General features: G+C 38.6%; 1 protein-coding gene across 1 annotated transcript; it reads right to left on the minus strand.

Moving 5' to 3' along the window:
• Window positions 1-2688: 2688 nt before the first annotated feature.
• Window positions 2689-74478, minus strand: CLVS2 (clavesin 2). Its single transcript, XM_061131942.1, has 5 exons — window positions 73935-74478; window positions 61482-61656; window positions 17379-17489; window positions 9956-10176; window positions 2689-2790 (listed from the first exon to the last, which is right to left on the minus strand). Exons 1-5 carry the CDS (start codon window positions 74321-74323, stop codon window positions 2703-2705), a joined length of 984 nt encoding a protein of 327 aa, XP_060987925.1. The 5' UTR covers window positions 74324-74478; the 3' UTR covers window positions 2689-2702.
• Window positions 74479-144179: the final 69701 nt, after the last annotated feature.

Genomic DNA, 144179 nt, shown 5'->3' on the forward strand with positions numbered 1-144179 from the left:
AGCACAGTTGTCATAATAGAGAGGCAAATCATTAGGGTAAACAGTGTAGTGTTTGTGTCTATATATGAGTGGGGTTGTACTATCACAAGTAAATTGAAAGAATATAAGGGTGCTTATTTATTAAGTTATGTAACAGTAGAAATAGCCACATAACACAAAAAAATCATATGAGGAAAAAGAAAACTCCTAAATGGTGTCAGTTAGCTGGTGCTGAGGGGAAAATTCATAAAGTTGATCAAATGTCCTATAAGCAGCTTTAAAAGATTACTGAAAGGTTTTTTCAGGCTGAAGATATCATAGGCAGCCTGCACTAGATACAGCAATTGCAAACACAACATTGTTGTCATTTGTTCAGGCATTTAAAAATATTTCACACAACCCAGACAACTCTCAATTGTTCATTTTAAGGAGAGCAGTCGAGCAGCAATGCCAATGCAGGTTCCAAATGTTGGGGAGTGAGAGAGTGTACTTATAAGTGGGTAGGTATACATATAAAATCTGCCTTCCAAGTTATTTTTACATTTGACACTAGCATATGACAGGGGAAAAAAGCCGGCTATGCTGGTAGACATCTGAAGCTGGCAGAAGTCTGAATTTGGCAATAAATGGTGCATATCAAAGAAACTCATGAAAATGAAAAGTTGACTGGCCTTCTGAACTTAGTTTGTTTCTATTTTATTCCAATGCATCATACTGTCTAACACTTGCTTGAACAGTATATAGAGCCCAAGGCTAAAAAATGTATGATGTCAAGTAGGAAAAAAACATAAGACCTTTGGTCAGGGTTCTTAGAAAGATTAGAGTTACTGTGGCTTTTTCTTCCAGTGCATTCTGATCTCTATACCTTTTACGGGTAGAGCAGAGTGCCTGACCATCATTATTCTTCTGCACTTGATTGGAGGTTGGCATTTTAAAGGTATCTTTCATTCATAGTATCTATGTGTATTTATGTATTTTTACAAATACTAGACAGTTCATTTGTGACACGGCAGAATAATGTACTGATATTAATTTTAAGATTCTGGGTTGCAGAATTATAACTGGACTTTTTAAAGCTTTTGGCTAAAAGGTATATAGAGGCTGCTACATGCCTTTATTTCTGTTGGTTTTCCATAAGTTCCTTGAGATATTTTTCTTTCAAGACAATATTTTAATGGTAAAGTCTCAGTCTCAAAAACTACCACTCTGAAAAGGTGGTAAGAATCTTGCTTTTTCACACTAGAATTTGAAATTTAAAGTTAAATTTTTAAAATGTGCTATCCTTGCAAAATTTTTGTGAAAAGAAAACTTTAACATAAGGATTCCAAATCTAGATTTAAACTGTAACATAGACTCTCAGATGCCCTCAGAAGCTTTCATTATGTCTCCTAGATGCAATATGTTCTTAAAATCTTTTCTGAGAAGAAAATGTGTACTTCCAGGATCATTAGGATAATTAATCTGAATTTGAGAAACACAGTATTATTCTCTGTCACCTGATACTGCCTATGCTATGTTGAGACTTGTTGTTTTATTTGAAGAAAAAATATATTTCACTGAAATGGCACAGATACAAGATTGCATTACAAATTAAATTGAATTCCCTTAAATAAATTCACAGAAAGTCTGTTTCACAATACCTCATTTTCATTAACTTTAGTGGAAGTGGTTTTCCAGAGTTAACATCTCAGACAATAATCTATAACATTTCTAAGATCATTGAGTATGCATGATCTATTTTATAAGCCTGTCACATCACAGATTTACCAAAGCTCAGTAAAAATATATATGTGTGTGTGTGAATATATATATTTTTTCAACCAGTCACAAGAATTAGAAATTAGCCCCTTATCAGTACTTGGCAACATTTATGTTCAAAATTAGCTGTCAAACACTACTCATGTATCGGTTCTCTTCCTCTTGGTCAAAGAGTTTTTCGGGATAAAGTTCTTAAAGTACATCAGACAGGCATATAATGGGATCTTAAGTAAAGGACACATTGTGAAGACAGCAGTTTACAAAGAATCCACTCTCTTTCAGAATTCCACATCTTATTAGAGGAACATATTTTTTCACAAGACTTCAGGAACTAAACAACATAGAAGAGTTCAAGTGTTGAGTTTACCAGGTTATTTGCCATTTCTTGCCTCCCAAATTCAAGGCCAGTGATAGTCACTAGGGTACATTTTCTGTGAATTGAAAATCACTAGACAGGAAATACATTTATCATAATAATTTCCTAGAATCACTTAGCTCCCTGTGCCCATTAAACATACATTTGAGTATGACAGAGTTTCAGAGGAAAACAATGAAACAATCACTATGATAGCTGAAATATGGCTTCATAGGAAACAGGGCTACATATGATTAGCTTTGATTGTTTATGTGTCTTTTCTGTTCTTGTTATAGTTCATATCACTGGCATGGACTCAAAAGTCAATCTTCCAATTTAAGTTACTACTAAAATTTACAAACTTGACGTGAAGATTACATTGTATTTACAAAGAACTTGGCACTTACAGAATAAATTATTGACTTTTCTTTAAATCCAGACCAGGGCACCCATGGTTCAGGCAAATGGGAAAGCCTGATGCCTTATTATATATTATGCTACATTAACATGAATAAATAAGTTTCCAGCTGGTAATTCATCCACAGCGCTGGCCCTGGTGCTGAAAACATGTACCTTCCGTTTCTAATCCATGGAGAGGGTAGAGAAGCTATCAGTCCAGAGACAGCAAAGGTTGCATGTTTTCTTCTTCATTTTTATCCATGCGTTTTAGCACTGTAGGATCCACGACTGATTGGGATCTGGAAATGAGAAAGCCAATGTCAGCGCGTTACTGCCAAACAATCACACTCTCTTCTCTGTCTTTTCTCCTTTATTTCTTCTCTCTTGGATGTGGATTAAGTTCTAAAACAAGGGATTTATGAACTGAGAATGTGCACATTGACAAAGACACACTCACGGTGATTGTTTCAGAGGAAACAACACCCTCTGGCCCCTGAATACAACAGTGCCCAGCGGAGGACTCTAAATACACAACAGGCTTAAGCTCTTATCTTTATAATCAAGAAGAGCCTTTTCTTTGAGACTGAGAACTTCTAGTACAGGACTGATGTATTCCAAGAGAACATCACCGAAAGGGGAAATTATTATGGTGAATTTACCATTATAAGAAATGAAGTAGAAATAATAGGAGCCTTGAATTCTGGCTTCAAGGGTTCTATGCAACAACTTCAACAGGAATGTGCATTTTTAACCATCTTTTTTAAAATACATAAGGAGCACAATAGGACAAAGTCAATATTTCATATGAGTTTTGTTAAATTTTCCACTAGAACATCTGAATAAAATCAATCTTATTCTTGAAAATCTATGATATGGTTTAAAACTTTAACATCCTCTCTTGTTTAGGCAGCAGTACTTTACTATTAGAGAAACAAATCATGTGAAAACCCTTACATATGCTTTTGATAGCAGGTGGGAATTACATCTCAATTCATCACCAGGAAACAACACGAAATTGAGAAGGAGGAAAGTCAATGAAACGTGCTACTGTGGTGGCAGGAAGCTGCCATCTTAATGGCTATGGCATTAAAGAAGCAGCCGTCCTTTTAAATTTCTCCTCTGTAATGAATTTTTCCCCTGCTGCTGCATTCCAGCCATTTGGCTATTGCTGGGACGATTTGCATCTTAGTAGACCTCATTAACTTTCAAAAAGAAAGACTGGAAGTGAAAATACAACCACACATGCTAATGAAAAAGAACAGCAATGGAAGGAATTACCAAAGCAAAAATAATTATAAGATTAACTGATAAATCGACTCTTTCATTTAAATAAACTTTTCATTTCTAAAAAGAGAATGAAGAGGAAGGTGAGAACAGTTATATCAGGAGGTTTATTTTCTAAGTCGTTTTCACTGTTTTATCTCAATAATAGGTATTAGACGCATAAATCAGAATGGAGCCTAGCCACAGTTGAATATGGTGTGTGTGTGTCTGTGTGTCTGTGTGTCTGTGCAGGAGAGAGAGAGAGAAAGAGGGAAAGAGCAATGATAATTTATCTTAGAAAACAGTACATGAACAAAATACACTTTAGCACATTGACAACTGCACAAAACACTTAATAATTAGACCTGTAACATTATTTTTCTTAGACTCAACTGAAATAATTGTTTCCCCAAAGTGAATCCATGCTAAAATATGCAGAGGTTCATTTAATGTCCTGCACTAGAGTGTTAACCAGACAACTAGTGTCCACTGGACTATAAGTTCCATAAGCAGGGACTTTATCCGTGTCTCTCCTTGCTACAGACACAATATGTGTCACAGAGCCTGTGACATAGGAGGATTTCAATGTCTTAATTCTTATCCAATAAATACTTTCCAAACTGAAAGAAGCTGGATGTCAGCATTCAAACTGGAGGGTGATGAAGATAAAGCAATTTATCCTGTGAAGAAAAAAATTCTTTACAGAAAAGTTATTGTAAAATCTCACAAAGTATACAAATGTTGAGGTACATCCTAATAATATTAAGTACACACCAAAGCTCTCCAGACAGCATACAGTCTACACATTTAGCATTTGCTAAATATGTTCTATTAAAACACACATTGTACACACACACATACACACATATTATATATTGTTACTTTCCTTAACTATTTTGGAGGCTCAGACGGTAAAGGGTCTGCTTGCAATGCAGGAGATCTGGGTTCAAACCCTGGGTCTGGAGGATCCCCTGGAGAAGGAAACGGCAACCCACTCCAGTACTCTTGCCTGGAAAATCCCATGGACGGAGGAGCCTGATAGGCTACAGTCCATGAGGTCGCAAAGAGTCAGACACGACTGAGCGACTTCACTTTCTTTCTTTCTTTCATGGCAATTTTAATAAAATATTTTAAATTGCAGTGCACTATTCAACCTGGGATTAAGTTTCTAGTTTGTTTTTATCATGTACTACAGATGTTAGACTTGTCCGATTATGAATGCTGCTGGCTCCATATGCAGAGAAATTCCTCAATAAAATAAGACAGAAAGAAACAATTTCTGATTAAGATTTTTTTGGTATTTAATTGTCCCAAGTATACTGTTGTTTTAGTCTAGACTTTCTTTTTGCCCTCTTGTACAAAACAACAGGGTTATTTGAGCGTGATTGGTTATTGAATTGGTCTTTTTCAACTACAATAGAGGAAGCTATCTGTCATTAACTAATAGTACATCTTAGTCTCCAGGCTCTGCTGTCTTTCAATGAATAACTTTTTCTCATGAAAACCTGTAGTTTAACTTTAATTATCCAGGTATCATTTATTCATTTATTATGCATTTACAATATTGTGCTATACCTTAGTGTTTGAAAGACTAGATTTTTGGACAGCAATGGATTCCAATTGCACTTCCTGTGATTTACTAGTTCTGTGACCAACTGGAGGCTATTTAAATGTCCTAAGATTTTGTTCCCTTACTTGTGAAATGGGGACAATACCATCTACATCATACAGATGTACTAAGGATCAAGTGCAATAATGCATAATCCCCAGCATTAATCCTGGCAAATAGTATATGGTAGCAGTTAAAGAAATGACTTATAGACTACTACTGCCTGTGTTCCAATATTAGCATTGTGGTTTTGTAGCTATGGAACATGTAGAAGTTACTTACCTTCTCTGTATCCGGGTTTCCTCATCAACAAGATGGATACAGTATCACCTTATTAGTTGTTTAGAAAAGTAAAGGAGTTGATATATACAAAACATTAGATAGGGTTTGACAGGTAGTAACAATAGATGTTGAATATTATTTAATCAAGTGGAAGCACTTATTACCCATAATCTAATGTGCTTTGTATTCTTTCACTTGATTATGCTATCTCTCCTCAAATTTACACAGAACATAATCTTCTTCCTATCATGCTCAGTTGCACAGTCATGTCCAACTCTTTGAGACCCCATGGACTGCAGTCCGCCAGGCTCCTCTGTCCATGGGATTTTACAGGTGAGAATACTGAAGTGGGTTGCCATTTCTTCTTCCTATACAAGAAGCTGAATTCACCCAAAGGAATAGCTATCTATAACCCATTTGTGAAGGAATGATTTTTCCCCCTCTCAATCTAAAAATGATATAAAACTAGAAAAGAAAATGAAGGAAAGGTGAAATCTAGAAACAGTTTTCTCTGATCCTTGATGGGGAACTGCTATTCCCTTCCAGAAAGAAGATAAAAATCATGTGAAACAACTCTCTTGATCTCATTCTTCAGGAGTTTTCAAATAGAACCATATAAGCTTCACAGGATGTAAAACCTATACCAAACAAAGGGTGTCTGAAATTCCAAACTGCCCATGTCTGAAAATCCAATCAGCAAGAAACTCAGGGTTGGGGAAGTCATCATGCTATGAGCCAAGTCTGCAGGGGACAAAATGGCCTAATTAAGTGGAAAAGAGAAGCAGGATCCAAAAAGACTTCAAAAGGTGGATCGCCCGAACCAAATCTAACAAGATGATGTCAATCAATTAAAATACTGTGCTTAGAAGAAAGAGCTAAGTATAGAAATAGAGAATTATGAGGATAAAGGTCTAGAAGTAAGGAGACTAGTTTTAAGGAGCTCAATATGAGTCAGCAATGCACCCTGGCTGCCTGAACGACCACGAGAGTGAGAACAATAAACAAAGGAAGCCAATGAGGTCTATGCTGCAACGCCAGGGCTTCTGGAATCTCAACGGAAGCAGTGATAGCATCAGATGTCACCTCTGCCTTTCCAAACACTGCACTTAAAAGGGGCCACTGACAGACAGCAGAGAACTCCATTCCTCTGACTGGTACTTTGTGAGCATCCTTTGTGCAGCACACTCGACTCCAGGCACTGAAGATTCAGGAAAGAACAGGACAGACAAAGCCACTGAAGTCTCCCTGAAGCTTACACGGCAGGATGAAAGCAATAAATAATTAAGGCAAATCAATTATTTCACAGGCTAATAATGAGCTATAAAGAAAATAAAGGAGATGATTGATTGGAAGTGGCTAGAATGCAGAGTAGAGCTTATTAAGACCTGGTGACTAACCAAAAGACCTTCTGGAGGAGGTGATCTTTGATTGGGGCCAGCCATTGGAAGATAGAGGAAAAGGGCATTCCAAGCAGAGGCTGAAGAAGAATAAAGAAAAATGCTGTGTCTGAAAGGTGGAGAGAAAAGGGAGATAAACTTGGAGGAAAGAGGTAGGCAGAGGCAGATTATGCAGCATATTGTAAATCACAATATGAAATTGATTGCATGCATTGTATAATTAATAGTCACTTAAAAATTCAAAGCAGAGAAGTGAAATGATCCAATTTACATTTTAAAAATACTATTTTGATTGCCACATGGATAATAAATGGAGAAGGATGAGGGTAGAGGCAAAGACAGCAGGCAAGAGATTTTGGAGGAAATGCAGGTGATGAGGATACAGCTAAGGCTGCAGAGGGTATGGAGAGAAGTGTGCTCAGAGTAAGGGACTGCACTAGTTAACAAGTCACAGAAGGAGGGGCTGAAGGAAATAAGTATCGCTAGCTGGCAAGGGGAAAAACCTGAGGCCACCTATGAGAGCTGTCTCTGAATCCTCCGAGAGCTCAGTTCTGGAGTGAGGGCACCCTGTGTCATGCTGTTACAGAAGAGCAGAAAAGAGTTATATTCACAACGTGCAAGACTCTGTACTTCATAGACTGGAATCCTGTTCCATTACATATAGACTATGCGACTTGGGGGATACAAATATCTGTTTAATAGGGTTGCTATGAAACCTAAACGAATTTTACCCAAAAAAAAGTACCTCATAAGGGCTTAACTCAGGGATTCCCTGGTAGCTCAGCTGGTAAAGAATCTGCCTGCAATGCAGGAGACCCTGGTTCAGTTTCTGCTTTGGGAAGTTCCCCTGGAGAAGGGAAAGGCTACCCACTCCAGTATTCTTGGGCTTCCTTTTGGCTCAGATGGTAAAGAATTCACCTGCGATGCAGGAGACCTGGGCTCGATCCCGGGATTGGGAAGATTCCCCTGGAGGAGGGCATGACAACCTACTCCCGTATTCTTGCCTGGAGAATTCCCGTGAACAGAGGAGCCTGGAGGGCTACAGTCCACAGGGTCGCAAAGAGTCGGACATGACTGAGCAGCTAAGCACAGTACACAAGCGCCTAACTCATGAGAAGTTGGTAATAAATGATAGATTGTAATAATTATCATTATTAGGACTTTTATTTTTATCAGAAGGAACCTATTCTTAGGCAATGGCTTTTAACCACTTTTTTTCTTAGAAAACTTTGAGAATGTGATGAAATATGCCTTCTCTCCAGAAAAAAATGCACTACATACACAAACACACACATATATGTGTTTGTATATGCTAGCCACTCAGTAGTGTCTGACTCTTTGTGACCCCATGGACTGTAGCCCACCAGGCTCCTCCATCCATGGAATTCTCCAGGCAAGAATACTGGAGTGGGTTGCCATGCCCTTCTCCAGGTGTCCTGCACTGTAGACAGAATCTCTACCCTCCTAGCCACTGGGGAAATATATACACACACACACACACACACACACACATATATATATGTATACATACATATATACACACACAGTTTTTAATACAACTTTTAGCACTTAACAGACTCCTTTGAGAGCCCATTAATGAACCCTTTTAGCAGAGCATAAAACTCAAATTAGGAAGAACTGTTTTAAAGGGAAATGAGTTGAGAAGCCCGAACTTCATTTAAACCTAATCTTGTCAATTAATGGAGAAATTAAAGCTGGAGATGTCACTGACCTTCCCATTTTGTCCAAGTTGTTGTGGAGCAATCTGGGAGAGAAAGGCATCACAGACACACACACACACACACACACACACACACACACACACACACACCAGCAACAGCAACAAATAAAAGAGGTCAGTCTAAAACAACAGGGTTGTCCCTGCATGAGTCGGTGGTAACTGAAAGACCACAAGATTGTCATCAGAGAAGGATGTAAGACAATGTTGGGGATGACATGTAAGATGCTCTTGGGTCCTCCCTGAACTAGGTAGAAAGAAAAATTGTAGGAACTGTGGTTCCTGTATTTCCAGGATGGGAAATCAACCAAGAAATAATACTTGTTGCCATTATCCAAAGGAAGCCTGGGCTGGTACAGCCTGGGGTAGCATGAGAATTAGAAGTCTTCTGGTTTGCTACAGAATGCAAACACAGAGTCAGTTCTGCATTTGCATCTGTCTAGCAACCCCCCTGCCCTCAATCACCAGTAGACTATGGCAGGACATATGTTTTATACATACTGAATCCAAAACATTTAGGAAAGCTTCTATTACAGAGCATGTGTTGAATAAATACACATTGATTGAGAGAAAACAGGCCTAATAACACCATAAGAGTCAAAGCAGAAAATTAGATATTCTCAACATTGAATTCTGTAAAGATTAAAGCCGTAGGGAAACAGAAGGTTTTGCCCCAGGAATGGCTAGATAGAAATGTTTAAACAGAAACCTGGCACAGATACTGAAAAAGGAACAGAAGCTTTGAATGATAATGTTTGAAGTGTGTGTGTATGTGTGTGCTTGCTATGGATCCCTTTCTTCAAATGAAATCTTACACAGAAGTCCAAAAAAATTGTTTAGACAGTCTCACCACAGTGGAGAGGGGCACTGTCCCCACCCCACCCCACTTGCCCTGAGAGACTCAACCAGAACCTTAAAGTACAGCTTGAAAAGCCACTGGATTGGGTGACTTCTAAGGGGCCAGCTAGACTCTCTGTGAATCTGGAGCAGAACTCTGAGTTGAGGTTACCTCGAATGACTTTATCGTTGACTCAAAACTCCTAGACATCCAAACACAGGAGCATGAAAGGCTTTAAAATCCCACCAAGTATCTACTTTAGAAAAATATAAAATCTGGAGTTGTATCAGGCGTCCCCACCCTGGCGCAGCCCACTTCCCAGGTACCCCCGGCTCACCTCTTCATGGACTTGGGGGAGAGTTCCTTCTCTACCTCCTTGACAGGCATGCTATAGGAGTCCACATTGTATTCACTGTCATCATCATACTCGTGGTCCAGCAGTGTTCTTGCCCAGGTTCCCATGTCATAAGGGGGAAGCATTCCTCCAAACTCAGAGGGCAGAATCTCAGGATGAATTAGTTGGTGTAGACTGTTCAGGTTGTTACCATGCAAAAATATCTACAAACACAAGAAGAAGGTGGGGAAAACACACAGAGGAGAATAAATATCATGTAGACGCCAGGGAGTGGGGTAGGGTAGGAGGAGGGATTGAGGATAGAAGGACCCAAAACAAGAGTTTTCCATGTCTGTTAACATATTTAAGCCTCTCTTCTACTCTGTGAAACAGGCAGGCTGGTAACATAATCTTAATATTTCATATAAAAATCCTGAGGTTCAGGGACGGTAAGTAGCTTCTAGAAGGTCAGATCATTTTTAAAGAACTGGAACTGGAAATTTCGCTTCCTGCTTCATAGCCGAGAACATGAGCAGAATCTAATGTGCCTACTTCGATCTGTACATCATCCTGGTGTTAGTTGTGCAAAGCTGATGATGAGCATAATGAACGCTATTAAAACAGACTTTTCTCATGAGGAACTCATCAACTGCTGAGCCCATTCAAGTTACTGAAACCCAAAGCTGTCACCAGTATGGCTTTGTCGTTATGATCAATAAAAATAAGAATACTGTAACCACTAAATCACTGCTTTATAATGCAAAGTATGTGATGTAAATAATAGCAGATTAGCATCATCACAATGAAAGGTTGACTGAAGAGTCACCTCCCAAAGGAGTTATGTCCTATAATGTTGCCAGCATCTTCTCTGCTACAGATTTCCATGCTTCTCATTCAAATTGTAAATGGGATGAGTTGAAACTGTAAAGCTGTGTGTATATGTTAATCATTGTTATTACTGGCTACACAGAGCTTTTAGTTAAATTGGAGGATCACTTAAGCTACATAGTCAAGATGTGTTTCTCCCTAAATAGCTACCCCTTTTCTCTTCTTTTATATCAATCTCAAAACTGCAGATCAGCCTTCTCTAATAAAGTACTACTGTCATCTTATATAGATTTATATATTTATTTAAAGATTATAGCTTATAAGTGGCTTAGAAATAATCTCATATTTCAGGTTCACGATGAATGAGCTAAGACATTCATCTTGATTTCCATACTTTTAGAATCCACTTAAGTAAATATTTTGGAAAACAAAGACTATGTGTGCATGTTCTTAGTCAGTCAGTCATGTCCAACTCTGTAGCCCACCAGGCTCCTCTGTCCATGGGGATTCTCCAGGCAAGAATACTGGAGTGGGTTGCCATGTCCTCCTCCAGGGGATCTTCCCAACCCAGGGATTGAACTCAGGTCTCCCACACTGCAGGCAGATTCTTTATCATCTGAGCCACCAGGGAAGCCCAAAGAAAGCCAAAGAAAGACTGAAGTGAAGTGAAGTCGCTCAGTCATGTCCGACTCTTTGCAACCCCATGGACTGTAGCCCACCAGGCTCCTCAGTCCATGGGATTTTCCAGGCAAGAGTACTGGAGTGGGTTGCCGTTTCCTTCTCCAGGGGATCTTCCCGACCCAGGGATTGAACCTGGGTCTCCCGCATTGCAGGCAGAAGCTTTACTGTCTGACCTACCAGGGAAGCCTTAGTCTATATCAAATAAAATGAGAAGAATGGGAGTCACCAATCAACAAGTAATACTAATAAATTATGGAAGAGTATAAAAGCACGTGAGAGCAGGTACTGGCCAAAACAATCACAGCAAGTGGCTGGTGGAATACATAATATTACAGAGGTGGAAGATACTTTCTGACCCAAGTTAAATCAGGTTATTTGCAAATTTTCCACCTTCCTGCTCCTATTTACAGAGCACAACAGCCTAGGAAAACACACACACCCCTATAATTTTCCTGGGAAGATGAAATTCTAGTGCCTGAAATCCCCACTTTATTAGGTATACAACCTTTCTTTCATCAGACGTGTTGCTTCACATCAGAAACTTTCTCTTTCAAGTCATGCAAGAGTTATGGTGATAAATCCATAGAAAAGTAAATGTAATTCACACTACTTCTCTTTTTGCCAACACTCTGCTACCTCCTCCCTCAACATCGCTCTCAGCTTTGGCCTTGTTTCCTCTTTCCCAGAAAAAAAACAGGGCAACCAGATGAGATCCACCCACTAGCATCTGTGTCCATATGCTTTGCCTTTGCTCCCAGCACAATGGAAGAATCCACTCTACAAAGGCCAACCCCTCCACCTGTGCACTAGAATTCATCCTCTCTTCCACTCAGTTATATTTCCCAAGCAATTATCTCTTGTCTCTCTCACATTATCAGATTTCTTCTTTGTTATGCATGTTTTCCATCAAAGAACAAACATAGCAACTCTACTCTTGCCTCCCCCTCCCCATACAGATACATTAAACCTATCTTGACCCTACTTCTATTTCCAGTTATTATCCTATTTTCTCCTTCCTCTTACTGCAAAACTCAGCAAAGGAATTATCTATATTCATTGCCCAAGTACATTTGTCCCATTTTTCCTGAATCCAATCCAAATAGGTTTGCCTCCCACCACTACAACGGAAATAGCTCTTGCCAAGATCCTTCTCACTGCTAAATTCAGTGTCGAATAATTCTCTATCCTTATTTTTCTTAAACTCTCAGTAGCACTGGGTAGAGTAGATGATTCTCCTCAATGAAAATTTTCTCCCAGAATCTCTTGGTTTCCTATTATCTGATAGATGCCTTCTGTAGTCCCTTTTGCTGGTTGTTCCACTTCTGCAATATCTTAACATCAGAGAGCTTCAGGCTTCAGTTCTTGGATTTATTATCTTCCCTAAATGCACTCAGGTAATTTGGAAATCAACCCCGAATATTCATTGGAAGGACTGATGCTGAAGCTGAAACTCCAATCCTTTGGCCACCTGATTCGAAGAGCCCACTCATTGGAAAAGACCCTGATACTGGGAAAGACTGAGGGCAGGAGGAGAAGAGGGTAACAGAGGATGAGATGGTCGGATGGCATCACCAACTCAATGGACATCAATTTGAGCAAACTCTGGGAAACTGAAGGACAGGGAAGGCTCAAGTGCTGCTGTTCATGGGGTCACAAAGAATCAGACATGACTTAGTGACTGAACAAATACAAGGTTTAAATATCGTCCATACACTGAAAATGTGTATCCTGAATCCAAACCTCTCTTTTGAACTTCATATTACTACTTTTACTCTCTGTGTCACACCTCCACTTAAATGATCAATGGGCACCTCAAACATGTCGTGTCCAAAACGGAACTTATAACTTTCTCCCCTAAATCTGATTCTCCCTATTTTCAAGGTCAGCTAACGGTACAAATATGCTTCTAGTTACTCAGGCCAAAACCTCTGACTCATCTTTTACTTCTCTCATTGAGTTGTCAGTAAATTCTTCTGGTACTACCTCCAAAATCTATCCTGAACTCAAACATCTGAACAACCCCACTGCTACAACCCTAACTCAATTCCTATCATCCTTTCCACTGTATTACTGCACCAGCCTCCTAGCTGCTCTCCCTACTTCCACTCGCCACCAGGACTCTACTCTCAACACAGAAGCCAGAAGGACTGTGTCAAAACATCAGTCAGATCATATTAGTCTGTTCACAATCCCCCATCAGCTTCTCCTTTCTCTTAGAGTAAATCCTTTCAAATCCTCTCTGAACACTTTCAGTGAACACATCTCCTGCGACTCATCTGCTGGAGCATCCACGCACACATTTGTCTCATCTTATTGAAGTTTTACTACATTCTCCCCCTTATATATTTTTCTTCCTCCATTTCACTCAAGAAGTCTGGTCCTTAGGGGCTCTTTTGCCTCAGATTACCTTACAATGATACTTAGGCTGAATTTTTTAATTAAAAATTTTTAAAGCTTAAGATTTTATTTTCCTAAGCTGTGCCATTAAAGAGATTATGGTAGGAGACCATAATTATAGGAAGAGGAGGGTAAAATATTTTTAAGAATTAGCAAGGAGTAGAAGAGAAAGTCCATGATACTGAGGAAGAAGTAGAAGCTGTGACAACTAGTAGGAAAATCAGTTTCCTGTCAGCTCTTGGGGTCTGGCAGGACCACGTCCATGGACCAGCTAAAAAGTTCACTGGGATAGTGGATTGAAACCTAGTCATTGGATTCTAACATCAATAAAGATGCTTGGGTCCAAAAAGAGACCTTAATTCAAGGAACTAATATTAATTTGAACAGTGAACACGTCAAAAGTGGCCATGATGGATTGTAAGTTTGGCTATACATGAAATGTTCCAGACATTGGTGAAATTTTGAGAAGGGATCTCTGTAACACTTAAGGTTGACATTCCCATCAGCCCAGCATGTTGGAAACTCAAGGTCTGCTTTAATTTAAGAAACTGAAGAACTAAATGTCCATTTGTAAAAGATGATTCACAACTTTTCTTTAGGTTTTCTTTTACCAGCTTTTCAAAACATAGCATCTGCATTATAAGGTGCTTGAGTAATACTGTAAGGCTGAATCACTTGGGATTCCAGGAAGGAAATATAACAACAGCATTGTATTTTGCATTGATTATATAAGCAGAAATTAAGGGTGTTTTAATTTATAATTATTTTCTCATACAAAAATTCCCAAATCATGTAGTTTTAATTAAAATGGTAAAATTCAAATACCTCACTTCCATCTAGAATAGTGCCAGCAATGTCTTCTTCTAGGCATTGTCAAAATCATCAAATTCCAGCAAATAATTCCCAAACCTAGAGCTTTCCTCGTTTTATAGATTTGACACTCTCCAGTCTTTTCAACAGAGCAGAATCATGTCAAAATAATGTCACAACAAGTCAACCCTGAACTCAGTCTTTTAAATGCTACTCATTTCACTCTGACTGAAAGCCCAGATCTGACGGCAGTGTGCAAGGCCCTCCAAGAGCTGGCACACCATGTTCCCACCCATCCAACGCCCTACTATCCTCTCTAATAGCTCATTTGGCTCCAACTTTTCTGGCCTCCTTGCATGTGTGCTAACTCACTTCAGTTGTGTCCAACTCTTTGGACCCTATGGGCTGTAGCCCACCAGGCTCCTCTGTCCATGGGATTCTCCTGGCAAGAATACTGGAGTGGGTTGCCATGCCCTCTTCCAGGGGATCTTCCTGACCCAGGGATTGAACTCATGTCTCTTATGTCTCCTACATCGGTAGGCAGGTTCTTCACCACTAGTGCCCTCTGGGAAGGCCTCCTTGCTATTTGTCAAATATTCCAGGCTTGTTTCTACCCAAGAACCACTGCCTCTGCTATTCCTGAACCTGGAACAGTCTTCCCAGTAAATCTGTATTTTCAGTTCTACTATCTCCTAGCTGAGATTTAGAGCAAATGGTTTCACTTTCCATGCCTCATTTTCCCATCTATAAAAGGAGAAAAATAATAATGCTTACCCTAAAGCCTTGTTGGAAGGACTAAATGAGTTAACATATTGAAAACACTTAGAACAGCATGTGGTGTAGAGTGATTGCTACATTAACGTTCACTGGTCTAATTTGTAAATCTCAGCAGGTACTTTGAATCACCTGATCATCCCTTCACAAAAGATTGCTTGAAAGTGTTATTTCTGAGGCATGTAAATCCATTGTTTTGAACTATAAATTGTAAATCAACTTGATTTACAAATATTCATTGGAAGGACTGATGCTGAAGCTGAAACTCCAATATTCTGGCTACCTGATACGAAGACCTGATTCATTGGAAAAGACTCTGATGCTGGGGAAGATTGAGAGCAGGAGGAGAAGGGGGCAATAGAAGATGAGATGGTTGGATGGCATCATTGACTCAATGGACAGGAGTTTGAGCAAACTCAGGGAGATACTGAAGGACAGGGAAGCCTGGCATGCTGTAGTCCATGGGGTCACAAAGAGTCAGATATGACTTATCGACTGAACAACAACAAATTAACTTGAATCTTGATGACTGATCAATCTTGATTGATAGAAATAATTCCTGATATAAATTATTATTGTCTACAGAATTCTTCCTCCTAAATTACTAAAACATATTCAACAAATTCATAAGCAGAATACTCTCTGTTCACAAATGTTTGAAACCAACACACACCTAACAATGACTTCACTTTCACACTTACAGTAAGGCTTTATGGCACTAAACTACCCGAAGTGCCTTCTCATTCACTGAGAAACATGGGAAATTATCTTCTGCATGGATTTAGAAGTAACTATATTTTACTGTGGAACTAATCATTTGAAAATTGGTCACAGCACAGTGGTAAAAATATCTCTAAATGCGAAGCTATTTGGATTCAAATGTTAACTCTACAACTTTACAGCTGTGTAAATGAGTAAGCAAGTTATTTATCCATCCTAAAACTTACTTTCTTCAGCTTTGAAATAGAAAATGATGCTACTAATCATACTTTTCAGAGATGTTTGCAGGATAAGATGAAATAACGTATATTAAATGCACTTTAAAATCATCATAATGATTAATGTGTTTGGTATTGTAGTTTGGGGGCTTCCCAGGTGGCATACTGGTAAACAGCCCCCCTGCCAAGGCAGGAGACACAAGAGATGCAGGTTCCATCCCTGGGTCAGGAAGATCCCCTGGAGGAAGTAATGGAAACCTGCTTCGTACTCTTGTCCAAAAAAAGTTCCATGGACAGAGGAGCCTACCGTGGACTACAGTCCATGGAGTCATAGTCGGACACAGCTGAGTGATTGAGCACATGTACTGTGTTAAATGAGTTACATAAATTTTTATATTCTCAGGAAAATGATTATTTTGGAACATCCTTTGAATATCCTAGTTGTTCGATAAAACTAAATCTTGGAATTCAAGTAATCTGTAATTTAAAGAAATATTAAAATTTCTACACATGAACATTCTGTCTATAATGTATGATTGCTCATGACAATCACTACAAAATTATATTAAATATCACAAAATTCACCATATATAATGCAATACATATTGTGAAATAACTAACACCCATTTATCAACATATTAAAAACTTCTGTCTAAATGTTGCTTGAAACTAAGTGTACCAATAGCAATATAGTAACATGGCATAATTTTTTTTTTTACTTTTAAAGTGAGGCTTTAATATATGATGAATGTGCTAAAATGTTCTCCCCATTTGTGGAAAAGCAAGAGAGTTAGTTTTTAAATATTTCTTTCACAGATACACTGTTCAGAATTAATCACAAGGTTTTAAATTTTGTAAAATATCTTTTATGTTAAATATATATTCAGTATAGAATTACACTTTTGCTGTAGCAAACATTATACACACAGTATGCATGAGAATTTATTGAACGGGGAGCAGAAAGGAAACAAACAAAAAACAAAGAAGCAAACAAATACCCTTTTCCGAGTCTTCTCCTTCAGGAAAGGCCGGATCACGGTGTACAGGGCATGGATGTACCATGGTTGGTTAACGAAATGAATTCCTCCAAATCGTGCTGGGAAACTATCCTAGAGTAACACAGAGGGGGGAAAAAATCAAAACACACTTTAAAACATTGAGAAGGTGAAGGGAAGGTTAAGGGAACAAATTTGTTATTTCACACACTTAAATGAGATTATCTGTATAGCAAAGGAGAAAAAGAAAAAAGAACCTTACTGCAATTAACACTGTAAATTTCATATGGAAACTGAAGGAATATGTAACAAAACATATCTTTCTTAAGAACTGGTTGTTGATAGGAATTTCAGTGTTTCTAAGAGTGCCACATTTCAAGCTTGCAAATTCCTGACAGCCATTATAAACCAAGAAATATAAATAAAAGACCTGAGAAATTTGTTGCACAATGAATCTATGTTAGATATGTGTGTATTGAATTATATTTAAATTAAAATGTTTCATTAATTTTCAATGTAGACATCTATAATGTAAGGACTGTCACATATCAAACTCATTTTATTCTCTTTATTATCAGCTTTACTCTGAACACTCTCCTTATTCCAGCTACCAAAAAAAGGAAATGTGCTTAAGCAAAATAAAAACCTGGAAGTGTAATGTAAGAAAATTTGCACACGCATTTTGTCAGGTTAAATGGAACTCGCATAATCCGTTCTCATCTCACAGGAGGAAAACAGGGCTATCACAAAGCCATCTTCTCTTTCAGTAAGAACTCTCCCGTGCAAGATTTGCATCTGAAGTGATGCAGAGGTGTTTTCTTCCTACCTGTGACTACATAAGTGCATCTCAAGTCCACCCCCAAATCTGAATAGAATCCTTAAATCAAACAGATTACGACATTTGACAGTCCTAAGATTCTGCATAAATGCACCTGATGGTTCAAAATTCCATGCTGAGCTGACTACAAAAGTCTCCTTTTAAAAATCCATCCACTAGAAGTCTCTCTTGAGTGGCATCATAATAATTAACATATTTCTGGATACTACATAGAGCATAAATAGGAACAAAAGAAAAGAAACTGAAATAATTATAAATCTATTTTCTTAATTTAAATTTTCTCTTGAATAAGATTCAAAAGATTTGAAAAGACTATTTTGTTTTTAGGGAACACATGAGCATTAAGGGCTTGGTTGGCTCAGACAGTAATCAGCCTGCAACGCAGGAGACTTGGGTTCAGTCCCCAGGTAGGAAAGATCCCCTGGAGAAGGGAATGGCTGGTGACTCCAGTATTCTTGCCTGGAGAATTCCAAGGACAGAAGTGCCTAGCAGGCTACAGTCCATGGGGTTGCAAAGAGTCAGAAATGACTGAACAACTAACGCTTTCACTTTATGAGCATAAGAAATTAATTAGTGATTTTGTACATTGGCTTTTGAGTCAACAACCATTTTTTTGGCAAAGAAATTTCTATCTCTGAGAATAATACACTATGAAAACACCACGGTATTTCTAACAATAAATTGGTAAAATGTGTCTTAGTCTATGTCAGTGTCTCACTTCTTTTATAAATTTGTTGTTTTCATTCATCAAAAGATTATTACAAAACAGAAACAAATCAAGTAGAAAAGAAGACATAGTTGCTTTTAAATCATGACATTTTTAAACATAAAAAGAAGATAAATAATGTATATACAGTAAAAAGAATACTAAAACGTGCCCTCCATTCAGCTTAAGAAATAGAATGTGCGGGTAACCTTGAAGTTTACTGTATTTTCATATTCTTTCACTTACCCACATTTTTAAATTTCATATTTTATTTCAAATATAAGCATTTCTTTTGCTTACATTTTATATTATAAATATTATGAATATAAAATATCATATTTATTATTTTATATTTTGCATATTTTATTTATTTTTATATTTTATTATTTTGCTATGTGTGTTAGTTGCTCAGTCATGTCCGAATCTATGAGAGATCATGAATGGTAGCTCACCAAGCTCCTGTCTCAAGCAAGAATACTACATATACAAATATACCTGGCTTTCCCCGGTGGCTCAGCAGTAAAAACCTGCCTGCAATGCAGGAGCCGCAGGAGATGTGAGTTAGATCCTTGGGTTGGGAAGATTCCCTGGAAGAGGGCATGGTACCCCACTCTAGTATTCTTACCTAGAGAATCCCATGGACAGAGGAGCCCGGTGGGCTACTGTCCATAGGGTCACAAAGAGTCGGACTCAACTGAAGTGACTTAGCAGGCGCCATGTAAACTTTATACAAATGTCACAGTGAATGTCATCACATAATGGTGTTATTGAGGTTTGTGGGATTTGAAATATAAACATTTTGTGCATAGCTACAGTTCACCGTCACTATCGTATAGCACACCATTGCATAGTTGCTCTTCAGTCGCTTAGTCGTGTCCAACTCTTTGTGACCCCATGGACTGCAGCATGCCAGGCTTTCCTGGCCTTCTCTATCTGCCAGAATTTGATCAAATTCATGTCCATCAAGTTAGTGACACTATATAACCATCTCATCCTCTGCAGCCTCCTTCTCGTCTTGACCTCAGTCTTTCTGAGCATCAAGGTCTTTTCCAATGAGTTGGCTCTTCGCATCAGGTGGCCAAAGTATTGGAGCTTCAGCTTCAGCATTAGTCTTTCCAGTGAGTATTCAAGGTTGATTTCTTTTAAGATTGACTGGTTTGATCTCCTTGCTGTCTAAGTGACTCTCAGGAGTCTTCTCCAGCACCAGATTTTGAAAGCATCAATTCCTCGGCACTCAGCCTTCTTTATGGTCCAACTCTCACATCCATACATAAATACTGGAAAAACCATACCTTTGACTTGATGGGCCTTTGCTGGCAAAGTGATGTCTCTGCTTTTTATTATGCTGTCTAGGTTGGTCATAGCTTTTCTTCCAAGGAGCAAGTGTCTTTTAATTTTGTGGCTACGGTCACCATCTGCAGTAATTTTGGAGCCCAAGAATATAAAATCAAACACTGTTTCCACTTTTTCCCTATCTATTTGCCAGGAAGTGATAGGACTGGATGCCATGATCTTAGTTTTTTGAATGTTGAGTTTTAAGCCAGGTTTTTCACTCTCCCCTTTCACCTTCATCAAGAAGCTCTTTAGTTCCTCTTCTGTTAGAAGAGGTGAGATTAAATTGTACCAATTTATACTCTTCCTTCCACCAGTAATGCAGGAAAGTTCTGGCTATTCCTCATACACTTGGTATTGTCAATTTTCCTAATGCCAATCTAATGAGTATAAAATAGGTTCTCTTGACACTTTAATTTGCTAGTTGCTTGGCCTTTGCTCATTGTAATTCCATCATTAATAACATTGTTTGATAGCATAACCATTTTACTCAGAGGTATTCTGCTTCTGAGTCCTTGAGGGCCTGTCTCTGCTGACCTTGTTCATGATATCTTGTTTACAGTGAGTTTATATTTGGCTACTATTAATCACTGGGAATCCTGAAGGAGCTATCTTGAGGATGCTTCTCGCCAGGCAAGATCTATATTAGCTCCTACCAGGTTCCATCAACCTAGTTTGGCTTTAATTTAATTTCTCATCTCATGGTTTCTCGGCCTGTAGAAGGTATGTATATGCAAATGTCAGACACATGAGACAATTATTACTTCAGAGTATCAGGGAAGACTATTATCATCATCATTATCAATATTGATATTATTATTACTACTATTATTTTCATACCTGAATATGGAAGAGGCAGACTTCCCTGGTGGTTCAGCAGTGAGGAATCTGTCTGCAATGCAGGAGAAGCAGGAGATGGGGGTTTGATCCCTGGGTTGGGAAGATCCCCTGGAGAAGAACACGGCAACCCACTCCAGTATTCTTGCTAGAAAAATCCCATGGACCGAGGAGCTTGGCAAGCTATTGTCCATGGGGTCGCAAAGAGTCAGACCCAACTGAAGCAACTGAGCAAGCACGCATGGGAGGGGCAGACAGGTTTCCTTGAAGGTTTACTGACCAGCTGGGATTTTCCCAGCACAACCTTCCCCTAAGGATGCAGCACTTGGAGGAATGCAGGTTCTCATCAGTCACCAACTTGCCCTCAGTGTGTGCAACCCTTATGCCTGTTCCTGCCAACCCCACAGCCCCAGCAACCATTACTCTCCATAATTCTAGGTTCTTGTGTGTGTGTGTGTGTGTGTGCTCAGCTGCATCCAACTCTTTGCAGCCTCATGGACTGCAGCCCACCAGGTTCCTCTGCCCATGGAATTTTCTAGGCAAGAATACTGGAGTGGGTTGCCATGCCCTCTTCCAGGAGATCTTTCCAACCCAGGGACTGAACCCTCATCTCTTGTCTCCTGTATTGGCAGGTGGATTCTTTACCACTAGCGCCACCTAGGTTCTTACAGTCAACATTTAACCTGCAGAACCATTCAAACTTCACTTAAATTCTTTTTTCTTTCAAGTAGACTCTGTGTGCTAGTCTCTGCTGGGACTTGTCTTATGTTCACTAGAGTTCAGCAGATCATCTAGACATATTTTCACTGTGATTTATTCAAGACTTTGGTGTTTCATGGCAGGGCGTTCTTGAAGAATTTTTAACCTACAGCACTACCTAAAGCAGAACTACTTGGTATGCTTTTAAAATATACTCCTGAGTGAGCATTTTAATCTCTAGAACAAAACTGAATGAGCAACAGTTATTGATTTATTTAACCAAAAGTCTTAGCTCAGAGATTTTTCAACTTTGAGAATCATTTGAAGGTCATGCTTCTTTTGTTGTGAAAAAGGAATATGCACACATAAGCACATAACTTACAAATGATGCCATTAGACACATCTTTAAACACAGAATAACTTGGTCACAGTTAAGATGGTGTAAAAGAGAAAGAAAAGCACTGCCTTTGAAATCAAGTAGACTTGGGTTAAAATTCTAACTTAACACCGCCTGTGTCCTCTCAGGTATCCAAGTCCACAACCAGGACATAATACTTGATTCCTTCCTTTCCTCACTGTGACACCACTCATTTCCTCTCTCCATCTCTCCTGCTTGTGGCGTTACCATTATACGTATGATACACCTTTTGTAGTTGCCCTGCAGTCCTTGGAAATTCTGTTCTGCTTTTTTTCCTTTGTTCTCTTTGCATTTCGGGTTTTGAGGTTTCCATTGATATATCCTCAAGCTCAGAGATTCTTCCTTAGCTGTGTCCAGTCTACTAAAAAGTCTGTCAAAGGCATTCCTCATTTTTGTCACCGTGTTTTTGATCTCTAGCATTTCTTTCTTGGTTCTTTTTTAGAATTTCCACCTCTCAACTTACACTGCCCACCTGTTTTAACCTGCTTTCCAGTTTATCTATTAAAGCCCTTAGCATATTCCTCATAGTTGTTTAAATCCCCAGTCTAATAATTCCAGCATCCCTGTCATGTATCATTCTGATGATTATTCTGTCTCTTCAAATTGTGTTTTCTACCTTTTTTTAGCTATGCATTGTAATTTTTTCATAATAGCCAGGGATGACCTACCAGGTAAAAGGAACTATTGTAAAAAGCCTTCAGTAACATAATGGTAAGATGTGGGGCAGGGTAAAGCGTTCTGTAGTCCAGTGGACTAGCTCTCGTGCTTTTAATGATCCTGCTTCTTGACTGTGCACTCACAAGTGTTTGATTTTTGCTTTTTAATTTTTTTCTCCCCACTTAGGTAGAACAACATGGCTAAAGTGCCCAGAGTTGGATATTTCTCTTCTCCCATGTGGAAGACTAAAATTGGGAATTTTCTTTCCTTAGGTCAGTTGTGGTAGTTTAGTTGCGAAGTCGTGTCTGACTCTCGTGACCCCATGGACAGAGGAGCCTGGCAGGCTCTGTCCATGGGATTCTCCAGGCAAGATTACTGGAGTGAGTTGTCCTTTCCTTCTCCACATAGGTCAGTTAGATTCTAATAATACCCAGCCGGTTGGGCTCTGGTTACCTGCACCTACCAGGAGATATTAAAATTGTCTCTTAATTTACAAACTGTGAGCTCTTTAAGTGTAGAGGTCGTGGGTTCTCCTGACAGCAAGCCTTGATGACCAGAGCACAGTGCTCTGGCATAATTAAAAATGGTTCCTTTCCCCCACCCCTGAAGCAAACACAAGGGGATTTTTCTCAAATACTCACTGGGAGAACTTGGGCCAAGATTCTGGAGGTAAATCTCACCGAAGTGTGGATGGCCCCCTATACCTGCACCCTCACTGGAGTTTTTCACTCTCAGAATTTTGTACAGTGAGCCTCCAGCAATTTGTCAATTATAATTCAGGCTGTCCATCTCCAGCATTGGTTCCCACGTTGGTTTCTGATCGAGAGTTTCTGCCCCACTAAGTCAAGGCTGCCTGTATTCACCTGTTTCTCCAGTCTTGGAGGTAGGGGATTGCCCTGTATCCTGGTATCATCTTTAAAAATCTAAGAATAGTCATTGACTTTTCAATCTGTTCCATTTTTTCCTTGTTAGGACAGAGTAGCAACTTCCAAGTTTTTTATATGTGAAACTGAGAACCAGAAGTCTGATTCCTTCACTTCTTACCACACCCCAAGTCCTGCAATATTTATACCCAATGCTGTGCAGCTTCATATTTTCAAATTCACCTTCCAGATGATGCTAATGTGATCCCAGGAAAATCTGAAACCACTGTCCCCATTTCTCTGCTTAGTACCATGTCACTTCCCTCCATCCCCTTCATGTCTATTCATATTCATGTGCTGTTTTATTATTTGTTGATTCTATTCCTTTTTTCCCGCTTTTAAAAATAATCTGCTCATACTGAACCCTTAAGAATCAGCTCAGGCAACACCTTCTCCAGGAAGCTCTTTTGATCCTTTTCCTCACTTCTCATCCCACTGAAAGAAAGGAAAATGAAAGTGAAGTCGCTCAGGCATGTCGACTCTTTGTTCAGCCGTGTTGACTCTTTGCAATCCCGTGGACTGTAGCCTGCCAGGCTCCTCCATCCATGGGATTCTCTAGACAAGAATACTGGAGTGGGTTGCCATTTCCTTCTCCAGGGAATCTTCCTGACCCAGGGATCAAACCCAGGTCTCCTGCTTTACGGAAAGACTCTTTACCATCGAAGCCACTGGGGAATCCCCACTGGTAGCGTCATCCCACTATTCTCCCATAAAAGCTTGCCTCTACCATCACAGTGCTAGAGTCCATCACTGCACCTACCATGAGATACTAACACTGCCTCTTAATTCATCTGCTTTCACTACTAAACTGTGAGCTCTTTGAGTGCAGAGGTTTCTGCACTCAAAGTATTCCATACGATCTGTTGGTGCTGGGCCTGGCATCCATTTCCACCCACTTCATGCCCAACTAAGAGAGCAGGGCATGGAAGGCTAAACCACAGGAAACTTACCACTAGGGTTCTTAATAGGAGAGATCTATGTAAGATCCACTTGAGTAAGATTTAAAGGACTAAAAGGAGGCGGCAGTCACCTTCTGCGCAACGACAGCTGCTAAACAAGCACTGGGCTTCCCTGAGGGCTCAGGGGTAAAGAATCTGTCTGTCAGTGCAGGAGATGCAGGTTTGATCCCTGGGACGGGAAGATCCCCTGGAGAAGGAAATGGCAACCTATTTCAGTATTCTTGCCTGGGAAATTCAGTGGACGGAGGAGCCTAAAGTACATGGAGCCACAAAAGAGTTGGACACAACATAGCGACTAAATAACAACAAAAGCAAGCTCTAGAGGAGCAATTGTTTCCAGCAGTATCCGGACGTGATCTTCCACTTTCTAGTTGTCACTTTGGCAGGTAAAAATCTGCTGGGACATCAGTCAGTAAGAAGGTAAAGACATTTGTTTATTGACCTCTGAATCACATCTGCAGGGTTGTGACCTCAAAACAAGAGAGCAGTCACAGTCCTCCCTAATTCTCATTCCTCCTGCTCTTCACTCTCTGCATTTAAATCCACTTTCCCTTGAACTATCCAGAGGTTTCTGTTTTGCGCATTGAATGCTGATCCAGACTGTGCTTGATTCACCTTTATCCTACTAGTGTTTTGAAAATGTGTGTATATATGTGTGCGTCCCAGAGCAAAGCTAGATGAATATTTATTAAAGGAAATGGATCTTGATATTTATTATTTAATTAAGCCATATTCTCTGAGCTACAATTCCTTTATCTGCAAAATGGGAACAACATTTAATAGAATTGCTACGGCTAACCACTGGTGTTACACATTCAACACACCTCCTCGGTACTAAGCTACCAAGTTAACAATCAACTCTCCCTTTATACAAGTGGAAGTGACCGTGGAGGAAATTTTATAATGTGGTTTACTGGGCAGCTGTTTGGCCTGAAATAACACTACAGAGTGCATGCACGTGTGCTAAGTTTTTCAGTTGTGTCCTACTCCTTGCGACCCTACGGAGTATAGCACACCAGGCTCCTCTGTCCATGGGGTTCTCCAGACAAGAATACTGGAGTGGGTTGCCATGCCCTTCTCCAACACTACAGAGTACAAAACAATAATAAAAATATCAAGAAAATACAATATGCTAATCATTGGCTCTGCTGGACACATTGCTGTTCGCTGGAGACAATGAAATAGGAAATGCTTTGCAATTAATGAGAGTAGGGCCAAAAAGGGCTGAAGAAAGTTAATAGAATTTCTATCCTCCAAGAGCTTTCGCCAATTCACCTGCTTCCATTCATTTTCCCTTGAGCAGAACACTTGGGCTTAATGCACAAACTATCTTGAATAAATTCTTCAGTTAGTGCAAATGTGACCCACTAAAGCTCTAGTGGAATTCAGCATCTCTGCAAGCCTCTGTAGACCTTTCAGTTCAGTTCAGTCACTCAGTCATGTCCAACTCTTTGTGACCCCATGGACTGCAGCACACTGGGCTTCCCTGTCCATCACCAACTCCTGGAGCTTGCTCAAACTCATGTCCATTGAGTCAGTGATGCCATCCAACCATCTCATCCTTTGTCGACTATAAACTTAAATAGATATCATTCTTTGGGAGAAGATGGATTTGGAAGCACTTCTATCCTGCAGTATGTGAGTTTCTTTAAGAGGTGACTGCCTTGACAAACAATTGCAAAACAAGCTCAGTTAAAGCAAAGCCTTGACCATCTCCTCACTGGCACAGCAAAAACTGTAGACACTGTAGACTTTGGCATCATTGGCACTGTACGGAGGAGTAGACATATTTATGGGGCCACCCAGGTGGCTTAGTGGTAAAGAATTTGCCTGCCAAGCAGGAGACACAGGTTTGATCCCTAGGAGGGAAGATCCCCTGGAGAAGGAAATGGCAACCCACTTCAGTATTCTCGCCTGGAGAATCTCATGGACAGAGGAGCCTGGCAGGCTATAGTCCATGTGGTTGCAAAAGAGTCAGACATGACTTAATGACTAAACAACAACACAATGACAAACATATTTGTATGCATCAAATATACATAACTGATTATTCACATATTTCTAGCAAAAAAATATGTTTGCTCCAAATATCTAGCCATTCAAGAAAAAGCTGGACAATCTATTAGCATATTACTTGAATTTTTAAATTGATCTTGATGAAATATAAAAATTGTGTAATAAGATTAGTACTACTATGAATAAGCTGTCAGATTTAAGAGCATAATCAATATAATTTCTGGTATAAAGTCTGATGTCATAAATGTGAGGAAAATGAACTTTCTATTATTAAATCCAAAACTTTGGTCTTGTTTCACAAGTAAGACTAGTTAGAATTCCTAAACCACACTGTCCAGGATTCCTAAACTTTTCAACTGTGTTAAGAATTGTCCTCCATGTGAATATAGGCAAAAATTCAACTTGTAGTTCACCCCTTCAGAATTAAATCTATTCAGCTTTTTAAAATGATTTTCTTTTCGTCTTTTCTTGCACTTTTCTATAGCACTTAGTTTCAACTACTATATGTACTATGGCAAAATGCCTTTAGTGATAATGCACCAGCACCTAGAAATTAGATCTTTAATTCCATAACACTATCCCTAAAGTTACATCAGAATAAAAAATAATACACTATTCTTTTATGATGTTTTTAGTATAAATATAAAACATGCTTGTTGCAGAAATTTTTAACACAAAATAAGTATAATTTTAAAAAGTCACTCATAATTTTACCAACCAGAGACAAAAGCAATACTCTAGGCATCTTGGGATATGCTTCCATTTTTTTATTCAGTTAAATTTTATATAGATGACATGAAATTCTATTTAATAGTCAGGAATTATGACAATAGTTTTTTTTTAATAATGGCATGTATGTATTCAACATATGTAACATCACTCTTTCTAAAAGTATGAGCAGATATAGAAAGTAGAAGGCGATTATTATAGCAACTGATATTACTGGTTCCTTAGGTGGGCTTCCCAGGTGGCTCAGTGGTAAAGAATCTGTCTGCCAATGCAGGAGACATAAGAGACACAAGTTCGATTCCTGGGTCGGAAAGATCCTGAGAAGGAAATGGCAACCCACTCCAGTACTCTTGCCTGGAAAATCCCATGGACAGAGGAGCTCGGTGGGCTTCAGTCCATGGGATTGCAGAGTCGGACACGACTGTGGACCAAGAATACATGCACATTCGTCAGGCAGGATCATGTGAAATGAAAATATTTCCTGCCATATCAATAAACAAGAAATGTCACAGCCATCAGCAATTTCTGGCCTCCAAATGTGAATGAGGACTCCCAAAACTGTGATCCAACAGATGCTGTCACCCCCCCATAGTAACTGCTGAGGAGCTGGGGAATGCAAGAGGCAAGGTGAACAAGGAAAGAGGATTGGCCCCAGATAGCTGAGGTTCATGTGAAAGGACGGAATTCAGTGAGCGCAGAGGCTTGCATCTTCCCAAACATAGAATGTTAAATTCCTTAACTTGACACCTGATCTTTGATGTTCAGATTGCCTGCTCCCTTTGTTGCAAACTTGTATGTAGCCTGACTTCCCTTCCTTCCTTCTTAGAGCAGTTTTCTCAGAGCTACTGAGATGCTGTCTCTCAGACTCATAGTCCTAAACATTTCCACAAAAAAAAATAAAATAATAACTCTTTCAGGTTGTGACTATATTTTTTAGTCGGCGGTCAACATTAATTTCCTTCAGATACGTTCAAACTTGTGAAGATTTCTTTGCCATGCTAACCACACCATGTCTTCCTAAGTATGTATACAGAGGATATCCTTTCTAGATGGTAAAATAGTGTCTTACTACCTCATATCCATCTTTTAGAATGTTCTATTAGCTATCTGACTACATGTCATAACCATCTTCAAGAAGGTTAAATTCCAGAATGAAATGTTTGTTCTAGCTCCAAAGCCTTGCTCCCATTCCCTAACACTGGCACCCTGAGCAGTGTCTGGGACCGAAAATTAGTTGTGATCCTGTATGTTTAGTGTCATCAGCAGTGGACAGACAGATCCAGGCAAGTCATTCAATTGCTTTCACAAGGGAAACAAGAATTTTTACCAAAACATTCCAACTAGTGCCTTCTGCCAAATTGTGAGAAGACACACAGGAAAGTATTTAATTATCAGCTAAATGGGATGTCTTTTTCTGTGCCTGTCTCATAACTGGTAATAAGCCATATGTAAATAAATGCAAATAACAAATTGAAAATGAAGGACTTTGACCCTGGTACAGAGATAAGAGTTTACATTGAAACTGCACACAGGCAGGAGGCTGCTTCATCTCCATCCTCTTAACTTCTAACTGTCCATTAAAACCTCAAGCTACCTAGGTAGGCAGACAATAGAAGAATTTGGTTGGAGGCAAAGAATTGTTTAGAAACAAAATTTCACCCCCAAAAAAGCAATTGCTCTGATATGTAGGTAAACAATAATGATTAACATTTTCTAGAATCAGTTTATATAACATTTAGAGTTTGTAATCAGAGAAAAAAGGGGGGAAAAAAGTGAATGGTTGAAAAAATTAATAAATTCCCGTTACAGGAAACAAGTCAGCCTTCAAAAATAGATCACACTGCATTTCGAAATAAGCACTTAGTAAAGCTTTTATTTGATGAGCAATCTCTGAAACAAAATGCATGTAAATTACAGATTTAAATTTTTATGATTCCTCAGAAAACAGTGTCTTAATTTTAATAAGTATTTTAAGAAACATGGATTAACCATGATGGATCATTTAAAAGAGTGATGAATAGGGTACATTAATTTCCCATTAATATGTGGCATTCTTTTAGAGTTAAAAATTTTTGAGATATGAAAATAATTTGAAATGACTTTGCCCTTCTAAAGGTTAAACTCTTAAATCCAAATATGTGTCAAAATATAACTTTCTATATTTTAAAAATATAAAATTAAATTTTATATAAGTACAATGTCAAATTTTAAATTTGTAAATTGATGCTCTTAGATTTGCATTTGCATACTTTATAGCATCTGTTTTAAGACCTCTGGCAAAGGTCAGCTATTGTTTAAAGTGTCTATCATGAAAAAAATTTAAAAAATTAAAAAAAAATAAAGTGTCTATCATGAAAACAAGTGTGTCAACATGTATTTCTCTTAAGGGTGATCAATAGAATGTGCTGTACCCAAAGGCAAATGCATATCATTTCTGACATTTCTGTTTAAAAAAATTCCACTTTCCTTCATCGTATATGCATCAATATTTGGCTAAAGAAGACATTATGACACTATGACTCCTAATAAATCTATCTTTTGCCTTGTCACTCTGCTTTTAGAAAATTCAGTTCCCATTATAGAGATGTGCTAGCTTTGTTCTTTTTCAGTTTTGTCTGAGGGTGTTTTCTTTTTTTAAGTTAATTAGAAATGATATCCAAGTGCAAGGATGTTGCCTGATATTCTCCTTTCTGGCAAACATAAAAGAAAGCTTAGTGGGATCACTGGAGGGCTGTATCTTCTCAATGCAAATAACTGGGAAAATGGCCACAGAATTCTTAGGGATTAAATTATCGTGTCCTTTAAACTATGAGTGGACATGTGCTATAGGAAGAGCAGGTCTCACACCAACATTTTGAAGGCAGAGGTATCTGACTGCATTACTCTGGTGGTTGTTTGCACTGAGACAATCTTCCAATTTCTACTCCAAAGGACTAGAAGGAACATCTCTGGGTCACCCTGAAGTCAGTGGTGGCCACGGGCTGCTCCAGCTCACAAAGCTTCAGACCTAGAGAAAGGGAAGGAGTAATCCTTTCCTCACCCAAGATGGTACATGATTATCACCTGCTCACATGAAAATGAGAATTTTCTGATGTTCTTATCATTGTTGTAATCTTAATATAGATCACTACTTCCCAATTTTTAATTTTGTTTTAAGAATCTTAAATATACTATAGTTGGCTTTCTTAAATCTATGAAGAATAACCATATCTCTTCTCTCACCAGTAAATCATTGTTTGTAAATCATGGTTATACACTAATTCCACAGGAAAAAACACAAGTGTTATTCCATTTTTTTCCTATCCTTGTTATGCTTCAAGCACATGTATTAAAGTAATCCATAATACTCTTGGCTTCCAGGTTCCAGGGATAAATCCACTTACCTATTAGGTAAATGTGTCTCCATCAGCAAAAGTCTCCTTGTCCCTTCCTCCCCAGCCACACGACTAGAATTATTAATATTAAAAAGACCAGAGGGATTATTATGGAGAGAACACCCATGAGAGTATCTTATAACTTTGTGAACAGGGTCTCTGAAATTTGTGGGCGAAAACTAATTTTTCTCAAAACCTCAGGTATATTCTAATTCCAGGCGAATCATTCTTTTATTATTGTTTTCTTGTGCCTGCAGTTGATCATTTGATGCTACTGCACTCTGTGATGACTTGGAGGGGTGGGGTGGGAGGGGGGAGGGAGTCTCAAGAGAGAGGCGATGTATAATTATGAGTGATTCTCATTGTTGTACTGCAGAAACCAACACAACATTGTAAAGCAATTACCTTCCAGTACAAAAGATAATAAATACAAAAGAAGGAAAAAAAATGACAAAAAATAAAAATAAAACTTTGCTTCAAATACATCCCTTCCCAACCTGTGAAGAACTCTGGGACACAATGTTGGTCTATTAGTGTGGCTAAATCACTACCCCTAGATAAAACTCTTAAATTACACTGGTGACATAGTAACATCAACTTTGTATATGGAAGGGAATGTCTGAGTCTTGAGTACAATAAAATACAGGCAACATAAAGTGAGATATTACATAAAATATTCCTCCTCGAAAGAGCTCTACCTAGCTAAAAATATTTCTTAAAGTAAAACCAACACTGAAAATGAATTTGTAACATGTTTAGTCATCACATAACTGAATGAGCAAGAAGATCTCTTTCTCGTGAGCAGTTGGTATTCTCCCCAGCCACTTTTGCTGTCAGAGAAGGTCTGTGAAACAAATCACAGTCACAGAGCCTTCACACGAAGACACACAGCGTATGTGAGTTAGTCGCTCTACTGGTTGTATGCCTGGTACATGTGGGGGGAGGCAGGGCGAGACAGCCTGGGATGGGACAAAAAGCCATTCTCAGACCTCTTCACAATCCATCAAGTACCAATTTAAATCAGATGTAACAGCAGGAGGGAGCCCAAGGTAAAAACTACCGCCACATAAAATGCTAGGTTCATCTATTAACTCAAAGCAAAGGTAAGAAACAATCCTGCCATTTCTAACTAAAAGAGAATATATGGTCATTTTCTGTGACCTGTGTCATGAGTCTTGTGACTTCAACCTATACGCTAGCTGTAGCAAGACAGCCTTACTTTTACCCCTAGCCATGAGACCAATAACGAATCAGGTCTCCCACCTGACTTTTAAACTACTTTAGTAACACACATGCAGAAGTGCTGACGTTCTCATCTTCAAAATTGCCAAAGGGGAATGAAGCAGCAGAACTTCAGCCAGAGGAACTGAGAGGAGCAAATTATAAAAAGAATTAGGCAGAAGTCCTTAAGTGAATATTTTAGGTCACTCCTGCCGATTCCGGCAGGTGAAACTGGCCAAGATTGTTTAATGGTGAAATTCAATGCTGTAAAGCTTTGGCAAGACAGGACCTCTCATATTCTGCCAAGGAAATACACACTGGTGCAACATTCTCCCCCAGTATCTCAAAGCATGGAATTTATTAATCCTAATACCACTTCTGGAAATAAATTACAAGAAATTTTTATCATTAATTGGAGCAAAATTTTTTGTACAAGAATGTTTTGTACGTATTTTGTAATGAGGAAAACACTGGAATCAATTTAAATTTATTTAACAAAAGGGTGAATAAATGAATGATGTATTTGTAATATATAATACTAAAAGAGTCATTGAAATGGCATTTTCAAAGAATTCTTAATGACAGAAAATAATCAAAATATAGTATGAGGTAATAAATCAGAAAAAATTTTAACAAATAATATAAAAGACTTGGAAATATATATATCAAATATTGGCCTCGTTAACCCTGTGTGATAGATGGCTTTTATTTTATTCTTTGTATATTTTGTATCTTTCAAATATTCTGAAATGACCATATACCACACACACACACACACACACACACACACACACACACACACACACACTCTTAGAGAAATATTATTAAAAAATCAACACAAAGACAATATAGAACTAAGCATTGATTAATTCTAACAAATATTTACTGAAAAGTGCCCAAGCCTAGGAAACATCAGGGGAATATGAATGAAGCAGACTCCTTACTTTGAAGGGATATATATTCTGGTAAAGGGAACAAGTAATGTAAAATAAGGAAAGATAATGTCCACAAGATGTTATAAGGTTTAAAGGAGAGAAAGAATGATGGATTGAACAGAAATTGGAATGATGAGGAAAGAACTTCCCAAAGAGGTAGCATTTGCAGAAAATCTTAGAATGTCCATGAGAATCCGGTCGCTGTGAACAAGGCAACCGAGCCAGGGGAAGAAGCATCTCTGAGAGGAGCGGTGGGACTAGAGACGGGAGGTGGGATCCCTTCAGGATACAGACGCCAGGACTGTTTGTCTGCAGTTGAAGCGAAGTGTGAAGAAGGATTGGCAGCACAAGTGAGAAGCTGGTTTTGAAGTCCGCCCGAACTGTCCAAGCTGTCTCACAGAAGCGTGTGTGTGTATCTCGCATTGGGCCTTCAGAGAAGAGAGGCAGGTTTCAGCCATGCTGTGGGAACACTTATCTAGCAGGGCTGTGTAGTTTGTTATGGAAATTTGACGTTTTAATATTTATGCTTTAGCGCAACCACTTTGATGTAGAGACATTCTGTCTCAGGTTAAAAATAGAAAACAAGTGTCAGTTTTGTTTTGTTTTTTAATGACCAAGTGATGTGTGACACAGACATCCATCCATCACCGGGCAGAGTTCAAGACAGTGAGGGTTAGGGATGGGATGGGGCCAAAGGAAGACTTGGAAACTAATGGAGATAAGGGTGGAAGGAGAGTCCTGGGTGTCTCTGGTGCACATTTCTTAGAATATAAAATGGTGATTCTATGGTTTGACCTGCCCAGTTCATTTAATGAAGAGCTGCAAAACGTCCCACTTTACTTGACATCAAGTAGGGAGAAAGGGAGGAAGGACACATGAGGTCAAGGCTGTTAGGACTATGCCAGTAAAAAAGCCAAATTCGAGTCACATGAAGGTGCTACCGATAAAAGGAAAACAAGGTATGCTCGCAGAAATACAGGAAGACAGACATTATATAACTGAAATGACTGATGCAGAGGTAGCATACAAGAGAAGGGCTGAAAGCAGGCTGGTACATTTTAATCTTGCTTAGCTGAGAGACCACTACTTGTACTAGAAACTGAAAGAGGGAAAGGATTATATTTGAAGGGAAGTGTGATATGTCGAATTTCAACTGGCAGGAGGCCATGTGGAGCTATCCTCAAGTTTGGATAGCTCAGACTGGAGTAGAGACACAGAAAAGCAGAAAGGGAGCAAAAACTGGAGACTCGTGAGTACACTGAAAAACATTTTAAAAGGCTCCAGGCACTCGTATATCTTTAATGATAATAATTCCCATTTGTCTCCCTAATTGAAGTTCTTGACCAATGTCACGTTGCCGGCTTGAGTAAGGAGCTGGAGAGAAGAGGTCACTGAAGCCAGAGTGATGCTTTCCAATCATTCGCCAGAACATTTTTAGCTCTACCGACTCCTTCCAAGACCGTGTGGGGTCCATATGGATAGTGAAGCAGTGGATTATAAAGATAGCTTGAGAGGGTCTAAAGATGTTCAGGCACGTGTCCTTCATAGAACCACACATGAAAGAGAGCACGGCCGAGGCTGACGGTGGAGGGAGCCCATTCGCCCAACACTGCTAATGAAGAGCTCCTATTTGGTCTCTGAGTATCTCCTGCAAGGCCAAGGGTAAGGAGGATGATGCTTCAGTTTAGCTAATCTGGGACTATCTACTTTTTCTTACCTGGTAGTTTTACAACAGGAAGGAAGCAAGGGTATGGCTTGGGTTGATCACTCCCTCTCCAAAATCTGAAAACACGTTAATGAATGTACCTCTAAAAAAAAAAAAAGGAAATTCTAACTTCATTTCACAGAGATTTTACCATGCTTTCCTAGTGTTTATTACAAAAATCAAAGGTACTTGTTGATTTGGTTAATTTGAGAAGATGCTAATTAAATCACCAGGAAATTCACATGGCCTGTGTAGGATTACCCTTCCTTTGCTTTCCCCCCTGTGATTTTATTGGCAGTAATAATCATCCAAAGCTATTCCCTGGAAGTTTGCCTTCACACTGCTGCAAAGTCCTCTTAAAAATAAATCTCTTTGGGAAGTCATATTCAACAAGTTCCTGTACCATGGCACACTTCTCTGGAGAGATGTCACTCATTGGACCTTACTGTCCCCTCATAGTATTCCTACACACAAGGGCTCCTTTCATGGTTGAATATTACAATGGTACTGGAGAGTTCATATTAGTTTTTGACCTGCCAATGTGCGTGAAAAAGATATGCAAACATCTCTATTTGTCCAAGCATTCATATTCAGGCAACCACACATCCTCTTCCCATAATTTCAATCATGGCATATACAGAAAAAGTAAAATAAAATTCCAGCCCAGCCACATAAAGTTGCATAAAACCCTCAAAAAAGCACAGATTTCCTGAATAAAGAAATGTTACTTCCAATGATTGCTGAATGCATGGATGTATGTGTTTAAAAAAGCTCCCAACCTTCACCTGTTTCTTGCAATTCATGAGCAGAATTACATCCCTTGCCCTTCACCTGACCTTGAAATCTAAGTGAACACAACACTTGTGAACTAGTCACAAAGCTGGTAGATATCCATTTTATATGAGGTGTAAATCTGACTGGGGCAATGCATGTCATTTTAAAAATTGAAGTATGTGACAGTTTAGGCTGATATTTTGATTTGTGTAATTTTTAAAAACTCACACTCTAATCTTTTGCTTTCCTGATGGTTCAGATGGTAAAGAATCTCCCTGCAATATAGGGGACCTGAGTTCAGTCCCTAGGTTGGAAAGACCCCCTGGAGAAGGGAATGGCTACCCACTCCAGTATTCTTGTCTGGAGAATTCCATGGACAGAGGAGCCTAGCAGGCTGCAGTCCATGGGGTCACAAAGAGTGGGACACAATTGAGCAACTAACACTTTCTAACCTTTATAATAGTCCATGGCTCAACTGTAACTTACAATTTAAGTAAATTCAACAGATTTTGGAGACAAAACACCAAGAGTTACACCTTTTCTCTAATATCAATACTCTCTCCACTGCATTCATATAGTTTGTCATTGGATCAGGTCTTGATCGTGTTCCTTTTTTTCCCTGCCATCCACTTACCATCCCTTCAACATGGGTCTTATCTGTGTTCATGTATGTATATATGGAAAGTTCCATCAAATTTATTTATTTGACTCTAAAAAAAATAATCCCCAACTTCAGGAAAAGGCATCAAAAATTCCTTTACAAGTAAATATTATCACTAGGGTAGATTTTACATTGAAGTGTATTGCTTTTATTTCTCTAACAGTCTCTGTCATATAGATCTGATCAAAAACAAAACACAAAAAATATTCTACTCCTTTTAATGATGCAAAATAAAAAGGTTTTCTGAATGTTATTCTATGATGTTGTTCAAAAGAGATAATAAAGGTATTTATTTCTCTTTTACCAAGTATTTAAGTATACCATAATGCTGATGGTGAGATCCAGGCTATAACATTTTCACTATTTTCACCATGTAGAAGGTACTTGTATCTATCTAGTCACTCATTGATTTTTAAAGTTTTAATTACAGACTCACAGGAAGTCGAAAAACTGAAAGGAAGACCCTCTGCACCATTCCTGCACCATAGTATCCAGTGGGATACTATTTTACTAGAATAAACCATCAAAATCAAGAAACTGATATTGGCACAATCCACAGAGAATGAGATGGTTGGATGGCATCACTGACTCAAAGGACATGAGTTTGAGCAAACTCTGGGAGACAGTGAAGGACAAGGAAGCCTGGCGTGCTGCAGTCCTTGGGGTCGCCAAGAGTCAGACATGACTTAGCAACTGAACAACAACAACCCACAGAGCCTATTCAGATGATATCAGCTTTACAAGCACTCATTGGTGAGTGTGTACGTGTGTAACTCGTATGTGATTTGGATCATCTGTGTACCTCAGCACATTCAAGATCCAGAAATCAGCTGTCACCACAGGGCTCCCACCCGCTACCTCTCCAAAGTCACATCCAACCTATCCGACGCCAATCCCACTGATCTGTACTCCATCACTATAATTTGTTATTTTGAGAATTTTATACATAAGTAGAAACGAACAGAATAAAACCTTTTGAAACTGGCTTTTCTGATTTACATAATGTCTTTGATATACTTGAAAACAGTGTGCATCAATAGCTGCTTTTTCCCCATTTTATTACTAAGTAGTGGCTTCCCTGGTAGCTTGGGTGGTAAAGAATCTGCCTGCAATGCAGGAGATCCGGGTTTGATCCCTGGGTCAGGAAGATCCCCTGGAGAAGGAAATGGCAACCCACTCCAGGACTCTTGGCTGGAAAACCCCATGGACAGAGGAGTCTGGCAAGCTACAGTCCGTGGGGTTACAAAGAGTCAGACACGACAGTGACTAATACACACACATGCCATCATAGGGATATACCGACTTTCACTCATTTAAGGACACTGGGTTGTTTCCAGCTTGGGGCTATTATGTCAAGAACATCTGTGTGTAGGATTTTGTGTGAACCTGTTTTCATTTATCTGCTATAAACGCTCCAGGGTGAAACTGCTGGGTCATATGGTTGCATGTTTAGTTTTATAGGAAACTGTGAACTGTTTTTCAGAATTACCACAAGGAAGGTATGAGAGATCCAGTTTCTCTGGATCTTTACCATCATTTAGTATTTTCACTATTTAGCAATTCTGATAGGTATATAGTGATATCTCATTGTGGTATCTCATTGTGGGTTTGTTTTTTTTTTTCAATTTTATTAATTGTCTGTGCTGGATCTTCATGGCTGTAAGCAGGCTTTTCTCTAGTTGTAGTGAGTGGATGCTTCTTCTCATTGTGGTGGCTTCTCTTCTGCTGAGCATGGGCTCTAAGAGGTGTGGGCTTCAGTCACTGCAGAACGTGGGCCCAGTAACTGGCGCGAGGGGTTGAGCCCATGTCCCCTGCAAAGGCAGGCAGATTCTTTACCAGGGGGCCACCAGGGAAGTCCTCTGTAGTTTTAATTGCCTTTTCCTAAAGGTGTAAAATGCCAAATATTGACCATCTTTTCTCATCCTTATTTGTCATCTGTATATCCTTCTCAGTGAAAAATCTGCTCATTTATTTTGCTCACTTTATTATTGGAGCTTTTTTTTTGAAAATGTTAACTTCTTAAGAGTTGTTTCCTGGACAAAAGTTCCTTTTTTCAATATGTGGTTTGCAAATATTTTCTCTCAGTTTGTGGCTTGTCTTTTCACCCTTTAAACAGTGTTTCACAAAGTAAACATTAATTTTGATGACGCTCAATTTATTTTTTCTTTTACAGATTGTGTTTTCAATATCAAGTCTAAAAAAGCTTTACCTATTCTTAGATCCTAAAGATTTTCTTCAGTTTTTTAGAAGTTATAGTTTTGTCATTTACATTTAATTCCATAATCCATTTTAAGCTAATTTTTCCATATAAAGTTTGAAGCTTAAATTGGGATTCATTTTTTGCCTATGGATGTCCAGTTACTTCCTGCATCATCTGTTGAAAAAGCTATACTTTCTCCACTGAATAGCTTTTATATTTCTGCAAAAGATCCAAGCATAATTTTGTAAGTCTATTTCTAGGTTCTCTGCTCTATTTTGCTATGTGTTTCCCCTCTACCAGTTCAACATTCTAATATTTACATATAATATTACTGTGGCTGTTTAAATTTGACACACACAAAAAAACAAAATCTACCTCTTCTAAAGATGTAAGTTAAAATTATTTTGCAAATATAACTCTATACAGTTCTCTGAAAGTTAGATAAAAATTGATTTTTGAGGAAACAATTCCATCCCTAGAAACAGCTGAAAATTAACTTGCCATTTTATGCCTTTCAATTTCATGGGCCAAATAGTGTTAGTTTGAAATGTTTCTGTTAAAGCAAAAAAAAAAAGATTAATATGCCAGTATGAAAAACAGAAACCCCAAAATCTCAAATCTGAATAAAAAAATACATATCTAAAGAGTGAAAAAAATTACTAGGAAAAAATACACAACTAAGAAATAATTAATTTTTTTAAAAAATCTCTGACATAGACAAAGAAACAACAGACAACAAATAAACTTTTGGTAATTATGATATACAGAACACCCATAGCCTCTTGGATACATCTGCTATTACACGATATGAATTTTATAACTGAAAAAACTGAGGCACAGAAAGTTCAAAGATTTTAAAGGACTAAATTTCTAATCAAGCTGTAGTTAAGGTAAGCATGGACTCTACCATAGTTTCAAGTCTACTTTTTAGTCCACTCTTAAAATTTTTTGTCTATTAGTTAGTGAGAAAGAGACAAAAATTTGAATATTAGAGTTAAGTATCATACTAAGAAAATACTGCACATACTCCTATAATGGTGACATTGCTTCAGTCAGACTACAGTCAACACCCACCTTCATAATTTTGTCAGTTTAGGTGAAAAAGAACTTCACATTTTATTGATGACATACATATTCTTTCAAGGAACCTGTGTTAAGCCTCATTTTTTTTTTTTTTTTGTCATTCGCTTAGTGATGGTAAGAGACCATCCCTGCCACTCATGGATTTTGCCATTTAGTTGAAATAAAATTTTATACTCTATGCTTTATCAGAGAGCATTTTGGCAGCTTATAGCAATACATAAAATTATATGAAAGTAGATGAGTATTTTCTGATTTAAAATGACAGACAGAGCATGTGTATTTGTTTCCCTTACTCCTGAGACTTCATTAAAATGAGAAGGAAATTTTTTTTGAGGAAATGAAACCATCAACAGTGAGAGGAGTGGAGAAAAAAAAAGATGATCACATAAACTATTTCAAAGCATTTTTAGAATAGGAGAAGGATATGAAAGTCTAATGAATTAAGCAGAGGCAATACAGGCATGAAAACATGCAGGAAATAGATATTTTAATAAAAAACAATAGATTTAAACCATCAATTCAGTGAAGAACAATCCAACATGATAGTCATGAATCAAAACTAGAAAGCTAATAGAAAAATTAGAAGAGAGAGGGACTGGGCTAAAAGAAAAATGCTTTTTAAAAGAATAAAAAGAATTTCATAAGTAAGTATGAAAAGGTGACTAAAAGATAGTGGCAATAAACAGCAGGAAAAGGTCTTTTAATTATAAGCTCTTATATTTTTTATGAAGAAGTAGATATCTTGATATAATATTTTGGGGGCTTCTAAGTGGCTCTGGCAGTAAGGAGTCTGCCTGCCAACGCAGGAGACATAAGAGATGCAGATTTGATCCCTGGTTCAGGAAGATCTCCTGGAAAAGGAAATGACAATCCACTCCAACATTCTTGGCTGAAGAATCCCATGGACAGAGGAGCCTGGTGGGCTACATGCAGTCCATGGGGTGGCAAAACGTGCTAGACACAGCTTAGCAACTAAACAGTAAAAAATATTTTTAAATAAAATTAAATATTAAAAGAAGAAAAATAAGACCAAGATTCACAATAATGATAATGCATTGAGATATATGTAAGTACTAGTGGACTACAGATATATCCCTGGGTGTTTTAGCAGCAGAATTTGGGGATGTAATTCCTGACAATCTTCAGGAAATGGTCATTTAAAAGTTTATCAGATGGGTGAACAGATATGTGAGCTGGAATTAGGACTAACATTTGCTTATGTCAAAACAAGCAGCGTTTACAGGTGGCCTAAAAGAGACCCCTAGCACAACAGAAGTTCACCCTTCCTCTACTCTGTGATGAACTGAATGTAACCTTGGTTTTTCCAGTAGTCATGTATGGACGTGAGAGTTGGACGGTGAAGAAAGCTGAGTGCCAAAGAATTGATGCTTTTGAACTGTGGTGTTGGAGAAGACTCTTGAGAGTCCCTTGGATTGCAAGGAGATCCAACCAGTCCATCCTAAAGGAGATCAGCCCTGGGTGTTCATTGGAAGGACTGAAAGCTGAAACTCCAGTACTTTGGCCACCTGATGCAAAGAACTGACTCATTTGAAAAGACCCTGATGCTGAGAGGGATTGGGGGCAGGAGGAGAAGGGGACGACAGAGGATGAGATGGCTGGATGGCATGAGTTTGAGTAAACTCCGGGAGTTGGTGATGGACAGGGAGGCCTGGCGTGCTGTGATTCATGGGGTCACAAAGAGTCGGACACGACTGAGCAACTGAACTGAACTTTCAGGCAGGATTAAGATTCTCCTTACAAAAGTATTTCAAATCTGTCCTAATGCATAGAAACAAATTAGAAGTTAAAGCCCTAAGATTTACTCCACGTAGTTTGGCAGAGCAAGTTTTAGTGTGAAAAAGAAAGTACATGCTCTCACTGGGATCTGCACACCTTGACTCCACCCCAACATTACCTGGACAGCAAAGTCCAGTTTGGAGATATTAGAAAAAAACAAAGGGAAGCAGATTTAAAGAAAATGTTACTGAAGATAGGGCTGACCTTTATGCTTAGCCAGCAGACAGTGAGCCATTCTCCAAGCAGTCATATATAAGTCTGAACAAAATACAGTTTTAAGTGGCATAAAGCTTGACTTCAATATGACTCATTCCTGCTTCTCACTCCTGTAGCCCTGAGAACATTTAAACAGAACATGAGATAAGGATTTTGGATACCTGGGACTCCACTGCAGATTAAACATGACACCAAGATTTCAAGAATCCAGTCTCTTATCTGTCTCTTATAATAGCCCCACAAGACAAGCAATGACATCAAAGATCAAGCACAGATAGAACTGAACAAGAAAAGACCTAAATTTACACACTTTTATTAACACCCTATTTCAAAGAAGTAAGAAAAAAATGACATAAAAGGAGATGTTAGGATAGCAAAAGGCAACAGTGTAATGGTGATAAACTCTTAACTTCCTGTCTTTTTTCCAGTCGGCACTGCAGAGCTGGCACAGGGCTTTGACTTGGCTCTCTGCATGGCTCGCTAAAGGTCCCGCGTGCAGAGGTTATGAGCATTTCACTAAGGAGGGTGATGCATCTTCAGGCCCAACAGCATTCTCCATGTCAGATGATGCATGAGAACTATTCTCATGGCGCTTTTAGCAAAAACTGCCTCATCAATCTGTGTTTTCAGATACAAGTTCCTTGCTACTTTTGAATTCCATCATCAGGCAGTGTTTACTACAAGCAGGGTTGGTGATCTGCTTAAGTTAACCAACAGCATGTTGCAAATATTACAATGTTTGCCTTTGTTTAATCCATCCTTTATGACAAGCCCACTAGATTTTTCTATTAAGATCCATTTTTTCCTGTCAATTCAAACACTTGACTGAACACCCACAGGAAAAAACATTCAAACTCTAGTGCAGAATTTATGACTTTTTACTATTAGGTATCAATTAACTTTTGCAAACTTATTTCCTACTTTACTTTTTCATGAATGGTAACATACAACTAAATTAATCTACTTTCTAATACCCATTATGTACATTTTCATCTCTATTTCTCCCCCAACTGCTCCTCAGTCTATAATGCTTTTAATGATGCATTTCCCTTCTCTCAAAATCCTTGCAGGGCCTTTTAAGAATATCTTTTTTCTTTTATCTTTCCTTAAGTAAAATGTAACTGCCCTTTCCACTATCCTCTCTGGTATGTTATTTGCACTTTTACAGAGTATTTACAATTTTAAGTTAACATCACATTTGGTTATTTAATAATATCTTTTACTCATCATGGGCAATATTTGCACACTGATCTAAACATATGTGGAGTAATTTTTTTTTTATTTGGATATACAGTGAAAAAAAATGTTTTGAATTTAGAAGAAGGCAACTAGAAGGATACACTATTTAGAAACTCTGTCATGAGAGAAAAGGATGGAGGAACAGGCCACAGGTGTTTGGAGAAGAAAACCATAAAATAGAAAATACCAGAGAGCTTCAAATGCCCCAAGGAACAGACACGCTATGCTTCTGAAATGTTGTTATGTAAAGGGCCACCCTACTAGGTGTAGTAGCATTGATACTATTTTCATGAGTTGGTATAAGGACCTATGGGTGCAAGACCCAGAAGCAGATTTTAGCTGAAGAAAGGGCTTTGTTGCCACTCTTAAAGATGAAAAGTATTCCCTTTTGAGGTGCTGTGTTAGCAGGCTCAGAATGTGTATAAAGAGAAGCTGTAGAATCATCTCTTAATATTATCACGGAAGTAATTATTACACATGATCATCCGTGTAATGTCTATGCTTCCTTCAAATGCTAAGATTCTAGCCACATCTATGCTGAGCTTTTCATTGTAGCATTCAACATAGAATGTGCTCCTCTGTCATGGACCACCTGAAACTAATTTAGATCTACATAAAATGGTCAAGAGCCCAGTACAGACTCATATAAAATACCAAGAAATAGCATAGCTACTAGACAAGAAAGATCACACTAGGATGCTCTCTGATATTTTAATATTTGGTTTTCCATTCATGTGTACTCAGTTACTAGTCCAGAAAGTCTACAGGGAAAAGAAGAATCCAGACATGAATCTGTAAATGTTAAACACTTAACATATGTTTATAATTTACCAACATTTGATCAGATTTTAGGAGAAGATCAATCCATTAAAAAGTCTTATAAAACAGAGTGCATTTCCTTATAAATGTGAGGTACTTCAATATTACAAATATAATTTATCATCATATCTTGAGCAAATGAAAGTATAAACCTTCTCAAGAAAAACTTTTCCACATAAGGCTTTACCACGACTAACAACTAATTTAATATTTTAAGAGTATCTTTAAGTGGTATTCTAATTTAAGTCCCAAACTCTTGCCTTGCCAAAACCTCTGATTTGTTTCATTTAAGGTAAGCCTGACAAGCTCTGCGTCCAAGGAGCATGCCAGAACCCTTAGTTCCTGTCTGTGCAAAAAGACCAATGTGAGCAAAGACATGAGGTGGGGCAGAGGGTCTGGTGACCAGATCATATTTTAGAAACACAACTGTGGTTTCCACATCCATGATGAGGAGGAACTGGATAGGGTACACTTGGAGGCAAGGCCCCTGTTTTATCTTCAGAGAAAACAAAGGTGAGAGGAGGTAACAAAGATTTAAAGGAGGATAGGAAAAAAAAATGTGAATGGGAAAGAAAACAGACAAAAAGTACCCTCTCCTTCTTCTTCATATCAGTTGGCCAGCACAAATGCAGGTTTTCAGCATCTCTGGGCTGGGTTGCTATAAAAGTCTCCTAAATTCCCACTTTTCCAAGTTCTTTCTTTAAAATTAGTCCCACTCAATAGATACTTGTGGGTTGAAATCATGAACAAAAGAATTATGTCACACTAAGTTTTCCATTGGCCATCTTCCAAGATTTATTCTCTGACTTAAAATATTCACTGATTCTCCAGTGATCATAAAATACAGTTTAAATTTAAAACGTATCCCATTTTGACCTTACCCTATCAGATTTCTTCAGCATATCTTTCTTGCCTACCTTACAACAATTCATCACATCAGACTGCCTAGACTTATTACACATCCCAAATGCAATGTATGAATTTTCACCTCTATACTTAGCTGTGCTGTTTCCCTCCCTCTGTCTATATACCAACTCTTGTCGTCTTTGAAGATATGTTCAATCTTCAGCTCTTCCATAAAACATTTCTAGCATTTCAGTCCACACACATCAACTCTCTCTTCTGATCAATTAAACAACTTCTGTCTGCAAATTTTATTTTGCCACTAATAGAATTAACTTTAATAATATAAGGATATGACTGACAGGCAGAAATAAGATGTACTATTTAAAAGCATGATTGTCTTTATTTTTTAAGCCCTTGTTGAATTTGTTGCAACACTGCTTCTGTTTCATGTTTGGAATTTTGGCTGAGAGGCATGTGGAATCCTAGCTCCCTGACCACCAGGGACCAAACCTGCACCCCACCCCTTGCACTGGAAGGTGGTCTTTATCACTGGACCACCAGGGAAGTCCCATGATTGTCTTTATAAGGTGTAATTTATGTCCTCTTTTTGTCTTTTACTTAACTCATCCATAGTTATCGTATTCAGATTCGCTTAAAATGCTTTTAAATAGGGCTTATTAATGGCTATTTAACAATCCCACTTCCTTTTCTCCTACCAAAAACTGGTTAGTACATACAGATATATTAGCATAATATTTGGGGTTAAATATAAGTCTGGTAGCTTCATAAAACATGCTTTTTTAAGCATTCCTGATCTTTAACTCCAAAGCATATTTACATTTTCACTGGCTGCTTTCCTAGGTCTTGTTGTAAATTTCCTTTGTGCTCCCCAAATGTGACCCATCACAGTTATATGTGTTAGCACTGCATAATTTTCTTAAGATGAGCAGCTGCAGCTGCCTGATTCTACTAATTTTCTCATCAGACTATATCAATATCACTTTAAAATAGAAGCTAATCTTTTAAACATAGCACATTGTATACGTATTTGTTAATTTCCTTTATTTTTTTTTACTGTATATCATGACTGCTTGAAATAAAATGTTTTATGATAAAAATGCAATGTTCCTAATGATAAAATGTGTAAAATGTAGAAAGTAGGAAAAAGAAAATTTCACCACAGTCTTAATACTCCCATACAATCATTGCTTAGATTCCAAAGCATTTTCTTCTTCTCTTTAACATATTATTAATGTAAATGTGATCCCATTTTGCGTTTGTTTCTATACGCACACCTAAGATTATTAATAATCCCATCGCCCACATTACCGCAAATTCTTTGCAACCATTACTCCTCATTGTTGAAAGATCATCCATCATAGAAACAACTTAGGGTTGCAGAGTTCTTCTTCATGAGGATCTATACTCTCTCTTTGCGCATGGATTCTGAGTTTGAAAACTGTCTCAGGTCAGGAAACTAGGCATATTATTCTAACTTTATATTCAGATAGCTGCCTTCATTCCTTTTCTCTCTCTCTCTCTATTCTTTGGTTGAATATTTTAAGCAAAACTTATTGTCTTCACATCTTTCTTTCCTATAGGAACACCATGTTTAATAACCATATCCATAGCTCCCTATGGTTGGATGAGATGGTTGGATGGCATCACCAATTCACTGGACATGAGTCTGAGCAAGCTCTGGGAGCTGGTGATGGACAGAGAAGCCTGGTGTGCTGCAGTCCATGGGGTCATAAAGAGTCGGACATGACTGAGCAACTGAACTGAACTGAACTGATAGCTCCCTAAGGGCCAGGCCCTTAGGATTGTCATTCCAACCTTGCGCCCCATTATAACAATTGCACCCAACGTACTTCTGGTGTGTAAATGTCATCAACTGCCCAGTAGTATTTCTGAATCCAGTCATCCCCACTGCTCAGAGAACCCTGTCACTGACTTTCTCTAATGTACCAGCTTGCTTTACCACAGTCCTTTTGATTAGTAATTCCTCTGAAGTTCTCAAATGTCTTAGCTATTGAACTCTCCAGTGTATGCACTTCCAAGAGTATCCCATCCTATTTCACCAAAGGGGAAAAGTTTTAAGGATTGCAGGTCTTTAACACACTTTTAGTCCACCCAGAACCAGAGACATAATCCTCCTTACCGGTGAATTACTTAGCTGGACTAAATGTTGTTCTTTTTATTGAGGAACTCCTCATCTAGTTGAGTGAGGAGAGATATGTATAATAATCATGTAAATATAAATCTCTTAATTATTTCAACAGAAAATATTTGTGATATTTCCAAGAGTGGAAAATCCTCAGTCTTACATCCTAAGAACAAACCAATGAGCTCCACATGTTATAAAACACAATACTTATTTCACTTATTATAATCACATTTATCCATTATCTGGGCATCCCAGGTGGCACTAGTGGTAAAGAACCTACCTGCCAATGCAGGTAGATATTAAGAGGCACAGGTTCAATCCCTGGGTCAGGAAGATCCCCTGGAGGAGCTCATGGCAATGTACTCCAGTATTCTTGCCTGGAGAATCCCATGAATAGAAGGAGCCTGGCAGGCTGGGGATTAATTATCCACTTAATTTCTTAAAAGGTGGATCATTTGCTGAATATCTAGGTGGGGGAAGACTTTCTTCCCACTTAACTTTAGTTGGCAAGTTTTGTTATGATCTACCAAATTAGGCTAATGATATTACAGAACAACCATATTTTGTTCTAAAGACGTAATCATCTAATTTCATAGTTTACTTAAACTATCTTCTCCAGCACAGTGCAGGTGGAAAGCGATGGGCAGGACTGACTCTAACCAAGTGACTTCTCTAACTAGATATCATGCCAATCTCTTTCATATATATTATCTTATTTAATTCTCATAATAACACCAGGTGTAAAGTATTAATCCCATTTTTATATGTGATAACAAAGCCTAGGATCAGTTAAGCAGTCTATCTAAAATTGAAATCTGGATGTGACAAAGACAAGATTTAAGCCCAGGAATACTTGATTCTAAAATCTGACCTATTCTAGCACTTGTCAGGAAGAGAGACAATTTTATTTTCAACTATATCCTATATAATTTTTGTCCAAATGACTCTTTATGAAGAAAGCATATAATCAATCCACCACTTTCCTAGCAATTTTCTTGGATGAAAGAAGACAATCTCATTCTTCCTTGCATGGCCTTATGATGAAACACAAATCACTGTGTCATTTCTCTTGTCCTATATCCAACTTTGGAAAATCTTTTGTGCTTTTAAAATTAGAATATAAGTAACTATGGGAAGATTTCAAAAATAAAGCTAAGAGAGGAGATAGTTCTAATTCCAATGCCAATATGTAAGTTTCCAGTAAACAATCCCAAAAAGATAGGAGCTAAATAATAAAGGAAAAGAAGACTTAAAACCTTGGGCCACATGAAAAATGTAGCTGTGATTCAAACAGTGAATCATTGAAACTATGAGACTAAGGAATAATGAAGGAAATCTCTATTTCTGTGAGGACTGTGACCTATTCTAAGAGGTACAAGGCTTACTTTAGAGGCTGTGTGTGTGTGTGTGTGTGTGTGTGTGTGTGTGTGTGTGTGTGTGTGTGAGATAGTCATTCAGTCATGTCCAATTTTTTGCAACCCCATGGATTGTAGCCTGCCAGGTACCCTTGTCCATGGAATTCTCCAGGCAAGAATACTGGAGTGGGTTGCCATTTCCTTCTCCAGAGAATATTTCTGACCCAGGGATCAAACCCAGGTCTCCTGTATTGGCAGGAAGATTCTTTACCATCTGAGCCACCAGGGAAGCCCTTTAGAGGCAGTGATGGCCAGAGAAAAACAGAACTGCAAAGTGGAAAAGATAAACCACAGCAATGGAATTCAAGGAGCTCTCCGTGGTGCTGATCAATTCAGCCTAAGCCTCCTTTGATGGTTTCTACGGGCTTTCCTGGAGGCTCAGATGGTCAAGAATCTGCCTGCAATGCAGGAATAAAAGCCCAGGGTTTGATTCCTGGGTCAGGAAGATCCCCTGGAGAAAGAATTGGCAACCCACTCCAGTATTCTTGCCTGGAGAATTCCATGGACAGAGGACCCTGGTGGGCTACAGTCCATGGGATCGTTGAGAGTCAGACACAACTGAGCAACTAACACTATGCAACCCTGAAGTCACATTAGTTCTTCTTTGAGTTAATGCATGTTCCAGATCCAAATACTTAGGAAGCTAGAAAACAGCCTGTTTTGATTTCCAGCAGAGTGCTTTTACTCTCCTTTCACTGAGTAAATTACATCTCTAAGTTCAGCATATAGTAGTAACCCACTCTGATGCTGATTATCTACTTCCTATTGAGACAGCAAGCCTCAAATATCAGTAAGTGTAGCTTGCTTACCAGTTCTTTAGCAATCCGGCACTGTCCTATGTGGGGTAGAATGCTCTTTTCTTAGCCAGAAAAGATAGGAGAGATAGGAGAGATAATGGGTTGACTGGTAGCATTTCTTTGAGGCCTTCTTTTAAAGCCAAGTGATAAAACTGCCCATCAGCCTGAATTGCTTCTTTGTTGTGTTGGTTAGTCGCTCACTCATGTCCAACTCTTTGTGACTCCATGGATGGTAGCCTATCAGGTTACTCTGTCCATGGGATTCTCCAGGCAAGAATACTGTAGTGGGTTGCCAATTCTTTCTCCAGGGGATCTTCCTGACCCAGGTCTCCTGCATTGCAGGCAGATTCTTGACCATCTGAGCTACAAGGAAGCTCCAAATTACTTCTTACTTGCAAATAAGCCTGGTTTTCTAAGTTTTAGAGTCTTAGTTGCAAATAAACCTGGCTTTCTCAGCTTTAGAGTCTGAGTTCTATAATGACTGGCAAAGAATTGTGGGTATATCTCTTGGAATTTTGAGGGGAGGGGAAAAAAACTTACTCCATATTTCATTTCAGAAATTTAAAGAACATAATAATAATACAAGCTATAACTACATAGAATAATAATAATTTATCCCTTAGATCCTTGTCTGTAGAGAAAAATGATGGCTCATGACCTTCATTTCTATTGTATTATGATCATAAACTATAAAATGGTTGGTTTTAAGGAGTTAAGGAGCTTCCAAGTCAATAAGGCACACTCAATAAGCACAATTTCCTCACCTCCCCCCACAAACTAAATGACAGTAAATATTACAAACTATAATAAATTTATAACACCATCAAAACTAAATGAGGCAAAGTAACTTTATTAAATCAGATATTGGATTAAATTTTGAAAGGTGAAAAATACATATGGTTATAGCTTCCACTTCAAGAAAGGTGGAGGAATTATACTTTTCCCTATTCTTCTCATTGAGTATAACTAAAAAGCCTGATAAGACAAGCATAGTTCAGTCACTCAGTCATGTCTGACTCTTTGCAACCCAATGGACTGCAGCACGCCAGGCTTCCCTGTCCATCACCAAGTCCTGGAATTCACTCAAACTCATATCCATTGAGTTGGTGATGCCATCCAACCATCTCATCCTCTGTCATTCCCTTCTCCTGCCACCTTCAATCTTTCCCAGCATCAGGGTCTTTTCAAATGAGTCACTTCTTCCATCAGGTGGCCAAGGTATTGGAGTTTCTGCTTCAGCATTAGTCCTTCCAATGAATATTCAGGACTGATTTCCTTTAGGATGGACTGGTTGGATCTCCTTGCTATCCAAACAAATATAAGAAGACTATAAATGGTGTAGAAAAGGAGGCAGACCAGCTGGAGACTTTGGGATCCAAAGAAGGAAATGCTAGCAAATTCCCTGGTTTGATTTTGCTTCAAGTAGTAAGAGTGGTGTTAGTCCTTCAGTTGTGTCCAAGTCTTTGTGACCCTGTGGGCTGTAGCCCACCCTCCAGCATCCTCAGTGCATAGGATTTTCCAATTTTCCATTCCAATACTGGGGTGGGTTTTATCCCAGATTTATAGTTCAGGAAATTGGCCACTGGAAACTACGATGGGCACAGACCGAAAAAAAAAAGGCCCTAACTAAAGTTTCCTGTCACTGGACAGAGGACCAGGAAAGTTGCCTAGTAGCAATGCATAAAAGTTTTAAGTGATAACTGGTCTACTCCACCCAAACACTAGAGGAGATAAAAAAAAAATTGTGACCTCACTCCCACCCACACAAGCAAAGGATGAGAGCACTCTCACCAAGCTGTGATGAAGCATCCCAGCCCCCATCAGTATCATATAAGAGACAGACTGGGAAGCCTAGACTGTCACATATAATGTCCTATTATATGGACATTAATATCCTGGTTGTGAGATTACACAAAATTTTTTCAAGATGTTACCACTGAGGAAAACATATATGAGACTTCTCTGTACTGTTTCTTATAACTGCATGTGAATTTAAATTAATTTCAAAATAAAAATGGGATAGTTTAATTTAAAAACATGTGATCCAGAAACATTATGGTACACAGAGGATTAAGTTCACAGATACAATGTCCGTACAATAGGAATACCAGAAAGGGATCAGAGAAAAATTGAAAGGAAAGAATCACAAAAATGTTTCTTTTTTTAAGTGAAGGATTCATTAAGTCCTGGTAGACACATAAAAGATTTGCTCCCAGACACATTCTTGTAAATGCCAAAGATGAAAAAAAGATCCTGAAATCTTTACAGACAAAATACTGGGAGCTACAAAGTAAAAAAAAAAAAAAAAAAAAGTCTGAATCCAGGCTTCTTGTCAGAAATAATGGATGCCTAACAACAATAAAATAATGATTTCAAAGTACTGAGGGAAATTATTTTGAGTCTATACTTCTATGTCTAGACAGAACTATCAACCAATGTGAAAATAAAAACACTTTAGAGAACGCATGTGTTCCGCAACTTTACCTCCCATGTACTCTTAGAGGAGGAAAAAAAAAAGGGGGGGAGAACTAAGAATTAAAGGACTTGAGGAAAAGGAAATCTAAAAAACAGTGAATATAACACAAGTGAAATTCTCAAATTTTCTAGAATGACAGCTTAATATAGATTTAATAAACAAGAGGGGGAAAAACATAACAGGAAATAAAGAGCTACTAGAATACATTCAAGAGGAAAGTGGATTCCTTACATTAATAGTATACAATACGATTGATAAATTAAGTACTGATAATATAATTTTACTTTGTTAATTTATGTGCTAAAATTATGTTGATGTTTTTGCATGTCTTGACTAGATGACTCAACAGTAAGTAAAACTTCAACTGGTATTTTTAAAGCATTTGATAGACATTGACAAAATGGTAAAAGTTGGTGGACTCCACATCTTACAGTCTGACACTGATTTTATAGTCTTTAAGTCTACATAATAAGACTTTATAGTGAAATTCTCTCTGTTTCAACAGCTAACAGTCTTTTCAGGGAGTTTCTCAAAGTAGGTAATCTCAAGTTATTTAAAAAATCATATTCTCACTTTATGAAAATTAAATCTCCAATTCAGAGGTTTTCTAACTTCCAAGGTAAAACAACAAAAGTATCACTATAGTCGTCTTACATGCAGTCTTGAGACCCTAGGGGAATGATTTGCCTTTTTCTCCTTTCAAAATCAGGATCTTAGGAGTTTGGCTTTTCTTCTCCTTTTAAAACCAGGATCTTAGGGGCACTGAACTGATTGAATCACACCTGCGCTACCTTTGTACCAGGGATACAGCTAAGTGATTCAGGTACATAGAAACTGCCAGCACCCCTTCCTAGGCAAAGCTAGCTGGGTACAGAGATTCCAATAAGTGCATAGAATGAATTGTAGGAAAACTGCATTTACTCCTTTGAGCTTGAATGTTGGAATTAAACCTTCCTGAAACACTAATTATCACCTCTTCTTTTCAGAGGACATAAGCAAACATGCTATAGAGCTGACAGAAGTCATCAAAGTCATTTCAGGGAACCAGCCTTGCAACGAGGTGTCCACCATCCCTCTTCTTCTGAGGAGGATCACAGACTACATTTCTTCACCTCCTTTAGAGTTATGCATGTCAACTTGACCGAGTTTTCTAGCCAATGGAATTAAAATAAAGCAATGTACACTGTTTTCAGCTTTGGCCCATAGAAATGTTATCATACGTGTTTCTCCATGCCTTTTCACCTTATAGGGAAATGTAATGAAACTGGACAAAGTGATCTGGGAAACCACACATAGAAAACGGCAGGGTAACAAGGTGGAAGGAACATGGGTTACTGACTCAGTAGGAAAAGCAACATTCATTGATCAAAGACTCTATTTGACTTCACCATGAGATGGCTAAGCCAATGCACACATTTTTGTGTGTTACAGCAGCTATTACTACTTTTTGTAATTACCTCACAGTCACCCACATCTTAATATTCCGATGACTGAAGCCTTGCAGTTGACTTGAAGTCATAAAAACACACCATAATTCACCGTGTGTGAAATAATAGCCCAGGATAAACACAAGAAGACATTCCTCTTACAAGTTTACTGTGACTTCTCCAATTGCAGAAACTGAAGAAAATTAAGACCATTAAAAACAAATCCTCAGAACGATTATAATGAAGACTAAATTGAAAGTCACTCAGTCGTGTCCGACTCTTTGAGATCCCATGGACTATACAGTCCATGGAATTCTCCAGGCCAGAATACTGGAGTGGGTAGCCTTTCCCTTCTCCAGGGGATCTTCCCAACCCAGGGATCGAACCCAGGTCTCCCACATTGTGGGCAGATTCTTTACCAGCTGAGCCACAAGGAAAGCCAAGAATACTGGAGTGGGTAGCCTATCCCTTCTCCAGGAGATCTTCCTGACCCAGGAATCAAACTCAGGTCTCTTGCAATGCAGACAGATTCTTTACCAACTGAGCTCTCAGGGAAGCCCTGATATGAAGAATTAAGAGTATTTTAATTTCCAGATCAATCTTGAGAATATAACAAGACTGCTATTCATGGATGGAACAGAAGAACTGCTCACCTCCCAAATTCTGGCAATATGGTACTAGAATTTTAAAACATAAGAAAAAAAAATGACAACTTAATTTGTGATTTTTAAAGGTTTTGATTTAGAATCCAGGAGGTTATATTTATGAAGGGGAAATGACTAAGCATTTGAGAGATAAGCATGTCAATTTTATTAACATCTGTAGGAAATCTGAAGGCACATGGGTCTTAAACCAATTTTTTTTCAGTTTTACTAAGATGATTGACAAAAATTGGATATATTTAAGGCATACAGCATGATGTGGTATGCCACAATCAGGCTAACTAACAAATCAGTCACCTCACATAATAACCTTTTTTTTAGGTATGCATGATAAAAACAGTTGAGATTACTCTCTTGGCAAATTCCAAGTATACAACATTTTATTATTAATTATAGTCACCATGCTACCATTAGGTCTCTGGGATTTATTTATCTTATAACTGAAATGTTGTACCTTTGACCAGCATCTTCCTATTTCCTCCACCTCCTAGCCCCTGGTAACCACCATTCTCCTCCCTGGTAACCATGAATTTGACTTTTTAAATCCACATATAAATGAGATCATGTAGTCCTTGTCTTTCTGTGCCTGGCTTACTTCACTTAGCATGATGTCCTCAAGGTTCATCCATATTGTTGCAAATGGCAGGATTTCTTTCTTTTTTAAGGTTGCAGCTAAACTACTTTTTTGAAGATACACGAACATTCACATTTGCCACTTTGCTTTGAAGAGAGTGAAAAAAAAATGTAGTTCTACTGGGAGAGAAGAATATATCAAGATACATTTACATTGCTAATAAAAAGAATAAGAAAGAACTTGTAGTTACTCATCTTCTTTGTTCTCCAGTTAAAGACTTGTCTAAACATAGCCAATAAAATGAAATGCAGAATAACTCATAGGGCTTGTTCAGTTTTTCTTTCTAGATAATGACTTTCTATCCATTTATCATTATCTCAATGACTCAAACAGAAAGATTATTTGCTTCCTTCCCTTTTGTTGCTTAAATTATTTGACTATTTGAAAAAAAAATGGTAACTAGTCTCCTTTTCAGTGGTTGAAAGTGTAGAGGTACTAAATTTTATTGATACTTACTGATATTCTCTACTTCAATTCATTAAGGGTATGTTAAGCAAATCTAGAGCATTCATCTCTTCATCTGTTGTCAAGGTTGACAGCTACTTCCTATAACTAGATGTTTTAAATAGATTTAACTGCTAATATTAAAAAAAACAGCAATTATAATGCAAGGAAAAAATTGTGATATATATGCAGATACACATGTATATAGGTGCATAAATGTGATGTGTGTGTGCATATATGTATATAGAATTAACCTAGCCTCTTAGCAAAGATTATATAATCTTTAGCCTCCTTGCTAAACTAAATATTATATATAGCTTTTACAAGCCTATTGTCAGCTTTTAAAAAGATTTCCAACATTCTACTTCCGGGGACTAAACCTCTCAATCAAACCACATTATCACACCATGAAATAAAGTCACTTTAGAGTTTTCACTTATTGGGTTTTAGGTTAAGAAACAACAGAAAGGAAGCACACTTAGCTCAGACAGCGAAGCATGTGATGCACAAAATGTCACTTTTTTTATACACTGCCCTTGTCACTGTTTCTCAATGTGGTTCTGCCTGTGCATACAAAATGTGGAAATAAACGCTCCCACCTCCAGGCTGTCTGAATGAATATAGTTCATAAGGCCGTGTGTTCATTTTCAAAAAGATAGTTATTGTTTCAGACCTCTTCCATCAATGCACCATCATGCTGCCTTAAATTTACAAGGTAGCTTGCATGCAAGAGGTTTCTGCCATTGTCCAAAGTTAATCAGCATGAAAACTATTGGCAGGTTAACAATCATTGCAAAAAACAGTTGGAAAGCAAAGGCCTTTTGTTTTATTATGAAAGCCTAATTTACTCAAGATCTCACTGACTTCCTTTTTAATATTCTCTCATAACCATCCTACATGCAGACACACACACACACATACACACGTGCAATTTCAAAGCTAGAAAGAATTGTGGGCAAGATCAGGAAGACTAAATAATCTAATGCAAGACTGAAGTTAATGGAGCTCTTCACCCACTGACCTTGGATAGGGATATTCCAAGTCATTAGCATGGCCTCTGCTTTTGGCAAGATCCCCTAGGTAGGACTGGGCTTCCAAACAGTTAGAGCCAGAATTTGTAGTGGCAGCACTTTCAGCCTTCTACATGAATGACCAGAGCTCTCAGAGCTAGCAGATTGGTGGTTGTTAGTAACACTGGACCCTTGAGTCAAAAGAAAGGGCCAGCACTAAGTACTGTGAATTGATTACATATTCTTTATTCTTTCACAAGTCCTATTTATTAAGGGTTCTTACAAAATTTGGCACTGATTTAGGCACTTTGTGACAGCCCTACATCTGAGTCTTATGTAGCAATTCAAAGAGCTATTCAATTCCTTGTTACAGCCAAACCCCTTGCCAGCAAGCCACGTCCTGACTACATTATGTACTTTTTAGCAGATGGAGTTTGGGGATTCCTGTGAAATTGTGAAAGCAAAAGCACAGAGACTCAGCAGGACAGAGCTAACGGGGAATAGCAGATAAATGCATCCAAAAGGCAACAAACAAGAGAGTCAGGATATGTTTTTTAAAAATCACGAATAAGAGATTCAAGATTCACAAAAGAGTTTGAGCCTTTCATTACCAAAGAGTAAGAATTATAATATTTTATAAGAAAAAAACTTAAGACAGAGCAATAGCAACCAAAAAATATTAAAAGCATACCACTTCATTATAAATTCAATTTCAGCTGTTCCAGGTATTTCCAAACATTTCATGTTTTAATTGGCCTCCCAGGCAGATATCTTGGCGTCAACAAGTCACATCCACTTAACCTTCTATTGATTGTTCTAAGATGCTTCTTGTTACTATGACTACCTTAATCAATTAACTTCATGTAAGGTGCAGACCATTTTCTCTTTCTTGTTTCTTTCCCCAAAAAAGCCTGAGTTCTTTATTTCCACAAAAAATATCTGATGCTGCCTCTTATCTGTTTAGGAGCACTATGTTGGTAAAAAATTGCTTTATGCTTTTCATTTGAAAAAAAAAAATGTTCGAAGATTCTGCAGAGAGAAAGCCTACAGAATTGCCTTGGACCAGTATAATGAGGGGCTTACCAATTTGTGGCCGTGAGGATAAAAGTTTTCTTTGGCTATCAGAAAAGTGCCTTGCCCTTGTCCTTCATCACAGGGAACTGGGAGGCTTGCAGTCACTCAAGGAGACCGCTCACTGGGAAAAAGGAAATAGTTCTGCCACTTGGTTTCCAAAAAGTACAAGGTCAGCCATTGGTGACTATTTTAGTCCTGTACTATCCCGATAAAGCAATTTCACCTGTGTGAAAATGTGAGGGTTTTTGGCATGGGGAGGGAAGTTACTCTAACCTGAGCTGACCCATGTTTTCTTAGGCAAAGTCTTGGAAACAACAGAAACATCAACAGGGGATGGGACGCACAACCTACTGGATGTAAAACAAGCTCAAGGATGTATTATACAAAACAAGGAATCTATCCAATATTTTATAATAACTGTAAATGGAAACTTCTATAATTTTTTTTTAATGTTTAAACAATAGGAACAACAAGATTCAGGGAAGATATTCATTCTTTGGAATCCAGACCACCTGGACTGAAGCCTTGATATCTGTTAAGAAATTTTAGGTAAGTGACTTAAACTCCCTGAAGTTTCATTATCTTTCCTATAAAATGGGATCAATATAACTACCTGTAGGGTAGCTTGGAGGTTCTCTATATCTAACCCTTTCTTCTTTGATCCCGGTCGATGCTTCTACTCGCCAGGTCTTTCCAAAGCAGAGGGATGACCAGGTCACTTTTCTATCCCAAATGTCCAAAATCTGGAGAACAGAGGTCAAACCACAAATCTTGCCTTCCTCCAGTCCAAAGAGCCAGGTCTCAGCCTGTCTTCCCCAGATCATCTCTGGTCACTCGTTTCCTTTCTCACTCTAGCTACATCAAATCAGACTTACCACATACTTTCAATCCTTAATAACTGCTGCTGTTGTTTAGTTGCTAAGTCGTGTTTGACTCTTTTGCAACCCCCATGGCTTGAACCCCACCAGGCTCCTTTGTCCATGGGATTCCCCAGGCAAGAATACTAGAGTGGGTTGCCATTTCTTTGTCCAAGGGATCATCCTGACCCAGGGATCAGACCTGAGTCTCCTGCATTAGCAGGAGAATTCTTTATAGCTGAGCCACGAGGTAAGCCCTTTTTTTAATAGTTATATATTTGTTCAAATTGCCTCCCCAAAGTTTCCTTGTCCAAACTGTTCTTCCTGCCCTAATCCACTTAGCAAACTCTTGCTCATCCCTTAAGGCCAAAACTATCTCTACAATCACCACCATTCCAACTGTGCTTGGAGCTTCTGGCTAAAGAAACGATGATTAATTTTTACCAGGTGAAAAAAAAACTCATTTTTTCCCCTGGCTTTCAACAAGAAAAAATATATTATTTGGCACCTACTATGAAAATATCTAGATGCTATTTAACCACAAAGTGAAGCAATTTTTAAAAAATGTAATCTTAGCATCTATAATCTGAGTATTTAAGACAAAGTATGATATTTTTCAGATTCACAAAGTCAATCATCTTTAAGTCTTCACAGTCAAGGTAGTCACTGAATTGTGAGAAAATCAGCACACATCCAGAAAGAAATGCCACTTGAAAAATGAGCTTATCCACATCAATTACTTTGATCATTAATATCACCTGCTAGGTGCAAGATGTATCACTTCTAATTTAATACTTTAAAATTGGTATAAATGAATAGACTGACATCCAAACAAGTTAAGTAATTTGCTCAAATATTTGATATGTGGCAGGGCTGCCATCCAAATCCAGGTCTATCTGCCTCTATAGCCCATTCTGTCTCCCGTGTACTGTGTATTGGCCTTGTACTGTGAACAGGGGTGGATATTATAGCAATAGCCTACATATTTTATCCAAAGTATAGGGTGCTATCTCCAGTTGAGTCACTCAAAATACTTGAGAAAAAAGGGGATTGGTGAGGGTAGACAGGTTACATAGTACCCTCAAAAGGATGAGAGATAGGTCCTCTTCAAAACATAGTAACATCTCATTAATAATATACATCATTAAAATGAGTTTCCTCCCTAGCATTAGACCCACCGGTAGCTTTTCTTACTCTGGGTTCAATTCCCTAGGATATATTTTATGCTTGATAAAGTAGGCTTCCCAAGTGGTCCCACCTGCAATGCAGGAGACGTTTGATCCCTGTATCAAGAAGTTCTCCTGGAGAAGAAAATGGCAATTCATTCCAATATTCTTGCCTGGGAACCCCATGAACAGAGGAGCCTGGTGGGCTACAGTCCATGGGGGTCACAAAAGAGTTGGACACGACTTAGCAACTAAACAACAACAATAACAAATAAAAGTAGCAATATTATAGCAGGATGATAGCATGATATAAATGATCACCGAGTTATTAAAAATATTTTTACCTTAGTTTCTCCAATTGGGTTAATTGGAAGGGGTTTATTATTGTAGTGTTGGTGATGATCTTACTGATAGTGATAATTGTGTTTAACAATCAAAAATTGTGTATATGTATCTTTACTTCAAATATTTTATGATCTTATGTTAATCTCAAAAGAAGTTTATTCAAGTTCTGCATGAAACACGTCTCATTATACAATAGTATTTCTCACATAGTAAATGTAAAATAAAACAGAATCTTAATTAGAAAAGTCAGAAAATGTTACTTTAGTATGTAAAACTGGGTATGAAAGCACACATGTCACAATGGAACACTTTTAGCACATCTTACATTCCTATTCAGAATCACCATTGTTTACAGATACCAATATAGACACAGACACAGATATAGATATGGAGCATTTAAAATTAATCTGAGGAGCAGCTACTGCAATGAGAAGCCTGCGCACCACAATGAAGAATAGCCCCTGGCTCACCACAAGTAGTGAAAGCCCGCATGCAGCAATGAAGACCCAGTGCAGCCAAAAAAAAATATTAAAAAGAAATTAATTTAAACCAAGGAAAAACTGAGTTTAAAAGTAGTAACATGCCAAATTTATTCCCAGGGGGAGTTCCCCTCTTTTAAGTGGCTTCCCAATCAGCAACCAGGAGGAATCAAGCCTGCTTACGCAGCCTGGGTCCTGGGAACAAGGAAAGGGAATCGGGAGAGTGATGGGGGACAGAGACAAGGAAGTTCAGTAGGGGTCCCTGCGGGGAGAGGGGACCATTGCCCTCTCTAACACAAGCACAGACGTTGAATCTGACTGTAGCTCTTGCTGCGTTGACTCTCAGCACTTACAAAGTCCTGTTTGGGGCCATAAGTCATGGGAAGCTCCCAAATATGTCCAAGCTCCCAAGCATGTTTTTTCCTCCAGTGATGACTTATTACTACTAAATGACTCCATAAAGTGTGTAAATTAGCAAAAAGCAAGACACTAGGCCTATCCTTGAGGTGGTTTTTTTCAATCTTTTGGAAATAATATGAGTTCTCTAGTTCAAGTGCTGAAGGCCTAGCCTGTGCTTCTTGCCAGCGAAATTGGGATCACGATAATCAAAGGCTAAGTCACCATTCTGTGTTAAGTAATATGCCGGCAGTAACTAATTTTCTCTGTGAAGAACACTTTATATGCTGCTGGCAATAGGGCAGAATTAGGACTGATTCTACCTGATACACACATTTCCAAGTGTTGCCCTCTCTCCAACCCATATTAACTATTTCTATGGAGTTAAAAAGAAAATGTTGTTCAAGATAAGGTAGGAGCAAGGCTAGCTCACCAGGAGCAAGTCAAGAAGCCTGCATCAGGAAAAACACATTCAGATAAAAAGATCACTGTTTTTTATTCACTTCAGACGCAAAACCCAAACTGTGAATTCAATTTGGTTAGGATGCCCTGCTGCTTGGAGAAGTGACCCTAGTTTAGAGGGTCATCATCCATCAATTTAGGTGCCTATAGACACAGTCAGAAATTATTATGAAGAAGGCAAGAGGAGAAGGGGACAACAGAGGATGAGATGGCTGGGTGGCATTACCGACTCAATGGATGTGAGTTTGAGTAAACCCCAGGAGTTGGTGATGGACAGGGAGGCCTGGTGTGCTGCAGTCCATGGGGTCACAAAGAGTTGAACATGACTGAGCAACTGAACTGATTTGACATCTCTAGAAAATTTTAGTTATTTGACTTAAAGAAAACTAACATCCTGGCCTAATGAATAACAAAGATAAAATAAGTTATTTTATGATATTTTCATTCATAAACTTACAAAAGTTTAACTGCTGCAAAATTTTAAAATGCACATTGAACACACTGAGAATAAATTCTGAATAACATCACTTAAGAATTAATTTGCAAATCTTTTTAAGAATTTAAATTTTATTCCATAAATATTGTATATAAAGTAGCAGACGGCAGAGAGTAGAAGAAAGACATCCTAAAAGCTAAAAAGAAATTGTCAATATTAGGTTTATAACATGCCACTAAATAATAATTGATTTTCTATTTCATAATCTGCAACCAGGTAAATGTCATTCACTAGAAGATGCACCATTCCTATGTCAATTCCACATGATGGCCCCTCCACAAAAAAAGAGCAACAAAATTCCCAATTAAGTCTAAAGAAGTAATTCAAAACATCGATTCTACATCTTAGGCATGAAAATACACATTGATTGATTGGCTTTCCAACAGTTGTTGGACTACATGAAGATATTGCTAATCATCGCTCAAATTCACCAGGTTAAATGTAATAATGAAGCAAACATTTAGCTAATTAACAGCTCTACACAGAAAAAGAAAGGGAAACAAAAACCTAAATAGCTAATAATTAAAATCCAGATTTTGTTCTGATGATCAAGATAAAAATCTCAGCTCATCATCCACTTAATGTTTAGACATAGTGAGGGCTTTTGCCAAGTACCACAAAATTCCCTTCACTGAAAGACCCACATCTTCTAGCTTTTCTTCTATGACCCTTTGTCCCGTTAGTTTTCAGTGTTTGTGCTTAAAAACTAGTTTTTAAGTTTTTATTATTATTATTTAAGTAAGACATCTTGTTACTCTACTGGAGATAAGCCAAACATGGGAGACTGAGAAACTGGGTCATCTGTAAATCATTACCTGAAGGCCTTCGATAGCCAAGCGCAGCATGCTTGGCGTCAGTTTAGAAGCTTGCTTGAAGGTGAAGTTACTCCAGTCTATGATCAAAACAAATCCATTCACCTGAAGCTCAGGATCTTCAATCATGGCTTCTAAAGAAAGTAAGATGGCACGCAAAATATCCACCAGCGTGTACCTATCAGCAACAGAGAAGCACTGCATTAAATCTGACAACCACCATTTGTAGAAACTATGGAATGTCTTTAGCATACTGAAAATTCCCTTTAAAATACCTCAGAAAGCTTAAGGAAAACATTTTGTTTAAAAATCTTCTAAGATGAAGTTTACATTATTCACTATACTCAGGGGACATATTAGAATTTAACATGCATTCTACCAAAACAAATTCCAATGCTTTTGAAAATTCTATAATTTGTTTCATATTTTACAATAATTCCTTTTCCTTGCAGGCCCTCTTATAACCTTACAAAATCTCATTTTCAACAAATGTTCCATTCCCTAAAAACTAGGCATGGTACTTTTAAATAGTTCAGGAATGCTTTTAAAAGTACTGACATTTCTTATCTTCACATGTGGAAAATTTGAGAATGAGATTTGAAGGAGTTTCATCAATAAACACCATGTGTAAACAGTTGTGGTTGAAAGTGTCAACCAATTTTAATTACTTGGACTGAGTTTATATCATGAAGATAAAAGAAAAGGAAAGGTGGGATGGACAGAAAGAAAGGGAAATCAGTGAAATCAATGAAAATAAAAGGGAAAATGTATCTGCCTGTTATTACATAGGCCACCCAAATTCAGGAGTTGCATCTTTATCTTTTTCTACCTTGCAGCTTAGCACAGTCCTTGATACACTATAAAAATCCAATAAATGCGCTTCCTTTCTTGTAAAATGGAGCTCGAGTGCAAAGACACTAATTGTACAGGAAGGCATTGTCTCAACAAAGCAGTGGAAGTAAGAAGAAAAGAAGCCAAATTTGAGAAGTATGTTTAAAGTAAACTTGTTAAAATTTAATACTTAATTAGATGTGGGGGCTAAGATTGAGGGAAAAGATGACACACAGATTCTAGCTTCAGACCCTTGCCTTTGACAGTACCAGTAAGCTATCTAAAGTAAATGGTACTTTAGATTTTACCATCTATCAAATGGTGAAATCTTTCATCAAAATCAATAATGCAAAAAAAGGATGCAGTTAAGGATGGCTGGAAATGTAGAATTTGGAATAGAATAGATTGTACTTGAGAAACAGGTAGCATACCCAGGAAGATATATCAAGTAAACATCTGAGAAAGTAAATTTCAAACTCTGGAGATAGCTCAAAATTGAAAATTCCAGAATCAAAAGCATATCAATTCCATGTTCACAGAAGTGAAGGAAGTAATGCAATCAAAGCTGAGAGGAAAATGAGGTAATTGTTCTAAGAGGGAATCCCCGCATTTCAAGAGAAATTAGTAAATTTATGGACGATATTAACAATTTTCTTTTTTTTTAGCACCCTGCTTTCAAGTTTACTTTTTTGCTCATTCAGGTGGAGGTGTCCAGGAAAAGCTAGAGAAAGAGATCCTGATATCAGGGGAGAGGTGAGATGGCAAGGGTGGTGGATTAGGAGTTGAAATCATTGGGATTTAGTGGAAGTGATGGGCTCACCAGGAAGACGTCTGGGACAATGAGCACATGTGAGGGAGTATTTCTATTTTTATTTCTAAAAACATTTGGAGGCGAAGGGAAAAAGCATAGTAGTTCAGATAGGAAGGAAAAATTAACAGTGAAATCTCAGGCAATTTCTCACTTTTTCTGGGCCTCATTTCCTCATCTGTAATATCAGTAGTTTGGAATAGAATCTCTTTAGGGTCCCAGCATTAATCAAGCAAAGGGCCTGGTGTCAGAAGACTTCAAGAAGGAATCTCTTCATTGTTCCTCATTAGCTGTGTGGCCCTGGACAAGTCAATGATTTATCATTCTGAGGCTGAGTTCCTTAAATGAGAGTATCTATGACTATCACTGCATCTCACTGGCAGTGGCCAGGTGAAAGGAGGGGGATTGGGAAGGGAAGTCAAAGATATGATTCAGGTGAGAGCATGTGAGCAATGCTAAAAAAATGCAAAAGAGCATGTGAATGTGTGTTCAAGAAGGGTCTGTTGGAATACACACATAGCACACTTTTCACTTTAGTGGTAACCACACTCACAGTGCACTAGGCTGGGTGTAATCAGAACTAAAGAATATGTGTTTGTAAATTTTACTTAAAGATAATCTTTAGATAGCTTACTGTTACTGTTAAAGGCAAGGATCAAGAGACTATTTTTAAATCTCTGGAAAGTATACAGGCTATGTATAGGCCTAAGGATATGGCATCCCAAAACACTACGTAAGTCTATAAGATAAAACTTTTTGTAGAGCTCTGTCACTTATTTGTCTTTAAAACTGTGAAATATGAATGACTGAACACCTTTATCAGTCACTTCATGGCTGGCTCATCTCCTTTTTAAATATAATGGCCTAACACAGTACTGTGACCAGAAGCCTATGAACTTACACAGACTGAAAAGTTTGGAGCAGAAAGACTGTACTTCTGGTTAAAATTTAAAGTGAAAAGTGTTAGTTGATCAGTCATGTCTGACTCTATGCAACCTCACAGACTATAGCCCACCAGGTTTCTCTGTCCTTGAAATTCTCCAGGCAAGAATACTGGACTGGGTTTGCCATTCCCTTCTCCAGGAGATCTTCCCAACCCAGGGATTAAACCTGGGTCTCCTGCAATGCAGGCAGATTCTTTACCATCTGAGCCACCGGGAAAGCTTGGTTAAAATTCAGAGCCCCCTCTAAAAAAATACTCACTTTAACTTTTGAAATTCATAATAATAACGGTTGAAAAAATTAAAAATTAGAACAATCCAACTTAGAACTTTCTCCTGTTATGATCATTCTTAGATTTTCCTGTGAGAATACCAAATAGCATTAAGTAAAACTTGAATTTGAAATCAGCTTTGAAAGAATGATGCACTGTATATAATAATAAACCATGACACCAGTAAGGGCTGAAAATAAGAGGCAATTTATTTTAAATAACACATTTTAAGTATGGTTTTCCAAAACTGTGTCAAATCAAGAGAAAAACTTACATACATATCATTATTCCAAAGGAAATAAAATAAGGTAAATCCCAGGATCATCAATAGAGTAAATCTAACCAATGGGTTTTTTTTAATTTAATATCTTCTTCCAAAAAGAGAATTAAATGACCTTTATATAAATTATATTAATGTATGTATGTGTGTGTCTGTGTGTGTGTGTGCGTGCACAACTCAGTCACACAGTCATGTCCAACTCTTTGTGAGCCCATGGACCTCAGCCTGCCAGGCTCCTCTGTTCATGGGATTTTTCAGGCAAGTATATTGGAGTGGGTTGCCACTTCCTCCTCCAGGGGATCTTCCCAACTCAAGGATCAAACCCTCGTCTCTTGCATCTGCTGCATTGGCAGGTGGATTCTTTTCTGACCTGCCCTTTGAATGCAGTTAGCTTGGGGTGTTCTTATATTTCCTTTATTAGAAGTATATGTTATATACTATACATTTAATAGAAGAAATATAAAAACACTCTAGCTACTAATAACGGCATTCAAAGGGCAGGTCAAAACCACTCTTGATGTTCCAATCCTCTGTTGTCAAACATGTCACATTACTACCATTAGCAGCTCAGCAGGTTATTCCTAAGCAGAACATTAGTACATGCCAAAGTCCATAAAATATCTTCTGAAGAAATGGAGTATTTTATGAATTTTCTGTCTTCAGGAATCTGACTTTCACTATTCTCATTAAAACTATGTTCTAACTGCTGTACTTCACAAATTAGATGTTACTACAGTAAGTATTTCATAAGTTCATGTTTGGAGTTTACACTCCAATTATAGTAGCTCCACCATAGCTATTCTTCCCTTCTATGTTGAAAGAAAGCCATAAACAATAAACCAACATGTTCATGGAGCTCGACTCCTAACAGCTTCCCAAAGCAGCATCAGGTAAAGTCTGCATCAGAAATTGACTTGGAGATGATGAAATAATGACACCAGTAAGGAATTTTACAACTTGGGACTATGTAAGCCATTGCTGTTAAATCAAAGCTGCTACAATATGTTTTTTAAAAAATTGTCCTTTTTTTTTTTTAACTACCTGGGTGATCAAGAGCAGGGAAGCCTCTTCTCCTGCCTCGGACCTTGCAAGGTTTGGGGGAGTTGCCTGGCCTGTGCTTCTCTTCTGGGGTTCACAAGATCTCATCCCCTACCAGAGCTGACCATCAGTGCAAAGCGCAACACAAATCACAAACAGTTCATTTCCTTCCTACTCTCCAGCCCTTTCTTTAGCTTGACAAGGAAAAACTGGCATCTTGGCATCACATTGAGCAGCACAACAGCAAGCAGCTTGCCTTGGTCATTAAATCAATCAGCCATTATTAAATTCTTCATTAAGGCTGCCCCCAACCCTCAGCTTTCATTAAGCCACATTTCCTAATGTCTAAAGCACTTGTGTTAGAAAGGCGCTAGAGGGAGAGACAAAGGAGCTGAATTACCTTCATTAATGCCTTGGGGTATCACTGGTGCTAAAGTTGATGAATCCATCAAGGTGCTTTACATTACTGAGTGATAATAATAATATCTCTATCTGTGTAACCATTTAAGATTTCCAAAGCAATTTCAAAAGCATTATCTTAATCTCAAAATAAGCCCATAGTCTCTGTGCGTGGCTTAGTTCCTATTATTCTGAAGATGAAGACACAGAGGAGGTCTCAGAGAATTGAGTTTTTCTGAAATCACTGTAAGAGTAAATAAAACTGGAAGCCTAGATGAGAAGCTCGGTCTTTCTGACACCACAGGGCGCTCCACTCTTTATGGTGCCAAGACCTAGAACAGAGTTTGATGAAGAGCTGCTCTGTGTTTTTATGTGTCAGTGGCATAATCTACATCAGAAGAAGGATCAGAAAGTCGATACCAACATGGCACCAGGCCAGGTATCAGGGCAGCTCCAGCGTGGTCCCAGCAAGGGGCTTTGGCGGAAGGAAAACATCAAGACATCTTGAGTCAGAATGGGAAGATGCTAAGTCTACAAACCGTGGAGGCAATATGAAATCCAAAATCATCACATCATCACTAGGCATATGAAGCTGTCTTAGCCTTGCTGAGTGTTTTCCAGTATTTTACTGCTATGGAAACATAGGTGAGTGAGAACAAGAAAATAACTGTAAATGAAACATCTAGAGGAAAAATGTCTTTCTTTGAAAAAAAAAAAAAAGTTTAAAAATGTGCACCTACTGCCACCAAAACGAAATAAAACAGAATGAAGTCATGTTGGAAAAAAACACAAACATTGGAAAGGCAACTCTTCCTCAGGGCAGAATACTGTTTACTTAGCTGCTTAGTACAGTCTTTGTCTTAAGAATATTTACTCTACCAACTTAACCTCCTGTGCCTAATTGTCTACATTCTGATGTTTAATCAAGATTTTCTAAACCATAGATGGATTTTTTAATTATCAGAGCTAGCTTTTTTTGATATATTTGTTTTTTCCCAGATTTTTGTTGGCCCACTATCTGCACACACAAAACAAGTTTGACCAATTCACTTACTCGTTGTACAGTTCTGGGTGAAATACTTAGCTGCTCTGTGCCTCGGTTTCCTTATCTGCAAAATGTGGATGTTAACAGGACCTATCTTATATAATTGTGAAGAAGATTTAATAAATGAATGCTTATAAGGTGCTTAGAATAGTGGCTGACACATATAAAATATATATGTGTATATAAGATATATGACATGTGTATATATACATATATGTGTGTGTCTGTGTATACATGTGTATATAAATATTATATATAATATATATAAAATATGACATGCTACAATATGTCACACTACTGTATGAAAGTGTTTTAAAATGAATGAATTAAATAAAATGAAAAAATAAAAGGTTGAATTACATTGCCCAAACAAGGGATATTCTTTCCACATAACACAGAGCAGGCTGCTACCGCCTCTGCCCGGACTTTTCAGCACTACCGAGCAGTATCCTCATTAAGCACTCACTATTTCTCTGATAGTCATTTAGCTTTTCATGTTTTATCTTCCCAGAGAGGCTGTATGTTCCTTGATGGTACGACGAATGTGTTATGTGTCTTTTTTTTGCCCCTAGCACCTATTAAAATTCTAAGTATGTAGCAAATGCTGGGGAAAAGGGTACTTTTTAAAACACTGATTTGAGTTAAGTACTATTCACTCAGCTTAGTTGATGTAGTAAAGATCCAACCAACATACAAAGACATCTTTTCCCTCACATCAAGAGTGCCACTGACTATGTTAATGACTATATTAACTATGTTTATATATATATACACACACACACACACACACACACACATATATATATAGACCTGCCTTCAGTGGTGTAAAAGAGCTCAATCTTTTTCTCAGAATGGAGGAAATATAATAATTTACTAAGGATAATTTGTGAATTTACTAACTGTTGGCTCATGTTTTAAAATATCTTTAAAGATTTCTTTTGAAGATTCAGAGCACTATAGTAACACCAAATCCATTGCTTCTTTCCAACTTTGTTTAAAGTTGCATATTTGAAACATGAACATGGCCTGGTTTGGGCCAGACCCAATCAACGTCCTAGTGAAGTTTGGTGCTCCTGGTCATTGCTGTTATTTCAGGATTATTTCTCTAATTACTGCATAATTGTCCTAGTTTTTAGAGACTGTCCTATTTTGTTCAGAGATTTGTTCCAGTATTTGGTAACATTTCTCAGGACAATATTTTTTCTCTTTCATTTTTCATGGTATGAGCCAAGGGCATATTTTGAAATAAGCTGCAGTTCCCAGAATATTTGTTTAAAAAGCATCCTTCTACAAGGAAGCAATACAGAAGCTCTGCTGGGACAGAAACCTCATGGAATCCATACCTGCCATTTCTAGGATTGACCTAATCTTAAAATCAGGCTTCCCAGGTAGCTCCGTGGTAAAAAAAAAAAAAATCCACTTGCCAATACAGGAGATGCAGGAGATGTGGGTTCAAATCCCTGGGTTGAGAAGATCCCCTGGAACAGGAAATGGAAAATCACCCCAGTATTCTTGCCTGGAGAATCCAATGAACAGAGGAGCCTGGTGGGCCACAGCCCGTGGGTTCACAAGAGAGTCAGGCACAACTGCTTACTGAGCACAATCTTAAAATCAGCCGTAATACAGCACAGCAGTGCCGCTAGGATTTTGAAGTTAAGGAATCCTGACCCTCCCATGAAACAGAAAGTTGAGAAATATTTAAATATTTTAGTAAACAGAGCCAGGAAGACTTGAAAAATCAGTCCAAAAAATTAAACCTCTTTTTTGGCTTGCGTTTTGCAAATTACCAAGTAAGAGTGTTTCTCTGTAATTATCTAGTTAATTGCTCTTGTCTATTTCTAGTTATTTTATTTTATAGTTATTTACTTTATTGCACTTTCATAGAACAGTAAAGCTTTGTGGCTGAGAATAAAACAAATATGTGTAGTCTATGGCAATTTTTTAAAAAAATTTAAACTACCATCATCATAATCTTCGTTCATTTTGAAGGCTGGCCACATAATTTTCTTTGGGATCCCATGGACTGTAGCCCACCAGGCTCCTCTGTCCATGGGGATTCTCTAGGCAAGAATACTGGAGTGGGTTGCCACGCCCTCCTCCAGGGGATCTTCCCAATGCAGGGATCGAACCCAGGTCTCCTGCGTTGCAGGCAGTTTCTTTACTGTCTGAGCCACTGGGAAGTCCAATAAATTACAACATAATTCATAATTCAAACTAAAGCTTCAAATAGCTGGCCATTTGTATGTTTTCTTTTGTATGAAAAAGCCATACAGTGGGAACAAACAAACTGACAATAGTACATTTTTCAGGCAAATTCCAGGACAGGTTAGAGGATCTTAGCATGGTCTCACCAATCAGTCTTCCAGCCCTTTCAGACTTTCAGTACTAAAAGTGATAATCAATATCCATTATGACAAGCCAAACATGGTGCAAGACGGTCAGTGCTTTCCGAATTGCCACTATATTAGAATCACTAACTTCACTGTATTTAATTGTTTTCTAGAGGTTGTTAATCTGATTCCAAATCAATGGTTGTCTGCTGGATTCAATATGGCATCACCAACTCAATGGACATAAGTTTGAGCAAACTCAGGAAGACAGTGAAGGACAGGGAAGCCTGGTGCGCTGCAGTTCATGGGGTTAGAATGAGTCAGACATGACTTAGCAACTGAACAGCAACAAATGTAAAATACCACTTACAGACTAACTGACAAATTATAGGCCAATTATCAGAATGTATGTCGTCATTATGTTTTGGGTGACACAATTTACTCATGAACATTCCCCATCATTACATGCCAGTGAATTTCCACCTCTCAGATATCTGCTCTCAGGCTCTAGGGTCTAGACCACAATCTACTTTCGTTCCAAACTTCCTTTCTTAAGGTAGTGTAATCTGCTCTAGCTTCTTGGTACATTAGCATCACATTCTGTTGATGAAATCAGGTGGAAAATGTGAAGGTGTTGCTGAGTCCTAAAGCAGGGTACCGTCACTCAGGAAAGCAAGACACTGTGTAAGGCATGGAGGATACCGCATCATCGTGCTGCAGGGTATCAATTCAATCGCTTTTAATTTTGTGGAATCTACTTTTGCTTTCAGAAATTATCTTGGACAATTTGAAAGAAAGAAGATAAGATTATGTGAATCTTTTCCAAGGATAGCCTGCTCAATAAATGTAATAAATCATCTGAACCTGTTCTATGATTTTTTTAAAAAAAGAACCACAGACCACACTGAAAGTCATTTTGACATTTCAGCATTTCGATTATTTTTTTATTTTTATTAGGTGGGCACACTGCAAATATTACATCTTCATCTTACCAACAATTCCATATTTCTTGTAAGGCTTTGGAAATGGTCCAGTTATTTGCAATAACCTGAAACTGACCTGCACTATATTGCAGTAGGAAGAGACACTATTTTATTTATAGTCACCATCTCACATGTATTTACTGTCTCTAGTCTCCTGAGAAGCACAGAAAACTGTCCTAAAAATTTAATATAGGAGAAAGTATATATCAGATAACTTCCTACTTAGAAACCTTTTTTTTTAAAAAATGCATAACTCAATTCAACTCAACAAACATTTACTGAACATTAACTCTAGTTTAGGTGCTGTTGTAATATGAGGCTTAGTTTTGTTTTTGTTTTTTGTTATACAGATCAATCATTTCATGGGTCTTTACCAAGTTTTTCAAAATTCACAAAGAATATTTTGCTTATCCCCTTTGGGAAGCTGGAAATAAAAGAGGAGGGTGAATTTTCTTCTACTTCATTTCTAGAATTTCCCTATGTAACCCTGATCAATTCCCACCTATTCTTTCTTTAAAAACAATGCTATTTTGTTTCTTCTAAAAATGTTTTTTTTTTTTTTTTTTTTTAAGTTACTGAAAGCCAGACAACTCACTGAAAACTCAAGGAAGATGGCTAGAATTATGTTGAGATGTGCAGCCTTCTCCAGGGACCCAGGTTGTTTGGACTGGAGGGATCAGAGCAGGAAGATGAGAACACCCAACTCACAGAACAGGGGAGGGATAACGAGCAAGAGAATCTGGCACATGGTATATCCTGCTAACAGAAGAATCATAAGGCAAACATCTAGGGAAGGTGGCAGAAACTTCTGAAGGAGTCAGGTCAGATAGGCCCTGAAGATGTATAGTGGAGGAAGAGGATTCAGGCCGAAGGCAGGAAAAGGGCTGGTGACACCCTGGTACAGTCAGAAAGGCAGCTGTCCTGCTGGTTTCAGAGCAGGGCAGAGACAGTCCTTACGCACATGTCCCCATGATAAAGCTTCACAGAAGATGCCACGAGGATGGACCTGTTTATCCCCTGCTGCTGCTGCTGCTAAGTCGCTTCAGTCATGTCCAACTCTTTGGGACCCTATGGACTGTATATAGCCCTCCAGGCTCCTCTGTCCATGGGATTCTCCAGGCAACAACACTGGAGTGGGTTGCCCTGCCCTCTTCCAGGGGATCTTCCCGACCCAGGGATTGAACCCACGTCCCTTATGTCTCCTGCACTGGCAGGTGGGTTCTTTACCACTAGTTCCATATGTATACTTAGATCTGGGATGGGGGTGGCAGGAGACAAGGAGAAGGAAGGGGGAACTTTTTTTAATGAATATAGGAGGAGGAAACTCAACTGAATTTTAGACAAGCTCTAAATACCGTGTACACCTTTTGACCTTGAAGTACTATTACTTGATCATACCTATTCATTTAAACCTTAGAAATAGAATTCACAATTATTAGTCTATAGAACCTGTAAGGTATTTTTACAGGGCATAGCTTTTCATTTTAATGTCCCATATACATTAATGTCACCTATGTTGATTTAAACAAATAATTCTATATATCAATTAATAAGTCCCCTCCCACTGTAGATTTCTAGGGAGATATATTTTGATTACTAGCAACTTATACTTTATATGAAAGCATGAGATAGACAACTAAAACATAGGTACTTTAGTAAATCCAGAATAATCACCTTCCCGTATGGGTGAGAACTACAAGTGATTTTCAACTTAATTAGGTTTGTAAATCAATGTGAATATTAGATCACTTATAAAAATAAAGGAAAATAGGTCTGATGTATATTCATGTCTCTAAGGGCTATCTGCCTCCCTAAAGATATCTTTAACAGACTCTGACACATATTTAAACATACCATTTCCACAGCTCCCATTCCATGGTAGCTCAATAAACTAAGTTCCTGCCTAACTGACATATGAAATATTAGATTCTTTCTTGAATAAATTTTTTTGACTTTGATCTACACAATAATTGGTTTGCATAAATCTTCAATGTACTTCTTAGATGAAATAAAAACTTTTTAAAGAGAAATTGTGGTCAAAGAATGGCATTTTATGAGACTTTAAACTTTGCTACCTGATAAAAAGTAGAGTAAAATCTCTATAAATAACCAAAGTAACAAACAGAAAGAGAACTTCATTTCACCTCAATGGCTAACTCTTTCTATGAGTGTGTTAGCTTTATGATTCTTCAGGTAGTAATTTATCTTTTTATTTACCTAAAAAGGAATTAGAGTAGTTCTTAACCTAAAATTAAAGAGAACAGGAGACCAATCGAAGGGTTAAACACCTGTTAAAAATATTAATTTGCATTCTAAAATCCCAAGACTCTGAGAAGCCATAGGAGATCTAGGAGATCTATAAGGTTTCTCAGTAACTATAAAGTCTTTCAAAATTGCTCCAGAGATGGTTTAAACTAACCAGATGCATCAAAAATCACGGTTCACAGAACTAAAAATACATTGACGTATTAACAACAGGCTTCCTATGATTCAGAATTCTGGTAACATTTTTAAGTTTCATGAAATTTATTTAACTTTGAACTTAATTGAAACTACCTTCCACAAGAGTCTTTTATAATTTCTTATATCTTTCAATCTAAGAAAATAATTCCCCCGACTGAGGAAGTAGAAGTCATTGTCTGTTATTTTCTATTGTCATGTAGATGAAATAATATTAGTTCTCCTCTATTAAAAAGAGAGCTCAAAAACATCTACCAACTGACAGATCTGAACATTTTTCACTTCCTTTCAAAAGATGAAAAATCACATCAGACAGGGAACACATTCTTTAGATTAGTGACAGGTGTAGAACATGCACACCAGTCAGCCTTTATTTTCAGTGTCAGCAGCACGCTCAGCAACAGAGGGGACAACTCTTCCTTTTTTATTGAAGTGACACACATCATATTATTCCTTCATCTACACATCACCAAGCAGAAAAGTTCCCAAGCAATAAAGCTACTTGATATTGGTTGAATGCCAGGCTCTTCTTTTTAAAAAAAAATAAAATAAAATTGCAGTGCTAGAGAGAAAGATATGAAAAGGAGGAGGAGGACATGGAGGGGAAGGAGGGTGGTGATGATGAATCTAGCTTAAGAATTTCTTTAAAAAAAAAAAAAAAAAAAACACAAGAATTTCTTTAGGGAGGAAAGAGGGAAAGTTGTCTCTATTCTCAAACTCATTTCTCCACAGAACAGTAAACTTATTCAGGAGCTGATAAATTTAGCAGCTTTATTTAGAAGCCAAACGATTTAGACTACACAGCACAATGATATGGTTCAGGATATCCTTAAATCTCCAGTAGAAAAAGGGTGCTAATGAAGTAAGAGTTTCAACTGTAACAATAAAAGCCCCCGCCAGCCCCCAGGGCGGCCACCAAAAACTCTTGTCTTAGTTCCGGTTTCTCTTTTTCCCAGGAGCCAAATTAACAGTAACATCAAAGCAGGAAAACGGTAACACTGCTCAAGATACATTCTGGAAAATGGGAGAGTAAAAGAAGATCCAGCACAAGACTGCATTTAGGACTTACCTGCTCTGATCCCAGTTGGCAGCGAAAAGGACTAGAATCTTCCTGCCATAGTGGTCCAGATTGGCCAGGCCCCCTGGGAAACCATCCTTCAGTGCCTGCTTGATGCCAGGGTCAGTGGCCTTGAAGCTTTTGAACATGTCCAGGTTCTGCTGCCGGTACTCAAAGTATTGGGCCAGGAGGCGGAAGGCCTCAAAGTGATGAAACTTCCTAGCCCGCAAGAAGCGTAAGATGAAGGCATCATCTGTGCGGAGAAAGCCAATGTCCGGCCTAGTGATGACCATGTCCCTCACCTCCTGGATGTCCTGGTGCAGCGTGTCAGGATTCTCGTTGAGCTCCAGGCGGGCTTTCTCCAGGGTCTCAGGAGAGAGACCCGCTTGTAAATGAGTCATTGTCCTGCGTGTTCCTGAGCCTTGCCTCTCTCTTGCTGACTGTCCCACCACCAAGCTGGCCCTGGCCACCACCACACTCCGGCCTCCAGACCTCCCTGCTGCCTGCTTCCTCTTCTTTACAGGAAATGATTTGTCTTGGTGTCCAATCAAGTACCCTGTTGCTCCTGCTTTCCTGCACCTTTTCTCTGAAAGATAGGAACTTCTTTCCCCACCCCTCCTTAAAAACAACGTCCCGCTTTGGTTCCCTCTTCCTTTTCCTCCAAAGAGATGCGGCCCTCCGGTGGCCCAGGACCCCTCTTCTTGTCCTCTGTCTCTCCTAACAAAACACCCCTAATTGCACCCAGCACAGGGGGTGCTGATCTTGGTACCGTCCTCTTCTCTTCCGAGATGGAACAAAAACAACCCCCACGCACATCTCAGCCCCAGCACTGTGATGCTTCTGCGGTCCCTACTGAACGCTGCTCCTGCCAGGGATAACGATGGAAATTCTGATTAATAATAAGGTGGCTCTTCAGCGCGCTGAGCTCGGGGCGGGGGAGAGAGAGCGTCTTTGCCAGAAGGAAAAAGAGAGAAAGAGAGGGGAACGGAGCTTATTTCTCCTACTTATTCAGAGATGCTATTTCTAAGACATTTGTGGGATTCCGTTGAAAAAGATTAGGATCCAATTAGGTGGCGACTGCAGAGAGCGCACCTTCCCTCCTCCCCTCCTGGATACATCGTGATCTCTTAAGGCACCAGAAGGGTTTTTGGTGGCGTTGGCACCCGCGTGGGCGCCCCCTCACCCCACCCCCACCCCCGCCAACTTCTGCCTGCCTCTAGCCCTTCATTTCAACGGACTTGCTGCGGAGGGGGGTGGCGGGGAGGGATATCTCTCTGGGAAGGTACATTTCAAAAAGCGAGGCTGGGGGGAGGAGAGGGTGGGAAAGAGGAGTGGAAGATAAAATTAAAATATCTCTACCTTTTCTACCATGCCCCAAAGCAAGAGAGAAGAAAGAGCAGCCGGCTCCTACCAGCAAACCCGGAGGCGGGGACGCTAAGCAATGCGGCACTCCCTGGCATCCATCAGCCGCGGCTTCGGAGGCGGCGGCGGCGGCGATCGCAGCATCAACTCCTCCCGGCGGGATGGAGCGAGCAGAGAAGAGGGACGGCAGCGGGGACCCGGGCAGAAGACGCGCTGGGGAGCAGCCCTGACCGCATCCTCGGCGAGCCGCCGCTTCCCCTGCCCGCGGGAGGGGTGGGGGTGGGGGCAGACCAGAGCTAGGGCCCCCGCTGTCCCAGGTCCTCGCCCGGCCCTGCCATTCTCGCCTGCCGGAGAAGAGAAGGGAGCGAGCGAGAATCGAACGCCTGGATGGGGGAGGCCACGCGGGCAGCCGCCGCCTTTGTGCGCTCGGAGCCGCTGGGGCCGAGGGCGCGGCTGCTGCGGGCCCCGGGCCCTCAGCCTGTGCGCGCCCGGGCGGGCGAAGCCCGACGCGCCCCTCCGGGTGCCGCCGCGGCCGCTGCCGCTGCTGCTGCGGCTCCGGCTGCCGCTGCTAAAAGAGGACTCGGCTCAGCCCAACTCCTAATTATCCCAGCACAGATCTCGCTGCGACGTAAGCACTCACTCAGCTCGCGCACGCACTCCGCTCCTCTCGCCCTGACTCGTTTGGATAGGACCGCAGTTTCCGCGGCATTCAGATATCCCGAGCCCCAAGTTTAGCCCGCTCCGGGTCCCCCCCACTCCAGGGCCGGCTACTCGGGACGGGCGTCGCGGGGCCGGGCGGGGGAGCGACGCCCCGCAGCCTCCCCACGCCCCTCTCTCACCCTTTGTGTGCAAGACCCCCGAGCTGCCCGGTGGCGAGTGGCTGCTGTAGATGGTAATTCAGCGACACAACATTTTCTAGTTCCTGTAGGAGGTAATTTTGATGTGGAAGAAGTAGGGAAACATTTTGTACTTTCCGCATTTGTTGTTGACAGAAATGTTGAATTTAGAAAAGACCAGAGTGGTTCCACAGCATTGGGCTGATGATTAAGCCTCCGGAGGAACTTATATGAATAGTATTTCAACCACTCTGGCTGCTAAATTCCTATTGAAGAGGATGGAAATGAGCTCGGGGTGGGGGTGGAGGGACCCGTTTTCAGAGGAAGGAAAAACAAATACTCTTTGACTTCTCATCTAATAATAAAACATGTTTCTGGAGATGCATTTGATAGTTCCCTCACTTTGATACATCTGTATACTAGAATCATCATGAACAGAAGTCTTTGAGGTTAAGATGACTGTCTAAGGGTTTGAGAAAAATGAACGTATTGTATTTTCAAAGCACAGCATGTATTACTGAGCCTGTCACTTTATAAACTTTTGGCTTATAAAATGTTGAATGGAGTCCTGAGTTCAGATTAACTCAATGCAACAAATATCTACTGAGCTCCATTGGGTGTGAGCCATTGTCCTAGAGTGTATGGATGGGTGGTCTTGAAGATAAGAAAACATTGTTGTATTTGATGACTATTAGAACCTTCAGATTAAAAAACAGGCCTTCTGTTATTGCTTTCAAGGTGATGGTGGTGACAAAGAGAAAGAAGAGGGGTGGCAGACCTGTATACCACTTTATTAATTAAACCAACGCAAAGTGAAGCAAACCAGAATAAGAAAAATTGTATACATACAGATAGTCATTATCCTCAAAGAATAAGGGAGGTGGAAAATAAACCATATATAAACACACACACATCTATATGTATATATATGGGCTTCCCAGGTGGTGTTAGTGGTAAAAAAAAAAAAAAAAAATCGCCTGCCAATGCAGGAGACTTAAAAGAGAGGGTTAGATCCCTGGGTGAGAAGATCCCCTGGAGGAGGGCTCCAGTATTCTTGCCTGGAGAATCCCATGGACAGAGGAGCCTGGCAGGCTACAGTCCATAGGGTCACAAAGAGTAGGATACCACTGAAATGACTTAGCACTACATATTTTATATTTATGCATTATACATATATACATATATATGCACTATATATACTCAAAGTCCTTCTAGGACTTTATGTTTATGACTCTCAAAAGCATTCTGAGTGCAACATGAATTGTTAAAATATTTCCAAAAAAAATGAAAAATTCAGTGTAGAACAGTATTCAGCTTTCAGTTTCTGAGGAAAATGATTCATATCAAATGCATAGAAAGGTTTTAACTATCACCAATAAGGAGACACAGTTCTCATGGGTCTCATGTTTCTTCATGTCTTATGAGCAAGATACTAACTATCCTTTTTTCGAGACCATCTTTTCAAGGCTGTGTGCATAGTGAGCAGCTTTGGAAGAGCCTTAGAAGCTGCAGATGGTACTTCCATCTGAAGGAAGGACTGGTTTGCTTAGGGCTTTAGAGGAAGAGAGATACTGTCTCTCTCCTGAACAAAGGGCAAGCCGATTTATTTGGTTTCCTTCAACTCAAGAGTTACTCTCCTGTAACACCACCCACTGGGTATGCAAATATAACTCTTCTCTTAGGCTTGTGGGAACTGGGCTCAGAAAACCAGCCCCAGATATGCTGATGCTCAGACTGCTTGCTGAGTCTGAGTCTTTCATCTGTAACCCAGGAGTTTTGCATCCGTGAAACTGTGGTCATCTAACTTGTTCACTTGCAGGAAGGGTTAAATCTCAAATCCTTCAAGGTGCTTAAAATTGCTTAATTTTGTTCCCTGAGATGAAAATATTAAACTATGTTTTTAGAGAAGAATTTATAAAATAAAACCTGTTGGTCATTGAAATTGTATAACCCATGTTTAGTGATGATGTTTTCATTATATATCAATAATACAATTGCCTCAAAAAGGTTCATTTCAACATATCAATATATGATATAGATCACTTCTGTCATGCAGTAGCATTGTTGGAGCTGGTCAGTTAGTTGTATTTACAAACTACTAAGTCCTTCAATGACTGTACTTTTATTCTGTCTCCCTTGTACATTTGAAATCAGTTCTGAAGCCAAAATAAATATGTAAAGCCTTCTAAAAATGAAACAAGATGTTTATCCAGATAACACCAGAGCATTTAATTCTCATTCAAAATTAACTCACTTTGACAAATTAATGGAAAGTAATGTAAAAACTGTTGTTGTTCAGTCACTAATTCATGTCTGACTCTTTGCCACCCCATGGACTACAGCAATGTAGAAACTGAATATGAAAATAAATTAAGCAACAGGAATAATTAAATCATAATTGGAAAATGATTAAATTAAGGACTTCAGGTGTTTTCAAGCAACCAAAAGGACAGTTGGCTTTACTGCTGTATTGAAATGGAGAGAGTGGTTTTTGCTTTAAAGCATTTTATCCCATTTGTTGTCCAATAAAATATACATACCATAAGAGGCACAAAATGAGATGCACAATTCAGTCACATATTATAAAGTAAACACCCACCCAGGTTAAGGAATAGAACATTGCAGGTACCCAAAAAAGCCCTTATCCTCCCCTCATAACTACTGGCTTTTCTTCCCCAAACATGAAACCATTCTATCTCCATTTTGAAAATAATCACTTCAAGTCACTTGTCTTTCTTTAAAATTTTGCCCTACAAATTAGTCTTTTTTCTTGAGTTAAATAAATATAGTCATTCATATGTGATTTTGTGATTGGTCACTTTCTTTCAATATTATGTTTGTAAGATTCACCTAACTGGTTGCATGCAGTTAGTTCAACCATAATCAGTGACGATGCATAGAATTCCATTTTACAAATGACATCCTTATCCATTCTCCTGTTCATAAAAAGTGTGTTGTTTTCTCTCTGGGACTATTAGGAGTCGTGACATATGAAAATTCTGGTACAAGTCTCTTAGTGCATGTGGACATAACCTAGGAATGAAATTGCTGGGTCATGTGGAATATGCATTTTCAAATTCAGTTATTATCATTGTTGTTTAGTTACCTGGTCGTGTCCAGCTCTTTCTTGACCTCATGGTCTGGAGCCCGTCAGGCTCCTCTGTCCTTGGAATTTCCCAGGCAAGAATAGTGGAGCAGGTTGCCATCAACCCAGGGATGGGCCCTGTGTCTCCTGCATTGGCAGGTGGATTCTTGACCGCTGAGCCACCAGAGAACACCATCAAATACAGGAAACAATGCCAAACTATTTATATCCCAAAGATTGTGCCATTTTACCCTGCCTCCAACAGTATGGAAGGTTTTTCACTGTACCACATTTCTCATAAGTTCTTCCTATTGTCTATCATTTTAACTCTATTTTAATTAAAACCATGTTTTTATTTTAAACAGGAGAATTTCATAGTGGTTTTCATATATATTTCCATGATTGCTAATGAGGTTATGAAGTTTCCATACATTTGACCATTTGTATAACCTTTTTTGTGAAGTATCATTTTGAGAATTTTGCCCACTTTTAGAGTGGATTGTTTATTATAGTTATAGTTCTTTATAGATTCAGAATATGGATCCCTTGTCAGTTATATATGTTACAACTATTTTCTTCCAGTCTGGGACTTGTTTTTTGACTCTTTTTAATAGTGTCTTTTGATTAACATAATTTAAAATTTTAATGTAGTTTAATTTTTTTCCACATATAGCGTTTTTGTGTCCTGTTCAAGAATGTTTTAGGTCAATGAGATATTCTCTGATATTACCTTTTAGTTGTTTTATTCTTTTGCCTTTCACACTGGGACCTCCTGAGACTGAGTTTAGTGCAGGGTGTGACACTATTTATTGAGACTATTTATTGAAAAGACTATGTTTTTCCTAATGAGTAGAAGAGCTACCATTGTCACAAAATAACTGTCCGTATATACATTGATTTTAACTCTATACAAATTTTAAACCCCACAAGATATCATTGTTTTACAACCAATATTTCTCAGTGTTTCTCAAAGTAGGTGCCCCAGGCCAGTACCATTAGCATCACCTGGGAAGTTGTTAGAAATGTAACTTCCCAGCCCTGAAATACTGAATCAGAAATCCTGGTGAGGGATCTAACTGTCATCTGGACAGCCTTCCAGGCTTTAATAATTTACACTAAAGTTTGACAATTGTTGCTCTAGATGTACATACCTATTTATCCTTTTCATTATTCTTCATTCCACATTATCATGTATAGTCTCTATTGTGATAGTTAATAGGCAAGGTTCTTTCATCCAGAGGTTTATTTTGTTTTTTTCTCCCTCTCTCTTTTTTTCCTATATAGGTAGTACTACAGATAAGGGTATGTATGGTCTTTAATAGTATTGCCTAGATCAGATGTTGCAGAAGTAGTTGACAAATTCTCATTTCACCTTAGTATTGTATTACTGGTAATATCACACCTTCACAGAAACCAGTAATGGGAAATTGATCCAGCTATCCCCTTGATGAACAAATGCTTCCCAGAGACCCTATTTCATGCAGTCTAGGTGATTGAACTGCTCTCTCCCTTCTTTCAGAGAACTAAATGTACTCAAGGAGGTGATTACATTAAATTATTAGCCTGACAGCTTTTGTTAAATTCATTAATACATATTATACATAACTATTTTAATTATTATCTCATATCACAGATCTATATTAAATTAATTTCTTAGTTATTTTATTTTACTTTGCAAAATTGTTTCCTACTTTTAAATAAGAATTTACTAAAAAGATTTGCCTGGATCACTTCATTCTATGTGTCAATAGTTCTGATATAGCTGTGCAGATGAAACTAGATTAAAATAATCATTAAGGACTACCTCAAGGAAAAATACTCCATAAATGATTTAAGAGGGGTGTGTGTGTGTGTGTGTGTGTGTGTGTGTGAAGGTCTGGGTGGATGTATATGAACCTCAGCTATTTTTAACATTATCACCAACTGAATGCTCACTCCCTGGACAGCAGTTTTTAATAAGCAACACTAGCCCCCAAATGAGTCCCCCTCAAATACAATACTAAAGAGTCTGTCAAACTGAAGCTACTTAAAGAGAAAAACATGTAGAAAACTAACGTTATGCTGAATTTCCCAGACTTGTCACTCTGTAAATAAAGGCAGAATATCCAGGCTTGTCCGTGGCAGTGAATATGTTTGTGACTAAATGTCATCCTGTTGATGATGTCTCATCAGCAGATAAGAACAATTTCAGTTCTGCTTCATTGCTCTTACTTTGAGGCATATAATTTCAGTTATAGTTTCATACCAACTGCTCAAACTTGAATCTCTTTCATTTTTATTTTCCAAAATATTGAGAATCCTGTTATTGCATCATATCTGTTACCAATCAGTTAATAGGACCTAGGTTTGTTCTAATGGAACATAATTAGCTAAACTTCATGAAAGTTTGAAGTAAATTTTGTACAAAAAGCACATGGAAGTCATATATATGTTTGCCCTGCTTATAGCCCCAATGTTCAGCACACACTAAATGCTCAAAAAGGCCACCATTGAAAACAAGGGGAAGAAAAGTAAAACTTGTGGAGTTAAAAAGATCCCTACATGTTCCAACTATAAGTGAGTATTTTTAAGTGGAAATAGACTACATAATATACCAGTGAAATATTTTAGATTCTTGAAAGCAATTGTTTTTGACATTTGACGGTATGTTATAAATTGGTTTTCTAGGATTTCTTTTGCAGTTCAGTTAAATCATCCTTTGAAAGTGCCTTCCTTAGATATCCATTGGTTCACTTCCGTTTAGGCTATAGTTACAAACATTCAAGTGCCTTTCCCAAACTGTTTATCTTCTGGCTTACTAGAGAGGATTATGTAGTAGAAGAAAGTCTTGAAACTGTCCAGGTGGATCTGTGTTGACAGATTATTAAGATGACACTCTTACTGATACAAAGATTACTTTAAACATCATTCTAGTAATTCATGGACAATCCTCGGATGAAGTTTGAAAAAAACAAAATGTTTTTTAGGATGGGAATGCAGTTTCAATTCTCTGAAAATTCATTTATTCTTTCACCAAATATTTATTGAAAATCAATGTAGACCCTGTGCTAGGCAACTTTTGCTTCCTTTTTAGCTCACCACTGTATAATATACTGTAGCTAAATTATCTGAACTATTAGAGGATTAATTTGCAAAAGCCTCATTTTTAGGGTTGTTAAGGTCATGTTTTCTGGTTTCAGATTGGCACAGGTCTATAAATTCAAACAGAATCCTTTGTGATAGTGACCATTACAGGTGATACTGTGACTTTTCAAAGTGTAACCTAAAGGGCGTCCTTTAGCATCTCTTTAGGAGAACCTAAATTTCATCCAAAACAGGTTTCCTCAACCTATTTAAGATATCATCCAATGATCTCATAGGTAAGATAGACCTTTGGGTGTTGTGCAGTCTCTGGAAAGCTTGCTTATCTAGTTTTCTTCCACTCAAATAAGTACAGAATACAACCTGGAGTCCTTAAAAAATGTGTCTGTTCAGTTCAGTTCAGTCACTCAGTCGTGTCCAACTCTATGTGACCCCATGGACTGCAGCATGCCATACTTCCCTGTCCATCGCCAACACCCGGAGCTTGCTCAAACTCATGTCCATTGAGTTGGTGATGCCATCCAACTATTTAACCCTCAGTCATCTCCTTCTCCTGCCTTCAGTCTTTCCCAGCATCAGTGTCTTTTCCAATGAGTCAGTTCTTTGCATCAGGTGGCCAAAGTATTAGAGTTTCAGCTTCAGCATCAGTCCTTCCAATGAATATTCAGGACTGATTTCCTTTAGGATGGACTAGTTTGATCTCCTGCAGTCCAAGGGACTCTCAGGAGTCTTCTCCAAAACCACAGTTCAAAAGCATCAATTCTTCTGTGCTCAGCTTTCTTTATAATCCAACTCTCACATCCATACATGTCTACTGGAAAAGCCATAGCTCTGACTAGATGGACTTTTGTCAGCATCAGAACAAGACCCAGTTTCTCCACAGTCAGTCTCTCTTGTCAGGAAGCTTCCATAAGCCTCTTATCCTTATCCATCTGAGGGCAGGCAGAATGAAACCACAGTCACAGAAAACTAATCAAACTGATCACATGGACCACAGCCTTGTCTAACTCAGTAAAACTATGAGCCATGCTGTGTAGGGCCACCCAAGACGGATGGGTCATGGTGCAGAGTTCTGACAAAACATGGTCCACTGGAGAAGGGAATGGCAAACCACTTCAGCATTCTTGCCTTGAGAACCCCATGAACAGTATGAAAAGGCAAAAAGATGTGTCTGTTGGTTCCCTGTAATTAAGAGCGACTGACCTTGGTTTCATCAATTGACATGAAACTTAGCTAGTTTCTGTGTCAGAGTAACCAGACGTCTTTTATAGTAGTTCTGATGACAGTGTTCCCTTTAGCACTGTCAGCAGCTACTTTACCTTCTCTACCTCTGGTTGATCCAGCTTCTCACAGCTGGATCCAATCTGCTTCTGAAGATTCCAGCCCTTCTCAGCTTCCCAGGTCAATCAAAATAAAAGTAAGGTGTCCACCAGAGTTTCCAGACTCAGATGGCATTAGGGACCCCACAGCTGGGTATCTTAAAATGTGAAACAGTCTGTGTAAGGCCACGGGGAGTGTTGGTAACTGTGACAAATGTGAAAGCATATTTAACTTTCGGATCTTCTGATTTCTTTCCATACTATGTGTGTGTTAGACACTCAGTTGTGTCCGACTCTTTGTGACCCCCTGAACTGTACCCCACCAGGCTCTTCTGTCCATGAGATCCTCCAGGCAAGAACACTGGAGTGGATAACCATTACTAAGCCCCCAAAACATCTGCTGGGCTGTCAGTTTCCATCCTTTGATGTAAGCTAGTATTTTCTGCCTGAGCTTCTTCTCTATCATGCTTCAAACCCGAGACTTTGTGAACCACTGTCCCTGCAGCGTCCAGATGCTCAAGTTGGTTGTTCTGTCCCACTGACCTCTCCTGCCCCTCAGCTTTATCAGCCAAGCTCCCTGGGACATGGTGTGCCAGAAGTTCATTCGCATATGATCCGTGAGTCACAGCGCCTCAGCACTCCCTTATATTTGACACCCAAGTGGGCTCATTCTGCAGGATTGAGCTATGAAGCCTGCCTCAGACACTTCCATACTGAACTGCCATCTGTCTTCCTGCTTTGCTGGTTCTGGTTGCTCTCCTTGTGGCCAGAATATTGCCTTGTGTCTGAAACCAGGCATCAGTCCTCAATAGAAAATTTCTCCAGAAGTTGACCAGGAACTCTCTGACTTGTGAATGTTCTCCCACCAGTCTGAGCACCGGAGGCTGAACCATCACTTTCTGCACCTGCAGCTAGCCTTGCCAGAGTCATGGTCAAGGACAAGTCTCCCCTACGACCCTGTGTGGGAAAGATATAGGCCCTTCTGGAGAATGGAGCCCAGCAGCATCTCAGAGATAGATTTTCTGCCTCCACATTTCTTCTCTACCCAGCCAACAATTGTCCTGAGTCTACCAAAATTACAATTAAAGGCAGAATATACCTTGACTAGGCCAGAATATACCTTCTGTTTTCCCCTAGTGGATTATGCAAGTTTCTCCTCACATTTCAAGAAACTGATGAGGAGTTTGATGTTGACGACCAGATGCAAAGCTGTCCGTAACATACAGGCCAGGGTACGCTGCCCTGTAAAATTTGCATTTGGCTCAGTCAACCTGCTAGTTGTCCATTTTTGTACTACTTGATTCCAAAGGGTGAAAGACATATCTAGTATAAATACTTCCCCACTCCTCAGCAACTTTGCAGCAAGTACATGTCAAATGACTGTGGAAAAGTTACTATGGAAAAAGATCTGAAGGACTCTCACAAAGAAGCAAAATTTAATTTTAAAATAACATTGTAATGAAAAACAGTAGCCATTTCTCCAGTGGAAACCAACTCCAATACTCTTGCCTGGAAAATCCCATAGACGGAGAAGCCTGGTAGGGTATAATCCATGGGGTCGCAAAGAGTCAGACACAACTGAGCAAATTCACTTTCACTTTCACTTTTCTCCAATTAGAAGTTTCAAATTGTCTATTTCTCATTAGCTCAGTCATGTCTGACACTTTGCAACCCAATGGACAGTAGCCTGCCAAGTTCCTCTGCCCATAGAATTTTTCAGGCAAGAATACTAGATCGGGTTGCCATTTTCTTCTCCAGGGGATCTTCCTGACTCAGGGATTGAACCTGTGTCTCCTGCATTGACAGGCGGATTCTCTACCACTGTGCCACAAACACTAATCACTAGAAAGTAATATATGTTTTTATCTTTTGATCTTATAACCCTCAAGAAGCTACAAAACAAGACTTAAAGATAGTCGACATTTTCTGGGATCCAAGTTACAAAAGAATTTTGTAATAGCTTGATGTATATTCATTATGGAGAAGAAAAAATAAAACACAGGTGTCATGATTTCAAAATTAAGTAAACAATAAGTGACTTAATATGACTGTAATAATTCTTACAATATAAAATAAATGAGGGGAAAAATGTATGGCCCAGTTCTTCAAAATACCCCATGCTTCGTATAAAAGGATTTACTCACTATTCCCCATTATCATCTTATACCTTCTTCCAGTACCACCCTTTGCTCACTGCTCACAGCTTCAGAACAGAGCTCGAGTCAAAAACGTGGTCTGGCTTCCCAGCAGAGGGTGCTACAAACTTAAACGAGCTTGGCTAACATCCAGGGGCCAAAAGTACAGGGGTTTCTTGGGCTATCAAAAGCTAGTTGAGAGTAGGATTGCCTGATTCAGACAAAAAAAAAAAAGAGAACAAAATTGCCTGATTCAGAAAAAATTGATTTTCAAATAACAATAAAATGTTAGCATGAATATGCCCCATGAAATATCTGAGATATATTTATACTATAAAAAAATTAAATCCAAATCTATCTGAACAGCCCTCTGTTTTATCTGGTGTGCTCTGCTTAGTTGTTCAGTCGTGTCCGACTCTTTCCGACCCCATGGACTATAGCCCATCAGGTTCCTCTGTCCATGGGGATTCTCTGATAAAAATACTGGAGGGGGTTGCCAGGCCCTTCTCCAGGAGATCTTCCCAATCCAGGGATCAAACTTGGGTCTCCCTCATTGCAGGCGGATTCTTTACTGTGTGAGCCACACCAGGACAGCCTTAGTTGAAAAGCCTGTTGCCCACAGAGGGGAAGAAAGAAACTTTAACAGTAAAAGACAGGTCCTGTTTAATAAATACCAGAAATGGAAGCAGGGAAGATATAGGCAAGAAGCTGGTGAGTAAGACCAGGCTCATGCTAATGGCACTGAACCTGTCAGCCAGGAGCTTAGACTATGGATCTTTGGGGCAGCCATGATGGAGAGTAGGAGCAGTGGATTGGGGAGACACTTCCCAGTGGACTTCACCTTAGGTTTCTATAGCCTGGGAAGCCAGTCATTTGATTTATCTGGTCTATCTCATATGATTACGTCAACCCTTGTAGGGAGGGCAGAGGCTCCAGGACACTGTTCTGTCTCATGCAAGGGAATTGAAAGGCTGGAGAGTTACAAGTTCAGAGAAACTCAATGGATGGTTGAGTTAAATGTATCTTTTGAGATAACCCCAGCCTCTGAAGTGTGCTTGGTTTAAAGGACCCAGAAACAGCAGGCACAGTGGGATCTGCTTGCATCCACAAGGAGATACTTGGGCTTCCTGAATAAAAGGATTAAATTTTATTTGTTTTGACTTCCCAACACTTGATGCAATCGTGTCTCAAAGGAGCTGCTGTGGATGTTTATGTTAATGTTTTGTGATCATGAGACTGAAAACTATTTTTCTCCAAAGGTAAAAATGGAACTTTCAGAGCCTCAAGAACTGTATACTTGTTTCAGAAATGATCAATGAATCAAAATGTAATTGAGACTTCCAAAAAGAGGGGGCAAAGTAATGTGGTAAAAAATAATTGCATCTCTTTATTACTATAAAGCTGAAATATTTCACTGTGAATACTAAAACTATTGAAGCTAAATCTGTGCAAGACCAAGTACTCCTGTCTTACAGAAAATGGTTAGATATTCTCCGGTGACAGAGTGATTTTAACGTGACTAGGATTTAAGTTATTGGATAAGCAAGGAGTACCATGTGGACTTTATTAATATCTGGTGATGTGCTTCTGGACTTATGTCCCATCTTCTCCCCTTCTCATCTCACATCAACTAGACCAGTGTCTGGACTTGCCCTGCTCACCTGTATAAACAGCACAGCCCTTCTACCAAATGAACTGTAACATTCACAAGGAAGACTGGTATTTCAGCCTAAGAGGCTTAACCCTGGAAAAAAATCATTCTAAGCACAAAAATACCATATTAGACACCATGAGAATAAGGAAATGGCGTGAAATTAGGAACACCAGTCAAAGCAAGAGCTTTAGTTTAGCTCATAAGCTTTATCTTTTATTATAATGCCCAGACTGTCTGGTTTACATGAGAATTTACTTATCCTGCAGGGTTTAAGCCATCTTTTAAAGTTCATTTTACTGTTTGTATAAAAATATGTTTTAAACTTTTTCAAAATTGAGAATTTCTCATAGTGTCAAATAATAAATCAACATTATACTAATCCTGATTTGTGGTCATTTTGCTTTCAGGAAAATGACACAATGAGAATATATTCTTAGTTTATCTCCTGAGGGGGTGTCACCAAATTCATAATGCTGGTAACAGTTCAGGTGAAGGCAGGGAGATAAAATCAAAAAGGGGCGCCTTGGGGCTTTAAGCAATTTGGCATTATTTTATTTTATAGTATATAACTGGGTGTAAGGGTTACCTCGTAACATACTTTCTATGTCTATGTCTTACATGTTTCACAATAAGTTTTTAAGAAAGAAGAAACCAGTTGCTTCAATAATATACATACTTCAGTGACTCAAATATACAAATCAAAGTATGTGATACACATTTATTCAGTATGATTTTTGTCTTTAGGTACTCAATTATCCTTCCTGTTTGATGTCTCTATATTCATCCAATTACAAGTCAAAGAAAAATATTTTGATGAATTCTCAAAATGATTTTGTATATTTTAAAAATGTTGTTGTTTATGGGGTTCTTCAACCTCACAAAGCTCTCTGACTCCCACCCTACCCTTCTCCTCCCCACTCGTCTCCTTTAAACCTTTTCAAAAGGCTATTTAAAGTCTTTGGCACCAAGACAAATTTGGCACCAAGGTAGAAAAAACAGAAGCAGATCCCTGTAAACTGTGTAAGGAGATTAGACTCTATCCTAAGGAGAATGGAAAACCAATGCAAATCAAACAGTCACCTACCAAGATGACTACCCTGACCACAGAGGTGCCAGTCCTTGCCCTTGGACCACCGTGAACTTTGTATCTCTTCCTTAAACCCCTTCACCAGATCTCTATTTCCCTCAGTTTAAAGTCCAAATATTATCTGAACCTTGCATACCTCTTGATTCATTTCCTTTGTCATTCACTGAGCTTCAGTAAAATCAACCTCTTAGCATATCCTTGCAAGTTTAAGTACTGCACGGTGTCACTTCTGAGCCTTTCCACACTCTGCTTCATACTCTGCTCCCTAATCCTGGAACATACTTCTTCTGTCCTTCTGCACGGTGGTGTAAACAACTATTAATCATTCAGGGCTCAGTTTGAAACCAACCTCATTACACAACCTGTGGCTAAGATTGATCTGAGCTTCTACCCTACTCATAATGCTGTGTGATGACCTTACTGTATCACCTATCAAGCTCCAGGGTAACTGCCTGCTTCCTCCTCTTTATCCTGTTCCTTAGGATGCACGGGCTTCCCTGATAGCTCAGTTGGTAAAGAATCCACCTGCAATGCAGGAGACTCTGGTTTGATTCCTTGGTGGGGAAGATCTGCCGGAGAAGGAGTAAGATACCCACTCCAGAATTCCTGGGCTTCCCTTTTGGCTCAATTGTAAAGAATCTGCCCACAATGTGGGAGACCTGGGTCTGATCCCTGGGTGGGGAAGATCCCCTGGAGAAGGGAAAGGCTACCCATTCCAGTATTCTGGCCTGGAGAATTCATGGACTGTATAGTCCATGAGGTCACAAAGAGTCAGACATGACTGAGCAGCTTTCACTTTCACTTTAAAGTTACGGCTTTGTCTTGTAGGGATGTGATAAATATATGTTGAATTAATGAGTAACACCATTTGTCTTTCTAGCTTAAGGAATATGCCAGGTTTCTCAGTGGGTTCGAAAATTCAAATAAATACATCAAATGATATATGATAGCAGTAATTTAAAACAGATAAGAAAAAGCTTTATGAATTACATGGTAGAAATTATGTGAGTAGGAGTCAAGAGACCAAATATTAATTATGTCTTTCTTGCTGCACTTTAGGTTAAGTTATTTTGAAATCTGTTAACCAGATTTTCTTCACTTACAAAGGTGTTCAGTTAGACACTTCCCAATATTTCTTTCAAATTTAAAATTCTCTACTCAGATAATAGCATCAAATGTAGGCAGCATATATGTAAAGTATAAATGTTTCCCAGATTATTTAACTAGGAATAGGGCTTCCCTGGTGACTCAGCTAGTAAAGAATTCACCTGCCAATGTAGGAGACACAAGAGACGCAGGTTCGATCCCTGGGTTGGGAAGATCACCTGGAGAAGGAAATGGCAACTCACTCCAGTAATCTTGCCTGGAAATTTTCATGGACAGAGGAACCTGGTGGGCTACAGTTCATGGAGTCGCAAAGAGTCAGACACGACTGAGTGCACACCCACACACATGATGGTTTGTTTACTTCTATTCAGTTGTGTAAAATGGGAGTAAATGAAATAATATATGTATATTTATTCATCATTATTATTTGATTAAATATCTTTAACACTCTTTATAAATCAGTTTGTTTTTGCGATTTTACTATAGAATGAAAAACTTAATTCTTAAATAAAATTGAAGTGGAAAACAAGTTAGTCTCAGTTTTAAATGGTGTCTTGAAACTCACTCTTAAGTCTACTTTTAGTAATTCAATTTTAATTACTAGGATTCAATCTCAGATAGAAATTCACTTTTCAATTAAATGGTCTTTTTTTTTTCCCTCTGACTCTGTCTTTTATTAGTACCTTTTTATGCATCCTTCTTTGATTAGCACAATATGGAAGCTGGCATGGATAATTCAAAATGTTAGCATTATTCTCTTTCAAATGAGTATGATTTAATGTCAGTGTGTTGCTATGAGGCCATAGAATTAGAATTTCCAGTTTTCAATGAATAAGGTAATATCACCTTTGAGAATCCACCACAAACTGTCAGAGCAAAATTAAAAGCAATTCATCAAAGAGCATACTGGCTGTCTTAGTAGAATGGACATTGATGATGTACCAATTAAAGCAAACATGACTCACCCTGAATGGAAATCAATTGACTATCTGTATGATAAGCATGACCCTCCCTTCACTGTCTAAGACAATGGCACCGTGAAGACGGCTGGGGAGAGAGAAATGTTTCATCCGTGTGTCACACAGAGCTGTAGCGAAGTTCAGGAAGACTGAGGATGGTCCCAAGGAGTGTGAGGCCACGGGAAAAGCAAACACAGGGCACCATGCATGTCTCCCTAGCCCAGCTGATCCGAGGAGGGTCCTGGAGAGAGAACTCTGGGCAGTGCTGGGCCCAGGGAGATCCAGGGCTTCTCCGTGGAAGAAGCCTGCACTTAGGGGAGCAGCGGGGTGAGGGGCAGAAGAGGCCCCTCCTTCCAGTATAGTCAGGGGGTGTGAATTAGGAGGACAGAAGCATAAAGTTACCGGCGTTAAAGAGTTGGGTGTCAATGTACCCCTCCCCAGACTTCTCAGCGATAGAAATTCCACAACACGTCTTCCCCATGCGGCTATGTACAACACATTCAAAGATCCCCCCCACACACAGTATTTTTAAAATGGAAAAAAAAAAAAATCTCAGTTTGTTACATAGCCCTAGAGTGGCAAGAGCTACAGCCTTAAATCTCATCAACTCCATTTGTTAGACACTGTAAACCTTTTGCGGCTTCTAGGTACAGCTGAGTATTGTAGGGTGATGAGACAAGAGCGACCACCACAGTGATAGAGTAAGTAAGCCTTCTGGGTTGTGTGAATTTGGTAAACCCCACACAAATCACAAGAGCAGCTGCTTTGACTAAAAAGCTTCCTGTAATTCTATGCCATTTTCCCCACAAAAACCATTTAATTCTATAATGTTATTTCCAGGTGGTGCTAGTGGTAAAGAACCCGCCTACCAAAGCAGCAGACATAAGAGACCCGAGTTGATACCTGGGTCAGGAAGATGCCCTGGAGGAGGGCATGGCAACCCACTCCAGTATTTTTGCCTGGAGAATCCCATGGACAGAGGAGCCTGGCAGGCTGAAGTCCATGGGGTCGCAGAGTCAGACATGACTGATGTGACTTAGCATGGCACAGCATATAGCACATTTAGAAAAACTGCTGATTAAAACCTTCTTTCTAGAACTTTCTGTCTAGAAGGAGACCTTTATTTTAGCATATTTTTCTCTATGACACAACTGTAAGCTCTTAAAAGTCAGTGCCCATGGCCGTTTCATCTTAGCATCTTTCACAACCACAAAATATGGTACCCTCCAAAGAGACAAAATTTCAGTATTTTTGTGTCTAATTGAGCATCATTTAATTTAACCAGATCAAAATACTCTTACTTTTTAAAAAATCACGGGAAAAATAATTTCTTGTGAAATGTATGTCACTGCCATCACCATGAGCAACTAGTGATCAATAAGAATTCGTGTGAGAAGATTCATTTAGTCACCATGCTAGGCAACAAAAATGCCCAAACACACAGGTTACAGATCTGACATTTAATATAAGCAGTAGTATGCAAAATGTAGCATTTTTCTTGCTATTACTACATGATAATAAAGCCTCTAAATGGAGAAAGAAAATATCTGTCCATTATATGGTGTTTTATAGACAAAAGACTAAAAGTCAAATGATCTAACGGTATATATTCTTTACATACCCTATATGGTGGTGGAGGTTTAGTCACAAAGTTATGTCCAACTCTTGCAAACCCATGGACTGTAGCCTGCCAGGCTCCTCTGTCCATGGAATTTCCCAGGCAAGAGTACTGGAGTGGGTTGTCATTTCCTACAACATGGGATCTTCCTGACCCAGGATCAAACCCTCATCTCCCACATTGGCAGGTGTGTTCTTTACTGACTAAGCTAACAGGGAAGTCCATACACACTATATAGTCAATCACTTACTAAATAGCTACCTGCTCAACATCAGTTGAGCAAAACATTTGGTGAAGTGACTTAACTTTATGCATTTCAGACAACAATCTGACATTGTACAGATAATGTCTTTAATTCATTTTTTATATACTTGTTCTTCCTCTTAACACATACTTATTTGGTGCTTTTATGCTGAGCTGCTCTTAAAGTTGCCATCGTATTCGAGATTAACAGAGTCTGTATGTATGTATACATCTTTGTATGTATGTGGACATTCTTTGTTGGAGAAGGAAATGGCAACCCACTCCAATATACTTGCCTGGGAAATCCCATGGACAGAGGAGCCTGGTGAGCCACAGTCCAAGGGGTTACAGAGTCAGACACGACTTAGGGACTAAACAACAGCAACATACATTCTTGGTATGTATTCACTATAACAACACAGCATTTGTCTCTGAGGTAAAAGACATTTCAAAATTTCCACTTTAGAAAAGAGAACTGAGGACACGGAGGGAAAGGTGCATGACTGAAAGCTCATTAATATGTGCCTGAGTCAGGATTGTCACTCAAGGGAACTAGAAGCTTGCCAAGGCTCCTTTCCACTCTCTACTACTTGAGCATGTTTAGAGGTGTTAGGAGAAGCACACTGACTGAAACCGCCCACCCTGGCCAGGCACCATAGGAACCATTTGCGTGAGCTGTTTCACGACAGGAGGTCCTGTAAGGAACACGGAACTAATAACCCACCACCAACCGGAAGAGTTTGGGAAAGGTCAAAAGGAGACACCACAGGTCTGACCACCTCCCAGAATCCTTCTCGCTGGCATCCATCTTGGATGAACAAGGCGTGCACCACCAGGAAGGACTTTGAGTCAGAATGATTGACTAAAGACAACCCGGAAACTGATCCCATCACTCTAAGTCCCGAGACTGCGAGCACATGCAGAGCAGTCCTCCTGGGTGCCCTTACCCTCCTGCTCTCCGCCTGGGTGCCCTTTCCCAATAAAATCTCTTGCTTTGTCAGCACATGTGTCTCCTCAGACAATTCATCTCCAAGTGTTAGACAAGAGCCCAATTTCGGGCCCTGGAAAGGGTCCCCCTTCCTGCAACAGAGGGAAAACTGTGATTTTCATATGCATTTGAATGTTTTTCTTGCACAATTCTTACTCTTTAACAAGAGCTCTATGCAAACAATATTATTTTACTTATAAGTGAAATGACATGATGTCTGGGATCTACTTTAAAGCACATGTTCGGGGAAAAAATGGCAAGTAGTGGAAAGTTTAAAAACAGTTGGGATAATGTTGATAATTGTTGAAGCTGGGTTATGGATATAAGTGACTTTGCTCTGCTAGTCTCTCTAATTTTGTGTATTTTGAAAATCCCCCTAATGAAAAGTTAAAGGAAATAAAGAGGATTTTGAAATGCACACTTGGGAGCATAGATGGTAAATTATTCAAGTAAATGGTTCCTTGTGCTACTGACAAGAGGATAATTTTGGAGAAAGTCCAAGATTACAGTTTTTAGAGTTTTAGACCTGGATAGTCTACTTAATTTCATCCCCTTTCAATAGACAGAGCTTTCACTTTCCAGAATGTTCACTGATGATTCAAATTATTCCATGGACTAACCAGTCAAAGAGAAAACTATGCATTAAAAAAAAAACCAAAGAATTAAAATTCTTTCTCAGAACAATGGGTAAGAAGAACTATGTGGAAAAGGGAAATTACTGTATAAGAAAATACAATATATAATATTATTTTCAAATCTATTATACTATGACTTGGCACACTCAAATTTAAGACTTTAATGAAACTTGGAATATATTGCTTTAAATAATTCAAGAATAAAACTAAGAATATATACAAATTTAATATAGTGTTGAGAAGAAGAATGAAGAGTTTGACTTTGAAAACCATGACGTCATCTGAAAAGTTAAGTCGCTCAGTCGTGTCCGACTCTTTGCGACCTCATGGACTGTAGCCTACCAGGCTCCTCCCTCCATGGGATCCTCCAGGCAAGAGTACTGGAGTGGGTTGCCATTTCCTTCTCCAGGGGATCTTCCCAACTCAGGGATCGAACCGAGGTCTCCCGAATTCCAGGCAGACTCTTTAACCTCTGAGCCACCAGAGAAGCCCGTGATGTCATACAACTACTTTATTCTGAGACCCTTACATGGTAATTCAGAGAAAGAGTAATACAGGAAAATGACTACAGATCCTTCGTGATGGCAGGAAAGAGTAGGCGTGACAGCCCTTAGCATGTCACCTGTGAAAGTGAAGGAATATAAACTAAAAATGTAAAAGTAAAAATGGAGGTGAAAGTCATCAGGCTTGTGCCCATTCTTCGTGACACAAAAGTAATATTTAGCCTAAGAGATTAAATGTCCCCTGGAGAATCAGCTAGTACTGGTCAATCAAGACAATTTTTCCAGTTTGCTGTATAGAGCTACAGAGCTGAACTTTTTAAGGAGAATAGCTAATTACCTTAAATGATTTACGGTTACCTCTTAGAATATTTAATAGTACTTTGTGTCTATCAAAGGAGACAGAAATTAAGAGTGCAGATATTAGTTCTCTAATTGTTTCTGCATTAACTAAGGACAATAGAATTCACATTTTTTTTCTGTCAGGAAGTCAAGAGACTACCACATTTAAATAGTGAAGGAGAAGGGTGTATGTTAGTGTCGCAGCAAGAGAGACAAAATATTATTAATGCTTCTAGTTCCTCCTTTTATCTTCAGATGATCACACATCACAAAAGATGCAGTGAATCAATGTTAATATTTTTGTTGCTTTTGAGCTGCTGTAGTGATTTTGTCAATCATGTAAGGCAGGCTAACTCTAACATATATTTTTTCATAACAGAGCCCTCTTTGGAGTTTTCTCTCATGTGTTTCAGGAGAGTGGGCTCTACAATTATGCTACTTGTGTTTGAATTCTTTTCCTACACTTTACTTACCTGAAGCAAATTGCTTTAACTTTCTGCTCTTAATTTTCATGTCAGTAAATAGACATAACTTTATTTACTTTAATAAAATTGTTGTGAGGGTTAACTTAGGTAACACATATAAAGAGCTTAAATAAGTGTTTGACATATACTTAAACAGTAATTAATAATATTATGCTCAATGAAATATACATTCCTTTTACCTAAAGTAAATTTTCTATTTTAAATGAAAACTAGTAGATCACAGGCCAACACATTGCAGCCTCTGATGCTGAAATATAGGAATCAAAAATGCTGTTTTAATAGAATAGATTGCTTGCTTACCCAGAATCTAACTCTGTTCTTCCTTTTTAACAGAACTCAATTTTTCAATTTGTTTTTATTATGGTAAAAAATAAATTGTGAAATCCCTCTTAACAAATTTTGAAGTGTACAGTACAGTGTTGTTAACCATATGCACATTGTTGTATAACAAATCACTAGAATTTTTTAATCTTTCATGAATGAAACTGTGTCCACTTAACAGAAACTGCCCATCTCACCCTCCACCAGCCTCAGATAACCACCAGTTTACTTCCTGCTTCTATGAATTTGATTACTTTAGATGAAAGTAGAATAATACAGTGATTATCCTTTAACTGTCATATTCCACTTAGCATAATGCCCACAAGCTTCATCCATACTGTAGCAGATGACAGCATTTTCTTATTTTTAAGAATCAATACTACTCTGCTGCATGTGCATACCACATTTTCTTTATCCACTCATCTATCAGTGAATATTTAGTTTTTCCACATCTTGGCCACTGTGATAATGCTGCGATGAACACGAGAAGGCAAATATCTTTTTCAGATCCTGTTTTTTATTTCTTTGGGGTTATACCCAGAAAAGGGATATGGGGCTGAATCATATGGCAATTTTATTTTTAATTTTTTTGAAGAAACTTCATACTGTTTTCCATAGTGGCTACACCATTTTACATTCTCACTAGCAGTGCACAAAAGTTTCAATCTCTCCACATCATGGTTTGTTATTTTGGTTTTATTTCTAGTGGCCATCCTAACAGATATGAGGTGGTATCTCCTTATGGTTTTGACTTACATTTTCCTGATGATTAGTGCTATTGAGCATCTTTTCATATCTTTTGGCCATTTGTATGTCCTCTTTGGAGAAATGTCTATACAAGTCATTTATCGAATTTTTAATTGGGTTGTTTGTTTTTGTATCATTGAGTTGTAGGAGTTTCTTATATCGATGTATTTTGGATTTAACCTCTTACCAAATATGTAGTTTTCAAATATTTTCTCCCATCCAATGTGGTACCTTTTCACTCTGTTGTTTATAGTTTGAAATTGCGCTACTTGTTTATTTTTGCTTTTGTTGCCTGTACTTTCAGTGTCATGTCCAAGAAATTATTGCCAAGACTGATGCTGTAAAGCTTTATGATAATGTTTCCTTTTAGGAGTTTTTATAGTTTCAGGCCTTACTTTTAACTCTTTTATCCATGCTGAGTTGTTTTTGTGTGTGGTGTAAGATGAGTCCAATTCTATTCTATTGTATGTAGATATCCAACTTTCCCAACAGCCTTTGTTAGGGAGATTTTTTTTCCCCCATTGTGTAGCGTTCCGGGAAGCCTGGCTTGCTGCACTTCAAGGAGTTGTAAAGAGTCAGACAGGACTTGGCGCCTGAACAACAACAAAGTCTTAGCACCCTTGTCGACTGTTATTTGATTGCATTTCCCTGACGCTGGGAAAGACTGAGGGCAGAAAAAGAGGGCATCAGAGAATGAGATGGCTGGATGGCATCAATGATGCAGTGGACGTGAACTTGGGGAAACGCTGGGAGATGGTGAGGGACAGGGAGGCCTGGTGTGCTGCAGTCCGTGTGGTTGCAAAGAGTCAGACACGACTGGGTGACCGAACAACAATAACAACCTAAATTTATTTCAAGTCTCTCCATTCTGTTCCATTAGCCTGTATGTCTGTCTTTATGCCAGTACTATACTGTTCTCAATACTACAGTTTTGAAATATGTTTTGAAATCAGAAAGTATGAGGCCTCCAGCTTTAGTTTTTTTTAACAAGATCCTTTTGGCTTTTCAAGATCCTTTCTCATTCCATATGAGTTTGAGGCTTGTTTTTTCTCCTTCTATATAACATGATGCTAGGATTGTGATAGGAATTGCATTGAATATATAGATTACTGTGAGTAGCATGAAAATTTTAATAATATTAATTCTTTCAATCTGTGAACATGGATGTCTTTCCATTTATTTGTCTTTATTTTACAATATTTTGAAGTTTTCAGTGTATGAATCTTTCACCTCCTGGTTAAGTCTATTCCTAACAATTTTGTGCTTTTAGATGCTATTATAAATATAATTGTTTTCTTAGTTTCCCTTTGGGATTATTCATTTTTATTGATTTGCAATGCAATTGATTTTTATGTGTTGATTTTGTATCTTGCAATTTACTGGATGTACTTTGGCTAACAGGTTTTGTTGCTGTTGTTGAATCCTTGATAACCTATTTAGCTCAAATTAATCAACACTGGAGCCTACCCTTAGCTCTGAATTTCATGCAATGTGAATTCTTAATGTGTAAGTTTGAATAAAAAATTCTAATAGTTGTAGACCAAAGCATAGTGGGATGAATTGAAGAATTTTATTAATAACTGTAAAGCTCAGCTCTCTGATCTATAAAGTTCTTGCCATGGTTAAAAGAGATAATTTTCGTAAAGCTTCTATCAGTGTCTTGCACATTTAGCTCTCAGTGAATATTAGTTCCCTCTTCTTTCTTGTATACTGAGACTCAACATTTCTTTCTCCACATACTCTTAGACTTATTAAGGAAAGTGCTTTCTGTTTCTTGTTTCCTAAGGTAAAAACAAATAAATTTCACATGGTTCCCAGAAGAAAAAAGTACAATTCCTCCGCGGAAAAATGTTTTTTGTCTTTTGTTCCAAGTAACAAGATTAATACAAATCCCTTGTCAATTCTTACCCTCATGCCTCAGCCACAGTTTTTCTACAAAATTTAAAATTCTTATACCTGAGAGAATTGTTGTTGTTTATTTTGTAATAAAAATTGGAATATAGGAACACAGGATCCAAAGCTGGTAGTTGATGTTCGAAGTCTAAGGGCAGAAAGGGTGTCCCTTTGCCAAGCTCTACACACTAGTCAGTAATTTTTTTTTTTTTTTTTTTTGCCTAAAAGCAAAAGAGAAAATGTACTAGCCTTGTGGGCACTGGAAGAGTCCATTGGGCTTTACTCAGTGAAAAATACACAAATACATATGCCAAAGGAGTGGGATACCTAGGGTCCTGCATGTTACCATTTACAGTTCAAGAAATCAATTGGTTCAGCAACTTCTTTCTGTAATTGTGATCATGTAAATATCCAGCTTTTTTTCCCAGACACGTTGGAGTATCAATCATATGGACACTATGCCTTGTAACAAGCTAAAACATATTTAAGCTGATATAATAAAAGTTTAGTATTTTGTGTTCCTTTGTGGAATATTTGTGCATTTATAAACTGTATCATTTATATGGTTTGTGTAGTCACTGGATAAGTGACACTGATTCAAAGAGTGTCCATGGTGCAACATAGAGATTTTTAATTTTGTGTGTTACCAGGTAATGTTTATCATACTTTAAAACTTCCACATAGCTAGCGACAAATTACAATTGAAGAGATTACTAGCTCTAAGATAACTCTACTATAGATTTTTGTTCTCAGAACACATTATTAGACATTTTCTTTTCAAACTTAAAACATGTCAGTGCCCTTCACTTGTGGATTTAGCTTCGTCCAAGTTGTTATCACTTCTCTCACTTACGTTTTCTTTTTAAACAAGAGTTACACTTCTTCAGTGAAGCTGCTTATAGTTTGGGACTACATGGTTTCCAGCAATATTGGCAATGTTACTTTTTAATCCATCAATGTCCACAGCTTTTTTTTTTTTTTTAATTTATTTTTTTATTAGTTGGAGGCTAATTACTTCACAACATTTCAGTGGGTTTTGTCATACATTGATATGAATCAGCCATGGATTTACACGTCTTCCCCATCCCAATCCCCGCTCCCACCTCCCTCTCCACCCGATTCCTCTCGAAACATCCCACCCTCGCCTTCTCCCACAGAGTTCAAAAGTCTGTTCTGTATTTCTGTGTCTCTTTTTCTGTTTTGCATATAGGGTTATCATTACCATCTTTCTAAATTCCATATATATGTGTTAGTATGCTGTAATGTTCTTTGTCCTTCTGGCTTACTTCACTCTGTATAAGGGGCTCCAGCTTCATCCATCTCATTAGGACTGGTTCAAATGAATTCTTTTTAATGGCTGAGTAATATTCCATGGTGTATATGTACCACAGCTTCCTTATCCATTCATCTGCTGATGGGCATCTAGGTTGCTTCCATGTCCTGGCTATTATAAACAGTGCTGTGATGAACATTGGGGTGCACGTGTCTCTTTCAGATCTGGTTTCCTCAGTGTGTATGCCCAAAAGTGGGATTGCTGGGTCATATGGCATTTCTATTTCCAGTTTTTTAAGAAATCTCCACACTGTTTTCCATAGTGGCTGTACTAGTTTGCATTCCCACCAACAGTGTAAGAGGGTTCCCTTTTCTCCACACCCTCTCCAGCATTTATTGCTTGTAGACTTTTGGATAGCAGCCATCCTGACTGGTGTGTAATGGTACCTCATTGTGGTTTTGATTTGCATTTCTCTAATAATGAGTGATGTTGAGCATCTTTTCATGTGTTTGTTAGCCATCTGTATGTCTTCTTTGGAGAAATGTCTGTTTAGTTCTTTGGCCCATTTTTTGACTGGGTCATTTATTTTTCTGGAATTGAGCTTCAGGAGTTGCTTGTATATTTTTGAGATTAATCCTTTGTCTGTTTCTTCATTTGCTATTATTTTCTCCCAATCTGAGGGCTGTCTTTTCACCTTACTTATAGTTTCCTTTGTAGTGCAAAAGCTTTTAAGTTTCATTAGGTCCCATTTGTTTAGTTTTGCTTTTATTTCCAATATTCTGGGAGGTGGGTCATAGAGGATCTTGCTTTGATTTATGTCAGAGAGTGTTTTGCCTATGTTCTCCTCTAGGAGTTTTATAGTTTCTGGTCTTACATTTAGATCTTTAATCCATTTTGAGTTTATTTTTGTGTATGGTGTTAGAAAGTGTTCTAGTTTCATTCTTTTACAAGTGGTTGACCAGTTTTCCCAGCACCACTTGTCAAAGAGGTTGTCTTTTTTCCTTTGTATATCCCTGCCTCCTTTGTCGAAGATAAGGTGTCCATAGGTTCGTGGATTTATCTCTGGGCTTTCTATTCTGTTCCAAACTCTCACTGTTTGCAGATGACATGATCCTCTACATAGAAAACCCTAAAGACTCTACCAGAAAATTACTAGAGCTAATCAATGAATATAGTAAAGTTGCAGGATATAAAATTAACACACAGAAATCCCTTGCATTCCTATATACTAACAATGAAAAAACAGAAAGAGAAATTAAGGAAACAATACCATTCACCATTGCAACAAAAAGAATAAAATACTTAGGAGTATATCTACCTAAAGAAACAAAAGACCTATACATAGAAAACTATAAAACACTGATGAAAGAAATCAAAGAGGACACAAACAGATGGAGAAACATACCGTGTTCATGGATTGGAAGAATCAATATTGTCAAAATGGCTATTCTACCCAAAGCAGTCTATAGATTCAATGCAATCCCTATCAAGCTACCAACGGTATTTTTCACAGAACTAGACCAAAGAATTTCACAATTTGTATGGAAATACAAAAAACCTCGAATAGCCAAAGTAATCTTGAGAAAGAAGAATGGAACTGGAGGAATCAACCTGCCTGACTTCAGACTCTACTACAAAGCCACAGTCATCAAGACAGTATGGTACCGGCACAAAGACAGAAATATAGATCAATGTCCACAGCTTTTAAAATGGAAAACCCCTGTGGAAAAGAAGCATATAAAACTAACACAGGAAAAAAAAAAAAAAACAACAACTAACACAGAAAGTTCTGATTCAATAGTACCTCAAGCTGGCTACCCACTATGTGTAACTATCTGCTGCTAACAGGGCACTTTAAGAGTTCATTAACTCTGGGAGACTGCTTAATAACGACTCACAGAGGACAGCATATTTATCCTGCACACATATAATTGTTCCAGCAATAGCTTACTGATTTATACTTGAATCATTTATTTTATTCCATTTCATATTTTCCTTCTGAATCTCTGACAAATGCCTTCAGTTTAAGAGCAACTGGTTATAAAGGTCAGTGGGTTAAGAATTACTGTAACTTGAACAATTTTATGCAAGCTCAAGTATTTATTAAACACTTTAGCACCAGGTGAAATTGAGAACCAAATAATAAAGAAACTATAAGGCCTAGTTCCTATTTTGGGCTTCCCTGGTAACTCAGACGGTAAAGCATCTGTCTGCAATGCTGGAGACCTGGGTTCGATCCCTGGGTCGGGAAGATCCCCTGGAAAAAGAAATGGCAACCCACTCCAGCACTCTTGCCTGGAAAATCTCATGAACAGAGGAGCCTGGTAGGCTACAGTCAGTGGGGTCGCAAAGAGTTGGACACGACTGAGCGACTTGACTTTACTTTTAGTCCCCATTTTAGAATTTTATTGAGAAAAGAGTATAAAAGTTGTGGAGACATGCATATTTTTTAATACCACACATATATGTATAAGAGTTTTTAATATATACACATATATGTATGAGTTATGGAGAGCTAAAATTATATATTATTATTGTTGTTATTACTGCTCAGTCACCCAGCCATGTCTGACTCTTTGTGACCCCATGAACTGCAGCGGGCTAGGCCTCCCTGTTATTTATATATTGTTATACAGTATATACAATTGTGTAGCATATATAGTCATGTTATTAAATAATATTTATATATTATAGAACATACTTATGTATCTAATATACATTAAATTAATATATCTACAATATATATTTTATGTGTATGAATATACATTATATTTATACATTAAAAATGTACAGTGAGTTTTATAAAATATACACTATATGGTCTATGATAATATAACTGTGTGATAAAGAATCAAAATTGAGGTTTTTTTCATTGATTCAACAAACATCCATGGAGTAGAACAGAGGTTGGCAAACTCTTCTGTAAGGAGTCTGATAGTACATATTTTAGGCTTTGCAATCCTTTTAGTCTGTTGGAACCAGTCTACTCTGCAATTCTGCAATGCACAAGTGAATGCGTGTGTCTGGTTCAATAAAGCAAAAGTTTTTTTTTATAACCTACAAGGCGCTCCATGGCCTATCCTCCTGTTTGCTCACCGTCGTCATTCAACCCTTGCTTGCTCACAGACACACGGACTCCTTGTCTGTGGCCTCCACCACAGGGCTCAGTACATTTTTCTATCTGGAATTCTCTTTCCTCAGATATCTGTATAACTTGCTTCATTACCCCTTCAAGTCTTTGCTCAAATACCACCTCCTAATGAAGACTTTCCTACTGTTATTTACTGCATGGTATGTAATATTGTCCAAAAATATCCTATAGCCTTAGCCAAAACTCTACATTTTGCTCCATGGCACTGATTTAGCCCTGTGGTTGGGACAAGCATAGACTCTGGAGCCAAAATGTTTGAGTTGAATTCTGGTTCTTTCACTTACTGACTGTGTAACTATAGGCTAATTATTTTCTCTCTCTAGGGCTCATTTTCCTTTACCCATAAAATTAACATACTAGTAGCGTATAACTCATGGAACTGTTTGAAATAATTAGCTAATATATAATTCATTTTATATACATAAAATGCCAAATTAATGTTGAACTGAATGAAATTTCTAAAAAATAATACAAGAATAAAAAGAAATAATCCAGCAGGAGGCAGAAAAGAAGAAAAATAGGAAAAGAAAACATACATGTGTCTATATATATATATATATATAAAGTAGAAAATACAAGTTGCAAGAGTAAACCCATGCTGTTAACTATTAATTATAATCATTAGCTCCAATATATGTAAATGGATTAAATCCAACTATTGAAAAAATCAGATCGTTGGGTTAGATATTTTTTTTACAGAAATCCAACTTTATGTTGCTGATAAAGCAACACGCTTACACACACACACAACACATGTACATATACACACACATATGTATTGAACTTAAACTGCTGCTGCTGCTGCTGCTGCTAAGTCGCTTCAGTCATGTCCGACTCTGTGCGATCCCACAGACGGCAGCCCACCAGGCTCCCCTGTCCCTGGGATTCTCTAGGCAAGAACACTGGAGTGGGTTGCCATTTCCTTCTCCAATACATGGAAGTGAAAAGTGAAAGTGAAGTTGCTCAGTCATGTCCCACCCTTTGCGATCCCATGTACTGTAGCCTACCAGGCTCCTCCATCCATGGGATTTTCCAGGCAAGAATACTGGAATGGGTTGCCATTTCCTTCTCCTTAAAATGATGGGAGGAGATATATTTTATAAAAACTAATCAAAAGAAAACCAAGGTAGCATATTAATTTCAGATAAACTATAAGTTATGGCAAAATTCATTATATGATAAAAAGACACATAAAAATAAAAATACAATTGTATCAGAGATATGATGAACTTGTATGTTCCTATCAGTCTGTTATCATAGTGTGGGTGGCTTATGAACAACAAACATTTATTTCGCACAGTTCTAGAAGCTGAAAGTCTGAGATCAGGGTGCCAATGTGACTGGATGAGAGCCTTCTTTCAGGTTACAGATTTCTTGCTGTATCTTTCCATGGCAGATGGACCTAGGGAGCTCAGTAGAACTTATTTTATAAGGACACTAATCTAATTCAAGAAGGCTCCACCCTCATGAGTGAAAGTTTTCCAAAGTTCCCACCTCCTAATATGGTTACACTGGGTGTTAGGATTTCAACATTTGTATCCTTTGCAGTGGGAGCAGAGACAAAAATTCAGATCACAGCAGTACCTAAAATACACGTGCAAGGGTTTTTTTCTTGTGGCTCTATTTATAATGGCAAAAAAATTATGACATGTTAAAAATCATGATTAAAAATTCAAATTATAAATATATTAAATATGCTATGTTTGTAAAATATGTATATAAATTTATATTTGCATAGAAAAGAAATTTATAAGATATCAAACACTTAGCAGTAGTTGTTATTTCTAGATGGTAGAATTATAGATATTAATTTTTAAATTTCTTTCTTAAAAATGTCTTACTTAATACAAAGTACATCAATATGCATAATCTTTAAAAGCAGAAAAATAAATAATTTTAATTCAAAGTTTTACTAGTAAACCACAGAAGTTTAAATTTATATGCATCATGAAATCAACATTAGCTTAATTTTTAAAAAGGAACTTCTCACAGAGTGCTTATTAAACAGCTATTTCCAACTGAATGTTGAACACATTCAGATATTTCAATTCCTTGTTGCCTCAAACCTGAGTTCAGCACTCCAATTTTAAGTGTATATCCACTGTAGAAGTTCTTCACATATTTATTGAGAACATAAATATTTATTAGCATATCTTATTTTCCTCCAGGGTAACCTCAATCTCTATCAACACTCCAGACTCTCCGTTTCCTCACTTCAGTTTTGCAGGGATGAGGGTGTATTATTTATGTTTTCACACACATACATTCCAAACATTTGAGATATGAAAATCCCCTGCTCACATTATCACTCATTTAAATCGTTTTGCACAATGCCACAGGAGAAATGGTAAGAAGAAATAAAATGGGCTTCAGTTGTTACATTTCATGATCTAAACAGAAAGGTCTAGACAAGGAGCTTGGTCGGCTACAGTCCATGGGGTTGCAAAAGAGTCAGGCACGATTTTGCGAATAAGCAGCAACATTTTAAAGGAGGTTTTCTGCACTCATGGGTGGCTCTCTCTTAAATCTGCACTTGACCTCAGGTGCTGCCTAGCTGTCCTCTCTCTCCCTCTGATTCTCCTTTCCATCCCTGATCTTAAGCCTTGGGTTAGGCTTGAGTTAAGAAAAGGAGAGAAGACTTGAACTGTAAGTAAAATTAGAATTTTACATTAGATTTCATTTTTCAATATTTGAAAATGACTGAAAGCTATGAAATCTTTCCAAAATGCTGAGAAGAAAGGATAAGAAAGATTGATTCTGGAGATTGTGTTTGAGTGGTGGTGTTGTACCCTACTGAGTTGGATCCATGTAAAGAACCAATTATAATTCACTCCTCTGGGAGCTCAAACCCAGTGCTCTGTGACAAGAGGGGAGGGGTGGGGTGGAAGGTAGGAGGGTGGTTCAAGAGGGTAGAGACATATGCATACTTATGACTGATTCATATTGATGTATGGTAGAAATCAACACAATACTGTACTGCGATCATTCTCTAATTAAAAATTTTAAAAAATTTAAAAATTCATTCCTAATTCTCAGTCCATTCCATGTCATGCTTACTGTACTTCTCGTGGGTTGTTGTTTTACTAGAGTTTCCAAGTTGATATGAGCTCTGAAGTTCTTTCCTGCAGTCTTAAAGTATTTAGACTCGTTTTTATCTTCATCGTAGGAGCTGCATTGCACTATATATATATATACATATATAAAACTTTTTGCTTCAGTGTAGCTGTCCTTCATATATTGTGAATTTGTTTACAATAATCACATTGAAAAACTAGATATACGCTTCTAAAGTGAAGTGAAAGTGAAAGTCGCTCAGTCATGTCCAACTCCTTGTGACCTCGTGGATGGTAGCCTGCCAGGCTCCTCCATCCATGGGATTTTCCAGGCAAGAACACTGGAGTGGGTAGCCATTCCTTTCTCCAGGGGATCTTCCCGACCCAGGGATCTAAACCAGGTCTCCTGCATTGCAGGCAGATTCTTTACCATCTGAGCCACCATGGAAGTCCCATACGCTTCTGAGTGCATTCTTAAATCAGTCATCAATACATAACAAGTGCAACACTCTCATTTATGTTTAATTAATTCCTTTGGCCAATATTATAAAAGACTTCAAGTTGCAGTCAAAATGACATTAGATGTTTTTGAGAAGGAAGAAAGATACGAAGTATAACAATTATAACAACTTTCTCTCTCTGAAGGCTTTATTGTATAGAGATTGACTATAATTTGCATCTGGATCTTGAAAAACATGGAAAGACATATATACTCCTATGCCTAAAAACAGAATGTATGTATATGATGTATATGTAGATTTGTATCAAGTGAATACATTTACAGGTCATTTTTGGTGTAATAAATCTCTTCAGAATTAAGACATTAAGTTGCTGATTACTGTTTTAAATGTGTCTGGGCTAGAGCTTCTGAGAGTCTGCCTAGACAAAACAAGGGGCCCTGGAAAGAGTCTCAAAAATCTTCTTCTCAGTTATGTCAATTAAATGTTATTGAGTTTTCAAGATCTCTCTTTGGATCATTAATCATTCACATTTAAACATGAACTGATCAGTTAATTTTGAAATCTTACAGATTAGCAGATTTAATAGATGAGTAGTATAAATAAACTAGACATACTTTAGGGAAAGAAAGGCCTGAACAGAATCTCAGAGTGGATAATGTGAGAGCAGTGACCAGTTTGGGTTTAGAGAAAACAGGAAAAAATAGCTATAAAGAATAGGAAAGAGAAAGAGAACTAGATGAATACATAACACAAATTCAGCATCTTTGCAATTTTGACAGTGGCAAATCTTGATGATGTCCCCAAGATACTCCACTGAAATCAACATCCGAGCTGTCAGATGTTGTTGGTCCTTGCATATATCATTCTCCACTCTGCCTGAATTACTCTTGTCAGCTGAGGAGTAATGGCTTCATAAAGTCAATATCTGTGTATAGAAATAGAACCATTAAAGTTCCCCTCAATCCTTTTGTCAATTCAGAAATGAGGAAAGACATTATCTGCCTGTTAGTAGTAAATAACGAGACAAGTAGACTTTAGTATAAATGTAGGGAGACTGGAGGAGATATCACGTCTATATCTGAAACAGAATACCCTGCAATAAAAAAGTAATAATAGGAGTAAATTTAAAAGATCATGAAAATTTAAAATATGATTACCAAAATAAAAATTCAGCTGAGAATTAAGTGATAAAATGAAGATCACCTCTCAGAAATTGTAACAATTAAAAAGAGGTGAAAATGTAACAGCAAAGATAAAAAAAGAGGAAAAAAAATAAAACATAGAAGACCAGTTCATGACATCTTCATCAAACATGCAATTAAAAGAATTTCCAGAAAGAGAGAATGAAAAAGAGAAGTGGGAGGAAATTGTCATTTGATCAATAAAACTAAATATCCCAGAATGGAAGTAGATCATAAAACCTTAGATTCAAAGGTGAATGGCATTGGATGAAAAAACAAAACACAACATTACATTAAGAAACTGCAGCACACCAAGAATAAAGAGAATATCCTAAAAACCTTCAGAGGATTAAGCTGATGACCTAAAAAGTCCTGTTTGAAAACTCTCAACACTGGATCTTGGTTGACGTGGAGAAATTCCTTCAAAGTCCTGAGGAAACTTTTTTTCATTCTGAGAGTCCCAAAGTAAGCAATTATCTGTCTTTTGGGAAATAAAATTGAGACATTTTCACATATGCAGGGACCACCAAAATCTACCTCTGTGCACTTCTTAGGGTACTCTTCCTGGCAATGTGGCTCAGAACAGTGTGGTCTCAGTCAAAAAAAAAAGTATTTCAATAGCCACTCTTTCCATTCTTCCACTTTTGAGGTCAGGGACGGACTGGGTAGTTGTTTCTCTTTCTCCCAGATGGTCTTGGAATGGTAATCCTAGCTCCTACCTTATAGGTAAATATTGATTATTTAAGCCAATCATACTAATTTCATTTTCTTTGCCAACATTTTATTTAGGAGTGAGACAAGAGCAGATATCTGCATGATGGCTTCTAGGTTAAGTTTTCCTAACCTTGAAGTAGAGAAATAAAAAAGAGATGATATTTTCATGCCTATGTGTGATCCTTAGAATTGTGACTTCCATGTTGCCATCCTGACAGCAGGAAGACAGTTGGACAAAGACGATAACTCTCAGACTGGCAAAGCAGAAAGATGGAAAGTAATTACATCCTTGCTTCCATTTAGTTATTGAATTAAACAGCTCTAGAATCACTCCATCTCAGGCCTTCTTTTGTGTGAGGTGATTATTTTTGTAATTACTTAGGTCATCTCGGTGTAGTTTTGTTCCTTGTAGTCCAAACTATTCTAGTGACACAAAGAAAAAGATGTGCGATTCAGGAGATTGGGGGATAAAATATGAAAAACAGAGAAAGTCTCCAGATGATAGCTATGTAAAAGGTCTAGATGGCAAACAAGACCAGAAAAATTCATGAGAGCCTCTAGAGAAAAGGTGAAGCTAATAGAATGCTTGATTGGTAGATTAAAAAACAAAAGTATGATAAACCAAATAGTACAGGGAAAAGAGAAAAACATGGGAAATGAGGAAAAATAAAAAACTGTACACAAAAGAAGGAAACTCGTGGCAAACCATTGGTTCTATAAAGAGCAAGATTTTACTACTCACAGTAATGTAAACACTGTTTTCTTTTGAATTTTTAGAATGAACTTTTGGAAAATTGAACAGCTTAGTTTGGGCTATAGAACATAAAATAGAGTTGTTAGCATTAACAATACCACCGTTTAGATGACAAAACCATAAGAGGAAAACGATGGAAAGGAGATTTTAAAACAATGAAATCCATATCTTATATACCGCAAAAATGAAGATATGCTAATAGAAATGGAGCAAAAGCAATTTCTTAAGTATGAAAATATGTCAAAATTTATGTAAAATGTAATTACTATCATAATGGAAAAAATTTCAATTCTAGGGTCTTTGCTTTTCCTTTTTTTACTATCTGGGATGTACAGCCCAGATTTCCGTAAGAGGAATCCCTTTATCCTGGTCCTAGCTCAAGATCTCTTTCCCAGCAAGACTTCCCTGACTCTATGTAAAGCTGTATGTGGTTCCACCCACATTTTCCCTTAGTATTGCCATGCTTTATTGTCTTCATTTCACTCCATTAACATTTGAATTTTCTCATTAATTCATTTACATATTTATCTCTCTGCTCATATAACCATATGCTCTTTGAGAGCGTGGACCCTATCTGCTTCATTAATTGTTGTATCCCCACGACCTGGCACACAGTGACTATGTCTTAAATGAACAAATGAGGAAGGGGATGAGAAAAGCACAATAAGCCAGCATAACATGAAATCAAAATATAAGGCATAAAATCAATAGCATAATACATATCAATATGAGGATATTATAAAGAGATATAAAGACAACCAGAGAAGAAATAGTAAAAAGATTTAAAAGTGGTTGTTAATAGTCAAGTATGAACTTTCTATATATGGTGTTTCAGACTGTATTTATAATATCCTATGTTTTCTTTGTGATGACATTTAATATCCTTAATTCATTTTTTTAACCACTTGCACGTGTCTTCCTAGTCCTCCCATGCTGGGACTGAAGATCATAAATTAAGGAAGATGGTGCAGCAACTTCATTTCTTAGACAAATGAGTATAATACTTGGATAAATCATTATCCTGCAGGCAGTGCTCTCATAAAATGCTTTATGCCTCTAAGCTCAGAACAGTGTGGTCTCAGTCAAAAAAAAAGTATTTCAATAGCCACTCTTTCCATTCTTCTGCTTTTGGGGTCAGGAAGGGACTGGGTAGTTGCTTCTCTTTCTCCCAGATGGTCTTGGAATGGTAATCCTAGCTCCTACCTTATAGGTAAACTTTGGTTATTTAAGCCAATCATACTAATTTCATTTTCTTTGCCAACATTTTATTTAGGAGTGAGACAAGAGCAGATATCTGCATGATGGCTGCATAAGTGTCTTAACAGACTCATCTACTGGAACATTGACCTACCCTATCACAGCCAACTGACAGCTTGATCTTGACTATAAATTTATTACAGAAAACAGGAAATTTAAAGAGAAAGACATTTGTTTATAAGTGTACCAGTGTCCCTTACCTATCCATGTGCCCAGTCGCTCAATCATGTCTGACTCTTTGCAGCCCCACAAATTGTAACCTGCCAGGCTCCTCTGTCCATGGACTTTTCCCGAAATAAATACTAGAGTAGGTTGCCATGCCCTCCTCCAGGGGTTCTTCCCAACCCAGGGATCAACCCGAATCTCTTGCATTAGCAGGTGGATTCTTTACCTGTAGCACCACCTAGAAAGTCCTACTATCCATAGAGAAATAATTTATTTTGTAGATTTCCTAATGAAAAGATAATTGTTTTGTCTGAATTTAACATTCCTGGGAGAAGTAACAAAGATTCACTTAGTCTTTAAAGATAAGAGCTGAAGGAAATATTATTTATTTTTAATAAAAAAAATAATTATTGAAGGGTACTGAAACCAAATTGAAATTCCTGGGGTTTTAATTTCATCCTAGACCTCAAAGAAATATAACAGAAAAAATTTCCTTTTTATTCTGTATTATAGGCAGAGTTAAGACATTTCTCAGTATATCATTACTGTTTATTCCTAATGTCTTTTATATTGCAACTCCTGCTGTTATGAGGTCAATAGAGTCTCCTATCAAATTGGATAATCTGTACCCTATCATTAAGTGTTTGGTATGAATTCTTTGATTTGACTCTGAATAGAGTAAATGACTCGTGGAACAAAATTCTTTGATGAACTGTGTATTCTCTGGTTTGCTATTTTTAATAATACTATTTACTTTCACCAACAAGAATGAAAAACAAATTTTCCCCTGTAAGACTACAGTAGATTTGATGGAGAGAAGTATGGAATATGACAGTACACAAAAGAGAAACATAAATGAAATCATTTAATGCTTGGTAAACTCCCATAAAAATCTTGATAGATAATTCCAAGTTGTCCGAATCCTCTGTTTACTTAGACTGATTTTTGAAAGTTTGGTATTAAAATTTTCTATCGTTGTTTTGCTGCCTCTTTCTCCCTTCAGTCCTGACAATGTGCGCTTCATATATCTGGGTGCTTTGATGTTGGGTGCACACATGTTTATAATCGTTATATCTTTCTGATAAAGTGACCCATTTATTATTATATGATGACCTTCATTGTAGAGTTGATTTACAAGGTTGTGCTAGTTTCTTCCGTGAGCAAAGTGAATCATTTATACATATACATATATCCACTATTTTTTAGATTCTTTTCCCATATAGATCATTACAGAGTATTGAGTAAAGTTCCCCGGGCTGTACAGTAGGTCCCCTTTAGTTATCTATATTATATATTAGTTAGTTAGTTAATCGCTCAGTCGTGTCCGACTCTTTGAGACCCCATGGACTGTAGCCCACCAAGTTCCTCCATCCATGGAATTCTCCAGGCCAAGAATACTTGAGTGGGTTGCCATTTCCTTCTCCGATTTTATAGTAGTGTGTAAATGTCAATCCCAACCTCCCAATTTACCCCTCCCCCTCCTTCCCCCTGGTGACCATAAGATTGTTTCCTACATCTGTCACTCTATTTTTGTTTTTAAAATAAATTTATTTGTATCATTCTTTTAGATTCCACATACAAGTGATATCATATGATATTTGCCTTTGTCTGACTTAAATCCCAGTTTTGAGTCATTTTGCCTGCTTTTTATTTCCTTTTAATTTTTTTATTATAGTTGACATATAATATTATACTAGTTACAGGAGTAAACCTAGCAATTTGCAGTTTAAATTCATTATGAATTGATCACCATGATAAGTCTAGCAGGCATCTGTCACCATACAAAGCTGTTAAAATTATTGACCAAATCATTTATTTAGAACTTGAAATGTGTCCCTCTTAATCCCCTTCATCTAGTTTGCTGACCCTCTGGTGACCACCAGGTTGTTCTCTGTATCTATGAATCTGCTTCTGTTCTATTTGTTTGTTTCCTTGTTTTCTTCTTTCAGTGTACAGATTCTCATCCATTCATCTATCAGTGGACACTTAGACTGTGTCTGTATCTTGACTACTACACAGGTCTGGCCCCTGGCGTGACTGGCTGTGAGCCCCAGCTGCAACTATTCTGCGTGCACTGGTGTGTGTGGCTGGCCCCCAGGGCGAGAGCCACTTCGGAGGGGCACTCGTGCGGGCCAAGGCCACTATCCAGGCTTGGAAGGACTGGGCCCCGCTCCCCCAGATCGGGAAGCACTTTGCAGGGGTTCAGGGCTGTTCACCATGTGTGATGGAACAGGAACGCCTTTGGAGGTGGCAGCCAAGCCCTGCGGGTGACATGAGGCAGATCCTCCAGGGAGCACCAGTTCAGGGAGCACGGTGTTAGCGAGGTTGACGGAGAGTGACCAAAATGGCGCCCTCCGACACTGAAGCTGCTAGTAGGAGCTTGAAACTTGGCACCTACCAGTATTTCTGTCTCCGGAGAACGTTCCACCAGAATCCTGCCCTTCTGGCACACATTCTAAAACTAGTCAATGAACCTCCTATGGCTCAAGCTGCTGCCTTTCCTGAGACTCAGAGCAAGTGAGGTTGTGTGTGAGTCTTTCAAGACGAGAGCCTCAGTCTCCCACAGCCCTTTGGCTCTCCAAGATACAAGCCTTGCTGGTTTTCAAAGCCAGACATTGTGGGTGTTCATTTTCCCAGTGCGGGTCCCCCATGATGCAGAGACTAACCTGGCACTTGCATCCCAGATTCTTCAGGATGAAACTGCAGTTGTGACATCCATTTGTGGGTTCCCACACTGGAGATGTGGGTTCTGACATCTCTGCCCCACTACCCGTCTCAATGTGGCCTTTTCTTTATGTCCTTAATTGTAGAAAATCTGTTCTGCTAGTCTTCTGGTCATTCTCAGAGATAGTTGTTCTCAATGAAGTTGTTAATTGTATTTTGGGTGTGTTCATGGGAGGAGTGAGTTCAGGATCTTTCTACCCTGCCATCTTAATCTAGAACTGCAGCTATACACATCCTTAAATTGAAAATGAGTCTCCTGTAGACAGCATTGAACTGTATCTTCTTTTTTGTCTTTCTCTCTCTCTCTCTCTCTCTCTTTCTTTAAAGTCTTTTCAGCCCCTCTATGCTGTTTACTTAGGAGTTTAATCTATCTACTTTACTACTTTTAACATAATTAAAGACAGTAAATTGTCATTGTCTCAATTTTTTTTTTTCTATTCTGTAGTTCTTTTGTCACTCTTTACTTCTCTTGCTGTTTTTGTGATGTATTGATTTTTTAAGTAATATTCTAAATTGATCCTAGTGGAGACGCCTCCAGCTCTGTGCCTCTTCTCAAACTCACAGAGCTGTGCTGAATACAAGTCTCTTGTTCTTAGCTGCCTCCACCAAACTTAGCAGGTTGTATCAGTCGTCTTGGTGAGACAAGACAGAAGCCAGTCCCTCAAACAAAGTAAAAGATTGTGCTCCGGGACACTCCCCTCCCAGGGAAGAAGCTTCGGGTTCTGTGCCTCACCTCCCTCTCATAGAACCATGCTCTTTTTCCTTTGATCTTAATGGAACCACGGTAGCTGACATATGTCAGATCCATCAGTTCTCTCCCTAGGAGGTGAGACAGGAGACTGGCCCATAGGGCGGTGCACCAAAAGCCATGCTCCACCCTCTCTTTCCTCCCAGGTGCTGTCCTGGGGAGGGGCTGATGCAGGTAAAGTGAGATTGCTGTTCTCACTCACTTCTTTTTGGCTTCTTTTGTTTTATGCTCATCTAAAGTAATACAATTTTTAAACTAGGATCTAAACTTCTCATAAAGTTCTTTTGATCCACATATCATTGTTAAATTGTTGCTTCTGTGGGGGTGTTGAGGGCCAGAAGTTCTTATTCTGCCATTTTTTTATGGAACTTTTTCTTCCATGAATGTGTATTTTATAAATTTTTTTCACATTCCTAACTAATTTCTTCAACTCTCAAGACAAATTGAATTACTTTAATATGTATAGTTAAAAGCCTAGTGATTGCGGTCAAATGCCCTATGATTAATTTAAATTATGAGGAAAAAATTTTTAATATGAATATTGCTAAAATTATAATTTTCATTGCAATTGAAATGACTCAAAAAAATCAGTGGGGCTGGCAATACTAATATTTTGTTATTTAAATGCCTACCCATTTATCTGTATTTAACACTATTTGCTATGATGGTATTTACTTGTGTGAGTTATGAAGAAAAATAGGAAGATTTACCTTTAAAAAATTAACTTACTGAATGATAAACATCCCAATGAGTGTTGCCATCCATACAATCCACTGGAAAGACTAACACAAATGCCAATGCTGCTGCAACGATTTTTAGAAATTCTCCTTTGAAATGTCTTCCCAAGTCAACTTAGAAAACAGACTATTTTCTAGTTTCATATTTTATTTATGAATCAAAATTTCACATTTTACCAAACATAAAATGAGATGTAAAAAAATTATTGCCACAGCGTTAAAGTGTAGGATCTACTGATAGCACAGCTGATGTGGATAGATGTACTGCGGACAGATGGAGAGCAATAGGTGGTCACTATACCTGGAAGAGTTTAAGGAACAGATGGTATTTGTTTGTGCTTTTGAGCAACAATGAAAAGATGCTTATTCTTTTTATTTGAAGTGATATCCACAAAGATGTGAAAGAACAGAAAACTGCCTTGAGAATAACAGTGAGCAAACAATGAGGACAAATAAGTCTTATGTGCTACAAAAGGAAAGAGCATATTTTCTTTCCATTTAAAAAGCTATAATCTAAAGAAGGTTGACTTAAAGCCTAAATCAAACTATAGAAAATGCATATTTTGAGATGCAATAGATCTTGATCTTTTTACTAGCCCAATTACACAAGCACATTGATGTCAACTTTATGGTAGAAATTATTATGTTTCAGAATGCCTTTTGCTTAGTATTTGAGTTATTTTTGTATTCTTATTCCCCCTGGGTTGCCTGAGGGACAGAAATTAATATGATAAACTAACTAGTCTATGGTGGTAAATAGTGGATTTTGAAGTAAGTTATCTCTCCTTTAAAAGCCTTCTAGAAATAGTGGTAAATTAATAAGATATCTTCTTTGAAACCAAAGAATGTGTACATATAATTGAAAGTTATCCTTCAGAATATCCTTCATCTTAGAAAACTAAGCTCAGTTGGTAAAGAATTTGCCTGCAATGCAGAAGACCCCAGTTCGATTCCTGGGTTGGGAAGATCTCCTGGAGAAGGGATAGGCCACCCACTCCAGCATTCTTGGAATTCCCTTGTGGCTCAGCTGGTAAAGAATCCGCCTGCAGTGTGGGAGACTTGGGTTTGATCCCTGGGTTGGAAGATCCCCTGGGGAAAGAAAAGGTTACTCACTCCAGTATTCTGGCCTGGAGAATTCCATGGACTATAGTCCATGGGGTCGCAAAAGTCAGACACAACCGAGAAACTTTCACTCACATACTCATTTCAGGGAGGCTGTCACTACTCAAAATATTTCGGGAACTTTTTTTTACAATTACCTTATACAAGTTCTGAAACCAAAAAAAAGCTTATATTTACATTCACATTGTAATGATCATGCATATCAGTCTAATAAAATACTTTTTATATTACTTTTGGATCCCAATAACTTTTGGAGCATCATTGAACCTAATTCTAATTATCCACTAAACAAAAGGGATAGCAATCTGCCACTACTGAAGATTTCTGTAAGATTTTGACACAGATTCTGAGGACTCAGACATGAGTTTGAATTCTGCCTCTACATTTATAACCATGAGAATTTGAACTAGTATTACTTAAACTCTTCAAGTCTAAGTGTTTCAGTTATGAAATAATAGTGATAATATTGCTAATGTTTGAGCCCCAAATCATAATGCTGGAAGATGCTAGAACACTAAAAGTAAATTTTATGCATTCTGTATCCTCAGAGTCATACATATCATACATGGCATGCATTTAGAAGATGTTTATTGTCTACATAAATGATGGTTTCATTTTTCAAAACTATGATTTCTGCAATGAGAGTTGATATAGTCTATTTAGACTATAGGAGGATATTTTTTAAAAAAAAACAATTTGAAGACTTTAAAAAACAAAAGTGAAAAATGTGTGATGGGTTAAAAAGAGGATGTTTTAGAGAAATGGAGAGCAGAACCTCTGCAGAAACTAGAAAGGAGATAAGATAGTTTGTTCAAGGTCACAAGAACACCTGAATGCATTCATCAGCCAGAATGCAGTGTGATAACATTAGAGCAGGAAGAAAAAGAGGGGTCAAGTGAGAGAGATTTCTAAATCCAGAGAAAACACAAATAAAATACTGATTTCAAACCTGAAAACAATTTTTAGTTAGGATGAATGGATGATATTGGGTCTTAAGCAGAAAAGAACCTACTTCCTTGGAATCTATGAAATCTCTGAGAAATATTTCTAGTATCCTATTGAGAACACTATTTATGTGGTTTGTAAATCCAAAGTCACCTGTCCATGTGCACTGAGAGGCAGAAAAAGGCAGTCTGCAGGGAGTGAAAAGAAAGCTTACCGGCTAGTAAAAACCACCGAGAGAGACCTCACGGCCCTGAGAAATGGAGTGAGGAGCCCCAGGTCATCACTGCCCAGCTCCTGGTGCCAGGGCTCCCCGAGGACCACCTGCACTTCTGCCAGTCAGTCACACAAAGCAACTCTAAATACGTCCAACATTTCCCATTTTCATTAAGCTAACTTTAATGGGTTCCTGTTCTTTGCAACTAGACTCTCTAGACTGTCAGAGAAAGGTTCAGAGAGTGCAAACTTATCAGAATTTATAACACATTTTTGGATGCAAACGTGCTTGAATTTTAATTTTGAAGCTACCAAATGTCATTTTCCCAAGAACAAATCCAGTGTAACAGAACTATTTCCCATGGCCCCAAGTAACGAGGTTGAAGTAGGAAGAAGCCATATCCTTAAGGACCTAGGGTGGTTAAATAAGATAAGGAGAAAGAAAGGAAAGGAAAGAAAGCAAAGAGGGCTTCTCTGGTGGCTCAGTGGTGAAGAATCTGCTTGCCAGTGCAGGAGACACAGGTTCAATCCCTGGTCTAGGAGGATACCATACGCTGAGGGGCAACTAAGCCCATGGGCCACAGCTGCTGAACCCATGCTCTAGAGCCAGTGAGCAGCAACTACTGAAGTCTTCATGCCCTGGAGTCCATGCTCCGAAACAAGAGAAGCCTCGGCAATGAGAAGCCCACACACAGTAACTAGAGAAATCACAGGAGTAGCAATGAAGACCCAGCACAGACAAAAATTAAATAAATTTTAAAAATGTCAAAAGAAATAAAAGAAAGTAAGGAAGGGAGAAGGGAAGGAGGGAGAGAATTAGGTAGTAAAATCCTATTAGAGAGCTGTTTCAGTGGAAAGTTAAGCCAGAAATCAAAGTTTCCTTTGAAGGGTAAAAGCAATAGAACAGTTGCTGGTACAGAGTAGGTCTGGTTATTTTTATACAATTGTTTACTTGGCTTTTTATGTTTTAAATTAATTTAATAAGGAGTTATATGAGTGTGCTTAAATGCTGATGGAGAGAGATAAACCCTAAAGAGTTGTCTCATTTTAATGAAAAGTGAAAATGTTAGTCACTCAGTCATGTCTGACTCTTTGCAACCCCATGGACTGTAGCCCTTCAGGCTCCTCTGTCCATGGGATTTCCCAGGCAAGAACACTGGAGTGGGTTGCCATTTCCTTCTCCAGGGGATCTTCCTGACCCGGGGATCAAACATGGGTCTCCTATGTTGCAGGCAGATTCTTTGCCATCTGAGCCACCGGGCCTCATTTTATTAGGTAGGGAAAAAAGGCAATTTGATGTAAATATACATAATTAGGTTTATAGGTTGATGGGCAACATTTTGAAAAAAATTTTTTGATGGATTTATTTTCTTTAAGAAGTAACAGACAAAATTATATGCCCAAAATATGAGGGAGCTTAATAGAAAGGTATAATGAGAGAATTAAGAATAGAATAGGGCTTTCAAAATGGCAGCTATGAAGAAAAAGAACGGACGAGGGAAACAGAATCCTTGACAACCTTAAGGGCAGGGTTGGTGTGGTCCCCAGGTTCATTAACATGCAGTGACAATTATCTGCTTAATTGTGTAATTACTTCCAACAATGCTGCACAGTCGCTATGCAGACATTAAAAAAATGTAAATAGCTGGATTTGTCCAATACTGGGTTAGTCAGGGTGAAAAAATAATGGGTCAAAGGAATCCAATATACTCTTAAGGAATTGATTGAAATTGTGTACCATGAAATCTAACCTAGCTTGGAGATGACAAGAAAATAGAAAATGTATAAACAAAGTACATGTGGAGTGATCTGTACTAGAATTCCTGACAAGGGAGAACCAATGGAAAGAGAAATAATTATATAGTGGCTTTTTGCAATATTTTCTGGCTTCAAGGAACTTTTTGAACACATATATGATATTTGAGTACTTTCTGCCTTCTAAGTCTTGCTTACCCAATGTAGAAACCAAGAACAAACCAAGTTTGTTCTTCCCTGAACAAACTTTTCTACTAGAGCATGGCATGTGAATAGCAATCAGCTTCATGCTCCTGGAATATCAATTTCAAAGAGTGAACAATGTGAGAAAGTGAGCAAAAGGGATGCATTTCCTAGCAACTATATCAGTAAAGATGCCTGACTTTTCAGAAGAATTGGCTGGGCATTTTCAGCATCCAATGACACCCATGTCATCACTGGTACCAGCAACACTGGTGATACTGAATATTGGCAGCAGGGATATTTTCACTAGCTGCTAAGTCACTTCAGTTGTGTCCGACTCTGTGCGACCCCATAGACGGCAGCCCACCAGGCTACCCCGTCCCTGGGATTCTCCAGGCAAGAACACTGGAGTGGGTTGCCATTTCCTTCTCCAATGCATGAAAGGAAAAATGAAAGTGAAGTCGTGCAGTCGTGACTGACTCTTAGCAACCCCATGGATTTTCCAGGCAAGAGTACTGGAGCAGTCCCTAATAGAGTCAAACACCATTCCTACTTTAAGGCATTTAGACATGGCTCCCTGGTTTCCTTGATCTAACTAGTCTATGTCAATTTTTTTTTTTTCATGCTTAAACAATCTAGATCAGATTATTTGATTTACAATAAAGAACCCTGATTGATACACTCACTGAGGTGGATGAAGGGATTAAAAGTACAAGTAATAGGTTGGACCAGTTCTGGGTGCTGTCCTGGTCCAGAATATGGCAATGGAAATGGGTTACTAAGAAGCTGAAGATGTCAGTACAGTTGAGGCACCAGAGAATGGGCAGCCCAGATGTTGGCTTTTTATCCAGAGATGTTGATGTCACCCTGGATCCTGGAAGGGAAAGAGAGCATAGGATAAAAGAGAAAGAACACTGACGACATCTACAGATAACACAAAAAGCACAGCTTATTATAAAATCTTCGAAGAAATAGGACACTTACACGAAGCAGGAGGATTAATGGTTCCAGTATGGTAATGTGGGCCCAGAGCTCATCAACCCCATTTCCTTTACCCTGAGATCTGGGGGTAAGATTTGTAGTCTTACTCTGAGAGTCCTCAACTAGAGTGCTCAACTATAATTTAATTCATTAGGCTAAAGTCACCAAAGTGACTAGATTACCTGAAGCCTCCCACCCCTACAAACAAAAACTGTGTGTGTATGAGTTAATTTCTCTGCATGATTGTCACTGGTTCATTACCTGAGCTCAGATTTTAAGTAAAGACTATCCAAAGCTCAGGTGTGTAAGATGGGGCTCAGGAAAATAATGGATAAAAATAAAAACCCAACAGAACCTTTCCACATTAGAAACACTAAAATTTCTCTTCCCTTTTATCCTCATTCATATAGTTCCCTGGGGTTAATAAGGCTGAGTTTCATAGGATTTTATATAATACAGGGCCAGCCTAACACTCAACTTGGAGACTGTAAGAACTTGCACTACACAAATAAATGTCCATTTGAGTGGTGTGCGATTTATGGGGAAAGGGAAAGAGCACTATTACTTTCCACTCCCAATAAACTCCTGTATTGTTGCTGTTTCTACAATAAGTGTGCCTGACTTTTTTAAATTAAAGGATCTGGTAAGATGTGTCAATTATTTGATTCTTTCAAAGAAACAGATCTTATTTTCAAGAGTCAATAAAGTCTAATGATTACAACTCTGGATCAGACTGTTGGGTGTACAGCCTGGATCTGCTATTTCTAGATGTGTAACCTTACATGTGTTATTTAAACATATGATGCCTTCATTTATTTACCTACAAGTAAGGCAAGTGCTTTCCTACAAGGATTAATAGAATTAATATGTTAAATACTTAAAAGAGTACTTAGTATATAGCAATCTCTTTATAAATATTTACTATTATTATTATTTCTTTGAATAATGATACTTCTCCATTTGTAGGATTTCTTTTAGTTTTAAGCTCAGCCCCTCCCCTCCAGTTTCAAAACGTCATATTTATGTGTATTCTACTACATTCTTATGTTCATTTTCCTGGCCATATCAGTGCATTTTATACCAGTCTGCCTTAACAATTAGGTCAGGGACATTTATACATTTTTAAGCCTACCCATCATTTGAGACTCTTCCCACCTTTTGAGAATTCATATCCTACCACGCATGAGAAACAGAGCAAACTCTCTCTGATGAGCTGAAACCGACAGCTGCTCATTTGCCAGCTTCCTTTGCAGCTATGGTGATCCAAATGTGATCTAGAATTGATCAATCAGATTTACCCAATTTAGACTATGGACAGGAGTCAGTGATTTAAAGAGGCAGGGGCCATGCAAACCTTATTCCATTGGCAGGTATTGGCAACAGCAGCAAAGTCATTAAATCTCCAGAAGCATCAGGGACAGTCAAGTCGGGTGGTGCTTGGGGTCTGGGGCCTTGATGAACTGCCATAGCTTCGTGGTCAATGTTGGCAGCAATAGGAGGCGCGTCTCCACAGGACTCTCAGTCTGGTCCTAGCTGATGCCTGGCTCCCTCGTTCCTATTTATTTTCCAAATCCTATAGTCAGTAATGTTCCCAATATCCTCTCAGTAAACTCATTTTCTGCTCAAATCTGTCAGAGTAGTTTTCTGAACCTTGCAACTAACAGACCTTGACTGATACAATTTAGTTTCACGTACTATTGCATGGTTGAATGTATACTCTCTCAATTCGCCTTCCTCTCACAGCACCCTAGGAATATCTGATGTAGAAACAAGGGCTCCTCTACTAGATTTATAGAAAACAGTTAAATTAATGGAAAACATACAAAATACTGCTGCTTTCCTATTGCTGCAGTAACAGATTACCATAAATGTAGCAATTTAAAAGAAAACAAATGTATTCTCTTAGAGATCTGGAGGTCAGAAATCCAAAATGAGTCTTAACAGGGCTAAAGTCAATATGTTGGAAGAGCATGTTTCCTCTGGAGGTTCCAGGGGAGAAGCTCATTCTTGCCTCTTCCAATTTCTAGAGTCTGCCTGCATCCCTTATCTCCTGTCCATACCACTGGGATCTCTTGCTTCCTTCCTCACATTTCTGATTGATCTTCTGCAATCCTCTTGTAAGGACACTTGTGGTTACATTAAGAGCCCCCTAAAATAATCCAGAATAATTTCTCCATCTGAAAATTCTTAACTTAATCACGTTTGCAAAGTCCCTTTTGCCATGTCAAGTGACATTTACAGGTTTCAGGGATGAGGATGTGATAATCTCTGAGGGGTTATTATTCACTACCACAAACATCTAGACCACTTGTAACTAAGAATAGCCCAAATATAGTAATCTTAAGTCCTCCAAGGATTTCTGACTCTCTTTCTATTAGAAAACCTCCTTCATCTCCTACAGCTTTCAGCCCTACTTTCAGGTAAAAATGGTATAACAATGCTGGCTGCCAAATTCAAGGAAAGTGTTCTTGAGAAGACATCATAGAGAGAAAGAAGTCACACACATAGAGTGGAGTGATCTGTCTCATTCCCTGCCTAGCTTGGTCAAAACTCAGCGTGTACATCACCAAAATATGCTTGCCCACATGTTCCAGGCAAAGAGAAAAATTCTACTCAATTTTTTGTCGTATATATTTATATATATATAAATCATACATTATATGTTACATATAATATATATTTGACAACCATGAATATCAGTATGTGGTTTCCCTGGTGGCTCAGTGGTAAAGAATGCACCTGCCAAGGCAGAAGATGTGGGTTCAATCCTTGGATGGGGAGACCCCCTGGAGAAGGAAATGGAAGTCCCCTCTAGTATTCTTGCCTGGGAAATCCCATGGACAGAGGAGCCTGGTGGGTTACAGTCCATGTGGCTGCGAAGAGTCAGACACGAGTGAGTGAGCACACATGCATGAATAGCAGTATAGGACAACATAGTCCTAATCACAATACATCATCTTTATTTTACATATGAGGACATTTCTCATCCCATATACACGCTTTCAGAAGAACAAACAATCCCTGATGGTCTCATTAGGTGATCATAGAGTTGCCTTTACCTGCCAGGAGCCATCACCGTCAAGGACCCCTCTCCCTGTTGGACAAATCTACTTTTCATTGACAAAGCAGCTCACCCTGTATATGGTTAACTCTACTCAAGTCACCACCCACCTTGCTCCTTTTGCTTTCCCATAAACATCCTCTTACCTCCAAAAGAGCTACATGCTGCTTCTCCTGAAGGTCAAGTGTCATTCTCTGAATTTAAGGACTCTATATTCCAGTGCATCAGGGTAAGTTCTGCCTGACTTTATTCTTGCTCTGATTCTCATTCTCTTCTTTTCTTTCGGTCCTGTCAAGTCATGCCTTTGTTTCTTGCCACCCATTAATGACATATCTTCTTGTTTTCATGTCATGATAATTCCTTTGCTTTGTCTAGGTGATTATGTTATTAAGAAATTCAAATTATTAGGAGTGACTTGTGGAGAAGAGTTTGCAGGAACCAGTCACTAGAAATTATGATGAAATAGATCTAGGTTTATGTTAAGAAGGATTTTGAAATAGTGCTCTTTGAGATGGAAAGAGCTGTTTTATAAGAAAACAATTGATTAGAAGTATTCCTGCAATGGACAAGTGGTCATCCATCAGGAACAGTGTTCTCTGTAGAGGAAATTACATAACAAAATAAATGATTGGGTCAAAAATTCCCCCAGGATTTTTTCATCTCTAAATACCAAGTCATATGGTATATGTATTAAAATGTATTTTGCCTATAGTTGATACTTATTGTATAATTACAATACCTATTTTAGTTTGGTAGTGGCTCTTATTTTGTGTAAAAGTAAATATAGTATGAAAATAAAACTATATGTTTAAAAAGGCAGGGGCTATATGTATACCTATGGCTGATTCATGTTGAGGTTTGACAGAAAACAACAAAATTCTGTAAAACAATTATCCTTCAATTAAAAAAATAAATTTTTAAAAAGTATATGTTCAATATGGAACTACAATGATAAAAAGACAAGAAAGAGTACTGTCATTTCTAATCAATGTGAAATTTTCTACGAGGATGTCTATGAAATTAGAGTTGCATTAGTGAAAAGAATGAATATATGTTTAATGTGTGCTATCAAAGATTTCGGAGCTACCAATTATCTTGAGACAGTTGCGTGCACTACCAGGGCCCTGAGTAATACACACGGGATAGTTGGATATTAGCAAGTTAAATTTACCACTAAGAAAATGTGAGGCACAGCAAGTTGAAACCTTTGCACAAAGAACCAAATGCAACTTGGGAATTGGAGAGTGAAGGAGCTAAAAGAACAGATCAGCAGAAGAGACAGTGTAGTCAGCAACAACTTCTGTGATGGTGAGGCTTCTGCTGGTACGGCCACTATTAATGCTTGACACTCAGAAAGTCACGTCATTAACTTGTATTAAGGTTAATTCTTAAAGTTATACCACATCATCATAAAAGATTTAGTTCTACTATCATCCATTTCACTTGGAAATGTATTCTAGCAAATATGCTTGAATTTAACTTCAGAAAATTAAGATTAGTAAGCTTTCTAAGGCATGTACAGTACTCAGAGAAGTGCTTTATTGAGTGAATTTCTGCCTTGCCCAGAGTGTACACATGTTCCATCTGGGGCTGGTATAAGGAGTAGGATTAGATATTCGCAGGAGGCATTAAAGAGAACTTAGAGTCTAGAAGTCTAGAAGCTTAACTCCATTGGAAAAGTCTACTTTAAGAACAGAACAAAGTTGGTCTTAGGTCTTTGAGAATGGGTGATCTCCCCTGATCCCCTTGAAGATCCCAGAAAGCTCTCTCTAAGCTGCTAACCCTGTGTTTGATGAAAAATTCCTCTGGTAAAACGGAAGGGCACCTAAGATATCTGCCATTTCAGGAATGATTCTATTTTTGAATTCTATATGGGTTGTTTTCTTCAGTTTTATTGACAAACAGCACTACATAGGTTTAAGGTGTACAGTATACACAATTTGGCTTCCCCAATGGCTCAGCAGGCAGAGTCTACCTGCTATGCAGAAGACACGAAAGACACGGGTTCAATCCTTGGGTCGGGCAGATCCCCAGAGGAGGAAATGGCAACCCACTCCAGTATCCTTGCCTGAAAACTCCCATGGACAGAGAATCCCAGGCTACAGTCCAGTGGGTCCCGAGAGTCAGGCATGACTGAGCAGTGAAGTACACAACACAGCCTATCATGATTTGACTTACACACATCATGGAATAATTTTCACGATAAATTTAGTGACCACCCATCATCTTGCATAGACACAAAATTGAAGAAATAGAAAAACGTTTTTCCTTGTTATGCAAACTGTCAGGATTTACTCTCTATGTGGTGCTGTTGTTCAGTTGCTAAGTTATGTCAAATTTGTGGCTCCATGGATTGCAGCAGACCAGGCTTCCCAGTGCTTCACTATCTCCTGGAGTTTGTGCAAACTCATGTCCATTGTGTCGATGAAGCCATCCAATCATCTCATCCTGTGTCCCCAGCTTTTCTCCTGCCCTCAATCTTTCCCAGAATTGTGTGGCCAACGTATTAAAGCTTCAGCTTCAGCTTGAGTCCTTCCAATGAATATTCAGGGTTGATTTCCTTTAGGATTGACTGGCTTGATCTCCTTTGTATTCCAAGGGACTCTCAAGAGTCTTCTCCAACACCACAGTTTAAAAGCATCAGTTCTTCAGTGCCCAGCCTTCTTTATGGTCCAGCTCTCACATCCATACCTGACTACTGGAAAAACCATAGCTTTGACTTTATAGACCTTTATTGGCAAAGTGATGGCTCTACTTTTTAATATGCTGTCTATGTTCATCATAGCTTTGTCATAGCCAGCTTTTTCACTCTCTATACAAGTTTCATATGCAACATACAGCAGTGCTAATTATATTTATCATGTTCTAATTACATCCCTAGTACTTATTTATCTCATAACTACAGCTTGTTATATTTTGATTACTTTTATCTGTATGCTTTTAATTTTTTATGATTTTTATTTTCTTGATAATTTTTAAAGTTAGGATAGTCATTCAAATACCTGCCTTACAGAAAACAACAAAATTCTGTAAAGTGATTATCCATCAATTAAAATAAATAAATAAAATTGAAAAACTAACCTGCCTTGTTACTTAGTTCTGATTTTCAATAACTTATAATCAAATACAAATACAGTTGTGCAAATTCATATCCACAATCAGCTTGATCCAAGAAAAAGATAAATGTGCATGTGTTCTAAATGTGAGGCAGGGCACCTCAAAGCTCTTGATATAGTTCATAATTCAAAGAAATCTCCCAAACAGCTCAAGTAATTGAAAACAATTTAAATGGGGTCCATTTCTCAACTCAAGGCAACATTTCTTAGGGGAATCTCATAGTGCTGAGCAGAGGAGCCCAGGGGCCCAACTGAGTGAGGAGCTGCCAGGGGGAAGTAGGAGGAAACTTGATATTTCACACAAATCCATCCTTGATGTTTCTGATATTTTCTGCTATGCTTTTTTATAGCAACAACAACAAGACTCCTGACTCCAGAAACCAGAGAGATCATGACTTACTTGTAACACTAAATATGTTTTCATAGATGGAACATGAGAAAAGAAATTAATCAGCCTATTATTTTCTGTAGAAAAATGCCCTAGGGGTTCCTGAATAGTTTATTTATACATAGACTTTGGGAAAGTAACATATTGCTGAATTGGAGACTACCTACAACATTTCATTTTTGTTCTAATGTGCTTCTGCTATCTTAACATCTAATAATAGGCATATATTATGTAATATAAAATAGCATAATATAATTAACATACATAAATAACATGTATGAACCTATTGGTGCAATTTGAAAAATAAAATTCTCAAACATTTCGGCTAGAGTTCACGTTCACATAATCGCATAACATTGGCCACCTCCTGCTGCTAATACACGTTTCACAAGGGGCAAGTAGCATATTATCCAAACAGTGGGAAATGATTGAAAATTATCATCCAGATAGATAATTCCTAGAGGAGTGGGGAGCACTTTGGCTTCTCATTGTGTGAATTATCTGGATTATTGCTGCAATTCAGTTTTTTGCCCTGGGAGTAAGGGTTTAGACTCAGAAGCCTCTAAGACTATAGCAGCTCTACCTTTAGACCCAGAAACCATGGTAACTGACAGCTACAGCGAAGGCTACTTCCTTAGCAGCTGTGTATTTTGTAGACCTTTACAGCTGAGACTTGAAACATTGCTTACAACCGGCCGATCCCACAGAATCCGCAGTGAGCTCATTGCCCTTTATTGATATGACTGGCACCATTAGTTTCTGGATGAATGTGCACATCAGGCAACATTGTAGAAAGGAGAGATTAATTGTGTGCTGTTCTTTTTTGCTATCATCATTATGTGGCAAACTATGGTAGCTCTATTTTATTATTTTAATTAAATTCCCAGGACGCAGAGAAAAGTAAGGAGATGTAACGTCCTGAGCATAAAAACAGATGCTTTTATTTTTTCTAAATATGACATGTAAATATATTTTTCTCATAAAGGAATATCCCAGAGATTATCTGTCTCATGGTCTATAAATAAAGAATAGACATCAGGGTATGGGATGTGTGTGTGTGTGTGTGTATGTGTGTGTGTGTGGTGACGTGCATGCTCAGTTGTGTCCAACTCTTTGCAAACCCATGGACTGTAGCCCACCAGGTCCCTCTGTCCCTGGAATTTTCCAGGCAAGGATACTGAAGTGGGTTGCCATTTCCTACTCCAGGGGATCCCCCTGATCCAGGGAATCGAACCCACATCTCTTGAGTTTCCTGAATCGTCTGTGCACCCGTGCCACCTGGGGAGAGTGGTAAAATCCTGGAATTTTATTAAATCAAATGAAACTGAAAGGTAGAAGCTTTATTATTGTGGGGCTTCACAGTTTTTAATGGGTCATTAAATAACCTCTACTAATTAGAAGGTAAAACTTTTATTCACAGCATCTAAAAAATATTGAAAGGTAGAGTGTAATAGTTTATAGAACAAATTCAGCAGGCAGACTACTTCAGTCAATCTCCTGCCGTATGCTGGCTATGCCACGTCAGTTCAGTTTAGTTCAGTCACTCAGTCGTGTCCGACTCTCTGCGACCCCATGAACCACAGCACGCCAGGCCTCCCTGTCTATCACCAACTCCTGGAATCCACCAAAACCCATGTCCATTGAGTCGATGATGCCATCTCATCCCCTGTCATCCCCTTCTCCTCCTGCCCTCAATCTTTCAGAGCATCAGGGTCTTGTCCAATGAGTCAGCTCTTTGCATCAGGTGGCCAAAGTATTGGAGTTTCAGCTTCAACATCAGTCCTTCCAATGAACACCCAGGACTGATCCCCTTTAGGATGGACTGGTTGGATCTCCTTGCAGTCCAAGGGACTCTCAAGAGTCTTCTCCAACACCACAGTTCAAAAGCATCAATTCTTTGGCGCTCAGTTTTCTTTATAGTCCAACTCTCACATCCATACATGACCACTGAAAAAACCATACCCTTGACTAGACAGACCTTTGTTGGCAAAGTAATGTCTCTGCTTTTTAATATGCTGTCTAGGTTGGTCATAACTTTCCTTCCAAGGAGTAAGTGTCTTTTAATTTCATGGCTGCAATCACCATCTGCAGTGATTTTGGAGCCCAGAAAAATAAAGTCAGCCACTGTTTCCACTGTTTCCCCATCTATCTGCCATGAAGTGATGGGACCGGATGTCAAGATCTTAGTTTTCTGAATGCTGAGCTTTAAGCCAACTTTTTTTTTTTTCCACTCTCCTCTTTCACTTTCATCAAGAGGCTCTTTAGTTCTTCTTCACTTTCTGCCTTAAGGGTGGTGTCATCTGCATATCTGAGGTTATTGAAATTTCTCCCAGCAATCTTAATTCCAGCTTGTGCTTCCTCCAGCCCAGTGTTTCTCATAATGTACTCTGCATATATGCCACCTTAGGCAAACTATTTACTATCTCTCTTGTGCCTCAGTTTCATCACCTATAAAATGAGGTTATAGGAACTTCCCTAGTGGTCCAATGGTTAAGACTCTGTTCTGCCTATGTAGGGGGTTTGATCCCTAATTAGGGAACTAAAAGCTCACAAAAATTTTTTTAAGTGGGGGTAATACTAGTTTCTATTTTTGGATACTTATGAGGATTAAATGATTTAATATATATTATTCATACATATACCTAGAATCTAGTGTTTCATAAATTTTAGCTATTATCATCATCATAATCATTAACATAATTTTACTACTATTGAACTATTTGATATAATATTGGATTTGAAAAATAAAATAATTAATTGAAGACCAAAAAATTAAGTGAATAAATACTAGAGAAAAAGAATTATATACCCAATAGCTTCAAATAATAAAAAATAAAATTATTGCCTTCTTAACTAGGAAAAGTCTTAGAGATCGTTCAATGCAATGCCACATTGCACAACTGTGGACACCAGTTATAACAGGAGCTACGGTAGGCCAGGGTCTTGGAGATGGTCTGTGCTATGGAGGCAGGTTGGGAGAAGCAACTAACTAATGTTTCCAAATTCCTAGTCCCATCACACTAAATTCCTTTATAACTCTGATACCAGTTTAACGAGGGCTTCCCAGGTGGCACTAGTGGTAAAGAACTTGCGTGCCAATGCAAGATATGCAAGAGATGTGGGTTTGATCCCTGGGTCAAGAAGATCCCCTGAAGGAGGATCCCCTGAAAGATGATGCAGTGGAAAGGGTGCATGGCAACCCACTTCAGAATTCTTGCCTGGAGAATCCGGTGGACAGCAGAACCTGGTGGCCCATAGAGGAACAAAGAGTTGGATGCAACTTAACACACATAGGTTAACTATGGTAAACTCAGTCTTCAAGAGATATAAGTTAATTTGCAATACTAATACATCTAATAAATAAGGTCTTCCTATTCCTGGGTCTGTTTGTGTGTGTGTGCATGCCTAAGTGTGTGCCTGGGTATGTATGTGGCATTCCTTAATAGTTGTTCATGACAAGATAAACTTTTTAACTTGCTTCTGGTATATTATATGTTTCAAAGTTATCAATAGCTACAATTCAGTGGCTAAGAGCATTGACTTTGAAATCAAACAGATCAATATTCCAGTCTAGGATCCTGACTCTGCATTTTAATAGTTGACCCTTAATTTTCTTATCTGTAAAATGTAAAATGATTGAATTTTAATTTGTAAAAAATTAAAATGTGATAATAACTTCCTCATGACCTTACTGTGAAGGTAAAACAAGATAAACTAGATATAGCCCTTAAAGTGCCTGACAATAAACAGTAAATATCAGCTGTAATTGTTATTGATGCAGATGACTTCTGATTACAGAGCTGTGACCATTCTCTCTTTAGTACTCTTTCAATATTTCCATGCTCAGAGCTTTTCATTGTTGGCTTTAATACATGGTTGGAGCCAAATTGAGAATACCTGGTAAAATCTAAGGGGTTTTATAAACACCAGATTTTCTAGAGATTTGTTGACTCCTGAACTTCTTTACACCCGCAATGTCTAGATCGATAGCAGAGTCTCTGTTTTGGTTTCATGAAGAATCATCTGGGAACTTTAAACTTCCAAGTCTTCATGATAGTTAAATTGGAATCTCTGAGGTGAGGCCCAGGCATCAGTGGTTTGTAAAGCTCCTTGGGTTTCCAGTGTCCAGCCAAAGATGAGAACTGTTAGGTGTGATCCAGCTGTTGGTTTAGATCTACTACTAGGCATGAGTACAGGTTCTTTGGATGGCTGGATGTTAGATGAAAAGCAAAACTCTTTTTCACTTACTACACCACATGAGAGAAGGCTGCCATGTAGAGCTACATAGGGTGTCATACCAGGGACAGGGTTAAAGTGTAAACTGGAATTGTATAAGGAAGCTTATGTTTGGCAAGTGGAGTGGGGTTGGCTATGTTCCAAGGGATTACTTGAGATCGAGTATTTTTGAACAATTCCTCAGGCTCAAGGAGGAAGGGGTCATCCCCAGAAATTAGGTATCTGGGACTCTCTCGTAATTGTATTGTAACCCAGTGGTGTTAGGGCCTGATGAGAGAAGTACGGCATTTGGGGTCAGAGCTTAGCAAACTGTCTGCAAAGGGGAACTGAGAGTTTTCAGTCATAACTTCAAAACTGGATCAAGATAGCACTTGTGAAATATTACAAGAACCACTGCTCTAGGCTCCTTGTATATAGATAAAGTGCAATGCTCTTTAAAGTACTTACCCAGTAGTACATTGAAAGATGATGCAGTGGAAAGGGTGCATGTTATTGATCAGAAGACTTGAGAGCTGAACAGGACTCTGCCACTTACCAAATATAGGGCCAATCATTTAATCTCAGATGTTTCCTTATCAAATGGGCAGGACATCTGCCCTATAATCTCACAATGTTGTAATGAAGATCAAATAGTGCTTGGTAACCATTAACGCTCTAAGTAACCATTTTTTATTAGTTAGTATTCCTCTTGGCACAAAATAAAAGATGACTGAGGTGCACAGATGAGAGAAGGCAGAGAAAAGGGGAGAAGGATGTTAGTGATTGAAAATAAGTATATCCTTCTGGTCAAGCCTGAAGCCAAAAGCAAGCCCCCTTTCTATTGCCATGTACCAGGGCAGTTAAAGGCCCTCTCCTGTATTCTCTCCTTGTGGAAAAGAAAGTGTTCTTCTTCCAAGCAGTTGCTCGAATTCATTTCTCCATTCAGATTCTCCCTGCATTTACCCAACCCCAAAACATAGCAACCAAGACTTCTGATCACCCTCTACAGCCCTCGGGATTCAGCCTAGTGAAACCTGACACAGAGTTCTCATCTTTCCCTCTGACTCACGCTTCTCATCTGTCTGTATAATCCTGTCCATCACTCTTCCTTAACATTCTCTCCTTCCTTTCTGCCACAGTGCCCACCACTTCCCATTTGGAAACCTCCTGACAGAACTTCCAGCCTCCAAAACTTCCCCCACATCAGTCCATCCTCTGGTCTCAGGCTGATATTTCTAAAATACAAATCTGCTCAAGTCCCTCCATAGCTCAAAATCTTCACTTCAAGTTTCTGGAAAGCACCTCTTGGTTTCACCCTTTATGACTTTTTATGTAGTTTCCTTTATCCCAGAATATTCTTCCTGCCTTTAATCCATGAGAAAATTTTGGTGAAGAGAAAACAATTCCTTACTTTAACATTTATGAAGGGAAAAGGTCAATTCCTTCTTATATTTTAGGAATTGATTGGCTGTTTATTTTATTAAACAGATTTGCTCTTTATTCAGCATGTCATAAAACCTTTCAGAAATACTGCCATGCTGCTCTCACAACTGAGTATGGAATACGGAATAAAAAGCTTTCCAACTAAATATGAATCTTGACTAGGATATGGTAGGCAAGATTTTAAGATGGCCTCAAGATTCCTGCTATGTACACACACCTTCTCCCAGTAATTCAATCAAACATTAATCTAGGTGCTGCTGTGAAGGGATTTTGCAGATATAATTAAGATCCCAAGTCAGTCAACCTTAAAATAAAGAGTGTTAGATGGGCCTGAGCTAATAATGTGTCTTTTAAATACAGAGCATTTTCTTTGGCATGTGCCAAAGGAAGAAGCCAAAAATTACAGCATAAGAAGAATTTAATCAGCATACTACCCCTGGCCTGAAGACTGAGGGGGTCGTATAGCTAAGAATGCAGGTGACATGGAGAAGCTCAGTGTATCCTCTGGCAAATAGCCAGCATGGAAATGGAAATCTCCTTTATAGCTAAAAGGAACTGAATTTTGCCAATGGTTAAGAATGATATTGGAAGAAGATTTTTCCCCAGAGTCTGCAGATGAGAACTCTATCTAGTTGACATTTTGGTTTCAATTTTGAGATACCCTGAACAGGTAAACCAGCCAAACAGCCATGACAAACCAGACTTTTGACCAAGAGAACTCTGAGCTCATAAATGGGTGCTGCTTTAAGCCACTGAGTTTGGAAATTCATTACACAGCCATAGAAAACTAACACAAAAGGCTTTTCAAAATATTGAAGACAACTGCTTTCTGTCATCTTTTCATTAACGCCTTCTTTCTTTTGTGCACTTGGCTTAGAGGGTCCTTGTTTTCGTCTTGTCAATTGAAAGCACATAATCTTATTTATTAGTAAATTTATTTTAAAGATGTCAGAGTGACCCCTAAAATAACAATAAGACTTTCGTGGACATACACACGTCTCCTTGGTTTCCACCATGGCAGTTCCCATCACCTGCCAGCTTGGAACCCAGACAGAGTACCCTGACTCTGAGAAGCATTAAGAAACTCACCCAGGGTACCACAACAAACAACAGAAAAGAAAGTTGTTTAGTCATGTCTGACTCTTTGCAACCTCATGGGCTATGCAGTCCATGGAATTCTCCAGGCAGAACACTGAATTAGGTAGGCATTCCCTTCTCTAGGGGATCTTTCCAACCCAGATATTGAACCCAGGTCTCCCACATTGCAGGTGGATTCTTTACCAGCTGAGTCACCAGCAAACAGTAGAACTTGGACTTAAATGTCAAGCTGAATATAAATCCAGCTCTGCCCCTAATTAATCACTTGACCTTTTACAGATTTCTTTTTCTGGATTTATGACAGTAATGCTCAAATTTGCTGCATATTAGAACCTTATGGGAACTTAAAAGAAATCTGATAACTAAATAATACCCAGATTAATTCAATCTGAATATCTGGGGGTATACTTAGGCATCAGTAATATTTAAGGTTCCTAGGTGGCTTCAGTGTGCAGCCAAGCTGGGAATTATTGGTTTATAAAAGAGAACTACAACTGTATGATATCATCAAAAGCTCTCCCAGTTGTAACAGCCTAAGTGCTTATGTTTAGAAAACATAAACTAACAAGCAATATTTTAATTATGAGGGGAAAAAAGGTCAATTATCACTGAAGGCTACAATTCACTGCAGCTCTTTCTGTCCCTGACTTAATAATTTCAATCCAGAGGACATGCCCATGTTATTATTTCAGCAGTCACCTTAATAGGACAATTTGGACGTAAAAGCTAATATTCTATGTTTATTACTTTGAGTAGGGTAGAATACAGAGCAAAAGTAAGAAGAGGTAAATAAGTGTTGGTATGGAGGAGACATAGAAGGAAACGAGGAAAGAGAAAAGCAAGAGAATCATCTCTATTCATTATATATATATGAAACTGAGAGAAAGAGACATGGGAAATGAAATAGACAATAACACATCCTTGATAATGTACTGAAGGACATGTCGACACTGAGATGGAATCACAGCTATCTACTTTGCAAAACATTCTGTAAAACTGACTACTACATAAAAAGCCTTGTGGGAATAGGAGTGATATAGGGACATCAAGACCAAAAAAAAAAAAAAAAAAAAGGTTGTTTTGCTTAGCTTACTAGGCACAGGCAGAAAGAAGAAAACAGCTCTGTGAAAAGAAACACTTTTGAAAGTAAGAGTTTGCAGGAAACATAAAATTGAACCCAAAAGTTACCATGAGAAATTAAATTTTTGAAATTAAAAGAAATCTTTTGAAATTCCAGAAATCTTCAGGGAGGACGAGTGTGGTGGTGGGAGGACTAACATTTCCATTGGACATGAACATGTCACTCGATTACTTAAAGATGAAATGATTTAATAGTTAAAAGCCATTAAAAAAACATTTCACACATGGTGTTGTATAAATGTTTAAAACATAAAAAGTAAACGAGTTGAACTAAACAGAGGATAATTAAAACTGTGGTGTCAGCAGAGGATTAGGCAAATAAATCAATGGAACACATTCAAATGTATACACAGACCTGAATATGTAATTGGTCAGAATGTGACGAACATCACGTTTCTCCTCGGTGAAGAAAGAGCAGAGTATCCAGTGCATGGTGCTGGGACCATAGTCTCTTCTGATGTTTCTTCTCATTTCTGGGTGAAGTGAAGCTCTGATAAAGAACATTCTGAGCTCAGACTGACCTCACTTTGTCCTCTCAAGCACTGACCCTGCTTAATAATTTATCGGTATACTCCAAGTATGGATTGTGATCTCTAAGCCCGCAAACTCCGTATTTCAACACTGTTTAAGCTCTCGTTTCTTCCCACTGTGTTGAGTTGTATTGTATAGCTTTTAACTCTGTCTTTAGAAGTGAAAACTACTTTAGACATAGTGAACATGTGACTGTATCAAGACATAGAGCTCTATATAATATAACCCTGACATAGATGTTTTTAGCATATTTCATATTTGGATTTTCAACCTAAGCAGGAAACACTGTTCCTTACACAGCCACCAGTGTAGAGCAGATTAAGCTGCTAATGGAGCAGTTTAAACTGGTCACATCTTCTGGAGCCACGGACAAAGTAGGGTTAATGGTCCCCTGGGAACATCCTCCCAAGCCAAAAGAGGAAGCTATATATTTCTCAGCCTTGACACTCAGTAGACAGAGGAACGGGGAGGAGGTCCAGTTAATATATTGGTCTGTCTATTAGTAACTCTTGAGGCTGCTGCTCTGCATTTAGAAAATGACTATGTTTATTCACTGCCAAACACAGCACTATTAGAGCCCCTTTTGGTCATAACCAACCCCAGGAAGAAAGATTGATGGTGTCACTTTTGACATGCTATCCTCATATGCTCTCATGTCCATGATGAAAAATAAAGCAGAAGCACAGATATTTCCATGAGCTCTGGATAGCATCTTGCCTAATGTGCACCAGGCTCATACGCAAAGAATAAAATTACTGTAGTTTGTTTTAGGGACAAAGTCTGCAAATTCTTGCAGGGTGTTTTTCAATCTAGGCACAAAGGCTCAATGTTTAAAGTGCATCATTTAAAAATATTCCAGAAATCCTTGCATCTATACTGTTTGACCTACTTGCTATCTCTCACTTTTTCTATCCCAATATTCTCCTTCCCTCATCCAGATACCTTTCACTCAGCGAATGTGAGGTTGCAGGTCCCTAGTATGTTCCCTTCCGCTGACCTCCTAGTGCACCCTGCTGGACTCCCGTGGGAATGCCGCCTACTCTACACAAGCTTCCTGCATAAAATTAACAAGTGAACCATAGTCTCTGAGGCTATGATCTTTTTTTCCTCCATTTCCTTAATTCACAGACTAACCCATCTAATAAAGATTGAGCTGATCAACAGTTTTTGCAAAAGTCTGTGCTTGTCACAGTGCAATGGACTAAATGTCTAAGTTCCCCCAAAATTCATATGGTGAAACCTAATCCCCAAGGTGATAGAATTTAGAGATGGGGCCTTTAGGAAGTAAGTAGGTCATAAGGGGGAAGCCCTCATGAGTAGGATTAGTACCTTTATAAGGAGAGACAGGAGAAAGACATCTCTGTCTTGGTCATGTGAGCACACAGCGAGAAGGCAGCTGTCTACAAGCCAGGAAGTCTGCTTTCACCAGATACCAGATCTTCTTGGTGGTCTTGGACTTCCAGCCTTCAGAACTGGGAGAAATAAATGGCTGTTGTTTAAGCCACCTAGTCTATGGTATTTCAGTGAGAGCAGCCAGGACCAAGACACTAGTCAACTTGAATGAGGATCAAGGGACTAAAAGCAAGTTTCTGAATGTTAAAGTTATTTTTGTTTGTCTTGTAGTGCACAACAAGTTCTGTCTGGGAGATAGTCTAGTGGCATCATGATAGCAACAACAAAAATGGTAGTCCCACCAGGGAGCCCTGCAGTGACTGACGGTAGTGGTGAAAGTCTATTCTTTATCTCCTCTTAATCCAATAGCTGTGATGTGCCCCAGTTGCCTCTTCCAACAGAAATTCCAGAGCCATCTCTTTCAAGCTGCAAGTCCTTCTTATTCTCCATCTGTTCTTCCTTCAGTTAGTGTTAAATTTGCTGTTTTGACTGTTCCTTTATGTTTTTCCTGCCTCCTCTAGTCATAACCCCCTAACCAGACCATGGTGACCTCCCTTCAATTTACTAAATAGCTGCTGAGAGAACCTGGCATAATTTATTTTCTCCACATGCCTTCCTTATGTTAATGCTGCAGGCTGGCTAATTTCCTAAAGGTCTTCTCTGTAATTTAATATTAAGATTTGTCATAGAAACAATGAAAAACTGTAAGTTTACTAAGCACAGACGGTGTGCCTTGCCCTGTGCTAAATTCTGTTAATGCGATTAAACAGACATCTACAGAAGGCCTGTTCCATCCTAGATGTGGCAGAGAACACACGCAAGCCTGTTCCAATAGGTTCTCAAGAATGTCCAGTTGACCCTTGAATAACAGGGTTAAGGGCACCGACGATCATGGGGTTGAAAATCTTCAAACTTGTATTCCTGCCTCAAAAGGAACTGAGAAATGAATCAGCTGAGGGCAGGAAGTTGAAATGGTTTGGTTAGAATCAGGACTCAAATCCTAGTTCTTTTGATTCCACTTGTTACGATCTCTCATCAAACACAAAATTTCCCCACATTTGGTTAATTAAGATCTGTAAAATAGACAGAAAAGTACTGTATTTATTGACAAAAAATTCATATGTATGTGGACCTGTGTTGTTCAAGGGTCAACTGTATAATTCCAGGGAAAGGGTAAAAAGACTGATATTTACTGAGCTCCTAAACCTAGGTAAACTGAGATTAGAAGGAAATGGCCGTTAATGAAGGCTTCAGGAGGAGGTATCCAAATTTGTAGGTATTGGGGAACTATAAAAAGATTTCTAGAAGTGTTTTAGGAAGATTATGTTATAATGTATAGGAACAACCAACTTCTGTTAAGAGTCAACATTCATGGTCATGGCTATGAGGAGGTGGAGGTTAAGTATCCCTTCATGCATGAAAGTACAGAATTTAGCAGTAGTATAGATTAGGGAAGAAGGAGATGAGATTGAGCTATCAAAGATGTCACTTATTAAAGGGATAGAGATATATAGATATATGGATATACAGATATATAAACATAGAAATTATATTTCAGGGGAGTGTTTGACAAAGATCACAAAAGATCACTTTCTCCCTGCCAAGTCCCAAAGGAAGGCATTTATATATCAGGAACAAAAGATTCAGAATGGAAAAAAGATATCAGTCTGAAGCATTTTCCAACAATGCTTCTTATTTTCTACTCAAGATAACTTTAAATAATAATCAGAATTATACAGATCTGTTCCTCAGCCCTCTACTGATAAAGCCTTGCTCTTTGACCTCTTTTATAGCTTGTTGTTTGTTGTTTAGTTGCTGTCTGACTCTGTGACCCTGTGGACTGTAGCCCACCAGGCTCCTCCGTCCATGCGATTTCCCAGGCAGGAATACTGGAGCAGGCTGCCATTTCCTTCTCCAGGGGATCTTCCTGATCCAGGGATTGAACCCACATCTGCTGCACTGGCAAGTGGATTCTTTGCTGCTGAACCACCCAGGAAAGCTTTCAAGCTGGAGCCTCAGTGAAAATTCCCACCCCTAACCCATCACTGCCCACAGTCAAGTTCTTTTTTCTGCTTCTCCTCCCTGATAAGAAATTTGATTTCCTCTTTAGTGCCACAAATGCCCAACAAAAATGACATCTAGTCATACTTTCCCTTCTCATCTGGGGCACTGAGCAGCAGATACCCTTTGCTTTCTAATTGAGACAAATGAGCAAACAAGATGCAGAACCAGATGTCAGGGCTGTAGAACACCTCATTCTTTCCTCCCCTCCCCTTGTTGAACTTCTGAAACAAGCCTAACCTTGCCACATAAGACTCCTTAGAAACCATTTTTCAAGACCATCCATTCTCAAATGAGAGAAGCTGAGCCACATAGCAAATTGCTCACATACCCTTCTGGCAGCATGATTCACAGGTTTGTCCAAGGGCACAGGGCATAGTAGGTGCTTGGTATTTCTCTATCAATCACAATTATAGCTTCTAAGGTTTTTTTAAACTGCATTTGTACAGTTTAGGTCTGTAGAGCAGTTTTATGCTAATTCTAAAGATGGAAAAACTAGCATTCAGATTTGTTATGAACTTAGTCATTGAACTAGAAAATGGCAGAATCTGGATTCAAATATTTTAATTCCCATTTTTTTTCCTGATATAACCAAACTGCTCTTGTTATTATCTATAGAAGCTCCAAGTCTTTGTTTTTACCGAAATAAGATTAAAAAACAAGACTTTTAACCAGTTCCAAGGAACTGGTCCCACTTCACCTTCCACCTTAGCCCAGCAGGTCAACTATTGTTTGCTTCCACAGTTTAAATTAGGATCCTCTGGGCCTCGCTGGTGGCTCAGACTGTAAAGAATCTGTCTGCAGTCCAGGAAATCTGGGTTCGATCCCTTGGTTGTCAAGATCCCCTGGAGGAGGGCATGGCAGTCCACTCCAGTATTTTTACCAGGAGACTCCCCATGGACAGAGGAGTCTGGTGGGCTACAATCCATGGGGTCACAAAGAGTTGAACGTGATTAAGTGCAGCACAGCGCTGGGCTTTTCTTTTCTTTGGCAAAGTTCATCAGTGAATTATAAACAAGAAGCACTCTTCATGAAGAAATAGTCAGTGCAATCTGCTCAGTTCAGCAACAGACTGCAAGATTTATTGACCCCCTGGGTTTTGTTTTTGTAATTCTTTTAGCTTCTAGAAATTAAAAAATATTATCTATGAGTTCATATCAGAGAAACTATTCTCTGCTACATTATTAAGAAATGAATTACTTTCTGAGGAAAGTTAATAAAAAATTTCTGCAGGTGTTTGTTTCACCCAAGAATTTTTAGAATGGAGATAATGGGAGAGGCAGAAGAAGGATCTGAAGTGAACTCTAGTAGAGACACTTGGGAATTTCAGTTTTGCCAAATAAGGAAACACTATGTTAGCATAATGTTTTCGGATGTATACCTTGGCTATTTGATTTTTATATTGCAAATCGTGGATATGTTTATTTTAGCATTGTAAGCATCATGATGTGAATGCGTGCATAAGTGCCTTCAAAGCAAACAGATACACTCATTTGTAGAAATCCAACCTAGAGCAGTAGATGTAAGTTCCTATCAGGTGGTTTCATTAACTTTATGAGCTGAATCGTTTCATCATTTGTCTGTCCAGCAGGCCAGGGTGTCTGGAATGGCCAACTGTGCATGTTGGAAAGGAGCTGTTGATGCTACTCATATATCAATACTGACTAAGCACCTTCAAGAGTCGACCCAGAGCCCATCCTCACCCTTGTGCTCATCTCCCTTCCCTACATCTGCAGGAACTCCTTCCTGAAGGGACTGCCAAAGTGTGGTCTCAGGATAAAGTTTTGGGGTGCTCAGTTAAAAAGTGAAGCATGCCCCTTATCCAAATATCTATGACTCCTCCTGCGCTGGACTTTCCTAAATCCAGCCCAAACAGCAGATTATGTAACGTCTACAGTGAGCTGCGATCAGCTGGCTGTCTGATTACAGGACAGGATCTAATAAACTCTTACACAGAAATCTGCTTATGCTCAGGTGCTCAGTTGTATAGCCCGCCAGGCTCCCCTGTCCATGGGATTTTGCAGGCAAGAATCATGGAGTGGGTTGCCATTTCCTTCTTCAATTTTCCCAACCTAAGGATTGAGCCAGAGGATGAGATGGCTGGATGGCATCACCTACTCGATGGACATGGGTTTGGGTAGACTCCGGGAGTTGGTGATGGACAGGGAGGCCTGGCGTGCTGTGATTCATGAGGTCGCAAAGAGTCGGACACGACTGAGCAACTGAGCTGAACTGAAGGATTGAACCCACATTTCCCGTGTTTCCTGCATTGGCAGACAGTTCTTTACCAATGAGCCTCCTGGGAAATCCCTTACACAGAAATGCTAATAGATAATACTCTTATCCCTTCTGAGCCTATATAACTTTTTCAGTTCAGTTCAGTCACTCAGTCGTGTCCGACTCTTTGTGACCCCCTGAATCACAGCACGCCAGGCCTCCCTGTCCATCACCAACTCCCAGAGTTTACTCAAACTCATGTCCATTGAGTTGGTGATGCCATCCAACCATCTCATCTTCTGTCGTCCCCTTCTCCTCCTGCCTTCAATCTTTCCCAGCATTAGGGTCTTTTCAAATGAGTCAGCTCTTCGCATGAGGTGGCCAAAGTATTGGAGTTTCAGCTTCAACATCAGTCCTTCAAATGAACACACAGGACTGATCTCCTTTAGGATGGACTGGTTGGATCTCCTTGCAATCCAAGGGACTCTCAAGGGTCTTCTCCAACACCACAGTTCAAAAGCATCAATTCTTTGGCACTCAGCTTTCTTTATAGTCCAACTCTCTCATCCATACATGACCACTGTAAAAACCATAGCCTTAACTAGACGGACCTTTGTTGACAAAGTCTCTGCTTTTTAATATGCTGTCTAGGTTGGTCATAACTTTCCTTCCAAGGAGTAAGCTAAGCTAAGCTAAGTCACTTCAGTCGTGTCCGACTCTGTGCAACCCCAAAGACGGCAGCCCACCAGGCTCCGCCATCCCTGGGATTCTCCAGGCAAGAACACTGGAGTGGGTTGCCATTTCCTTCTCCAATGCATGAAAGTGAAAATTGAAAGTGAAGTTGCTCAGTTGTGCCCAACTCAGCGACCCCTATGGACTGCAGCCCACCAGGCTCCTCAGTCCATGGGATTTTCCAGGCAAGAGTACTGGAGTGGGGTGCCATTGCCTTCTCCTCCAAGGAGTAAGCGTCTTTTAATTTCATGACTGCAATATAACTTATTACAGAAAATAAATATATTAATATATTATGGAATGAAGATATATAATAGATACATGTGTATGTAATGTCTGCTCCTAAAGTGTTCTTTTAAGTAACAGAAGTAAGCTGGAGGAATAGACATCATCAGTATCTCTCTTTGCAGTTTTATTCTGGAGAACCTTTAAATTATAATAAATTTAATAAAGAGGAAAAAATCCCTCTCTGTGTTTCCATGGAAAGCTGCCCTAACTGGATATATCTCAATAAAGTCATGTAAGCAACAAGACAGAATATTCTCATTTCAGAGGCAATGAATAGAATAAGGCAATGCCTTCATTTTGGTTGGGCAGCGCACACAAAAACATAACTATATTTTCTGAATTAAAAGCTAACAAGGCCATGCCTAGGATTTTTACACATGAAAATTTCAACTATAGTAAAAAGCAGAATTGATTTTCTGTCACCCTAATCTATTGCATTTTTTCCTATTTAATTAAACATTTTTGTGAAAGTTTAACCATACATCAAGGACCCAATTCAAAAGTCTATAGTTTGATGAATTTTCACAAAATAAACACCTTCATGAAACAAGCCCTGAGATTAAGAAACAGAATACTCCCAGTACCTCGAGGGATTCCTCACACTCTTTTCAAGTTACTACTTCCTAGATGTAATTGATGTAACTATTCTAACTTCTAATGCCATAGCTTAGCTTTGTTAATGCACTTTTAAGTGGAAACACTTCTGTCATTTTATATCAGTCATATTATTACCCGTTTAGTGTTAAATCAAAGACACTGATTAGAGACATTTCGTTTTCCTAAGGTATTCTCCAGGGTATCCGTTTTTCTGAAAGTACATCATCTTGAGTTATCAAGATCTGACAAAGCCAAGGTTAGAAAAATGACTTTTTAGCACGAGGTCCTATACTAAGACAGAAGAGTGACGATGCTGAAAGAAGTCACTATGTCAGGTGAGTGAGAGCATCATTACTGCAACATGAAATACAGGGTAGCTTCAGCTATAAATTTAAAGTAACTTTCCTTTATGTGTAACAATTTATTATTTTATTATTATCAAGGAAAAATATAACTTTGCCTTTAGCCATGCTCAAATCTTCTGAAGGAGAAACATTGAATATATAAACATGGTGAGGAATGAATTTTGACATTGTAATCCATTATGAATATATTTGAGGCATAAAATCTATAATAAATGGATAGAACCAGTACTAGTACATTTCATATTTAAAGTATGTCTGGTAATACTTCATTCCAACTGAGCAATTTATAGATTGGGTAGTTGTTTTCCTTACTCTTCATTCAAATAGTAAATCAATTTTCATGTTTTTTAAAAGTTGAATGATGAATTAATCAAAGCCTGAGTTTCATGGTTTTTAAAGTTAGGTGATGAGGTAGTCGGGCTTCCCTGGTAGCTCAACTGTGAAAGAAGCCTCCTGCAAAGTAGGAGACCCCGGTTCAATTCCTGCATCAGGAAGATCCCCTGGAGAAGCGATAGGCTACCCACTCCAGTATTCTTGGGCAACCCTGCTGGCTCAGCTGGTAAATAATCCTGCTGTAATACGGGAGACCTGAGTTTGATCCCTGGGTTGGGAAGATCCCCTGAAGAAGGGAAAAGCAACCTACTTCAGTATTCTGGGCTGGAGAATTCCCTGGACAGAGGAGCCTCCAGGATACAGTCCTTCAGATTGTCTTACTACTGATTTTACTTTTTTTCCAAAGCAGAGTGTGGGGGGGAGGGGTGGGGAGGGAGGCCGCGTGGGGGTGTGGAATAAGCATAACTTGAGCAAAGGAGGGAAAGAAATATAATTGAATATATTTATTAAACAATTGAGTAGATATGGTACTTTATGGGTACTAATAAAATAAATATAGCTCACTTCTTATGAACTTTAAAGCTCAAAATTAAACTATATCTTGCTTTCTTTCCATGATAAACCCAAAGGCAGTTTCACATTGACATTTCTGTAAGTATGGAAGGGAGTAGCCACATGGGTAGCTCTGAATACGGATGTTATCAATACATTGAACCTGCTTTCACCTATATTTCTATATGGTCTCACCTGTTACTCTAGTAGGGCTTCCCAATGGCTCAGCAGATAAAGAATCCACCCACAATGCAGGAGATTCGGGTTCAATTCCTGGGTCAGAAGATACCCTGGAAGAGGAAATGGCAACTTACTCCAGTATTCTTGCCTGGGAAATCCCATAGACAGAGGAGCCTGGTGGGCTACAGTCCAAAAGGGTCACAAAGAGTCGATCAGGACTGATCACACAGTTTCTCTAGTAATTGTCTTAATTGCTAGCACTTCTAACAAAATAATGAAACAGCCTTGTAAAGGTCTAACTCATCAAGATGGAGAAAGCAACCATCACTTCTACTCAATCCAATCTCAACTTCCCCCTAAATCCTACTTCAAGCTGATGGATGTAGTCACTTGTCTAATGAAAAGCATAATCTCCTTTGAAGCTTTCATGCAATCAAAGGGAAAAAAGTCATGACCTCAAATTATTCATTTAATATGTTACAGGAACAGGGTAAATAGATATAAGAGTAAAGCTAAAGGAAAAGATATTATTGATTACGTTTATGCATGCTAGGTCGCTTCACTTGTGTCCGACTTTGTGACCCCATGGACTGTAGCCCGCCAGGCTCCTCTGCCCGTGGGATTCTCCAGGTGAGAATACTGGAGAGGGTTGCCATGCCCCCTTCCAGGGGATCTTCCCAACCCAGGCCTTGAACCCACGTTGCTTACATCTCCTGCCTTGGGAGGTGAGTTCT

This window comes from Dama dama, chromosome 28 (assembly GCF_033118175.1).
Source record: "Dama dama isolate Ldn47 chromosome 28, ASM3311817v1, whole genome shotgun sequence".
NCBI classification, from domain to species: Eukaryota; Metazoa; Chordata; class Mammalia; order Artiodactyla; family Cervidae; genus Dama; species Dama dama.

Coding starts and splice junctions, on each gene's coding strand:
- CLVS2 (XM_061131942.1), bottom strand. CDS start 74,323: ATGACTCATTTACAAGCGGGTCTCTCTCCTGAGACCCTGGAGAAAGCC. Junction 17,490..61,481: donor TGGCTATCGAAGGCCTTCAG/GTAATGATTTAC, acceptor GTGTTACTCTAG/GATAGTTTCCCAGCACGATT. Junction 2,791..9,955: donor TCCCCCAAGTCCATGAAGAG/GTGAGCCGGGGG, acceptor TCTCATTTCCAG/ATCCCAATCAGTCGTGGATC.